Source organism: Helicoverpa zea, chromosome 11, assembly GCF_022581195.2.
Source record: "Helicoverpa zea isolate HzStark_Cry1AcR chromosome 11, ilHelZeax1.1, whole genome shotgun sequence".
NCBI classification, from domain to species: Eukaryota; Metazoa; Arthropoda; class Insecta; order Lepidoptera; family Noctuidae; genus Helicoverpa; species Helicoverpa zea.
The window spans coordinates 565,769-669,669 of NC_061462.1; the positions used below are offsets into that span (position 1 = coordinate 565,769).

Consider the following 103,901-nt stretch of genomic DNA (forward strand, 5'->3'; position numbering starts at 1 on the left):
CAATTTACAAATTTTTGTATCTAACAAATGAAAATCAAAATGCTACGTAAGTACCTAATTTAAAACAATGATAAAATTTTAATTGGTGCAAATAATAGTGAGTGTACCTAACAATAAGATCTAATAAAGTAACAGAGTTAAACTATGTGAAGGCTAACAACTACGGAAGAAATTAATGATATTGTTAAAGGAAAATTAACGCATAGATAATGCCTACAGACATGGCTATGGTCAATGAATACTGCATTCTTTGGATTGAAATTCCTTGACGAATTAATTAGTTATGAAGCGAGCTACCATGCACTAAAAGCACATCAACCAACCTGAATCTGGCTTTCTTCAATTCATTCATCCACCTTATCACAATATAGGTAAGTAGCAGATTAATTTTGTAACAATATAAATATTTGCTAACCGCAATAGCCAATGGGCAGGTAGGCTTGCAAACATTCGAACGAAGAAAATTACCGGAGGCTTTTTGATTAATAACCCGTGGCTTGACCATGTGCCTCTAGGTCACTATGGCTCTTTCTTCATACTATCTATAGATTTTTTATAATAATCTATCTGGCTTCCTAACACTTATCATTATAACGTTAGCAAATAAATTGGACGTCGCACAGTGGACGAGTTTAAGAAGGTGGCGGGCATTGGATGGATGTGAGATGACCAAGACCGGGATAGTTGGTGCTCGTTGGGCTACGATCAGCAACGGACGGCAATAGGCTGACATGCACCGAGACTACGCTTATACACCTCACCTTATGGCAAAAAATCTCATAAATCAGAGCAATACACTAACACGGAAACAATAGACTTAAAGACCATAAGCGGATACAAAAACCAATCACCAAATAATCCAAGGTTATGGTCAAGTCAGTCATGTTCCAAATAATCTGAACCATCAAGCGATATACCACCCTGTGGCCTTTATAATAGAGCTTGTAATCTATCACCATGGTGAAGACAATAGATTTTAATTCCGTTTGGTAAGAATCAGGTGTGAAGCAATTTCATTGAGGACAATGATCGGATGGGGGACCAACCACGCGGAACCAGAGCAAAAGGGTTTTTAGATTAAATAAAAGTATAACAACATAATTTCAACAATTTCACCAGCGCAAAGTTATTAGGGGGAAATTCTTGATAGGGAATGAAACATCCTATTCCCTAACCTAACCTTATATTCGCAGGACTAAAAAAATATTTCCTCTTAAACAGATCAACTTTTGATTACCTTGACAAGTAGCTAGCCAATCTGCCCGATAAACATTAGCATCATTATCTCTCGAGACATCATTTCCAAATCATCATCTACTTGCTCTTGATTCCACTACTTTAAATTCCACAAGTGTCAATACGTCGAACCATTAATTTGCAAGTTTCAACATTATCTAATAGCTAGTCTTGCATTTCATCGGCTTCCTCAAGAAAATGCTGATAAAATAAATTATCATACATTTGTCTATCTAGAAAATTATCCAAATCAACTTTCGTGAGAGGAAAACTGCCCTTTCTTCATCTATTTATCGAAAGTTGGGAACATAATGAAAAGGTTCGTCTTTTGTTTCTCATCATAACATAACATTTCATTATTGTCATCCAGACATTGCGGTTGTGCTAAACACTACTTTCTTTGTGCAAGATCGCTTATATATAGACCGTTTAGTAGATAAGATATAAAATAACATGCATAGATAAACGTCTACTTACGCCATCCGGAAAACATGACATGATCTAATGTTATGTGAGAAAAATCTGTAACACAATCACTTTATAAGAATGAAGTAGTTAAAAATCATCGCAATGATATGCGCATGAGTCGTTGATTGTGGTCATTCAGCATTCTGCGCCCGCGCTAGCCGCTCGCGTGCTAAACTACTCGATTTTACAACAATCGATCGTGATTAATATCGATAAGTTTGAAATGTGGAATAACTTATTATACTTAACTTTTAAGTGATTGTGGTTTGTGTTTCTAATTTAGGTAGCTTTATTGGAGATAATATGTTGCGATACTTGGTGAGATTTTTGAATATTTTATTGGGTTGAAGACACTTATTTTCTTTTATTTATGTAAAAGGTGAAAATGTTATGCTCTATCCTGATTTATCTCGAAAAAATCTTTTATTTTCCGTGCTTTAGTGCACACGTTAGGGGAGAGCCATGAGCAGCAGTGGACCAATATCATAGCCCGATGGTAATGATAAAATCTCACTCCGATTATATTATTATTCTAACATAAAAAGAAATCACGTAGGTACCTATCCAAAAATAAAATGGATTTTTAGAATGTTTTCATTCACTACAAACTCGTCGTAAGTATAAGGAAAACGCGAAATTTCGCTACCTATCCAATGTGTAACAAATATATACTTTGTACATACTAATTGGTAATCGAACCGAACTGCTGCGTGACCACTTACAAGTAAATGAACGAAATCTTGATTAGCTTATATAACTTAATTAGCTTAATAGCTTTCAAAATGCAAAAAAAAAATTATACTTAATTTCAAATACTGTACTCACCGGGACTTTTCAGGAATCTCCTGCAACAAAATAGCATCAAGTGATTGTGTTTTTTTTTGCTTTTACTTACATAGATTTAACGGGATAAGGATCTACAGAAATCCAAAATTTCGGTATCGAGGTAAACCAAAAAGAATATAATTGAATCGAAAACAATACTCTTCAATGGTATGATTGTGGTGGTAAGTAGGGCAATCACAAGACATCTTACACCTTGAGCCACATAGTTACCATTCGCGCTTGACCGCTATGGCTTCTATGTGGAGAAAACAACCGAAAGTTTAATGGATTTACCTGGATGATCATACTAAGGATCCAATAATAATAATAATAAGCCCCGCAGGGCATCTGAGGCGGATGACGGGGAGTAGCGACCCCGCGGGGCTATATATCCGAGTGCTCCAGGGAGAGTATACTGTCCCCCATCTCCGGCTTGCCGGAGTGAAGCATGACGGGGGATAGGTCTCCCGCCTCTTGGCTTGCCTTCACCGGCCGGTCAGAGTGGAGTCGCTAGAGCAGGGTTAACAGCCCACTCGGAGGGTAGGTGCCTCGTGGTAAGTGGCGAGTGGGCCGGTGATGCTGGACCCACAGGGAGCGCGTGATCTGCGTTTAAAGTCCGCCGAGGTATCCTCACCCTTCAGCCGCTCATGTACCTGTTGCCCTCTTGTTGCGATTTAGCGACTGATTCCCGGGGGCCCAGTAAGTGAGTTGGCGAGTCTCCACCTGCCATTTTTACATGTATTTAATACATTGTCATCGGCAGGTGCCATAGTTCCCATAGTTTCCCATTCCTAGTCCATTAGCATCCCATCACAATAGCCCAAGTAGTTTTCATCCATAGTTAGCAATAGTTTAGCACAGAACCGGGGATTGTCCTTGGGTACATTTCTATAGTGTATACGGGGATAATCGTCGGTTTTGTGTCGCCATTTCATTAAAGTTGTCTCAAAAGGGCTTCAGCGTGTTGGCTTTGGCCCCACGTTCGCCTCCCAAAAATCCGGGACTCTATAGTCCCGAGGTCTGGTAGAGACATACAAAATAATAATAATAACCCCGCAGGGCATCTGCTTCCCCGCAGGGCATCTGAGGCGGATGACGGGGAGTAGCGACCCCGCGGGGCTATATATCCGAGTGCTCCAGGGAGAGTATACTGTCCCCCACCTCCGGCTTGCCGGAGTGAAGCATGACGGGGGATAGGTCTCCCGCCTCTTGGCTTGCCTTCATCGGCCGGTCAGAGTGGAGTCGCTAGAGCAAGGTTAGTCCTGCTCGGAGGGTAGGTGCCTCGTGGTAAGTGGCGAGTGGGCCGGTGATGCTGGACCCACAGGGAGCGCGTGATCTGCGTTTAAAGTCCGCCGAGGTATCCTCACCCTTCTCAGCCGCTCATGTCCCTGTTGCCCTCTTGTTGCTTTTCAGTGACTGATTCCCGGGGGCCCAGTAAGTGAGTTGGCGAGTCTCCACCTGCCATTTTAACATGTATTTAATACATTGTCATCGGCAGGTGCCATAGTTCCCGTAGTTTCCCCATTCCTAGTCCATTAGCATCCCATCACAATAGCCTAAGTAGTTTTTATCCATAGTTAGCAATAGTTTAGCACAGAACCGGGGATTGTTCTTGGGTACATTTCTATAGTGTATACAGGGATAATCGTCGGTTTTGTGTTACCATTTCATTAAAGTTGTCTCAAAAGGGCTTCAGCGTGTTGGCTTCGGCCCCACGTTCGCCTTCCAAAAATCCGGGACTCTGTAGTCCCGTGGTCGGTTAGAGACATACAAAAATAATAATAATAATAATAAAGCCATTTATTCCATATCTTCACTTAAGTTTTTACATTACAGTGTGTGTTAGTAAGTTGTAGCTTATAATTAATGTTAGTAGAAGTATAATTTTTAAGAGATATGGACCCCTGTTTGGGTAAAGGCCTCCTCCATCCTCTTCCATGTGTCCCTGTCCTTGCCTAAATTTATCCAATCGTTCCCTGCAACGTTTGTTATATCATCAGCCCACCGTCTTAATTGTCGACCAACGTTCCTTTTCCCTTTTGGTCCTTTCCAACGTGTGGCTTCAATGGTCCATCGTCTGTCTGAGTATCGTGAGATGTGTCCGGCCCATCTCCATTTTGATAAGTGTGCGTGCCTTAGAGCATCAGTGAGTTTGGTTTTTTGGCGAATGTCCTTGTTCTTGATTTTATTTATCCTTCTTATTTTCAGCATACTCCTTTCCATTGCTGTCTGGCTGCATTTGATTTTCTGTTGTATTTTGTTTGTAAATACCCAAGTTTGGCAACCATACAACAAGCAGGGTAATAAGCACGTATCATATACTATCTTTTTCATGTGCAAGCTAAATTTCCCTTTAAAAATTTCTCTTAGTGACCAGAATTTTTTCCAAGTTGCATTAATACGTCTCGTTACTTCTTCTTCGTTATTTGATATTTTGAATGAAATTTGCTTACCCAAATAGATGTAGTCACTGACGTACTCTATTGTATTCTCTTTTATCATAATCGGGCGTTCGTAGTTGTTAGTTAATATCTTTGTTTTATTTACATTCATTTCTAGGCCAATTTTAGAACTTTCGTGGTCAAGTGATTTCATCATTTCCTCCAGGTCTTTGGCAGTTTCGGCTATTATAACAATGTCGTCAGCGAACCTCAAATGATTTAAATATTGTCCGTTTATATATACTCCCCTGTTTTTCCAGTTTAGTTTTTGGAAAATATTTTCAAGTACTGCTATAAACAGTTTTGGAGATAAAGGATCTCCCTGTCTGACTCCTCGTTCTATGTTTATTTCGTCCCCTCTCGTTTCCAATTTTACTCGGCTCGTACTTTTTGCATAGATGTATTTCAAAATATTGATGTACTTGTAGTTAATATTTGACTGTTGCAGTGCGTTCCAGATTGAACAGTGACTGATGGTGTCGAAAGCTTTACTGTAGTCGATGAAGGCCACATACAGAGGTCTGTTGTACTCTCTATATTTTTCTATGACTTGTTCTAATGTCTGTATGTGGTCCATTGTGCTAAAGCCTGACCTGAATCCCGCTTGTTCCTTTGGCTGCTGTTTATCAATATCATCAGATATTCTCTTTAGCATTATAGATGAGAATAGTTTGTATACGCTTGCTAATAAGCTAATGGGTCTATAATTCCCTATGTCCAAGGGGTTTCCTTTCTTGAACAGCAAAATTATGTCCGATGCACACCATTGTTTTGGGACTTCTTCTACGTCTAGTATCATATTAAACAATTGCGTAAAATGGTGTGTTAAGATGGGTGCTCCTATTTTAAGGGCTTCGTTGCATAATCCATCCGGTCCGGGACTCTTCTCAGTCTTCAGCTTTTTTATATGTTCATAAACTTCGAAGTCTTCGATTGGTCTGATGTGGTCAGTTGTATTTATGTGAGTTATTGGCACTTCGGTTCCAGTGTTGCTTTGTTTCTTGTACAAGTTTTTGTAAAAGTTGGTTGCTTGGTTTATTACATCTTTCCTTGATTTTGTTGCCTGTGAGTTTTGCTCAAGTTTTTGTATCCATGATTTATGTGTGGTTAATTCTTTATAGGCTCTTTTGGTACTCCTGAAGTTCTTGATATTTCTTGAAATAGTTTCGTATCTGTGTTTGTTGTAGTCCTTTCGAATTGATTGATTAACAGAGAGCTTAAAATGCAAAAAAAATTACACAAGTTCACCAACATAGTATATTCTCTAAAGACACACTCCAACTAATAGAAAGACGCACGGAACTACTACACACCAAAAAAAAAAAAATAAAACCAAAGAAATTAAAGAAGAACTAAGTAGAATATACAAAGAGACTAACAAAGGATCCAATAGTATAACCCTAATTATTTTTATTTAGACACAATAAATGACGAATGATACAAAGGTTTTCAATTATGAAATCCTTAATGTAAACTAATCAATCCAAAGCTTCTTTTTATACATAGGTGCCATGCATGAACTTTCTGGTTTACTACTTTTGGATCTATCCTAGGGCTCTACAAACGTATCTATTAAGATGATCATACACAACGGACTCACTAATTTTTTCAGCCATACCAGCCATCTCACACCTTGATCCACATCCACCGATTACATAACGAGCTGGTCGTCCCCCATATAGCAGTAAAAATACATAACCATTCAGTTTCAATACATTCCGCGATGTTCGCAAAGGTAAGCCGGTTGGCAAAAACAATTCGACCGGGAAATCATTACGATAAAGTTGTAATGTACTGACCTCCTGTTTACGTACTTATACCTCTACATATAAGGATTTCAAGTAAACATGAATGCGTATTTTTATACCTAAAAATCGTCAGTTCAAACTCAAAAGTTTTTATTTAGAAACTAGCTGTTGCCCGCAACTTCGTCTGCGTGGGCAATATAGAATCGTCAAAATACTACTTATCCCGTAGGTGCATTCTTTCACGTGACAGTATAATTAGGATTAGCCCTTATAGTTCGGCCATTCAGAGAATGCGTTCCTGACACGTCGCGATTGAACTGACGACGTAACTACATTCATTGATTATTGATATAATAATGTTGTTTTAATGCTCCTCAATTGTTAAAACGGTAAACAACCAGCAAAAATATTTTTATCGTAACTGCAACGCCATTGCAAAGTTACGTCGTCAGTTCAATCGCGACGTGTCAGGAACGCATTCTCTGAATGGCCGAACTATAGCAGTCGCATAGATTCATTGATCAAGGTTGTGTTGTGGATGTGACCATTTATCTAAACAAAAGAAGTAAAGCTTGTGTCGTTGTTCAGCCAATTTGGAAAATTATTACGTATGGTGCGTAAGTAATTTTCACAGGAAACAGCTATAATCTATGTCTACATGCTTTGAGTCTGACAAAGCTGTCATTTGTACATTTTCTGCAGCTGCTGCGACTAATCAGAAGCCAGAAAGTCTGTCAGTCTTACCATAATATGGATATCGTCTTGTGTAGTTGACTGGATTGTAGATAGGTAGTCGCTCCAAGCAAAATATTGGTACTCAAACAGATTCGGTGACTGGAAGCCAACACCAGCATAGTTGAGGAATAGCTGGATGGATGATAAAATGAGTCATCATCATCAGCAGGCGCATAGGGTAGGATAGTTTCACTTACTCATGGTAAGGCTGACCCCACATTAGGCGTGCGCGATCCTCGGGCGTGTGAGTAGCGCGGGCGTCGCGAGCGCGCTACGTGAACGTCGCGTTTTGCTGCCCTGCGGCATGTGTGAAGAGTGCAAGCGACGCGCTCGCGGCGAGCACGCGGCGCTCGAGTTGCGTTCTTACCCCTTCGCCTGCTATCCCCGCCGCCCGCTAAACGCCTTAGCAGTTAAACGTCAAGGAGAGCGGCGCGTGCGCGCCGCGAGCGCGCTGCAAATGCCGCAGGGCAGCAAAACGCGACGCTCACGCAACGCGCTCGCGACGCACGCGCGGCGCCCGCGCCACTCACACGCCCGAGGATCGCGCACGCCTAATGTGGGGGAGGCCTAAGCCGGGACTCCACCGAAAAGTTTGCATTAGTTCACGAATAGGCAAAATGTACGTATCTGTGAGAGTCCACTTCATGTGTTCGTACTTGAAACCTGTAGTGTTGCCAAGATTTTCAGAATGTACGCTCGCAATTTGTCATTTCTTGGTGGAGCCAGTAAATCAAAAGAAACATAAGTGTTGTATACTGTGCGTCACTACCGCACACCGGGAAAATTTCGCTCTTGCGGAGGACGTTTATATACCATATTTTGTGTCACACGTAGACAGGACGACAGTAAGTATCCACCGAAACACTTTCAAAGATCTGATGAACGTCAAATCAGACCTGACTTGGTCACCTGGGGCCAATCAGAGCTCTATGAAGCGATAATACGCTTTGGCTCCTACTGTTATTGTGGTTTCTGAAAATTTATTCACCTCATTCAACGATGAATGTAATTCTGATGGTACTATTAAGAACACTTGCTTAGCGCAGAAGCTGACGTTGGCAGGTCAACTCTTTTGACTTCTCGAATAGGATACCATTAGTTTTTGTGCAATGCACACCTGCAATGCATTCTGGATTAGGATAGGATATAGGTGGATAGGATTTGCAACAGAGAACAATTCTGTCTTTGTGATTAAATGACATCAAACGTAGTTTTATATAAAAGGTGTTTTTTAGGGTTTTTAGACTTGGCTCGGGTCTTACTGAGACTGTTCGTAATCGTGCATGCATCGTAAGCATGTCTTTGGTATGCGGCGCGTAATTTGTACGTTTTCAGACGCATAAAGCATTTTACGTGTGTATGGTATTAAATAGAGAGAGCTCCCATTTCTTATCTGCACTTTGTATCTGGGCTTGTTTTTAAAGCTACAGAATCCTACATTACCAACCTCACGCTTAGCAGCGCTTGCGAGAGATAGATCCTCATTTCTTCTAGGATTAAGTTTACATATTTTGCATCAGAAAAAATAATTAAGGTCTACTTAATACTACTCACTCAAAGTAATTTGTTTTAAGGCCACCAAATTAGTGGAAGATAAGCTAAACTATGTTTATGAAAAAATCCTGATATAAACTCCATCTGTAACTTTGAATGATAATTAATTGTTCCACTAAAGTCGTCATTTTTGACATAATGTTCAAAAAATAATTTAGATGGCACCGTTTTAAATTTGGCTGAGAACTATTAATTTTCTTTTCATCAAGGTAATAATTATAGTTGGATTTTGATGTGGCACGGCAAACTGACAAACACTATTGGAATGTCTATCGAAAAATTACACTACGTGTTAAAATATGGTGAATTACGGAAAATACACAACTCCATCTGTTGAAATAATAATCCTCTATAAAGAATGTATGGTAATATTGTCATTTACCACCTCGCTCCTTCCTTTGACAAATTTGATGTATTTTATTTACCACAGACAGATGGAGCTACTTTAACCTTGGCTAAACAAAATTTTCATATTTTTTTTTCTTCCGAAGTTACTTATAAAGGTGTGATTTTCTGTGTAAAGATTAATAATAGGCCGATCAACTAATATAAGTACAACATTCAAATGTACAGTTTTGACAAATAGATTGCGTGTCGTAATATTTTACATCTTGAATTCACAAAATTAATCATATCTTTTGATAGAGTGAATCGATTTCGATGAAACAAAAACTAAGTAATACCCCAAGTTACGTAGAATTTTTGTATATAAGCATTGTCTGCATTTAATTCGTAGATTTTACGTGAATCCCGAACAAACAAACAGATAAACAGACAAACAGACAAACAGACAAACAGACAAACAGACAAAAATGACAAAAATGATGGAAATGGGTTCTGTTGGTTATCCTTTAACATGCTGGCTATTTTTTTTGTCAATTTCTTCAATGTACAAAAATTACTTTTCTACAGATTTATTATATGTATAGAAGATCTATCACAGATTGATATGAAACTCCGAAAGCTTGTACGGTTCTAAAGATGACGAGGAGAACCGATAAGAACCTTCATAGGCAGAGCTCACATAAAGCTTTAGGAAACTAGTTTTACTTGTTTCTCCCTTCGTTATTTTATTTTTGCCTATAAGAACAGCGTAGTGCCTTATTTAGGCTATGCATGTTACTGCTCTGATTTCTGGACAGTTCAATCAGCCGTCAAAGTTATACTGTTTGTGTTTGTATGTATAATAAAGATAACTCCTGGAAAACTGAAACGTTCTGGAATTAACGAAAATGGTCGGATGCATTTAAACAAAATTACGCATAATATCCAAATATTGGGTCGAGGGTAGGATTTCAGCACGCACACTACACTGCTAATGATCTACAAGTAATTAAGGTTGCAAATAAACAGTAATTAACGCTAAACATAATAACCTGTTAGCTACCTAATCAATCAATCAATCCAAATCTATATTTACATAAAAACGTTTGTACTGTGGCTGAGGTGTAATTACTGAAATTAAATAATTAAATACGTAATAAATAATGTAGTTACGTACTCATATTTTCAATAAAAACTGGTCCTAAAATGCAATTTTTTAAAAAGGGCTAGGAAATATTCAGAAGATTTTATTGTTACTTTATTTGTTAGACTATACCAATTTCACACGTAAGTATATCCATTGTTCTAAATTATCGTTTAATTAACGTCAATCTAAACTAATACCCACGACCTTAATTCAATAATAACCGACCTCGTTGATTCTCATAATCACAATATAAATAGCCATATTGAATCTCACATACAGGATCAAAAAAGGCTGAGAACATGTGCAATTATTTGCAAAACACCTATATGAAAAATCTTACAATATCTTAACCAAATCAAGTTTAAACTGGTAGAGTACCTACCTGTCTAATATGCTAACTAGAAACTGATCATGTACGCGTCTAATACGACTAAGCCAAGTAGTTACCTATAATTAATTGGCCAGCTTGAGGATCTCTTTATTTTGCACCACAATTTGAATTTCATAATGAGAGATTTTTCCACGACCTCTCCCAAATCTTTTTATCTTCCCATACTCCAAACCTTGTCATAGAGAAACTGGAGTTTTATTTCCATTATGATATTTCACCGTAAGGAAAAAAACCTCCTTTTTTATGTCTGTCGTCCACATCCTCATTTGATGATTACCCCTGCTGTGGACTAGCAGCGTGAGGGAGTGTCAGACTCTTACTGACTAAACCCATCATGTCACGCACGCAACTCGCGCGCAACGGCTCGCGCGAATTCTATGCAACGAGACTACCTTGCTTACTATCACGTCAATCATTTACTGTTTAATTAGCAAGTTGGTTTTTGGCCTATCCTCCCCTTCCTACATCAGCACCACATCTCAAAAGCCTCTCCAGTTTGCTTATATCCTGCTTAGTTAGCATCCAAGTTTCACAACCGTACAACGCAATGCACCAGATGTATGTCCTTATTAAATTCTTGAGAATTAATTAATGAATGAGAAATAAAATATGATAACTCCTAAGGCAGGTATAATTATATACCTTAATAAATTTTCTATGACCTCTTGTCAAAAAAGGGCTGTCGAAACCATAGATCTATCAGACATCCTCTAGATAAGCCGACGATGACCGATGGCGCGCACGCAACTCGTGCGCAACGGCACGCGCGAATACTATGCAACAAGACTACCTGGCTTACTATCAAGTCAATCATTAGCTGTTTAATTAGCTTGTTATATAGTAATGTAATGAAGTAGGAGGAGGAAAATAGTAGTGCCCACCGATATGACAAAAAAAGCATATGGTGTTAAATCTGTTATTTACAAAATTTACTAAAATAATCAAAAATTATATTACGAGTTGCAAAAATTAAGATTAAAACGATTACTGTCTTGAATATTAACTACTATGTATAAAACTACAACGGTAAATTAAGTTTACTTCATTTATTTTAATAAATCAACTTTATGCAATGTTAATTTTGGACCACTTTCTTCAGAAAATGTTTACCATTATCTACTACAAGCGCGAATTTCAAACTCTCGACCTTGCTTACCTTTTGCGAACTAATTAAAAATTCCGCCCATTTCCCTTGTTACGGCTAAGTGCCTTCAATAAATCGTTTGTGGAGAAACCTCAGAAATTGCTGAACAATACGCCATTCAACTTCAAACAATGTATCGTTACTCGTTAATATTAGAGTTGGGAATGCTGCAATTGCTTTCAAACACCTTTATGGTTTAATAATTATGATGAGGATAAGATGTTACTTCATAGACTCAACAACGTGGAAAATAACCTAAACAACTTTGACATTTATATTCACTTCATCATACATTTTCCAATTTACTCATAAAATTTACTAGCTTTTATATGTACGAGACGATCTTTAAACCAGTGTCGACACTTTCTCTTATATTTTAACAAAATAAATAAATTAGTCACAAACAAAAGAAAAATAAATCTTGGAAGAAAAGAAGATTTAGGTACCTATAATTGTTAACATGTAGAAAAGGGAACATACTAAAGAATAAAACGAAAACATCGTTATAGTTGTTTACATTAGTGTGCACATTGAGCAATATTCATTATTGTGTTCATAACAACAAACAATGTATTGATTAAACTTTCATAAGTAGTATAACGATATTTATAAACTGCTATAAAGTACCTATACCTAGTACAAAGAAAAGTTTCGTTTTATTAGTAAAATTTTATTTTTAGAGCTTCAGGAAAACAAACACTCCTTTTTTTATTTAATTCTCTCTCTTCTACAGAATTATAATAATTGGAATTTCAGAGTTTTCTTCCATTTTAATTTCTGTTTCCCTTGCTTTTTACACACTGTCTACATCTCTTTTATTCTTTTTCCTTTCGCAGGTATGCTGGAAGAGATTTCTTTAGAAATAAGCATTACCTTTGTAAATTCTTTCTTTCCTGTCATCTTTCTTTATTATGTGTGTACAAAAATTTGTAAATAAAATAAAATAATAATAGATTTCGATGTTAAAGACTGTTGGAAAGTAGTTCAAAAGCATTACTCAAAAACAAGACCTAACTTCACAAAATAACTTTCTTCAAAGAAATGATAATTGACCTCACACTTGGTTAACGTTACCTAACCGCGACGCAATATTAACTGCTCCATATAGCAAAGAATAAAGATACCGGTTTCGAAAATAACAACACACTTGTTACGCGTTCTTTCGTCCAATAAGCGGAAACTGGTTAAAAGTCGGTCGATGTATGACTGTGTTAATTAAATCTTCAATCAATCAGAAATTATAATAAGCTAGCCATTTTCAGAAAATTTTGTAATTTCCTAACTACTTACTTGATGTACGGTACTGAAAGTCATTAGACCCTAGTCATATTTAGACCCTTTTCCATCTTTCAATGTGTTTCCACATCAGACTCAATCTAAGGTAGCTAAGCCATTTTACCATGAAATCGTCAAAATAAAACAAATAAACTCGTAAGATTGAATACAATTAATAAAAGAGTACATCTATGCTAATTTTAAGGGCATCTGCAAAAATAACAACCTTGACCAACAATGATGTGAAAAGTCAAGAAAAGTCAAGAAAAGTCGTGGTGGCCTAGTGGGTAAAGGACCAATCTCTCAAGTAAGAGGGCGCGGGTTCGATCCCAGGTCAGGCAAGTACCAATGCAACTTTTCTAAGTCTGTATGTACTTTCTAAGTATATCTTAGACACCATTGGCTGTGTTTCGGATGGCACGTTAAACTGTAGGTCCCGGCTGTCATTGAACATCCTTGGCAGTCGTTACGGGTAGTCAGAAGCCAGAAAGTCTGACACCAGTCTAACCAAGGGGTATCGGGTTGCCCGGGTAACTGGGTTGAGGAGGTCAGATAGGCAGTCGCTTCTTGTAAAAGCACTGGTACTCAGCTGAATCCGGTTAGACTGGAAGCCGACCCCAACATGATTGGGAAAAAGGTTCGGAGGATGATGACCAACAATGATGTGAATCCTATAACGATGTTACGAAAACAATATCATGTTGTGTGCGAAAATGTGCGTTAATTTTGCAAGATCTTAAAGATAAGAAGTGACAGACCTTGTAAGATTTAAAGCAAGGCACTGCAATTTTTATTTAGTCCATAAATTAAATTAACTCAATTTATTACCGGTGCAGCAAAAGATAAAATATATTTAAGTAAAATAAATAACCTATTTTTTCTTTCCACAGGTACCCCTCCTATTCATCTTGTCATCAGTAACATCCCGGAGAGAATGGATGTCACAATATCGACCAAAATACACAAAAGGGCAAATAGCATCTGAATCTCAATTGAAGTTCGCACTCGAGAATAAGTATGACGACACAGGACCGGGAGCCAAGCAGCCTGAATACGCTTACCATACATACAAAACCTTAGAAGACGCATTAATTGCATACTTAGATGACCCAGACACTAAGCTCCCAGAACATGAAAGAATGAAAGCTATAAATAAACTAACCAAAGCCCAGAACTACGCCACTCCAGCATCAGTAGGCAAGCTATTCCACAAGAACAGCCACTTCAATGACTTCACGAAACCACAGTTCCGACCTGTGAGTCATGAAACTGATCCATATAACTTACATGCGAACAAAATTTATTTTCCTGAAGAAAGTATACTTAATACGAAATTACCCAAAGGGGCAGCTGATGGCAATATTCTGAATTATCAAGCTGAGAAGGTGGAGCCGTTCGGGTTCCATAAGCTACACACGGTGAAAGGCAGTCCTTTGAGCTTGGCACATTACACCAGGGACAATAATAAACCTGAGAAGAAGCAAGAAATATTTGATGCTCATCCTAAGTACACATTTTCGTATGGAGTACATGTAAGTAAATTCTTGTAATTTAATCATTTGGATCTAGACGAAATTAAAGGTGCTTTTCTAGTCATTTTACTTCCTAAACATTATCATAATGACAGGAAAGGAAACTACCTCTATTTATTTTATCACCACAGCGAGAGAGCGATTTCGCTACTAAACGGAACGCTACTATAACGTTTATAAGTCGCAACTTGTTCTTGCAATCGCTAGCTTCTTGTCGAGCAAACTAAATCAATGACAAAAAGACTATTTCTTCAATGAATAAGTTTTGCTTGTTTGCGTAGAACTGGCATGTATCGGTAACGAGAGATTCTTAAGCTATGAGCATATGCATGATATAAGCTGCAGCATACTAACACTCAGTGACATTTACTCATTTATTTCTATTGTTTTTAAATTGCATAACACTTGTGAGTGTTTGCACAACAGTCGAGTAAATACGCATGCCGTAGTAATGAGTTGTAAAAGTTTTCTTTTTGTCATTAATTGTAGATAACGTGATTAGAATTTTTTGTAGAGTTACTGGAAAAAAATCCATAAATTTCTGTTCTGTCTCACTGCTGGACAAAGTCCTTTCTATTTCGTCCTACACCTGCCGTTCCTTCAAATGAAATACCAACCATGGTGACAACGGCGGATCCAGGGGGTAGGTCACAAGGTCATGACCCCCCCTGGGCCAGGTTCAGGACCTTTTTTTTTTTTTTTTTTATCGACGTAAAATCATCAAATGACCCCTCCCGCTGTGGGTTAGCAGCGGTGAGGGAGTGTCAGACTCTTACTGACTAAAATCGTCGTGTTCCGTCATAGGCCTTTTATGTACCAGGGCCGCGGTATCTCTTTCGAACAACCCGCAGCCCCGGCAGGCCTTGGCCCTGCTGGGCCCCGCTGGGGTTGCTGACGTCTCTTTGAGGAGCGCGTGGAACAACGCGCGCCGTCGACACGGGTCTGTCGTCTAGGAAGACAGAGGGACGATGAGCCACCCGAACTCACCGCCCACAGACCCACGCCTACGGTGGCCGGGAGTCATCTCGCGACACCCGGCGCCCATGGTGTCTACCTGGTCCAGCGCGGCGGCCGGGATGAGAGGTGCGAACTCTCTGGCGTTCCGCCTCCTCCTTCTCGAGCATGACCGCTTCGCAGAAGGAGGCGACGGCATCCCATTCCCTCTCGCCCCGGACCATGGCCTGAACCAGGGCCGGACGCGAGAGGTCGCCGCCGCCCAAAGCCTCGACGAGGACCCGGCGGTGCCCTTCCCATGCGGGGCACACCTGGACTGTGTGGTCCACCGTGTCCTCGGGGCTGTCCGCACAATGGTGACACCCGGGCGCCTCCTCACGACCGATGCGGTGCAGGTACCTCCCGAAACAACCGTGTCCGGTGAGGACCTGCGTCATGCGGTACGTGAGGGCGCCGTGACTCCTCCCGAGCCACTCCTCAAAGAGGGGACTTACCGCCACGATGGTGGCGTGCCCTAGGTTCAGGACCTAAGGGGACCAATAATTGAAATGGTTAAACACGATGTTTTCAGTTTTTGTTATAAGTATAAGATAATTTTTATTCCGAGTGAATAGGTAGATACCTACATAGTTACAGGTAGAGTAGTTTTGCTGAAGAATTCGTGCTCGCAACGCTCACTCTCTATTCTTTATTTACTCTTTATCCGTACCCAAAAGGAGGAAACGGGATCCTGTTACTAAGAATCCGCTGTCCGGGTTGCCTACATTACATGCTGTATCTCATGCAGGGCCGTCTTAACCTATGGTGCAGGGTGTGCGAATAACCCGGGCGCCTCGGTCTCAGGGGCGCCGCGGGACGCCCCACCACCAGGAAATTTCGAAGAAATTACACCCGTTCGATAAGGAAGTTCCACATTGTATCATGATACTGACAAAAAAGTCGCCTTCGCTTTGTTGGATCGATCATTTTGATTATTTTTAACTTTTAACATCCTCCAACTAAGTGAAAAAATTCTAGCTCGCTACGCTCGCGAGTAAATGACTATGTCTGTACTGTATTTCTGATTATTTATTATTTTTAATGACGCACCGAATCAACGAACACAAATGGCACTCTCTCTAATCACGGTTCCTTTTTATTTGTACGTAATTCCCAGTCTGATTTGTGAGTCTTCAAACAAATAATTCAAAAAAGTTCGCGCTCGCTGCGCTCGCGGCTACTTGTTGCTTTACAATGTATTTAATCAGGTGCTTTTGTGTCGTAGGTTCAAAAAATTTCGCGCTCGCTTCGCTCGCGCAATATCATATATACCTTGCTTTGATAACTTCATAAGTCAAATATAACAAAAAAAAAATATTAATGGAGTCCTCAAAAACAAAACAGTTTGCGCTTCCGACTGCTTGTTACTTTACAGCGCTTTTTAAAACTTATGAACTTTTTGTGTCCCAAAATTAAAAAAATTTGCGCGCTCGCTTCGCTCGCGCTCATCGTCGCGCCATAACGTAGTCCTGTCTCGACTTTCATAATTTAAATCTGGCCAACAGTTTGAGCCTACAATGATTCGGAAACATTTTTATAAGTCCTTTACCTACCAAAAAAGTGACTTTCGTTCGAACGTTCTTATTTATATTCCTTTTGATTTTGAGTAGTACATATTGTATGTACTACTCAAAATCTTTCAATAGATACATAAGTGGCGCTTGGGTGATGATTGCACCGAGGCGCTACATGAGCTAGAGACGGCCCTGATCTCATGAACCCTTACCATTACCCTTACTTAAGACAATTGAAGTTTTCACAGAAAATGTTTTACTGTTGCTGCAATAAAAAAAACGTACGCGCCCTTTTCTACGTACACAATACTTTTCAAACGTTTAGTCTTCAACCTGAAAAAATTCTCGCGTTTGCTATGATCGCACTTTCTTGTATTTGTGCTGTCTATTTGTTATACAGCAAGAAAGCGTTTTCATCTACTTTTAGTCCTCGAACTGAAAAAAAATTTTCGCGGTCGCTTCGCTCGCGCTTTTTCAATTTCACGTCTGTGATTCTGTCCAAGAAATCGCGTTCGCTCAGCTCGGACCATTTTCTACATAAAAACACTTTTTTAACCTTAGTCCTCGACCTGAACAAAAATTTTCGCGCTCGCTTCGCTCGCGCTTTTTTGTTTGGCACGTGTGTGTAGTATAAATACGAGAAATTGCGCTCACTCTGCTCGGGCCATTTTCTACATGAAAACACTTTTCTTCACATTCGTAAAAATTTCGAGCTCGCTACGATCGCGCTTATTGTATTTATACTACTACTTTTAATATTAACAGATCTATACGCTACAATATAATATTTTTTGTGACTTGACCACGACTTTGTGACCCCCCCCCCTGGTACCGAAGCTGGATCCGCCCTTGCATGGTGATAGGTGTTTAGACTGTCCCAACATTATATCTAAGGTGCTAATACACGCTCAATTCTCTACCAAACTACGTACTTAATGAAACTAGGTGTCAACCATTAACAGTAGGCTTCAATACAAGCTTGGGTTGCGTATGGTAATTTCTCAACGAATCCGTAAAACTGCAAGTCTTCATTGAGAATAAGAAAGTGGTTGTGACTGGTTGCCACGTGGGTTGCGACAGTGGCCTTATTTCTCAGTTCAATCTCACTTTGATCTTTGTACGCGAAAATATCTTGTTTGTTAGGCTTTTTTTGGGTCATAAGCGGACGTTGTGTAACCTGTAGTAGAACCGATGACTGTATTCCTTCTAGGTAATGCCACGATATGAGGTAGCTGTTTTTTTTATAAGAGACTTAGCTACTATTTTATAAGGTTATTTCATAATTTTGTATTTTTGATTTAGCATTACGATTAATTGAAAACAAAATCATAAAATGCCAAGTTGACTATGAGCGTTCACGCAAAAATGATGGACGCATATAAATCATAACTACTCCACTTTAACTCACACCTATAATTTGGCAATATAACCGGCATTTACGCAACGCCCAGTACTAAGGAATACTTGAAGTACATATTAACAATGCAAGCGGCACCGGGGCGTGACGATAGCTTTCCATTAACTGGTCAGTTCACAAAGTCAGGTGTTTCGAAATATTTCCTGGAAGTATGCTTCATTTGTTTATTTATAAGTTGCCAAATTGTCGAAAGGGCTAGAACAGTTGAACATCGATTGATAAGTCTGATTGGTGACTCTTTAAAATAATTGTGCAGATTTATGTAAGTGTTAATATGTGTCTATACTCTTTGTAATGAGATAAGCCAGCTACCCAGGACATATTATAGTGCACAAGCGTAGATACAGGTGCACTTTCTATTCACCTCACTCTCAGGTGCACTCTCTATTCCCTCACTCTCATAGTCCGATGGGACGGCAATCCGACTCGACCGGAGGTACTAGACATTAGGTAAACAAACCAGTGCCCATAAGACGAGTCATTATTTATAAAGTGATCGAAAATTCAGAATGAGAGAGATATGGAGCAATGTAGAATGCATAATGAATAAATAGCACCGTCTATGCAGAGCACTCCGAAATAATTGTATACTGCATAATGTCAAGTTCAAGTACTGAGCTGAATTAAAATAGACAACAAGCTTTATTATAATAATGACAGACATTTCAATCTCAATGCGTCTTGACAACTACCTCATGCCGTGGTCGTGAGAAGTTCAAGGCAATATGTTTTAGATCCGGTCCCTAAAACCATAATGTCAGTAAGTACCTAGAGACATTGCACTACATACAGGAATTTATAGATAGAGATCACGATAATGATACGTATTTGCTCTAGTTACAATACTTTGTTACTGTTATGTTACAACCTTTTTATCGTCCCACTGCTGGGCACAGGCCTCCTCTTACACGCAGAAGACAATACTTTGGGTAAAAATTTATTTTACATTTACCACAAAGAATGCAGGTTCCATATGACCATGTTTGTTCTATTTTAGAAAGCAAAGAGAATTATTTTATAAATCTTTTAGTTTTTGAACAAAACAAACCTATAATAAGCCCTAGAACTTTGGAGAAGTGTAAAAATACACCATGGTTCTCTAAGTCTACGCCCAACAGTGTACCATATTTGAATTTAATAGAGTTATCTCAGCCATGACTGTCAATAAGATAATTTCAAAGCAATAACAATAACTATGATCGACACGACAATTTGGCGTGCCATGAACAGGTCGGGGTCAGTCGTGCACAGATTTAGGCGGTGTGGCGACTGTCGTGATGGCCCAGAGGAAAATGTATCTCAATATCTTGTAAACAGCCCTGCCCTTATTAATTAGACGTTTTTCGTTTATATTAATGCTTAAACATATTCCCTTACTAGTTATATCCTCTTTTGCCCGATCCCTGAGGGTAAAGTCGAGGTTACTAAAAGCTTGCTACAATTCTGAAGATTTAAATAAACTCTTATAATCACTAGAAATCACTGTTAGAAAAAGGAGAAAAAATACATAGGGACTAGATTCATCACTGGCATTGAAACTTCACGTCCACAGTTCTCGGCCAACTTTTTATCGACATGGAACATTACGTCAATTGGTGTACAGTTTCCATTTCTAGGTATTATATGGGTACGAAGGTGCCAGGCATCATGTACAGGCCATATACGCGTACTTACGATCGAAATTTAATTCCGAACCGCCCTTGAAAACTGTACCTACCTAATCCTCACCAGCATAGTTATCTGACAATCATGCTCCAACCATAATAAATCATATCGAATCCGATATAATTTGAATACATTCTAATGATCACGAGATTGTTGGGTACACCATCATTATCTGACTAGCCTCAAGCCAAGAGGTTGTCCGTGATATGAATAGGCGTTTTGTTGAACAACTGACTTTAACCAATTGTCTAATATGATAATTTAGTGCAAATTGTTATGTACATACCTTGTAATTATGATATCTCTATCAAGGTTTTAGTATACATTAATCATTGTTAAGATTGTGATTAGGATAGCTTTTACAATCATTGTCAAGTCCGCATTGGTAGAGAACACCCAGTGCGCTATCGTAACAGGGTCAATATTTCCTACTTAAAATCAGCTTACTTACACGCATTAAGCATACAAAAACAGTTTCGTTATTTTAAGGATCCCCAGCTAAATCTAGTTTTATTTTTCCCATTCCACAGCTGTATTATTTCATCATCATGATCGTCCTGTGTTTATCCCAACGTTATTGAAGGTCCGCACTGCATGTTTTCTTCTTCCATACTCTTCTGTCGGCCATAATCTCATGAGTACATTCTATGTCGACTTTTACATAATCCATCCATCGTCTCTTTGGTCCCCTTCCACTTTATCCATCATTAGGTATCTTACTGTTTTAATAAGCTTCATATTTATAGATGAAAGTTACCTGAATCTCAATCACCACGAATAAATTAACAATCATTGAAGCCAATACGGAACTTGTCGCCTTGTACCTTTTTAACCGACTTCTTATATAAACTGACCGGTATTTCCATACAATTAGCTCATTGGTTGGACGTTCAACTTTTTTTCCGGAGTGTGACAGAATGAAACTAATTTGCTTGTAAGCGTATGCATCCGCGTACGACATTTTGTTACGCGGTACTTTTATTATTTCGTTTGGTGAATACCTATTTGTTTTTTGTTTAGGCGGCTAATACGGCTAATACTGAGAAAAGTGATAGTTATGCTTATGGTATTTAAAAAGCCTTAACAATTAAGTGGGTAGAAATCGAAGGCAGATACTAAAATTGGCACCTTTCTCACAGAAAGCAGTCAAAAATGACAGATTATCAGCTAATATTTATTAAGTGTTCCATTGATATTAGAACATAGGAATGACCCTTTTATAGAATTCAATATTAGTACATATTCCTAGATTTATCGAAAAGTTAAGTTAGTTAACTTCAAAACAAAAAGTGATGACACACTTACCTTGATTCTACAATGTTTTGCTACACGTATTTGTCACAAATAGTCTCATTTGGTTCTTTACATAAGAGCTAGTTTACCATACAATGGGTTTACCCAACTAGCGCAAAGTGTGACAGACAAATGACAATGTTATTGCACTTTCTAGCGACACGAACCGCATTCTAGATTATATACCTATACTTTCTCTGGTGGCCGCTGTGAATGCTATTAATAGATATTTTATTATCTCAATCTATGACCACAATAAAAAAACTATAATTTATTCGGACCGAAAATAAATACTGTTTGATTTTATATAAACTACTATTTTATTTTATGCTTTTTATAGGTAGGTACTTTAATTACAACATCCATGAAAGATGTCAATAACGTAATTATTGCAATTAGGTCATCAATTCTCTCAAATAATTCACACTTGGCCGTACATTTTGGCAATGAACCAGTTATTTGCAAAATCAATTAATTACCTACCTAATTTATTTGACACACGCACAAACAAATTAATATCAACGCAATGCGTATCTGCTTTCAATTTCTAGATACCGAATAATGACACTGCATATGCATGAGATTTATGTAAGAAAAAAACTAGGCCTAGAAAACAAGTAGGCTTCATTCATCACGAATCTAATTTACAAACACGTTAGCTAAAAATCTCACAGCATACATTGCTGTTTTAATACTGGTACCTAAACTCCTTCTCTATACATTAGCGTCAATGTATGTGGTACAATAAAAATGCTGTCGGCTTTCATTGCCGACTTTAGGAAGTAAGGTGTGGCGGTTACGCAATGGGTATACCCGACTGTCGTAAGGTTACGCGTGCAATGACTGACTGACTGATCAAGGAGATCATATGAAATGTCGTCAAGAAAATTATAATTAAACCGATACGTATTGCGGATATTATGGTAAATTATGTGTTGTGTGGAAATTTTATTTTTGGATGACCTGAATGAGAAAAAAATAAAAATAAATTGTATTTTTTTTAAATTATAATTCAGAAATCTTCTATTTATCTCTTATTAAATTTAAATAAGTAGTAGGTATAACAACGTTACACAATTAAATCCATTAACGGGATATTCCACGCTATTGCACATTGCATTACAACAATAATTTGAAAGGGTGATTACCAGTAAATACATAAACATAAAGTACTAAGAAGCAATTAAAATACCTCGAAAGAATGTAAGTAGATTGTTAAGGCTATAAAAACCAAAGTACCGGCAAATACCTTAAGAAAAAAATGCATAATAATTAATGCTGCTAATCTGATCAAGGATATAATAAAATATAATCGAAGTTTCGCAAAAAATAGAACATAAGGAACTCTGAACAATTACCTACACCCAAGTATTCTGTAGCAAACGCACTTGACCTTCGTCAGTCGGGTATACACACGTGATTGCGTATACGCATTCGAACTTACTTTTAACTTGAAGCCTTGTACTTGTCCGTCACACCCTGCCACTTTGCTACTCGAAAATAGACCCTTGTAGTATTAAAATAAAGTAAACTTTCAATTGCAATAATGTAGTGTTAGTGTTCCCTGCCACTCGATCTAAATTCAGACGTATTCTTATAAGCTTAAGGTTTAATTTGGTGTGCCCAAGATAGAGATTTGCAAAACCTTCAAAAAGGAAATTTAATTACAATTTTTAGAACCACACTATAATTAGAACAAATTGTAATGGTTTTTTAAACAATTATCATATCATAGCGTGCCATTGAGAGTCGAATTGTAATTATTTAAATGGCTGATCGCCGCGTTTTATTCAATTGTTTGTTTTACTTAATAAAGAAATGCAAAAAAAAACTTTAATTATATTCCGTAAGGCTGGTTACACCTGTCGCTTCACTAAGATGAGGAATGTGAGGAAAGTCTAAAAACTGTAAAAGGGATTTTTTTTCTTTGGCCGTCATCGAAATGTCAGTTTTAACCAAAATCCTCCTAGTTTTCGTTAATGCTCCCGTGTCACTCACTAACTTTATTGAGTTCCTAAAATTAAATAGTAAGGCAGCTGTGGTTGTCTGGCTTCTCTGAACTCATGTACATTTTAGGAATTCGGCAGAAACCGCGCGCGTTAAGTTTTTGCAAAGTAACCTATTAGATGTTTAAGACATCTTTCATGGGCGATCATAATATGTAGGTACTGTGAAAAAAAAAGCGCTAGGTTCCGTGACTGTAGATTTAGACTACCTATTTATTTAAAAGGTAACATCGTGGCATGAAAATAAAGAACGGATTATACAGGATAACCTTTTCAAGAGATTTAGTTAAGCCTGTTATATAGAGAAGGTAGGTAAGTACTCTTTAAGATACTACTTACGTAGTAACTATTATAGTAATCTGTGATACTACCTTGAATTTGCCACACCTTCATTTAGAAGATATTTGAGACATTAATTATATCTTTAATGCTTTTGTCTAAAACAAAGGAAGTGTAACTAATATATTAATGACTTGATCACGAGTGATTGACGGGTCTAGTTGATAATGTGTAATTGGAACTGTTATCTAGGAAATTAATTTACATATTCATTTTTACAAGGTTACGCGATTTTTTCGTTAAGCTAATCTAACACCCTATTATTACTGATTGAATGATACTGTTACTTGAATTAATGCTCCTATTTATCATTCCTTGTGTTCTCAAATAAGTACTTTATAGGATCACGAATCCGAACTTAATAATATCTTGCTGTAAACAAATTGATGTGTTAGAACAATAGGAAGGTTGTTCCGATGTAGGTAAATGTCAGTCGTAAAATAACGAAGTGGTATTTACAAGTAAGAGGTTTAACTGACGTGAAAATTGTGCTTTATGGCTTGAGAACCTTCAAGTAATAACTACTACTTTAGATTTGTGTTAAAGTCAAAACTGAAGACATAATCGGCGCTATTCCTTCTTAGCGTATCAACCAGTTGCACATGACATAATATTATAGTGCACAAGCATTTGTACAGACTCAGGTGCACTCACTATTTCTTTACTCTCATAGCCCGATTGCACAGCAATCCCACAAGATCAGAGAAAGATCATACATATTTCAAGATTAACATAAAGCTTAATAAAAAGATTAAACACCTTTTCTTTATCGGTTGTGTAAATGAATTGTGTAGAACAAAGAAATGTACATTGATGTCGATGTAACTAAAACAAAGGGCGCAGGAAACGCGTACGTCAATTGTCTCAACTTCAATCAACACACGTGGGTCCTTTATTGTTTATACCATAAGGTACTTACACATATTTTTATTATAAAATTAGTTTCCGCCAGCGGTTTCTTGGGAACTTCTTCGCGCATTAATATAGCCTTCCCACGTAAAGAAGTTACATATGTAACACAGAAATATTTAATTGGATCAATAATTTTTGAGATTGGTTCAAACAAAGCAACAATCCAATTCTTTAGCTATAAAAAGTACAGATAATGTATAAGACCGTTAATAAACAACCATGCTTTAAATTCCATTATGTACAAATTATGAAAACCTTTAGGTTTTACTATAACAGCCTAAATACAAAAACCATATCCGACCTTTTTGCCTCCCGTTCTTCTTCTTGTCGAGTGAGCTGCAGTTTTAATCACCTAGCAAGCCTCTAGTGACGGCCTTTGAGGTGGAATTGTAAAGACTGCTACTGAGTAGCATGCTGGCTTTCCGTGCCGTTCCAGGCACGGGGGTGTAATACCGCTACCTTCCAGAGCTCCGGGCTGCTTTGTGAAAGTTTCTAAAACCCACAAAGTGCTCAGCAGCGCTATCGACAAATAGACCAACGAGGCAAACACGCAAGAACTAACAAAACACCTTCTCAATTCCAGGACAAGACCACAGGCGACTCGAAGACTGTTCAGGAGAGCCGCGACGGTGGCTCCGTCCGAGGGTACTACAGCTTCCTAGACTCTGACGGCAAGACACGCTCCGTCTACTACACGGCTGATGATCGGCTAGGATTCCGCGCCAATGTGCAGAAGACCGATTAGAATAGTTTAATTAGCTAGCTTTAATTGTATGATGGTAAGAGAGGATTTGCAAGTCTAAAGCCTAAGGTCACTGGCAACATAAACGTCAGTGTCTTAAAACATCTGTTTACTGATACGAGATAATTTGTAATGGTTTTAGGAAAACTGCCGTTTATGGCATTGGTGAACTTGGGTTTTAGTGTTGTAGAAATTTCGGAGTAGTCATCGAAAGTAGTAGTAGACATAGAAAGGCTCCAAAATTGGCCTTAACCTCGAATAAATGGTAATCTTTTGTTTGCAGACAAAGTTGACAAGTTGACGCAACATTCTCGTTGCTCAACAACAATGTTGATCAACTGTTGCTATACACATGTTTACCATTAATACCTGGCGTATATTTATGTAGTCACCACATTTGTTCAGTTTTCTCTTGTATCCTGCTCCTTTGTTATGAAATATTAAAATTAGTGATACTGACGTTTTCCTCATAGTTACCACTGTTGATTTTAGTTTTTAGGATTTTATTTAGTGTCAGAGTCAAAAGATTTAAATTAAAATGTTTGCTGTACCCTATGTGCCTGAGGGTCATATTCAGTCTCACTTATGGACCCTTGTTAAGTGACCCAGGATTTACTCTAATTGAAAATAAGACATAGGTTAAAGCTTGCCAGTGAATATAAGTGCAGTTGAATGGGTAGTCAAAGCAATCTAATGCGTTTGTAGGAAGAAATATAAATGGGTTTGGTATTTACATCGATATATTTACATAATATTTACAAGATAAATTGAGACAATAAAAATATACATTTTCTTCCTACCAAAGAGAAAAAACCGACTGCCGACTGGTTTGACAAGTCTTCATTTTTACGAACGTAGCTGCCAAACCAGCCGGCCAGTACCAATAAGTGGCGAAAGAGGTAGGTCACCACATCACCCCCCCCCAGAGACCTTCAAGGGCGATAATAAGCTGGGAAGTGGACGCGACGTCCTGACCGCGTCGTTCTGATGACGCCATCGTCAGCCGAAGGTAAGCCTCGGTTATCCGCGTCAGGTGAGTAGCGATGAGTGTTATTGTCGAGTGGTGACTGTGGTGAGTTATGTGCGATAGTGTTGTGTGGTGAGTGTGCTGTGGTGTCAGGGTCACGCAGTATGAAGGCCGGCTTGATGCGGTCTATCGATACTGTGACCTGTTTACCGTTCACCAGTAGTTTGAACACCTTGTCACCTCGTTCGAGCACCTTGTGAGGTCCAGAGTATGCCGGTTTCAGACCACCACCAGCAGTGCAGTCCCTAAGGAACACGTGCGTGGCTGTAGCCAGCTCCTTGAAGACAAATGTCTTGAAGCGGCTGTTGTGTCTGACTGCTGGTGCTGGCTGCAAACTCCGGACAATACTCCGAAGCCTAGAAAGGTAATCGGTCATGTCGACCGTTTCCTCGACCCGCGGGTCGAAGAACTCGCCTGGAAGGCGCAGTGGCTGGCCGAACACTAACTCGGCAGCGGAAGCCTGTACGTCTTCCTTGAAGGCACTGCGCACTCCTAACAGCACAAGTGGAAGAGATTCCACCCAACTGCTGCCTGCGTGGCAGGTGATTGCAGCCTTCAGTTGACGGTGGAATCGCTCCACCAGTCCGTTGCAGGCTGGATGGTAGGCAGTGGTCCTACGATGCTGAAAGCCAGCAATGCCGGATAGGCACTTAAAGAGGGCCGATTCGAACTGCCTACCTCTATCGGTAACGATATCCGATGGGCAGCCGAATCGGGCAATCCATCCACCCAGTAAGGCCTTTGCCACGGTTTCTGCAGTGATGTCTGCCAGGGGTATTGCCTCAGGCCATCGCGTAAAGCGATCGACGGCGGTGAGACAATACCGGAAACCTTGACACAGCGGCAAAGGTCCTATGAGGTCAATGTGGATGAAGGCAAATCTCGCCTGGGGCAACTTAAAGGTCTGCAGTGGTGCAGAGACGTGCCGTGTGGTTTTAGAGCGCTGGCAAGCCAGACAACTCTGAGCCCAGTTACGACAGTCCTTCCTAACCCCAGGCCACACATAGCGGGCTGCAATCAGCCTGGCAGACGCCTTAGTACCAGGGTGACTCAAGGAGTGCAGGCTGAGAAAAATTGACCTGCGCAGCTCCTTGGGCACAAAAGGTCTAGGCGTGCCGCTGCTGAGGTCGCAGTACAGCTGCTGTTGTGAACCTGGGACGCTAACCAACTGCAGACGCAGTGAGTTGTCCCCGGCGAGCAGCTGCTGCAGCTCCTGGTCATCTTCTTGTGCTGCAGCGATCCTCTCGACGGGCACAGGTTGAGTAATCTCCTCAACCCGCGAAAGGGTATCCGCCACGACATTATCCTTCCCGGAGATGTGCCTGATGTCAGTAGTGAACTGAGCAATCAGGTCCAGGTGACGGAACTGTCGTGGGGAACAGTTTTCTTTACGAGAGGTGAAGGCGAATGTGAGAGGTTTGTGGTCCGTGTAGATCACGAAGTCACGAGCCTCCAGCATATGCCTGAAGTACTTCACGCTCTCGTAAATAGCGAGCAGTTCACGGTCGTAAGGAGAGTACTTAACCTGCGCGTCGCTCAGCTTCCTGGAAAAGAATGCCAGAGGCTCCCATGCTCCTCCGGTACGCTGCTGTAGAACTGCACCTATAGCCTTGTCAGACGCATCCGTGACCAGCGCCATCTTGGCGGTGCAGTCAGGATGCGCCAACAGTGCTGCTCGACACAGACTGTCCTTGCAGCCCTGGAACGCCTCACGTTGGTCCGCTGTGAAATTGACAGGGTGCGAACCCTTCACGGAGTCGGAGAGCAGGCTGTTGAGAGGTGCTTGACAGGCTGCGGCATTCGGGATGAACCTGCGGTAGAAATTTAGCATCCCGAGGAATCTGCGCAGCTCCCTGACCGTTTTTGGCTCAGGAAAATTCTGGACAGCCTCAACTTTGGCAGGCAACGGTCTCGTCCCTTTGGAAGAGATGTGATACCCTAAAAAATTAACCTCCGACGCACCAAAGACGCACTTAGCACTGTTGATGACCATACCATACTCTCGCAGTCTGGTGAACAGCTGACGCAGGTGCAGCTCGTGCGTCTTTTGGTCTTTCGAGAACACCAAAAAATCGTCAAGATATGCGTATGTAAAGTCCAAACCCCTGAGCATCTCATCCACGAAGCGCTGAAACGTCTGTGCGGCATTTCGAAGCCCGAACGTCATGAACGGAAATTCGAAAAGCCCGAACGGAGTCGTGATCGCAGTCTTCGGGATGTCATCCGGATGCACTGGAATCTGGTTATAAGCCTTAACTAGGTCAATCTGCGAGAAGATGGTACAGCCAGACAAGCTGTGCGCGAAGTCCTGGATGTGCCGGATAGGGTATTGATCCGGGACAGTGCGTGCGTTCAGCATCCTGTAGTCGCCACAAGGGCGCCATCTATTGCCCTTTTTAGGAACGAGGTGAAGAGGCGACGACCACGGTGACTCGGATAAACGGCAGATACCGGACCGCAACATGTCATCAAACTCAGCCTTCGCAATTTTTAATTTGTCCGGTGCTAATCTGCGTGGGGATGAAGATACTGGTGGAACACGCACGCCCACGCGGCATGCCTCCGCAGCGTCGATGCCGACTTTGCTAGTCTCAGCACCGTCAACGTCGGCTTTGCTGATCGACATTGTTGTCGTGCTCAGACGGGGTCACCAAATGTAGGAAGAAATATAAATGGGTTTGGTATTTACATCGATATATTTACATAATATTTACAAGATAAATTGAGACAATAAAAATATACATTTTCTTCCTACCAAAGAGAAAAAACCGACTGCCGACTGGTTTGACAAGTCTTCATTTTTACGAACGTAGCTGCCAAACCAGCCGGCCAGTACCAATAAGTGGCGAAAGAGGTAGGTCACCACACGTTTAAGATCCCATCGCTAATTTAGTACGAAGGATAGACTGTGGAGCTCAAGTAGACAAGACAATTTTTTTGCGTTTTTAGTGTTTACCTTTTGTAAATCAGTCAGTCTGACTGTCCGTTCTAACTACCACATACCTACCTAGGACTTGAAAACAATCCCTACTAATATAAAAAGCTAAAGAGTTTGTTTGTTTATTTGAACTCACTAAAATCAACAACTACGTGTCCGATTGAAATAATTCCCGCAGTAGTTGATAGATGCCCATGTATCTAGGAAGGCTAGTTTTTATCCTGGTGCGCGAAGTAGCGTGTCCTAGCATCTACACGACGTGGATAAAACAGCTGGCGGAAGCTGGTCATTAAATATTTTCTTAAGCACTGGACTGTTTTTATACCTTTTCCATTCATCTGTAGCGAGTTTCTTGAACATTTATAAATCAAATGCACTTGTAAATCAATTGTACTTTTCTTATATTATTTATCTTTATAACAAAAATTATGTTTTGCTATCATAATCTCAACGGTGTATCATTACTTGAAGAATTCGATGTCGATTGTATAAACTTCACGTATTTATAATGTTTTCATAATAATTGTAAACCGCGTCAGATTTCAATGTTTTTAGTTTTATTCAGGCGCTTAATGGACTAGTCAAAGCAAGATTCCGCCAACTGAACTAGACATAATCTATGGTACTACAATTACAATGAGTTTGTTTGTTTTTTATTCACTCACTTCAGGAACAGCTCGCCTTATCTGAAAAGGTCTCGCACTTAGATGTTACACGAGATGAGAATGTCCTTTTATCCAACAAACAAACTATTCAGCTTAATAATATTAGTAGGTTATTTTAATGTCGTTTTCTTACCTGGGTACTAAATGAATAAGGCAGTTTCTATTCGTTACGTATTGTTATGTTTCAATTTGTACAGAACCTTTCATAGACTGGTGGATTTTAACTTTTTTCCTAGAGTTTTCATTGTTTTTTAAAGCAGCCTATCCTTATGTTCCCATGTGTAAATACTTATTTTATTTTACTCTATTGTGTGTGTGTTTATACCTCATTTTTTACGGAAATCTTTTTTATTTAAAATAAATGTAAATTATGGTTTTATGGTAGTTTTATTTACTTTCAGGCAAAATCCTTTATGTATTTCTGTCTATTATACATTTAAGAAATTCTATACACAAAAAATTACAGTGTCCAACAATATCACGATTATCGTCGCTTAGTAAATAATGACAGTTTGTTGATTATGATGATGAACTGATGAATCATAATAGATATAAATATAGGATAGATATTTTGGATGCCTGTAGGAACATTACTTGCTAAAAGTAATACAAAGGTTGTTTTAACTAACTTCTAAAATGAAGCAATGAAAAGCAAAATCATAAAAGCTGTTGATATTTTCAAAAGAAAACAATCTGTGATAAAATAAACACACAAACAAACAAACAAAACAACAAATAAACACATATTTTAATAGATAATGTTTCACATTTTTAAAAAGACGTTTATTTCCAAAAAAATACATTGGTATTTAAGAGGAACTAAAAATATACGTAGGCAACATACTGCAAACGCCTAGTAAAAAACTACGTTCCTACACTTTGAACTTAGGTAGCGCCTTAAAAAAATATCTCTGCAACACTGCTCCGTTAAGGCTTGCTAGTCTTACTACCAGAGCAATGCAAATTAATCGTTTATGTAAGACTAAACTAAGTAGAATAAAGTTACGTTATCTATACTAATATTCTATGCAACTGTTTTCAGTCCTGAAGAGGACCCCTAAAAACATTTTCTTTAACTACACAAATCAGACAAGTTATTTGACCTTATTTTTCACCTTTTTTTTTTTTTTTTTTTTATCGACGTAAAATCATCAAATGACCCCTCCCGCTGTGGGTTAGCAGCGGTGAGGGAGTGTCAGACTTTTACTGACTAAAATCGTCGTGTTCCGTCATAGGCCTTTTATGTACCAGGGCCGCGGTATCTCTTTCGAACAACCCGCAGCCCCGGCAGGCCTTGGCCCTGCTGGGCCCCGCTGGGGTTGCTGACGTCTCTTTGAGGAGCGCGTGGAACAACGCGCGCCGTCGACACGGGTCTGTCGTCTAGGAAGACAGAGGGACGATGAGCCACCCGAACTCACCGCCCACAGACCCACGCCTACGGTGGCCGGGAGTCATCTCGCGACACCCGGCGCCCATGGTGTCTACCTGGTCCAGCGCGGCGGCCGGGATGAGAGGTGCGAACTCTCTGGCGTTCCGCCTCCTCCTTCTCGAGCATGACCGCTTCGCAGAAGGAGGCGACGGCATCCCATTCCCTCTCGCCCCGGACCATGGCCTGAACCAGGGCCGGACGCGAGAGGTCGCCGCCGCCCAAAGCCTCGACGAGGACCCGGCGGTGCCCCTCCCATGCGGGGCACACCTGGACTGTGTGGTCCACCGTGTCCTCGGGGCTGTCCGCACAATGGTGACACCCGGGCGCCTCCTCACGACCGATGCGGTGCAGGTACCTCCCGAAACAACCGTGTCCGGTGAGGACCTGCGTCATGCGGTACGTGAGGGCGCCGTGACTCCTCCCGAGCCACTCCTCAAAGAGGGGACTTACCGCCACGATGGTGGCGTGCCCTACCTTATTTTTCACCTATAAGTATATAATAAGGAACTACCATCTCTCAAAACAAAATAACATCAGAAATATTAAAAGCTACTCAATTTCAAGCCTCAAAAAAAAACTTACGAACCATTTAAACGCATTACAGCTACCGATTCAGAGATTAATCTATTGTACGGCTAATATTGTTAGCTTAAGCTCCAAGGATTATTTGCCATCGATACTCGTTTTGTGAGCCGTGGCGCGTCTGTCAAAGATACACATCTTTTGAAACGGGTCACACTTGACAACTTTGGTCAAATGGTTGTTTTTTGTTTTGTTTTTTTTTTTGTTTTTTTTTTGTGCATTTTTTATTGATTTTTGGATTGAGTGAATTTGTTGGTTGGAATTTTTATAAATTTTACGAAAATTCTCCTTTTTATTGATTAAACATTCTCATTCTCAATTTGCGATAAGAAGCTTACACACAATGACAACTGACGGAATTTCCATAAGATAGGTATTCGCCAAAATAAATACAGAAAAGGAAGATATCTATTATCATAATTCAAAGTGCAAATCCGGGCTGTATTAGTTTTAGAAACTTATGTCATGTTTAAAATAAGTAATCATAAGGTAGCGCGTGGCGCGCTAGGGACCGAGGATCTTCAGGATATTTGATAATTAAAACATTAAATAATAAATAAATAAATAAAGTGACGAACTCGAGTCTCTTACCTTGTCTGACATATGGGTGCCAAACGTGGAAGTTCTCTTCTAAGTCCACAAACAAAATCAGATCCTGCCAAAGGGGCATAGAGAGGAGCATGCTGAATATTAGGAAGATAGACAGGGTAAGACATACTAATATAAGAAAAACCACCAAAGCAATAGATGCTCAAACCTACGCACTTCAGCAGAAGTGGAGATGGGCTGGTCATGTCGCAAGATGTACAGACCAGAGATGGACTGCGAGAGTAACATCGTGGAGAGGCCCCATGGGTAAGAGAAGCCGAGGGAAACCACTAACAAGATGGGAAGATGACCTAAAACGGACTGCTGGCCCATCCTGGCAAGACGTAGCACGTGACAGAGAGACATGGGCATCTTTGGAGGAGGCCTATACCCAATCCGGGGTTCATGCTGAATAAACATAAAGTGTATAAAAAATGTAAATACTTAAACTATGCAGAAGCATGAAATAAATGGCTTATTTATTTATTTATTTATTTATTTAATGAATATAAACTTACGACGAAAGAGTATCTAACTACTCTACAGTACCTATATCAATTTACCGCAATTGTAAAAACTGGAAAATTCATTAAACCAATCCTTTATAGCATTTATCTTATAAAATAATTTCACAAAATCTTAAGGTACGCAGCTAAGTAGATAATTATCACACTCTATCGTACAACAAAGAAATCTCATTTCAGATAGGTTACCGATACTCTGAAATGATAGTATCTAAGTAAAATAATAATTAATCCGTTGGATAATAATAATGAAAACAAAGGCATCCTGTCTCCACACTGCAGTTAATACGTGCATGATAACAAATATTATTATAATTGATAAGAAACAAGCAATTACGTAGACGCCGGCGGTAAGATTGCCTTAGTCAAAAACATCAGTATCTATTGTTAAGATCTAATAAGAAATATCATCAATGCTACCACGATACGCAGTAATGATAGCGATTATTGACAATGGATGGGTTGCCAAATGGTTCAGTATATTTTCAGTAAATGTAGGAGTAGGTTAAGGGTTTGTAACAACACATCTTTGACTAGCATTCCACACTAACCAAGAGCTTTATTCCGGGGCTGCGATTTTTCGAAGAGAAGAAATTGGAGAGTTACTGCGGCTGTGGTACACGAAGGATTCCAAAAGACACATAGGTGAGTCAGTCAGTAAAAGTCTGACACACCTTTCCACTGGAAATTCTGATAGGCCTCCTTTATTCATTCCTAAAAGGATTGTTTGGAAGTGGCCTGCGTCCAGCGCCTGACCACCTCGTTGACCCATGACCTTTGTCAGATGACCATCTTGTTGGTGACTGTCGTATGCTAGATTTGCTTGGACTGGCTTCCACACGCGGTAAGGAATATCGGGTGCTCGTAAAGAGACTTTTGTGTTGTTGTTTTTTGCAAGATTTTCAAGGAATTCTAAAACAGTACAAAAGTAAAATTGATTAATTGCTAATACATTATGATAGTGTTGGCAGTTGGTATCGCTGATAAACGGCTTACATCGACACAGTTATACGTTGCGATAGCTGCAATGATTTCCGAATAAGCATGTCATGGTTACGCAAGAAATGGTCAGTTTACAAATAGGATCACTTTTGAAAATAATACTGTAAAAGATCAGTTTCATCATCTACTTACCCAAGTATCTTAGCTTCTAAAAGATAATGCTCACTTCAAACTTACTTGGAGCTACAAATACGGAAAGACACTAACCTTCTACTTTTGAACTTATTCAAAAAAACCTCACACAATCTCACCCTACATCAAAAAAATGTCTACAGCCTACAGCACAATCCTCAATTTTTAACATGGAAGAGGACTCTGCATTTCTGGCAGACGTTTTAATTTCCCATACACCCCATCGCAACACATAGAACACTATATTTACTGGCCTTGTTTTTAGTAGCCTTGCTTGCATCTCAAACAATCACAAATATTAGCAAAACAAAAGACAGTGCTAACAATATACGCGTGCCATCACCCCTTTAAATTCAAACAACATCTCCTTACATCTTAATTCCCTAAAGTGTGTTGTATTCTCCGAAGTCCTGGGTCCAGTACCCAGGGCTGGACGGACAAAGGTATCCTTTATATGTATAAATGTATAAAATAATACTGTTGTTAGTTTGTGGAGGCGTCCCAGCGAGCTGTCACAACAACACGGACTCGCGCCTCGGCGGATGTGTTGTGTTGCTCAAAGTTCTTGCAAAGGATATCAGGCAAGGCGTAATAATATAATAGAGAAGTTACAGTTCGTTCCATTTGTGACTGGTGTCCTTAACTATAGAAAAGACGCTCTTCTAAATCTAATTCTCACTAAGACGTAAGTACTACTCTGCTGTGTTGAATTTGCAACAAGACTGTCATTTTCGAAACAGAGAGTGTTTTTTTTTTGCCGAAATATGATCATCCTACAATACAATCCATACATTATGTTATTTTAAAATCAATATTACATAGTCTGAATTTCAACATTTGATTATTCTAAACCTCTAATGCTATAAAAACGTTTTTTGCAATTCCATTGACTTTTCTACTTAAACTTTGCGCACCAGTGTTCCTGCCGTCAATCGTTCAATGATTCGGAACGGCATCTCATTTTTTTCGGAGCCGGGTCGGTGTCACGCCACGGCAGGTAGACTCAGACTATATAGTATGAAATACATGATACAATATTGACATCAACCTGTAGGTTTCACTCGGTTTTGAAGGATATGATTACCTACGTGAAGGGAAGCTGTGACTCCTAAGAAGACCTGAAGTTAATTGTCATCTTTTATCACAAATCTCACACCATGAGGGTGCTATACCTATGACCTTACGCTAAAACCACAATCCATTCTAAAAAGTTTTCATGTGCCCTGAAACATTAGGATTTTTTGGTGACTTAGGTTTAAAAAGGATATTCAGGAAACATGTTACATATATTTGTCTCCCCTTTTTGCCCCAATTAAGAAGTAGAATCTTGAACAGAGCGCCACGTAGTTTTAGAACCAAATATTTTTGTACGAAATTTATTTAAGGCAGTCTTGAGCTAGTTTCTTTTTGAAACAAAAGCCCTCTACAGTTCAAATATAAACCAAGAAGGTCTAAAGCTCGAAAGAGTCTAGATAGCAAGGTGTTGTGATGCCCAGATAACGCGCTCTACCCGACGTGCAAGGAAATTGCAGTCAGCGGCACGCACACACGCTCACGCTTGCGTGCATACATGTGTGTGAGCGCCCTACATACGCAATTGTGTTTGTGGGACTGGGAAACTGGGGCATTGGTGTTGGAAAAAATGCTGGGCCTAACAAAAGTGGCCCAGCATTTTTTCTTTTGAAAGTGGTTGCTGTGTTTATAGTATTCTGTTGGAGTGTTGGTCTTCCCCGATAAAAGGGTAGCACTGTAACATTTTTTCACATCGGTTCAGCTCCTAAGATTGTGTGTTCAAGCCATGGTTCAAGCAAACAAACAAACGAAAGAACTCTTGAGAGTTATAATATAAGTAAGTATAGGCAGCTTAACCTGTAACAACTAGTCTCTGTCTGTAAACAATATTAAGCAATCTTAAAAGCAGATTTCAAACGTAACTCCGCAGTAAAAGCTAAAAATTATCTAAATCTGGAGTCCATGTAGGAAATGAACAGCAGTGGGTATTTCCAAAACTTAATGATTAGGTACACTATACCTACCAAATTCAACATTCGACCTCACGTACGCGATAATCTTTCTTTATCTTCGAAAATTATCAGAGACGATAACACCGTACTTAAAAACAATCAGAGAATGTTTGCGAAATGTTAATAGTTTTGCTTTTAGTAACACAAAACCCTTTACAGTTATTTTAACAAACATTTTAAAGGTTGTATGCCCACCTACTGAGACGCGCGTGTTCCGTACAAATCCCAGATATCCCACCAACATTTCCGTAACACTTGCTAAAATAAACATGCACTCTTATGACCTTGGTATTAAGTATCAAAATGCAACAGCTGTGAGTTTTGCAACAGCATTAATAAGGTGGTACCTCACCTGTCCATTTGTACAGGAGTTTGACTAATTCATAGAGGAATTTGCTTCTCCTATGGGAATAGAGTTATTCTTCCTATTCCGTGTGTTGGCTGAGCAAACCCCTGAGGAGTTACATGTGGCTCAGAGAAAATAGTAGGTTCTATAAAAGATATAATCATTCATGGGGTAAAAGAAGCAAAAAATAATAGGTGTGACAAAAAAACTGAACATCCAGGTGAATTTGATGAACCTTGAAATATAGATGAACAAAAAGTTTTGGACACGGACGCGTGTCGCGGTTCACCACATTACTTGTAAGTTGTAACACAAAAACTTGTTAACCACACGAGTATTGAGTTACCAGCAAATAGTCCCATATAAAAAGTGACGTTAAAAATATAGATTTTTATGAAAGGAAAGAGCCAATAGAAGTAAATCTGATGGTGAACAGGTAATTTTTCCTGTCAGTGTTCTAGTAAGTCATACTATAGAGAGGTATAGTTTTTGTTTCCTTAAAGGCCGATTTTCTGTCGATTTTGAAGGCATCAAGTGTAATTTATCGCATTTACATGAATCTGATAAAGCAAAAAAATCCAAAATAACGTCTCCAGTTTTTATAAAATGGTTTTCAGAAACAAAAAAAAATATGGTGAAAATGATTTCAGCAACGTTTGACTCGATTTTTTAATTATTTTTCCGATGAAGTTCCGTAGTTAGCTAAAATATCTATCTACAGCATTACTGTCGCACTGTTCTAATGCCTGATTCTAAGAGCCATTCCAAAATCTATCCACAACGTTTAATCTGCTTTATTAACTTACTTTAATTGTACAGAAACTCGCAATACGCTATTCCATAATAACACAACTGTCATCTTCGCAAACCTTAAAATGAACGAGAATATTCATAACAGTCTCAGCGATGGAATCGTTGACACTTTTCAAAGTAACGATAATCTGATGTACTGTCTTGTTCCTCCATTTTTTACCTCTGGACCGGAAAGTATCATCTTTTGTTTATCTCCGGGGCTTGTCGACAGCCCATCGCCACGTAATTAGAAAGACAAGGTAGCTTTTTTCATCATACATAATTGACAGGGAAGCTCAATTTGTGTACAGAAATTTCAACTCTGTTCTACAGTAGCAAGGTCTTTATTTGTATGTGCGATCTGATGGCCAGTGGTGGACAGTGTAGACTTTTTGTTGAAATATTGTTTTTCGTCACGTCGTCGACACTGCCATTTTTATTGAGTCTGCTTTGGTTATGTTTTATTTTTTTGTGTCCTTTACTTAAGAGGAGTTCTGTAGATTATACACTGGAGTTGCCTTCACTTGAATATTTTGGTTGATTGTTTTGAAGAGAGGTTTCAACCCTATGGTCTAGAGTAGACTCTCTAGACTAGACTTTTTACATCAAAAAGTAAACATAATAGCGTGTAAATGTAACCATGTTCCGATAAGTTTGTGGCATATCTGTTGTTATCTTGGACGTCATTTTACATCGCTTAAGCATTAGCTATCGTACGGCCGATAATTTTTAATCTTTCCGAAAACTTTGGATACCATTAATTTAAGATACTAAACTTATTGTTGATTTCCCAGTTTCTCACGTGAAAATTGCCTAATATTTTTTTCACGATCTGATAATAATTTACCAGGTGTGATATCACCAGTTTAATTTTGTAATAATTTGTGTGATTTCATGAAACTGGAATCTCAAACATGAGGTAAATCGCTGATTTATCATGCTTAATGTCATTACAACACAATTTTTTATATTTTGTCATGTAAATTTAAGCCGATGTTAAGTTATCAGGAGTCTAACAGATAACTGTCTATTTTTGCGGTATTTTGGGAACCAATGTACATAGTACTTTCCAAGTGTATCTGGGATACCAATGACTGATCAAAAGTGAATCATGACATCTCGAGAAAACCTGGACAATAAAGTCTGAAATTGCCAATACACCTTGTGCAGGCGTAGTTATTAACGCTCATTTCTTCTTCTCAGCATGAGAAAAGGTCTATATCCTGCAGTGGAACACTAAAAAAAGGGTGAAGACAAAAGAACAATCAACATAATCAAACTCAATCTCATAAGATACGATTTCAAAAACATCACTTATTTACAAATATTACAAAACAGAAGGCATATCGTTACCAAATCCGTCAGATATGTTATCTGTATCAACGGGTTGTCCGGTAGCTAATTCTCCTAATCCCATAAGCCCTGGACAGATAGATGGCTGTATATTGGTTTTCGCATGTGACGCCCAAGGATTAGTGTAGGTAGTCGTGTTCTATTTATGTTTGTTTATCGTGGACTGTAAAAGGATCATTTTTGTCTACTGTGACATAATTAATGTTTGAACAAAATGGTGTTTTTAACATTTTATTTTGCAAATGGTAGCGATTAAGTTGTAGTATTAAAACCTTGTAATTTCTTATTCTAAAATGTCCATGCTTCAATACCGTCGCATTAAATAGCTTTTTGCTATCTATAACAAATTCTCACGGTATCACATAGGTAGTTCACTAATTTCTCGGAGCTATTCCAGTGCTCGTTCAAATGCTTTAACTGCACTACTCCTAACATAAAGTTGCTTTGTTGACACCTCGCCCAAAATCCACGGACTCAACGAAATCTAAAATAATTGCCAGCTACCGAGTTTGTTCATAGATAAACATGATATATTATATGAACACAGCACCGTATCTGTACCACATTATCTTCGATCCCCAAAAACGATACCATCAGTCTTATGACGAGGGGTTAAAGTCGAATTTAGCGTGCGGGATAGCAAATGAATATTAGTAAAAGCGTATAAGTGATAGAAATGTGAACAGGGGACAGTAATTATTTCGACACGGTATTGTAATTGCAAGGCTTTGATACAGAACTGTCAATTATATTAGGTGCTGGAGATCATCAATTTGGGACCTGTTGAGATATTACTGATAGGCCAAGACAAGTACATTTAAATATTAAGAATTCAGGTGTTCTAGAAAGGTCAAGCTTAGACGTACAAAAGATAATCAATTTCAAATGAGAAAGGACATTATAAACAACTAGCTTTACCCCTCAGTTTTTCACACTTCCAGAGGGAAATACATATCATTCTCGGATAAAAACGAGCCCTTGTCCTTTCTCGGGCTTCAGACTATAATTGTAGGTAGCAAGCATTTCATGGATTAGCAGTAAAAGTACGAAATATAGGCAGAGTTACTTTCGCATTTATAGTGTTAGTAAGGATAGACAAAACTTCTTTTCTGGGATAGGTAATAATTAGTTTACTGGTGCAACTGAAAAACGATTTTCAATAGCAAAGTCGATAAAATCGTTTTGATTTAACGACGTCAAGATCAGAATCGATATATTTATCCTTATCACGAAATCATGTTTCTTTAAGTGTATCTGCACAATTTATCAAATTGCTCTTATTGCAACTAAGGAAGTTGCCACTCCAGAGTTTGAGATTCACCATATCTACCTATATTTTACTAGCCTAGTCGTTTTCTCAAAATATTGGAGGCCTTTTATCTGATAAAACTCTCCCTCAGAATACTGTCATCATCAGTACCATTACAACGTTAAATGATATAAAAAATACGAAAAAAAACTCTGTCGATCTATCAGACTTTCACGCTAAAACTACTGAACCGATTCCATTAAAGATATTTTGTACAGATGTAGTTTATAGCCGCAGAAAGGACATCGGCTGCTCTTTATTCTATTATAGGTTCTCCCGAGATGCGGAATGCAGCTATATGTTTCATGCATTTCATTTGCATTGGCGAAACTTCTACCATTCAAGAAACATTTCAGCTAGCTCAACAAAGAAATAAAATAAGTGAAAATATTTAAAAGCGACAATTTTAATATACTAAACGACACTGATGTGATAAGCTCTGTTTTTATACTGATAATATAAAACGTTCGATTTATGAAATTCCAAAATGTTATCATTTATCAGTGTATCGGCTAGTGACGTAAGCAATATTTATTTTTGTTATTAAATTGATATTTTTACTGTAAGCAGCACTTGACTTGTCGTCCTAATTTACAATGTTGATACTAAAGTTTTAGATAAAGCTAAATCTCGGCCGTGATTCTGAAATGATGTATCGTTATTTAAATGTTTTGTTGCCTATTCTAATCTAGTATCTATGACGACTGTAATATCATTTACATAGATTTTACTAAGGTAGGTGTTGTTACTTTTTGTATGTGTATTGTCGTCAAAATTATTATCGTCATCCTTTATAATCATTTCTCAAAATGCGTCATCAATAATGAATTTAAAGCTAAGAGTCGTCATGTCTGTCGTCTGTTACAGATTTTGTATGACAATAATAATAAATCTACATGCCCGCATATAGATTTACTCCAGATTCATCGAGAAGAAAAAAATAATGACCAATGTCAACAGAAAACTTTATGAAGTAGGTATATGAAAATTTTTACTGAAGTAGATATAGACCGTCTTACCACAAAAACTTTTAAACGTCAGTTTAAGACTTGTCTAAAAAAATGTCAGATTATGACGTTGACATATGGTTCATTTTGCAGCCACAATTTTTTTAGACTAGTGTAAAACTGATGTTTAAGTTTTTGTAGTAAGGCCAAGAATGTTTTTAGTAGGTACAGACGCAATCTAGCTAAACTGGATCTTGTTAAATTTTGACGAGACACAGGAAACCTCTTCAAAAAAATAATAATCTGGATCTAAATCACTTGAAAGATTACGATAAACTATCGAAGAAGCGTCGGGTAGGTAATAAAAATCAAAATAATTATCTCCAAGTAGGTAGGTGGCAGTTATCGAAGAAACTGATAGAGATAGTTCTAAAAATGGCGCCTAGCTTGAAGGACAGGAAAATTTAACTAAAAACAGTATTTTTAACATTAATTTTAATTATAGGAAAACCGATTGTAAAAGTATTATAGATATGTTTCTGGTTTTTGATAAAATTCGTCTAATTTAAGTCACGTGAGAAACAGATTGTTATCTTTACTTATATTAGGTAAAACTAATGTTATTCAACGGAATTCTAGGAGGTAAATTCAGAGATAATGTAAAGATTAAATTGCTATTTTTAATAAAACCTTTAAGTGTATTTTACATGGAACGACTGCTTAGTTACCTATATCAACAACTGCATAAGATTCGTCTTCAACCTGCGGAAGTACGATCATGTTTCTGAGTATAGGACGCAATTGAAATGGATGTCCATTCGTCAGAGAAGATCGATGCGTGCCTTGACGACCCTTTACTCTTTACTTAACTCTCCTACTCCCCCCTCGTATCTAATTCCTCATTTTCAATACCGTTGCTCCGGTCATTCCAAAAATCTTCGCTCTTCTCACAATCTTCTTCTTCACTGTCCTTCTCATACCTCTGACACTATCCACTCTTCTTTTCACATTCAAGCTATTCTTCTGTGGAATGCGCTGCCCTCAGAAACCAGGAAGTCACCCAGCAAACAATCTTTCAAGAGTGCTGTGCGGAAGTACTTGCTTAAGAAATCGTTGGCAGAATCATCATCATAATAATTTATTGGTATATTTTATGTATATATGTATGTATGTATTTATTGTTATTTGTATTAATATTGTTGTATTTAATTAGTATGTAAAGAAAAATATAATTTTCTTTATAAATTTAAATTGTCACAGACGCTTTATAATCTATGCCGCCGTTTTATAATCTATGGAAAGGATAACCTAAAAAACGTCCGATATTCCTCGTAATTAGTGAGTAATTTAGAAACACATTGATATACAAACATTAAATGTCGTTTCTTTGTTTACAGGTAGGTAAAATTAAATTTTAAGTACTTTTATTTCGTGTGTATCATAGTGTAATGTGAATTAAACAATAAAACTTTGTTTACAGAGAAACTCAGTTCTGTTTGATTGCCCGTGTCCAAATCACATTTGAAGTAATCTTATAAAACGACATTTATTGTCAGAAAATGGAAAAATTGAAATTTACGTTTCAAATAAAACCAGCAGTAGACGGAAAGTCAAACTATATCGCCATAACCTCAATTGCCACACAAGATGACAAAGTTTTTCTTATGCCTGAAGAGTATCAAACAGTATCACTTCACAAACATATCCAAACCTCGAAAACCTTCGTTACAGTGAAAAATACATTGAAAAAAAGATATCAAACTAGAAGTGTTTGGATTAAAACGACAGAGGACATATTACAAACATATGTGGATGAGGATGGCAATATGATTTTTCGGGACCAATTCCTAGAGGAAACTACCCAAGAACAATTGGCTTTTGCTAATAAAAAATGTTCAGAAGACTCTATAATGAAGGTTTTGGAAAAAATAATTGAAAGTCAACAAAACAAAGAAAACCAAAGTATAAAAAAGTTAGCAGAAAGGTTTGTAATTGAAAAATTTGATGGAAAAAATTCAAGTGCATATCAGTGGATGGAAGTATTTGAGAAAGAATGTGCAAGGTTCGATATTGTAAAAGAGGAACAGAAAATTGAAATATTTAGACTATTTCTAGAAAAGTCATGCACTGATTGGTATTCTTCCATGATGATGAAGCTTACTTTACATTCCGAGTGGTCAGAATGGAAATCAGATTTCTTGCAAACATATGCCAATAAAGGTTGGGCTACTAGCAAGTATGCTTTATCTTTCAAGTATCAAGCAGGATCTTTATTAGAATATGCAGTCAAAAAAGAAAGACTTTTACTGGAAGTGAGAAAAACAATGGATGAAGGTACCCTAATTGATATAATTGCTGCCGGCTTACCAGATTTTATAACAGACAGAATTAACAAGGAAGAAATTGTACACACCAAAAATTTATTTAATGAACTCGGCAGACTAGAACATTTGGTTGCAAAGAAAAAATTTATAAAAAAAAAGAGGACACTAAAATGACTAGAGAAAAATGTAGTATCTGTGAAAAACTAAAGAAAGGTGTACGCTATCATTCAGAAGATTCCTGTTGGTTTAAAGAGAAAATAAATACTGAAAAGGACAAAAAGCAAATAAAGCTCATCAACAATTCTGAATTGGAATGTGAATTGCAGTGTGAAGACCAAAAAAACTAATAGTGCCGCCATTGATCAAAGTAAAATTGGTACTTAATAAAAATGTTGAAGTTTTTGGGATATATGACTCAGGGTCTAATGTCTCATTGATAAATTCAAGATTGTTAAAGATAAATAACAAGGAAACCAGTCATTTCAACAATACTAATTTAAAAACGATTAATGGCGTTAAAAAGGCAATTGGCATAATTACACTTGATGTATCCATTTTTAATGTGAAAAAAAAAATTAATGTCTTTGTAATAGACAAAGAAAATTTCGATTACGATTTTTTAGTGGGACTAGATTGTATAAAAGAGTTTTACCTAGTTCAAAACGAAAACTTGGAAATTAGTCAGAAAATACCTATTCATAGAAGTGAAATAGTTTCTAAGGAAACAAATAAAACGGATGTGGATTCTAAGGAAATACACTCTAATAATCTAGTAAACTTCAATGAAGACTTCAGCGAAGAAAACTTTCAAATTTCTATAAATCATCTAGACTGTCAAAAACAGGCAGTGATTGATGAATTAATATCGAATAATAAATCTGTGTTTGCAAAGGACAAATACGACATAGGACAGGTAACAGGTTATGAAGCACACATTGATCTACTAGTAGAAAAATATTGCAGTAAAAGGCCATATCGTTGCACAATGGAAGACAAGAAGGAGATTGAAAACCAGATAGCAAAATTATTGGAAAAAAATATAATAGAAGAATCATATAGCCCATTTGCAGCACCAGTCACATTAGCTTATAAAAGAGATGAAAATAAAAGGTCAAGATTGTGTATCGATTTTCGAGACTTAAATAAAATTGTTGTACCTCAATCACAGCCATTCCCTCTTATTGAGGACCTAATAGTAAAAACAAGAGATTGCAAGTTTTTCTCAACATTGGACCTAAACTCAGCATTTTGGTCAATACCTTTACGTGTCACAGACAGACACAAAACTGCATTTGTGACACAAGAGGGTCACTACCAATGGACATGTTTGCCGTTTGGCTTGAAAACCTCCCCAGCTATATTCCAGAGAATAATGTGTAACATAATAAGGAAGCACAGGCTTGGAGAGTTCGCAGTATGTTTCATTGATGACATTTTGTTATTCTCAAAATCATTCTCTGATCATATCGGACATCTGAAACAACTATTTCAAGCAATTAAAAGCGAAGGTCTAAAACTAAAATTCTCTAAATGCACATTGGCAGCAGACACAGTTAAATACTTGAGTCATGTAATACAGAATAATTCAGTGAGGCCGCTGAAAGACAATTTAATATCGATAAAAAATTTCCCGACTCCAAAAACACAAAAAAATGTGAGACAATTCCTGGGAAAAATAAACTTTTATCATAAGTATGTGCCAAATATAGCAATAAAACTGGAACCATTGCATAATCTATTGAGAAAAGGACAAAACTTTAACTGGACTAAAGCATGCCAAGAGTCATTTGATTTAATGAAACAAATATTATGTTCTCAACCAATATTAACAATTTTTGACCCAAACCTACCCATACACATATACACGGATGCTAGTATATTAGGAGTAGGAGCAGTCCTAAAACAGCCACAAGAAAACAATGAAGAAAAACCGGTAGCATATTTTTCGAAGAAATTGAATGAAGTAGAAAAAAGGAAGAAAGCCATATATCTGGAATGCCTGGCAATAAAAGAATGTGTAAAGTATTGGCAGCATCTGTTAATTGGTAGGAAATTTACTGTTTTTTCAGATCACAAGCCATTGGAGAATATGAACATAAAGTCCAGAACAGATGAAGAATTAGGCGATCTAACATACTATTTGTCACAATATGATTTCCAAATTAAATATTCTCCTGGAAGATACAATGTTGAAGCTGATTGCCTGAGCAGGAACCCAGTCCTTGAACCAAATGAAAACCTAGAGGAACAGTTAAAAGTAGTCAACACAATAACACTAGAAGATATCATGAAAGATCAGCTGAAAAATGAATATATACAGTGCAGAAAAGACAAGTTAATAACAAAAAACAATGTTTACTATAAGAAAGTACAGAAAAAGGAAAAAATTGTTATATCAGAGGAATTCAGCATAGAATTTATGAAGAATGTACATACAAATCTAGGTCACATAGGAATTAAACAGATGCAAAGAATGATTAGCTCAGTGTATACAGCAGAAAACATGACAAAAAACATTAGAATAATCTGTGAGAGTTGTATAATATGTTTAAAGAATAAATCAAGGGGACAAAACAAATATGGATTGATGTCCCACTTGGGCCCCGCCACAAGACCCTTTCAGATATGCTCTATTGATACCATTGGAGGTTTCGGAGGTTCCAGATCAACAAAGAGATATTTACATCTGCTAACAGATCATTTCACTAGGTATGCATTTATTTTGACATCAAGTACACAAAATGCAAATGATTTCATTAAACTGATAAGAAACTGTGCAGAAACTGAAGACATTGAATTGATGCTCTCAGACCAATACCCAGGTATCAATTCTAAGGAATTCAAGAGATATTTGGATGATAAGAATATTCCAATAATTTTTACGGCGGTAAACTCTCCTTTCTCAAATGGTTTAAACGAGAGACTAAACCAAACATTGGTCAATAAAATCAGATGCCAGGTAAACGAACACGAGACAAAAACAGCATGGACAACTATAGCACACAACTGTGTAAAAAAATACAATGAAACGGAGCACACTGTTACTGGATATGCTCCAAAGTACCTACTTTACGGCACAGATGTTACGATTTTGCCAAATGAGCTGAAATTGAAGAAGACCGAGTATGATTTAATCCAGGCCAGGAAAACTGCTTTGGAAAATACAATCAGATCACATAATTACAACAAGACAATTTACGATAAAAACCGAAGACATATAGAATTCAAAGTTGGTGATACTGTTTTTGTAGAAAATGGAAACAAATTGAATAGGAAGAAGCTCGATGAATTGCGACTCGGACCCTACAAAATCATAGAAAAAATATCAAACTCAATTTACAAGATAAACACTGGCCATAAGAAATCAGAGTCAAACTTTTTCCATATCTCGAAGCTAACACCAGCCCCTGTCTGCATTGGATGATTATTGTTTCATCTTCTCTAGGAGGGGAGATGTAAAGAAAAATATAATTTTCTTTATAAATTTAAATTGTCACAGACGCTTTATAATCTATGCCGCCGTTTTATAATCTATGGAAAGGATAACCTAAAAAACGTCCGATATTCCTCGTAATTAGTGAGTAACTTAGAAACACATTGATATACAAACATTAAATGTCGTTTCTTTGTTTACAGGTAGATAAAATTAAATTTTAAGTACTTTTATTTCGTGTGTATCATAGTGTAATGTGAATTAAACAATAAAACTTTGTTTACAGAGAAACTCAGTTCTGTTTGATTGCCCGTGTCCAAATCACATTTGAAGTAATCTTATAAGTATTTAGTGTTTTATTCATCATTAAGTTTTCGTTTTATTTTCTAATGCACCTACCATGTTTTTCTCTGCATCACCCTAAGGTTGACTGGAAAGAATGCCTATGGCATTAAGTCCGCCTATGTAATATTTTTGTTGCATAAAGTTTAAATAAATAAATAAATAAATGAGTAGGTAGTTTGGGAAAAGGCTCTTTATGAGGCAAAGACTTACGTTTCGAACGACACACAAAGGTGCGTTTATTTGGAAGTGTGTTTCTTTTCATGTGGGTTGCAAATTGCAGGTTCTGCAAAAATTCATAAGAAGACACATAGGTAGTTAGCTAAACCTAGAAGCAAAATATCACCATGATCTTAAGTCGTCGAACCCATCTAGTTAAAACAAGTTAGAATAGCCGCGTTATCAGCAACTAGCTCGCTATCGGGTGACGTACTTCCGTTTGTCTGTTTGCACCACAAGTATACATAAATATAGTAAACTGCTTTACACGTGGAGATGCCACTTGAGTAGATGGATCGTCTTCGTCAGATGCTAACAAAGATACCTCAGGATGTAAATATTCGGAGTCTGCTGTAACAGTTGATTTTGCTCTGCGTCATAATTTTGCTGAAGGTCGTGAAGTTGGTCGTGTTTTTGTAATTAGTAAAATATCTTAGGGGTAAAGATGAACAGACTCGTCATAGGAAAGATCAAACGGACGATTTTAAATAAATGAACGGGATTCAAAGCTGTTAACATAACTAAATCCATCTAAACTATTTGGAAACAAATTACGTCAAATGGACGGTGTGATAAATATGACTATCCGTAGAGATTAAACTAGGTTTATGCTTCTGTTTACTATCGCTACGAAAGCCGACGGAAACTTGCGCAAAACTTTATTTTGCATTCTTCCTACTTTCAATTCCACCTTAAAATTGCATTGTTGTTATTTATAGCACAGTTATCATTAATATTTTACCTTCAGAAGGGAAGAATTCCTAGCAATAAAATTCAAGACAGTTACCTAATGAGAGCAGCTAACATTAAAAAATGTATCAGTCCCAGATTATAAATACACAACAATGTTAATAACCACACACAGACACACCGTCGCAGATTCCTTGGTCTAAAAATGTGAGGTAAGTTCCGTGACTATCCCCCGGGACTTCGCCCCAGCGGGACCATCCGTCTTGCTCTCAGTCAGGGCTGCGGACCCAGTCGAACACAGGGGTACGGGTGTTGTTTCACACGGAACTTGTGAAGGCTTCAGAGGAAAACTTGGGGTTAAGTAATTGGTAGGAACGGTTAGTTTTCTGCAGCTTTAGTAGAAGAATAAAAGTATTACTTAATTGGTGGTGGGATCTTCACATCGTTGAAGACACCTAAATGTTGTTGAAGTCTTTAAAAAAATCTTGACTTCAAAGAATTAATTTATTTCCGCACTCAGAGAAAAATTAGCCTGTCTCTGTCTCCACCTTTAAGCAAAATTTCATCTCAATCGGTTCAGCTGCATAGAAGAAACATTTTTGATTTATAATCAAAATTCGTCACAAAACACTATTCCTGATTTATGACACACCACGACTCCTTAATCTCACCGCTAATACAAAGGGTGATTGTTTCACAGCGATCGATAAACAAATATTGTCCTACGCCTTCCCTTATCTGATATCGTGGCGGTACCTTATAATTAAAACTTAATGACACCATAAAATTCACTCATGACCGTGGGAAGGTGAGCTATTGAGTATGTTATTGAGCCCATATTAGGCGACATTGAATTTTCAGTCATGAAATAGAAAATTGATGATATAAAACAGAACTTTTGGCGACTGTGACTCACAAACAGATTTTAAAGTCGATGTTAACGACAGTCAGGTCATTAATCACCATCGATCTATCTAAATATTGAGATGATACGAGTAACACAGTTGACACATTCTTGTCAATTCCTGCCACGAGACGGGTTACCATTAGGATGCCGAAGAATCTGTAGCTTTAATAGAAGTTGAACAGTATTTACGAAAGCATCCAAAGCGGATCTAGATCCCAACAAGGAAGTAAAACAAATTCCATTGCCACCAACTCCACCCTTGAACCACAACTACGCTTCAAGATGTCAAAGTGACAGCTGTCAAAACGCGAGCTGTCACAGTGACGGGCGCTGTCAGCGCGGCGTGACGGAGCCCGCGTGATTAATTAGCGGCTAATTGATTTGACAGCGGTTTAGCATTAGGCTGGTTGCACGAGACCAGTAATTGACACTTTATGAGATGTTGTCGATATGCCTGATGTCGGTTGTCGTGACGGGAGTGTGGTTGCCTTGTATTTGTTTAGATTTTAATGTAACCGCAAAATTAGCTTTATTTGTGGTTTGATTTGAATATTGAGAGATGTATTTTTTTATTCATTACGTCATAGGTTAATGCTAGTTGATGTATTATGACTTCTGGCTTCAATGAATATGTGTGTATTAATATGGCTTAGGTATTTGAAATACTGAAATATTTAGATAAAATTTTTCGGCTGAAGTATATTACACCAAAACTAAATTATTTAAACAGTCTCGGATTAACAAAACGTGGGCCCGAAGCAAATTAAGTGCAAGGAGAAAAATAGAAGTATATAATAACTATTTAGTTGACGCAAAATGACGAAAGAGAGGGTGCCTAAAGGACCTAGGAGAGTTTGGTAATTACTACTATTACTACATTGTAAATTCGGTACTGCTACTGAATATTGGTCACTATTTAAAAGCTAATATAGCAGCAGCCTAACGAAGCTTTCATGTATTGCAAATAATTAGCAGGCAACAAAAGTCTCCCAGATATTCGCCATAGTAGTCCGACGGTGAGTCACCAACCTAACGGATAATTAATTGCTTGCAGCCAATTAATCAACGATTACATGATATTAGTTAACACGGTACTGTTACGTAAGCTGTTGTCAATCAAATGACATAATATAAAAATACATAATATAACTACCTATCTAAAAATGTCAACATATTGAAGGTAAAATGTCTCAGGCAGCTCCTACCTCATTAAATAGACACCAATTAAAGGGATCACTAAATCATAATTAGGAATTACCTAACCTCAGTTTCAAGTTCACCATCAGAACATAATGGTGTCAAAAGTTCGAAGAGACATCGATATAACAGGATTGGCGCATTATAAAGCCTGCAAATTGGTCTGAAAGAGCTTCTAGGTTTCTGTAAGGCTACCTTGATAATTATTATTTTTCCAAAAGAAAAGAGTCAAAAAGATGTAGCAACTAACTACAAAACAGATTTGAAGTAAAAAATCCCGCAACTTGTCGAGAGATAACTACACGACGCCACTGCCTGACGGCAGGGCAAAATATAGGGCCTACCAAATTTAAAGTAGGTACGACTCGGCAAGAAGAATTATTTGTGAAGTGTAAAATTAAAATTAGAAGATACCTACCAAAAAGTGTTCGCAGTCGGTAGGATTCGAACCTACGCTCCCAGAGGGAATCTGATTTCTAGTCAGACGCCTTAACCGCTCGGCCACGACTGCTGCGTGAAAGTTGCGAATAATTTCCAATTGGTTTGCAAATTAGTTATTTAAAAGTATTCATAGACACAAATACACTAGGACTAGAAATAGGATAAGCTATTTCCATCATCTTTAATACAGAAAGATACAGATATTAGGTATTACGTAGAATGTTTAAAAAATTGAGTTAAAATGACTCGAATTTGACAAATATGTAACATGTGTATCGAGATATCGACTTCAAAATAAGTGTTCAGTAGAATAAAAATTGTGGTTTCGAGTTTTCAGCCAGAATATAGGTTCTCAAAAGTTATGACTACTAGGGAAGGTGCAGCAGCCATTAGAGAGAAGAATATATCGATAGAGAGCAACATTAGATGTACCTAATTGCTATTTTCTAGTTTTGGAAAGTTCATTTTAAATAAACAAGATGTTATAAATTAAGAGAGAGTATGAAATACAGTAGGTACACCTGTAGGTACCATAGGCAGTATGTAAATTTTTAATCAAAGAATTTAGGCCACTTAGTACCCGACACAGGCTGATAAATTCATACTTTCCACCTCTTAATGTCAAGCTTTATCGTACAAAAACTCGACGAGAGCACATTAAAGCTAATCTTTATCTTTCGGACAATGAGGCTCGGCTGACACTCGATGTCTTCATATTACTACACAAAAACAATGCCCTATCGCTTGACATGCTATTTAAATTCACCATTTTTCATTAATACGACATTCAACTTTCAAGTTATAGTTATAGAGTCGATTTTCCTTTATGCTGTCACCACCACTTCAGTAGTAAACTGTCGTAAAGCACCTGTAAATTTTCAAAGGATTTTAGACTTTATGTGAAGGAGTTTAAAGTGTATTTTTGTGAAGCAGTGTATTGAAAAGAAAGGGTTATAATTGAATAACGATATCATAGTGTTTTGACGTGTCGTTTGATTAATAATGGAGCTGAGTTGTCCAGTGCGGTCAGATTTTTTATAATATTATTATAATAATGTTGATGCAGGGAGCATGTCGTGCTTTTAACGTAAGCTTATAAACTTCTCGTTTTATACACACGAATCATTTCGTGTTTATCATAACTTTTAGATGGTTTAAGTGGTGCACTAAAAGAGTAACTTTATTTTTGAGCATTGATATTTTAAATGATACACAAATCAATTTAGAAGATGATTTTACATCGGCTTACCCAAAAATATTAGAAGAAGAAAAGCAGCGCAAAAAGAACTTCAGCAATAGCAGCATAGCAGGAACGACTACGATGCAGCAAAGTTAGACAAACTAAGTATTTTTTTTTAAAAATCGCTATTTTCTATCTGTTCATAACTTTGCTGTAAAAGTAAGTTAAGACATGAGCTAGGTAGATACATTAACTGTCCAAAAGCCAATCGGATACAGGCACGTTAAAATATTCGAATATGAAGTGGGTACAAAGACAACGGATAAGTAGGTGCCTATGCCTACATAATTCACAAACAACACAAAGACAAATCCGACATTTTCTTAAACAATCTGAATAACAAGTTAATCTCTCTTTATCCTTCACTAATGGCCAGCGACCACATTATACCATATCACCACAATGGCCGCGAGGCTACCCCAGCGCCATTAATCATCAAATCAACTCCATTGCTTCCGTTCAATTGGGCGAACGAGACAGAAATATATAAGCTACCTAAGATAGAGAAGGAAGGAACACTCGATAACTTAATTGAAAATAAGTGCGGAATAGGGTTGGGTTAGACTCGATATTTTTATAGATTTGACTGTTTGACGCAAATTCTTTTTATTGATTTGGTTGTTTATGTGTTTTTTGGAGCTTAATTGAGATTTGGTTGAGATTTTTCTGAGTAAGATATCGATTTTTGGAAGCCATTATTTTTATCATCTCACAGAGCCAGGAATTGAGACAATCACTTTATTGAATTTAACTTTTATCTGGCCGTTCTTAAATACTCCATCTTCATTAATATTATATTTATCTTATTTTTTCTAGAATCGCTTGAGTTATAATCAGAAAAGTACGATTGTTATTATTATTTAACGATAAATAAAAATATAACGAACTTTCCCCACTCATTTTTTATACCCCGTTACACCCATAATGCGTTATCTGTCTCGTCTTGTGCATTAACACGTCCAACCTCATTATAATATTCACAATTTTATCCGTCTATATCTCAAGGAAATACCTACCTTATAGCCTTGTAAATAAAGTTGGAAAAGACCGCAAATATGGTTGTGGTAAATGCACCTTCACTGAACAACTGTCGCCGCAATGTTGTATTTTTAAAATATTGAATGTAATGCCTTTTGCTGCGGAATTGAAATAATTTTAATATATTTTTTTCAGAACTACGGGCGAAATATAAAGGTTAGGTACTTTTATAGTTTTGTAGATTTTTTTGAAAGTTAAGTTAAGAAAGGACAAGTGGGCCAATATAACCACAAAGTGGATCCCGGAGGATGGTAGGCGACCGAGAGGGAGACCAAGGAAACGCTGGAGGGAAGACTTGGACAGCTTCCTCTCGGACTGGCCTCAAGCAGCGTGGGATAGAGAAAAGTGGAAGGCTTTGGGGGAGGTCTTTGCCCAGCAGTGGGACAGCATAGGCTAATTAAAAAAAAAAAAAAAAAAAAAAAAAAGTTCTTTATCATACACAAAAGCATTATAAGAGATAATCAATTGTGTAGCGGAATATCGAAGTAAGTTAATCTAGACACAAAACTCAGTAAGTAAGTACGTAGGTACCTACGTATAGACTTGCCATTAAAATAATTAGTTTTCCATTCTACATTTTCTCCGATGAAGAATAAATACCGCTTTACAGCTTAAGTATGCGATCAAGAACCCAGTGAAGTATTTTCTGTTTCTAAACAAAATACAGCAATAATGCATACTTACCTACATAACATTAATATTTCAGTACCTGTGCAAGTTTTCTACCCTACATACCTATCTATTAATGCATAAGATTAAGAGCAGAATCAAGAATAATGTTGAAGAACAAAGTGTAGGCGCCTTGTCAGCCGTCAACCATTTCTCGTGTTCATAATCATGCTATGTTTAGATTGTTTAGACAGTAATGTATGTTAGCATACTACCTGAAGCAGGTGCAGGTTTTAGCATTAAGTCTTGTCTGTTTTGAAAGTCAAGAAACGTATTACAACTACTATACTTACTTATCTATTTTTTATTCTACCTCTCCCATAACGGGTCTGGAAGGGATTTCAGATGAAATAAGCTATGCCTTTGTAGGTACTATCTGTTTGTTAGGTATATTTTTCTTCTTGTCTGTGTTCTGAGTGTAACTGTGTACATAAACTATAAAAAATAAATATACAAGTATTTTCTTACTGAAAATAAAAGGGAAGCTAAACGATAATTAGTTTAGTGGTGTTAAGTAGTAAGTACTTAGCTCTTATGATTTTCCGACGGAGATGTACCTAGGTCCATAGCAGTAATGGCAATTTCAATAAGTACCTACCTATAGAAAAGCATATTTTTTCATCTTTTCATTTCATCGGTAGGTAAGTATAGGATATACCCACTTGGTGGTTGAGGCATCGTTCTTTATCATTCCTCTCCACCAGGCTCTATCCGTGACATCTCTTTTAGATAGATAGGTACCTACTTACTTAACTTACATTTCTTTAAATGTAGAGCTTATTTTTACTTTGAGCAATTTTTGTTAGGTTTCGATAGGGAAATGCAGAATCGTCGACACAAGGAAGTGGCATTTAATAACTGTCGAGCTTTTTGCAAAGGCAGAGCGAGACGATGTCAGTCACAGGTATAACTCTGATGAAACACATTCCTACTTAGATGAAGCCGTCGCATACATGGATTCTCTGAGGAAAACAGTATTAAGTACCTAATAGATTTATCATTATAAAAACCTTATTGCCATCAACTCCAAATACTTAGCTAGGTCCATACCTACTCATCGTCATCCTCCTACTCATATCACAATTTTCCACTCTTCTATCTGCTGTAATTTCATAATGTAAAATTCTATCAAGTCATATCGACTACTTATCACGCAACTATTTAGTTACAATTAGGTATAAGTAGCTTGACATCTAATACAGGTAAGCACCTAACATTATTTAGGGAAAATAGTAGGTAAGTAGGTACACCCTTACCTACACTGAAACCAGCGCGAACAATAATTTTGACATCTTACATAGTCAATCTACTAATTCTATTTTTTGAATGGAAAACGAAAGGTAAGTTTCATAGGGTTGAATAATTCAGACATAAGTTTAAGTATTGCAGATTCTGTCAAGTGTTCTCATGTTTAAGAGTAAGTAATCGATTACCCATTGACAGCCGTCGACTGAGGGGTGATATGTATGTTCACGAAATTGCAGAATTGGACGCAAGTCCCGATGTTGTTATTCTGACACGAGATCTAAGGCAAGGAATTAAACGAACATACCGACTACGCTTTCATAATGTTACTAATTATAACAATAACACCGATTTCTGAAACGGCAAATGTTAGCGAGAGCTAACAGAAAGAATCAACCAAAAAATAGTTTCAACGACTCTGGATTTCAAAATACGAATACAAGTCTAGAAACACACATCTTCCAAAGAATGTAAAAAAGTACATATTTAAAATAATATTCAAGTACAAAACCAGTAGGCGATACATAAGGACAGCTGCCAGAGAACATAGCGACAGAAAAAACGAACAATACGTAACATTTCCCACCTTGAAATCGATTTACGTCACCAGGATAAATTAAAGCATTCCAAGTATAAACGTCGAGGACCATTCACAACGACACAAAGTAAATAAAAAACTCCACAGCTCGCATCCAGCCTCCCAGATTCACACTATTATCTCTACACAACCAATCCAAAATGGAGAGCAGAATCCAACGCTCCCATTGGCCCCTCGCTGTACCAAGCTCCACCCTCCACAGAGACTCCTCCCATCGACAAAAAGTTTCCAGAATCAGCTCTACCTGCCCACGTCGCGCTCAGTTCATAACTGACGTCGAACGCATTCATTAACGAAATCATCTACTGTGACTACCAATTCTTTACATTAAATCAAAATCCTTACTCTTATCAAGTAGTGATAATATCGTAACTATCCAAGATAACTCCATCTTTATCGGGCGACGAAATTTTAAACTCGGTAGAAAGGGACGGTGAATCAAAGTTTTAGGTGTGGTTAAGAAAAATTATGCCGTCGTGCGTGCCGCGATCAGTGTTCGTCGGCTCACCTGACGTGCGGGCGTGCGATCGATAGCGCACGGTGCGGCACTAGCCCGTTTAAAATTCGAACGGACCGAATTCCGGGAGGCCAATAGCCGTCGCGCGAACTCTTTGATCGCAGCGCTATAGTGATGTGTGTGATGTAAGATATTGTTGTCGATAGACACAGACACGGTGATCGTGACAAACATGATGACTATGGACGTCGGGATGTACAACAACCAGCAGAACGGGTACGGGGGCGCCGAGTACTACCAGCAGGGGGCAGCATACCAGCCACCTTACGAGGGCTATCATGAGGGCTATTACGAAACTCCCGGACACTATTATGAACCTTTACTTCATGGACAGACGCATGAGCATCCACCTACACCTGTTATAAGTACGGACACTGGTTTATGTTATACCAATCTAGACTATGGCGAGCTTCAGCCAAACTACCCTATACATACGTTACCAACTCATCCAGAGCCGTTCAAACACAGAGAAGATGTGCCTCGGCACGACGAGATGGTAATGCATGAACACAAACTGGACAATCACTACCTGGAGACAAAGTATAACATGCACTTTGTGGATGAGACAACGATGCAGTACAACCACGCAGGGTCACCGCTCCCGTGTCCTGAGTTTGAACATTACCAACCGAAGGATGAGTTCGGAGGGCTGAGGGACGGGTTCCCGAGAGAGGAGTGCATGACCTCCCACAGTCACCTGCAGGGTCATCAGCCGCACGCGTCCCATGCTACTGTACCTACCTACAAATGGATGCAGGTCAAGAGGAATGTACCTAAACCTACTGGTAAGTTCCACTCATTGCAATCATAAACATACAATACTCCATTAGAAAATAAACCGAAACCATTATCATACTAGAATCTACGGCACTTAAAATTGATCACTAATTTCAGCTGTTTTAATTATAACTACAAAAATAATTAACTGGAAGGGAATATATTAATAGTCCTCAGTATCTACTTAGTAAGTAACAATTCATAAAATTGTTGGTACCTTTAGCTCTCGCACAGCTGACGAATCATTTATGTTACCTCTTGAACGTATGTCGATGACGTTATTGTTGTTGTAGTTTCAACGGCAATAATTTGAGTTCATCTCGGCCGGTGAATCTAATTATGTGATTAATTAGTTACTATGATTCAACTAAATAACTGTAGGCAGTATCAATGTCAATCACCAGATTGTAAACAGTCTCAAAGCTGTCAAATGTTTTGATTATACTTAATACTGATTCCTTTGGTCACATAAGAGAATATTTATCAAAGATTCAAATCGGAAATTGAAATCCCGTATTTAATTTGGCCATTTACTTTTAGCAACCTATTTAAACAAATGTAACATGGTAAAAACTTTTAGCGCAGATAAAAAATATCAAGAAATAAGTAATTTAAAAGCGGAAGAAATGTTAACTAAAATTGGAGAAGTAGTAGAAAGACCAACCGAAACAAGTGACAAATCCAAAACAAAAGAGAACTCAAGAAACACAAACAACAATATTAAATTAACAACTAGACAGCTATAATAAGTGGCTCCACCTGCCATGTAAGTAAGAACTGCCGTCACAACGGGTACATTAAGCGCCAATCATTTATCACAATAATTGACAAGCGACGCATCTCCTCCCTCTCATGTAGCTGAGATATAACCCGAGATACGCGAACCGTTAAACTTTATAACTTTAATCGTTGAAACTACATTTTCTTTATTATTTATTTTGATGATGACATTAGTGTTAAAATCGCCATCATTCCGTAATTGGGATGTTATCATTGTATTGGAATCATTTAACATCAGGACTCCTTTGTCTAATATGGCAATTTTTCTTATGTTCTTGTGGGTTTTAAGTCTATTTTGGGTTTTCATCGAAGCCTCATATTTTTAAATAGTTAGGCTTAGGTATATCTTGAGAAGGCCCATATTTAGCAAGGCGTCTTATGATAAGTAAGAGCCTAATTTATTATCTTTGGCTAGACACCAATTCAATATTGTCACCCTTTTTTTTGTTATATTTGCCATTCAACATTTGCTTTATTTCTACATCTAAAATATTATGAATCATTACCAGCTCCAACAGTTTCCATATCAAAAATAAAACCAAATATTTTTTTGCTTGATCTCAAACACTTGAAGTATTCAAATGGTCTTCACACAAACGCTTCTAACTTACGGTAACTTAACGTCAGTATTGTGACGTTAGCTGTCAGTCTAACAGCCTCAGTTCAAGGGTTGTGACTCGACCTACGTCTGACGTTACTGACGCGCAGAGCAAATACTTTGACGTTCATCGCTTGTCAGTTGTCACGGTACAACACTATGATGGCCAAGATGGACTAAACGTAAAAAATCGACACGGATTGCCATATACAAAAATAGAATAGAATAGAATAGTAAAAAAATATTCTAATGGTCAGTGTAACCTTCTTGTACAGGTGATATAAAAAATCTTGATTTTGGTATTTTGCCTCAGATACTATGTCTTTTTTCCTATATTTTTTTAGTTAATTTTTATTTCTTTGAACTTAGCTCTTCATCCGTATGGAAAATGGTTTGTAAGTTCCAAGAGTTACACGCCACAAGAGAAATTGCAAACATTATATGTAGAATTAAACTTTATTATTATGAAAATACACCAGTCAATTACTTAATTATAACAGATACAGCCAGTACTTTCTCTGCCGTCATAGTAAACTCACAGACAGGCTTCAGATGGTGCGTACCGATAGTGCGTTGCCGCTTTGCGCCGGCGCAGCGCCTATTTCTATAATGACACTTGAATTAATACTGGAAAGTTATTTAATTGAGAAAATATAAAACAGGTAAAATAAGAACGAAAGTATATTAAAAAAATAATAATAATAATTAGACTAACAGACTTAATGAAAGGAATGCCGTATGTGAAAAAGATAACTCACATCCTAGCAAAATCAGTTAAGTGCTATGATGAATTTGTTGTAAAAATACCGAGTATGGAAGATAAAACAATAATTACATAGTTAACAATGGAAATTGAAAAAGCTATGGTTGCTGCAAACATTGCCAAAGATTGCACCATAACTGTAAGTGAATTGTAAAATAAGATAGTTTACATTGATATTTAAGTAACGTATACTGTGAATACGCGCACTGTTATCGAGAACTTTTTGTGGTAATTAAAAGCTAGTCACGAGAATCAGAGCAGGTTCCTTCAGTTTCGTTGATTATAATTACGCTTTCTTACGCCTGAAGCTTTGAGTCATGAAATTTTGATCTAATATCGGATAAGTAGCACTTGTCTTCCGAGATTTAATCATATTTATGTTAGAAACTTCATCTAAGAACATTTCTGCCTGCCAAAAAAAAATTGTTCACTTCAAGTACTTACTTATCTTGACTCTTTTTCTCTCATTTGTGATGCTGACTCAATTGCTCGTTCCTGGTTTTTATGTTTCTGCTTATGATCTTTTTATCGAGTGCTTCATGAGAATAATAATTGCGTCCACGGCCGATTTCGGCCCAATACGCCGTCGTCTTTCCTAGAGCTTAATTCTTCAGTCATGTCACGTCTGGGCATGCTTATCAAATTCTAAGTGACGCCATTCTTCGAGACAACCTTCATGACCTGCCTCCTTTCATCACCCACCATTGTTCAGATCTATCCAGTGTTCCGTAACAAAAACACAATATTCCATGTTCAAATCTCACGCAACAATTGCGCTCCACAAGAGCGTACAAGCCGCGTACAGAACACGCTGGCTATATGTTCTGCACGCGACGCGGTTTACATTTCGCCTAATCCTCGTGTTGGCTATCTGTGTTTGTTTGGGTGGCCACGCAACACGCACGGGACGGGGGTTCAGGGATATTGTCCCGTTAAAGTTGAGGAGGATATTTTAACTGGATAGTTGATTGCTAATACTAAATTATGTGTCTGTCATTAGGAATCTTTTTCGCATTTATCTACGACCTTTTATCATCAATACTTATTCTTTCGATATTTATGACTCCACAAACATTTCTCGCGTTCCCTTTCTCTAAATCGTTCGTTATGCCATCTAAATATTTTCTTCACTCCTTTATATGTGTATCGAAGATAGCAATAACACCTACATGTATTGTAGCATCATTAATTCAGCAGCCAGGCTATAGAACTAAATTGCTCGCATCACTTGCTCTTGTATTGGCATTTGCAAATATAGCACAGTGTCAATATTTGTTCGTTTCAAAAAATACAACGGTGATTTGTTTCGTTGCGATCAATTTGTTCTTCAAATAGCTTCTAAGATTTTAGAATGTGTACTTTGACCGTTACTTTGAAGTAAGATGTGGGAACGTATGGAATAAGTAACCTTAGAAAATATTGGCTTTTCAGAAACCGACTAATCATACTTTACTCTTACTATACTTATTTACATTTACCTATTTCGGTATGAAAATAAACAAATAGGTACCAATATAAAATTGAAACACAGATCGTACAAATTATCTCAAAATGAGACAACTGTGAAATCTGATAAAATTCTATCTTGAGTGTTTCTGATATCGAATTGCTAGACGATGTGCTGGAAAAGATTTACATAATAATACCTATATATGAATCTCAAAGTATATAAATGTGCCTGAATGAAATTATCACTTGGTTTTGCGTCATTTTTATTACCTACTGCTGTATCAACGTCTGTATCCGAAACAAGACCTTCAAAAGATTTAAACCCTTCTATTTTTACTTCCTTATCAGAAACGTAATCCTCAAATAGAAATGATCTTATGAATTAAATCCAACGCAAAAGGGTTATTCTTAAACTAACGAGTATAAAGTGAACAGTCTATCAAGTAAACAAGAAACATTAAAAATCAATTTGCCCGCGTCCCCTAACTGACCCTCGTGGACGGGCTAATTAGATTCTATATTCCTTATCAACCAACAAACAAATAAGTTCACAAAAAGGCTCTACTTTGCAACATTGAATATCTGCGGATACTACTAAAGATACTGCCACACAATCTGGTTTTAAAAGCCCTTAGTCATTTTTCTCACAATATTGCAGACAATATTAAAGAAAATATCTTGAGAAATACTATATATGTATCCTAGATTATACAACAGATACCTATGCAGCCTAACAAGAAGAAAACTCTAGAAGACCAGACAATGATCTATACATACAGAAAAACAGCAATAAAGTTCACGAGAACAAATCTTTCGTCTCTCAAATGAAAGCCAAAATAAACTCTGGTCACGATGAGTAGACAACGTTGCGCGGTGCCCAATAAAGTAGAATTTACATTGTCGCGGCGTCACAAACACGCTGATGTATTACAGCTGGTATTAAATTGTATTGTGGTAATTTTATTAGCTGCTGCAGTGGCTAACGTGACTGGCTCTTTTGTGATATTTTGTTCTTCTTCTTTTTCTTGACACATAAGCGTGTTGGCGAAAACTGTTCTGTCTTTTTATTTCTAACTTTTTTTCTTTGATCAAAATCTCTAGTTAAAATAACCTGCAAAGCCCATAAAGTAGTTAAGTGGCTTAAAAACCTTATCGCAGCTTAATTAATTAAAAGTAAAACAATCCTCATTACTTCAACCTTTTCACTAAATCGTGAACAACGTAAAACACGTAACAAACAAAAATAAAAAGAAACAAACAATTACAAAAACACGCTAAAATTAGACCACACGTGAAGTCTGTCAAAGGCCGGAGTTAGATCTTATCTATTCCTCGGCACAATGCGAGCCCTGTGCCCAGATATCAAACCTCGCGGGATTACTCCACACAACTTTACCTTACCGACCCCTAACTAAAGCCACGCAAATATAAACTCTAAATCAAGGAGATATGGATCCCATTCCAACAGCTTCTTCAGTGCCACTGCAAATTTTAAAATTGCCAAGGAAAGGATAGGTATCTTACATTGTCATTTTCCCCTTGCAAGTCGACTGTCACATGACGTTTGGGTCTTTGGAAATATAATTCATTGACAGCCAATTTTTAACTTTATTGATACACCGCATAGGTTGATTTTATCTGTATGTTTAGGTTAAGGTTTTTATTTGCATTTTTGAGGAATGCGTAAAGTAACTTTGTTGTGATTGGCAAAATCATTGATGTTTGTTCAAATCGGTTTGGGACGATGACGTAACAGAATCGGTCCCAAGACTTGCAGTGTTTGTGATTATATCTGGGTGTCGGGTAAGCATTCCAACATTTGCATTTATAGATACTTACATACTATACAGATAGGTAATGCAGAATTGTTTAAAGGGTAACAGGGCACCAGTAACGCTCTTTAGGCTGAACTGTTTAGGTGTCTTAAAAGGGTCATTACTCCTAATAACATTTAAATCCATCTAGTGAATAACATGGAACACTAATGGAAAACTAACATAAAAGAAAATCAAAAATCTACCATTAAAATCAACGTCAGGCCAGTGAATTTGAGTAAGTTAGCCGTAATACCACTAGTCCATGGCTTTCAAGTGGATGTCTGAACCATCAGATTGTTGGAGGAACGCCTCTGAAGAGGTTATTAGGAGCGGACTGGACTGAAAGTGGCTCGAAGTGGCATATTAAACGCGCCTTGCAAGTCACCTGCATTAGGCGAGACTAACCAAGCCCAATTTGGGAGCGACCAGCGATTATAACAATTGAGATTGAATTTCGACATTGACTCCATATAAATGATGTCCAATCTCTAATCGCAAACCAATGGATAGATACATTATGGAAATCCACAATTAAAATCAAGGATTTTGATTGATTGGTTATTTTTGTCATGCCATTGAAACACGGGAAGTAATTACCGGTCTATCTAAGGATTTAGATAAGATTCAATGTGAAATTGATAGCATAGGTAAAGAGTTTTGCCAGTGCCGTAATGTCGCCGTGGAATAGGCTATAAACAAATAGCATTCAATTCATAAAAGGTGATTTTTGAGCCAGCTCTATCAATATGTGTGGATATTTTTACAACTGTTACCTTGGCCCATCCAAAGTGTTCATTATTATTTCAAGATTAATATTATCATTCCTTTTGTTGAGGCAAGGTTCCTTTACCTATAGTCATTGCAATTTACAACCATGAAAAAATCATTTTCGCGATTTTCGCTACCTCTCCCATCTAGAACCAAGCTACAAAGTCGCTAAGCCCAGTAAACCGATTAGACCGGCGTCCACCGCGGGGAGACTATCGCACAATCTCACACGCGACAACCCCCCCCCCCTCCCTGACCCCACTGTCTCACCCCCCCTGTACCCCTTCACCCCGTCACGTGACGCACTTTCCAATACCTTTGTCCTGGTAATGACCCCTTGACTTTAATATCAATAAAAATATTTATGTAAGCTATGCCGAGATTGTCGTTAGATAGCTTGTCTTTTTGATGTAATTTTCCATTATTTGAATTTGTGTGAAGTGTTAAGTATGATACTGTTGATGGGTACAATTTAATTGGTTCGAGGCTTCTATCGGCGATTGCTGTTTTCTAAGATCACTATGTCAACATGTAAATGATATACATGGATACAATTCTAAGAGATAGTCTTACATCTCTACACTATCCTTTTACAACCTTTTTCTTTTTTTGCAATGGATTCTATCAGATTTTTGTGAGCCATTTTAGGGCTCCTACAGACATCTAAACGTGTACTTGTTTCGGAATCATGTGGGAGGAATCAGATAACTTAAAAACCACCCCAATCTATAAACTCAACAATAAGCTAACGGTATCACAAAATCCTACTTTCTAAATATTAATGAATGCCCGAAACATTTTAACCCACGTTTAACGAATAGATGGGAGATATGGGTGCATTCCACAAGATACCAGCCCATTGTCTTTTACCCAGTTTCTGATACACCGAATGGACGGCCCGATAGATTAGCGCGCGTGGGACGAACGAAGCTATATTCATAATTTTATTTTTCTGAATAAATTATTATCGATGATAGTTTTGGGGTTCCTTAAAACAATTAACGACGAAGACTTAAAATGTACCTATTTAATATAATAAAGAGGGAATCTTTTTCATTTGTTTGTCTTGAAACTACTGAACGAACGATATTTTTCTTCCCTATTGGAAACCTACGCTTTTTCCGAGGAGCATGGGCTATGCTTTATACCGGTATGGGCAGTAGTTCCCATGTGACGCAAGTGAAACAGCGGGAAACGTCTAATAATGAAATATGAAAACATTGGTACTCATCTGCATCCGATGAGTTGTATAAAAACCCAAAAGTAATAACATTATGACATCTGTAAGTAAAAAGATATGCTCAGATATGTTTGACAACTAGCCGAGCGGTTAATCAAACAATTTTAGTAATATCTTTGGGAATTCTACAATATGAGTAATACATGGTAATACTTACGCGGTCTATGATTCATCAGAACGTTATAGTTTTGCCGTCGGAAATAAACTGAAGTACCTAGGGGAAATAAATGATTACGATTGTGAAATAAAGTCTTTTAATATTCATTTGTTTTACGATACTATATTTTTTATTTAAATGTGTCACCATATTTTATGTCTAGCTACGTTATGTTTTTTTTTATTGATTTTAGCGAAAGTACGCTAACAAACGTATCATTGATGTTGATGACTTTCGTTATAAATAGAATTAATCATATAGGTGCTGTACAAAAGTTCTTATAATATTAGCCCAGGGACGTCTAAATGGAATATTATTCATACGGAACCCAAAATAATAAATCTCCCGGTAAAGGTTGTAGGCGACCGTTGTTTCAATTTAGTTCCTACTTATCGGATCACTTTATATTAGAAGGATTATTATTTAATAATAATGTCCGCTAATAGGTATTAGTCTTGTGAGCTTTTTGACCTCACGTTATTAAAGTGATGATTTTTATAAGTGTAACGTAAGTCAGTAGCCTCCTTCACGAAGCACTTAGTTTTTTTATCATTTGAATTATGATATCACTAGATATTAACGCCTACCCACGAGCAGAAGGATCTGCTTCCCGCACCCGGATAAAATAAGCCTACGTCCTCAGGCCCTTAAATATCTTTGGCGTGAACTCTACACAGACGGATAAGTTGTACTGTTTACTGTTGACTGAAGTGTTATTGAGCAGCAAAAAGAAACAATACCGTACGCCAGGTTCTGCCTAACAAGATCACTATCACCAAAAACATGGTGTGACAAAAGCAAACTATTTTCGTCATATCTTTAAAAAATTAAAAATCAATTTAATCTTTTACAATTTGCGTCACAAGGATTAAGTTCTGGTATCGGTATCGGTATCAGAGATGCACCGATACCGTGACTACAGCCGTGCGCGACTGTCTCCGATTGCTTGGTCACTTCAGCCTGTAATGATATCTTATCGGAGCTTTACAAGAACTACTTACTTAGTAGATTAATTTTCTTTAAAAATAGTGATATTATTATTTGCAATATCTGTTGGAACTCCCTCTAGGTATACTTACTTGTATAAGGTCTTCACACAGAGTGGCCCAAGTCATAACTAAACTTAATGTGAAAAGTAAAAAGTTGATGTAACCGCATTACCATACATTATCTTACTGATACAAACTTGAAACTGAAAACTTGTTGGTGTCCTATAGAAGTTGTTTTGCATGCGTTGCGGTGATATTGAATCTTTTAATTAAACAAAATAATACTGTAAGATATATTTACTGACTGAGTCACTATCGAGTAATATTGTTGTTTGACTCTTATATTTATGATTTGCGGTCATGACATATGCATTTTCAAAACCATCGAAATAATCAGTGAATGTGGCGTACAAAACTCTGAAACAACATAGGTTATTACAAACATTTCTCAGTTAAAGCGTTCTCTCTGTAACCACTTCTTTAATAACATTGTGCAATAAATTGAATTGATTCAATACCAAACTATTATGTAATCAGTGGAAACTTGTCATTGGCCTTATTTCTACTAATATCTATATTTAAAATTTGTACTAGCTATAAGTTTTCCTAATAAATAAAAATAAAATAAATTAAACATTTTGTAGGTACCTAGTTTATTTTAGTAAGTCCTAAAGTAATTTCAATTAACAATTGGGATTCTGATCATCATGTACTAGGTATATGAATCACGCCGAAAAACCCCGAATAGACATAGAAAAATTCAAATAGCAACAACAATTCATCACAATAAAATAGCCTTTCTTTATCTAATAGGTGACAACCACTTCAATATTTACTTTCAAAGATTATCAGCTCAGATTCCTGACGTCACGGCGAGCTGTCATCACACCTCGCCAATTTTGACACGTTGACTCAGATGAACGAGTGTGGTGACGAAATCATTGTTATTTAAAAAAGACAAAAGTTAAATGTATTCTACTTATCGATTGATAGTATCTGTCGGATGATTCTGTTGTCAGTTACAGCTATTTTTGTCCGTTGTCAATCAAATGTCTATCTATTTATTTATTGTACTTTAAATAATAAGGTTGCAATTTTGCATTTCAGCTAACGCATTCTTAATGATTGATTTACACTAAGAATTATATTTCATCTCAGAAGCTAAATCTATCGATTAAGATAGAGATAGTGATAGCGAAGATTAAATTTTGAATCTTTGCCATCACTATCTCGTATTAGGTTTATGCATGGATTATGTAATGCAAAATTGAGTCATAGATTTTGTTAAGGGTGACTAAATGCAGAATTCAGAACCATAAGATGGATTATTTCATGAACGCCATAAAAAAGTTTCCATTAAAAGATGTCCTCAAACAGTCTTACTTCCAGCTTCTATTTTACATTCATAATACAAAAGCTACCTAAACAAATCCAAAACAAACATTAGATAAAACCAAACAAAATAACGGCACATTTCCCTAACAATACTAACAATGAAGTCATCACGACGCCATCTTGTATGCACCAGAGTCGATCGATTAAGGCGGACCTCAATCGATCAAGGGCAGCACTATCAAGTGTTGCCTCAGTAATTTATTACATTTGGCTTAAGGCTTCCGGAGTGAGACGTTTTACACTGTCAACACTATAAATCAATTATAGTTTACATCTTATTTGTGTACCGGTGTTTGTGTCTGTCCGTCTGTGTCAACATGATACTGTTTAGGATGGGCCATGATTGTCGATGGTTTGCTGTCGTATTTTTAGGGATGTAAAGCTGCAAATACTTTTGTGTTCCAACAACGCGAAAATGTAAAGTGGTTCTTAAAGAGTATTTAGGTGTGCGTAAGGACGGTATAATTAAAAAAACACACAAAACAATAAGAAAAGTGTGTTACTTTGCTCCACATAATAGTTTGAAAAGTGTTCTAAAATGTTCGCATATGGCAACTCATACTTTTCTCGCACTGTGGCTGGTATACGACCCTTCAAAAAATATTATATCGTAGCTCATTGTCTACTCGATGCAATACTTAGTAGGCAGAGCAAATACACAACATTCTGGACGCAATTCTGAGGGGATCTCTAATAGGGGAGATATACGAGGGCGTCCATTTATAAGTTCATGCCATTCAATGATATGGAAATATTACGAGAATGTATTAAAAGTAATTTATTAACTTATTTACTTATGTATAGCAGTGTATCATAGATACATTTTTACCGGTGAATCTTGGGGTAGGCATATTATTTTTATTGCGATCAAAATCAAGGGAATGTTGATTAATGAAGAGAGTCGTCAACAAACTCTTGAAAAATAAGCTGATTAAATAACAATATTTGGAGTTGAAAATATAGGGCTAGATAACTACTTTAACATAATTTCGTTCCCCGCTGGGACCAAAATAACTAGGCTCTATGTAAACAAAACACATCAAGGCACGATAACAACTTAGCCAGACATTTCTGTAATTATATTTTGTACACGTAACACAAAAATATCCTAAGAAGTTAACCACTATACCATTGATAATTTTACAGTTTATATCTAAAAAGGTTTCAATAGCCAGCGAACCGGAGGTTCACGAACTCTCAGGTAATCTAATCAGGATCAACAAATTCGAGGGTTCGATCGCTTATCTGTCAAGATTTGCAATGCTAACAACTGTACAGATTTGTTCACAAAATATACAACATTTGGAATATATCGCAAAAATACATTTACTTGTGCAAGCTGAGATTTCAGTTTTATAGGATTCCCATAATATTTTTGCATTACTTATCTATCGAATTGTGCAAATAATTTTAGTGTCTAACTGCCACACTCAGAGTCGTTTAATAATTACTTAAGTCACTCCTTAGTGACGGAATGTCATACAAATCCTTCACTAAGGAATGGCTTAAGTAACCATTAAATGACTCTGAGTGGGGAGGTTTGTACAACAAACCTAACTTACTTTATGTGGCATAACTTGTGAAGACTAACCTTAAAATCAGTATGATATATTTAGGAGCTAACATGTACTTTTGAACCAAAACCCCTTGTTTTAAAGGACCAACATTTTAAGTAAAGTTACGACAATGATACAAAATGGTGTAACATTGTTATTGGTGTTTATTATGTTTACATTCTATAGAAGATGTTTTATCTTAGAAGATTAGTTTTCCACAAGCACTATTTACACATCAATATCAGAAGGGCATCATTTAAAACCTACGGAACCCTCAGTGTAACAATAGGCCTAAAAAAATCAAGCAAGGAAAACCCCAAAAAGTTCTTAGTCATGATTACTCAGGATTAAAAAGCATCTCTACAATAGTATGAAATTCATATTATTGGTAGATGATAGAGGTGAGACTGTGAAGATTTGATAAGAAAGAAAACATACTGAGTTCACTACATATGTAGGTTTAGAAAATAAACACTTATGTACAGTAGTGGTTTTGAAAGCAAACTCCTCGCTAAAAAAATATACTTAAAAGCGAATATCTATGGCCCAAGCTCAAAATATTAATATAATAATAATATATAATAATTATCAAGAGAAACATTTCCGAGTTACATAAAGACATCAAAAATTACTTCGAACCTTTGTGGACCTAAAATGGCTGGGATCACAAAACTCGCAAAACCAAATTCAATCCTATGCCACCGACTTTCACACTTATTGGGCCAATTATTGGACATGGAGGCTGTTTTCATATTAGGAGATCAGCGCTCACTACTCCTTCACTCTCATAGCGCGACGGGAGAGCAATTGACTCGGGAATCGGACCCGAAATCTCATGCACAGCAGCCGCGCTATGAGATAGACCAATGAGGCAGGCGATGCCAAAGGACGAACCTAGCTATATTTACACCTGCCATTTAACAAACAAACGACGTTTAGTACTAAGAACACAGATGCACAGATAACAGCGATATTTTCTGTAACCACGTGTGTGTTATGTAATTGTGACGTCACTCTATATGATAAACAATGGAAACAACATCAGCTTTGATTGCTTACTTACCTGACTTTGCTTGGATATTTTAAGGATTATTGGAAATATTTACGCAAACGCTATGGGCTTTAGCATGCGCCAAGATATTTTTTCAATGAATATTCCACGTTGTTTGTTTTATTACACGCTGAAATATTAAGCGAAAAAATCCAATTCATCATTAGAGTGAAAAAGTCTTCTGCATGTGTAATTTGATATAATTGTATCAGGTATCGTATCTCAAAAATAAACAAAATATCTTTATAAGAGCACTTTATATCGGTACGGTCGTATGATGGTATATAATTACAAAATCACCTACTGGTTGGTTAATTACAGTTTGAGATAACAAAGATTTAGATATTTTCCAATAAAGAAATCTTTCAATATCTCCACTAAAAAACCACTTCAACAGAACTCCATTCAACAAAAAAACTAAATCAATGAATTTAAGGCAACAACAATAAAATCAACACAATATCTAGTATTATATCAGCAAAAACAGATGATCTTAGATAACTATACGAAGGCTAGATAATAATCTACTAACAAAATATGTTTTAAACGGATTTACCGAAACTAGAAATCAAATCTTTATCGATATCGATAAGACTGTATGGCCATGCCTATAGATAATGTTTCGTTCAACAACGATATTTATTGCGTATATCAAAAGTAAGGTTTGTTGATGGCGCTTAGGTACTATTATATCAATTCTTTCTAATTAGGTATTTCATGAATTTATTCTATAACATATTTTTACATTTCCAAATATTATATACAAAAAAATATAATCAATAATGCTTGCTAATATTATTATTGCGAAAAGAACTGTCTGTCGCGCTATCACGTCAAAACTATTAGACGGATTTAAATGAGTAAGTATAGAGCCTAAGAGACAAAGGCTTGTCTTTTAGGGTGCGTCCACATCTGGCGAATGCGCCGCGAATGCGCAGCACGCGAGCCGATCGCGAGCTGTCCGCGAGCTGCGCGCGTGCAGTCACTGAAATAGTTCGGTGCGCCTCTTTAGCGCAACTCACGCAAGGCTCGTATAGAGCGCGCGAGCGGCGCGCGATCTGCGCGCAATCAGTTCTCGCCCTTACAGTTCCGTATATTGGCTCAGTACTATCGAAGATGGCAGACGTCGCGCGCCGCCTGCGCGCCGCTCGCGTGCGGCGCTTAGGTCGCGCGCGAGCTGCGCGCGGGCGGCGCAGAAGCGGCGCACGAACAAAAATGCACGCGCGCAGCTCGCGGACAGCTCGCGATCGGCTCGCGTGCTGCGCATTCGCGGCGCATTCGCCAGATGTGGACGCACCCTTACGGCCAGTAGTTTCCTCCTGATATGGTTGGAACGTGGGGAATAGCTATTCCTGTATATCTTTATTCACAGTTAATTATGATCTTAAAATTTTTCTAGAAACTTATTAAATCACAGAGTCTCGAAGGTGAAAAATGTAACGGATTCGGCAAAACATACATTTAATAAAGATATATTTCTAACATATGCAAAATTTAATATCTTTCCGTTATTTATGTACCAAAATAATATAGCAAAATTTTGTGGGTGCATGTGTGTAATTTTTCATTTAAAAATTCACGACATCCAAAACCAATTTGCTCGTTTACAACAGAATGTTTATCATTGTCAATGCTAAGCAAGGCTGGGATCACTTCTAATGCGGTTTATCTCACGACAGCTCAGATTTGTAAGATAACCTAAATCTGCGATGGACGATGTACATAATATTTAGTTCGTAATGTAAAGATGTGTCCGAGATCTTATCACTGCACAATTGTGAAAATAAATCCTTTCAGATAATAGGATTTGGTTTTAGAGTGCAGTTTTTCCTGCTCAGGATTTGTTATTTGTTACCTTTGTTTTATTACGGCCTAGGGTTACTTCTCATGGTCTTCTTCTCTTTATCGAGTGTGCTGTAAGTTTTAATCACATAACTAAGAACTAGCGCTTGTGTCAGAGTTTTCTCAAATCTACCAAACGGCTTTAGACGTGGATTTGTAAAAACTACTGTTATTCGGGGACGTCGACACTACGTGCCCTCAAAGACTCTACTTTTTGTAAAAAATCTTGCCGTTTCACGAAAACCCACATAGTGGTTTCGGTTTACGACAGTAAGTAATTACTATTTCTTCTTATTACAAAACAAACAAACACTAGATATCTCTCAACAAACAAAAACTAGACAACATATTCTCAGCACCTACAAACGTACGTAGTAGTTGGTTATTTATTTGCTAAATAACTAAATAAATACTACTTATAGTAGGCGAGCCCTCCCCGGGAGGAGTCGTGTCACTCCGGACGATTGATCGTCCCCCTCGGGACTTGTAGCCATGTACCCTCACAACGGATCTTTTTTTTCTATTTTTTCTCTCTTTTTTTCCTCGAAAGGACATCCGGAAGTTCGTTATGTTATGAGTTTTTTTTTTTTTTGTGGGAGACTAGCCACGCTTGTTTTGTTGAGTTTTCTAGGGAATTATAAAGTAATATTGTGAATTAAGTTCAGTTAAGTAGTTCCTTGAAACAGTCGCTTCTGAAAGTTTTCCGTCGTGAAATATATTCCAGCTTTTTAAGAGGAAAATGTGGTTCATGAATTTAGTTAATTTTCAGAGTAATGATTTAGATTTATTATATAATGAATACTAAAGTAATTTATTTCGCTGTAAATAAATGGCATGCTTTGTAATTCTGTTCATGATTCACAGCCATTGTTAAAAAATGCACTTATTGTCATTTCATTATTTTAGGGATTTTTGAAAACTTTACCACTAGAGCTTTTAAGTTGATTAAATCTGTAGCTCACATTACACACATTCACATCACATAAGCCAATAAGGCTTATTTTTGTTTAAGTACTTTATGTAGCTTTAAAACACGATTAAAACTTTAATCTTTATTCTAAAATATTTTGACGTATTTTCTGCGTCTCTCCAATTAATTCAACCACTCATTTTTATATCACACAAAAAACTAATATAAAATAATAAACATAAACCCCTAATTCATTAAAAAACGACAGTATATCAGCTGTCTCGTCCCTAAAAAATTAAGGTACATTTGCGGAGCGCGTTGATGTCTAAAATTGCGGCGGTCTTAAGCAAATTTACCGAACAAATATTATTAGCGATTTTATACGGAACCCTCCGGATTAGGGACTGACGCCCCTGGATTTATCGGCAATGCATTTCACTAGATGTGTTGAAAAGGTGAATTACGTAATCATTGAGTGATCAGAGAGTTATGTGGGCATAAGACTTAGCGAAAGTTTTCTGTAAACTATTTTGAATAGACGCAGAAAAATCGGAAGTAAGACATCGTTTATATAGTAGGTATATTTCTTTATATTATACCTATATCTTTCTTAAAATATCTTTATTTATAGCCAGTAAGACAACGATTACATGGGTTAGTATGTCCTAGGTAGCATTTATTTTTAACAACGTAATTACTTAGGTTCAAAACATGTCTAAAGTTCATCAATCATAGTGTTATCAATAAAAGTATAATTTCTACCTTTTATTAAGCTTTATCGACATATCCTCGAGTGCATGTGCAACACAAAATTAATCAATAACAAATGTCAATACAGAAAACAAACATTGTAAGCATATGTTTTCATTAGAAATCATTTCTCCCTCTATCTATACTACTAATATTATAAAACTGAAGAATTTGTTTGTTTAAACGCGCTTATTCAGGAACTACTGAACATATTTGAAAATATATTCGGGTATCAGATAGCTTTTTCATTTAGGAAGACTTTAGGCTACTATGGCTTTTTATCCGGGGGCGCGAAGTTGTTCCCATGAGACGCGGATAAAACCCATTTTGAGAGAACGCTAGATTTTTTTATTTCAAATCGTTACAGTGTCTAAAACCAGCGAGTGCAATCAAACAAACGCTTTATATTATCAGTGAAGACAGAAAAAAGCTTATTTTAATTAAACCTCGTATAAATTAGCACACATTATCTACAGCAAAAATACACACACACACACACACATTTCACCAAAAACATCTCAGTAGCTAAGCCAAACAATTATTCGTTTCCCAGCCCTTGGAGCACGTTAATAATTCGGTACTAGTGGGTCGCATTATGTGCCTCGACAGGGTATGACTGATCACCCACAGCCCTGGCTCAGAAACCGACGGAAAAAATTGCCCCGAAATAACACGGGAATTTGCCGAAATTCGGAGCCACGCTTTTAGGAGTAATTCGGTGGAGGTGCAGAGAAATATGTTGCCGAATAAGGTTAATAATACCTACATATTTTAATTACTTTTAATTTTTTTAATTACTTTTAATTAAATTACATATATATTAATTAAATTACATATTATAATACGTTGCTCCGGTCATTCCAAAAATCTCCGCTCTTCTCACAATCTTTTTCTTCACTGTCCTTCTCATACCTCTGACACTATCCACTCTTCTTTTCACATTCAAGCTATTCTTCTGTGGAATGCGCTGCCCTCAGAAACCAGGAAGTCACCCAGCAAACAATCTTTCAAGAGTGCTGTGCGGAAGTACTTGCTTAAGAAATCGTTGGCAGAATCATCATCATAATAATTTATTAGTATATTTTATGTATATATGTATGTATGTATGTATTTATTGTTATTTGTATTAATATTGATGTATTTAATTAGTATTTAGTGTTTTATTCATTATTAAGTTTTCGTTTTATTGGCTAATGCACCTACCATGTTTTTCTCTGCATCACCCTAAGGTTGACTGGAAAGAATGCCTATGGCATTAAGTCCGCCTATGTGATATTTTTTGTTGCATAAAGTTTAAATAAATAAATAAATATTTAGTTAAGTTTCATAGAAAACTTTGACATTAATAAATACTGGTTATTTTAACCACTACCGTTAATGTAAGTGCGGCCGTAAATGCAGTAGTGGGTAGTCATTTCAACTTAGAGAAAGAAATAATGATCAACATTTTTTTTTTTCATTATATACCCTCCTATTGAGTTTAGCGTCCAGCCGGGACGCGTCGATGATGATTGCTAGAAACAGGCCATGAGATAAAATGAATAACTGGTAGGTACTGCACTGGATGCCGGGAACCAGGGAATCACTACACAATATCACTAATAAACGTATTTCACTGTTTTATTTATGTTTTACACCGCGCACGCAGTTATTAAAGGCGGTCGGCCATTGTTTTTTTTTCGAACTGATGTTGTTGCTTGAGGTCGACAGGTGGCCCTAGAGATGAGCAGTTTTGGTGCCGTTCGTGAGTTTTTTTTGTGATGACGTGTAAAAGGAAGGAGAAGTTTGGGAAGAAGGAAAATATCCCAAAGCCTGTCTGCTACTAAAACTATCTGCTGGTTCTTCAATCTTCATTCTGACAGTAGTTGAGTGAAGACTCTGCTGGTTTCTTTGTTTGCTCAGGAACTACTGGGTCTAATTGAAAAATTCTATGAGTCTTGGATATGCAATGTCGACTGCAAGCAAGCAATACCTCCTATCTGACATTTTTGTTTCAAAAAACCAAAAAACTTGTATCTACCATAAACTACCTTTAGATTCAAAATAAAAACAAAAAACTTTATTAATCAATACTATGCTTAGAAAAAGAAAACTTGGATTTTCAGTATCTCATTATACCTTCCTCGGAATAAGGATTTTATTAAGTTTTATTGTTCCCCTTTAAAATCCACCCGGAGTCAGATAGGAGGTATTGCTTGCTTGCAGTCGATGTATCATCGACGGCTGAAAGCTGTAGGTTTTTTTTATCCGGGTGCGCGAACTAGTACCTGTGGGACACATCAAAGACATCTAATTTGTTAGGTACACCCGTGCAGTTTTGTATTAGAAACTTTTCACACATTCAACACAAAAAAAGCGATTCTCCACAGAATTTCATTAAACAGCCAATTACAAAAACATTCGATCATCGCAACGACAGCTGATTGCCAAAAGTCGTGTGCCATAAGCCCCACAGCAAAGCGAACGATTATATTTTTAATAAAACCATAACTACAACAAGATAAGCAGTCCCCACTGAACAACAGAACAAACATACACGTCGATACACTTGATCCTGTAATCCTTTGCTTCTGTAATTCGTGTTATCTGTAACTATGGTATTTGGTGACGAGTTTTTTTTTAATTAAATAGAGTATGTACTGGTAAGGGAGTTATAGTGTTCGTGGTTAGAACTTTGAAGTTTTGTGCTGGTTTTTGGCCATCTTGGTTAATAGGAGTAAGTTCAATTTAACAATAAATAACGCAAGTTAATATAGTAGTTCAGTTCAATAAAAAAAAAGCGAGCATATTTGGAAATAATTTGAACTTATATAAAAGCCAGATATTATTGCATGTAAGGACACGTTCGTTTAGTTATATCTTATGTTAAGGGCTTATGCTAGGGCATTATAAAATTGTTCAGAACATGAAGTACAAGTAATCGATCGGTGATGTTAACGGTAGCATTATACACGAGCCACTTGTCCTGACTCAAACACATAAGAAACGAATTCATCACCTCACGCCCACTTCATTAGTCCACCTGACATGAAACTTATCAAACTCAGCCACAACCTAACCGCTGAAACGGAAATGCAATGCATCAAACCGACCAACAGACGTATCACGTCGTGTCATCATAATAATTCCAACGAATCCTTCGCAACAGCCTTATTTATATTCCCTCACCTACTTTAATATGTATGATTTAATTAACCACTCGCATCTCCTGTCAACTCTGCAACGAATTGAAACGTCAGCTGCGTATTTTTTTCCCTATAATACACACCCATTTTTCGGTAAAGAATTTAAGCAAACATGGCTGTGTAAAAGTTGAAAAAAAAAGTTTATTCGTGAACGCATCTGCCGTATTGTCCAATTTTCGACCAATCCCGTCGTCTCCCGCTCCCCTAGCTGTCAGTTGACTGTCAATTGTTTGAAATTCGAATGTTATTTTTTTCTGTTGGTAGGGCGTTGACGCGGCGGTACACAGCCAGTCGTGTAGTACAATTGAATTGATTGAATTACGGTTAATTTGGACCGCGGCGTGTTGTAATGGATTGCCACCCGCATTGTGTCCGGTAAATAAAGGGTACTCTTACATACATGCGTTACATTGCTTACAATTGCTACTGCCATCGATAGGTTAAAAAATATTTTTCTATCTATCTATCTATTAGGTATAATGTATATGCAGAAAAGAAAGACGGTTTTCTACTTTGTAAGAAAACCGCTTGTAATGGTTTCTTAGTGGATGAACTGAATCTATGAAAACTTTTTTAAGCTTTTTCTTTGTTTCCGGTGTTAAGCTTTCAATCATCTGAAAATACAAAGTCATATGTTTGTTTCATGTTCGATGTCCTCTTCCCAGCTAAAACACATAGGAAGTGGTGAAGGCTACTTTGAAATTGACCTTCAAAAATTGCTGATTTTCTGCCTATTTTGAAAAAATATATAATCTTTTTATCTTAATCTATAGTATAGGTACATGTAAAGGCCTAAATATCCTTCGTCATGCCGTCGGGTACCATTGTAAATCTTTTATTTATATCAGCACTTTTTGAATAAATAAGATAACTGAATTCAGTTGTTTCTCAAAAATATCCTATCAGAATGTCTCAAGGCCTAATTGCACAATGTTGTGTAATGTCAAAAAAACAAGAAGCAAAAGTAAAGTCATAGAAATAAAAAAATAATGGTTAAGTTAGTTTAGGTAGATATAGGTAGTGGTTTTTTTTTGTTTGTTTGTTTTATTAGGATAGTTTTTATATGTATTGTAAATATGTTAATATCTATGTAAATGAAACGTCTATCATCGTAATAAAATTAATTATATTTGGATTCCGAAAGGTTCCGCACGCTATGGACAACAAGGCTTCCCGTAAACTGTTTTGTCTATTTCACCCGTAAAAAGGAAGATGTAGGACTATTTATTAACATTAGTTTTACTGCCTTACTCCAGGGCATAGACCTATTCTCATACGGAGAAGGAATAAACGTTATCTAATCACTACGCTTGCCCAAGGAGTAAAAATTGTTGACTTTAAGCCTCAGGTTTCCTCAAGATGTTTTCCTTTTCCTATAAGTGTTATGGAAATCCTCTTTTGCAAGCTTTCTTTCTGTATCGTGTAGTCTTGAAGTCGTGTGGTCGTGGTTATACCTTAAACCTGTAGTTCTATATTTACAGGCATGGTATCACTTGGCAGTTTTTCATTACATATTTATTTTGTTAGCGTTTATAGAAATCAATTCTATGCATAATTATAATCAGCAATTCATTATACATCACAGCCGAAGAACATACTCAATATTCAATTTTTAAAAGCATATGGAATGTTATAACAGGTGGCACATTTTGATTGGTGACAATATCGACCTTATAGGGCACAGCTTAAAGAAATAGAGAATAACCTACAGGACAATACGTTTCTGTAGCACTTGAAAACCAAAAATTATCTATACATATAATAAATCTGTAAAAAAACTGTGTCTGTACATTGAATATCTATATACATATAATAAATCTGTAAAAAAACTGTGTCTGTACATTGAATATAATAAAAAAAATAATAATTGAGTGGGGTTCAGAAACAGTAATAGAGCACAAATCCAAAAAAAAAATTCTGTCTGTTTGTCTGTATGTCTGTTTGTTTGTACACGCTAATCTTCGGAACTACTGGACGGATTTCAATGATTTTTTCTTTGTTGTATTGGTATAAAGTTTGGGCAACATATAGGCTATAATGTATCTTCGAAACTTGAAGACCTGATGTAGAACTGCAACAGACCAACAAAACTATAAGAGATACAAAAATGGTGCCATGGCAAAAATTGTTCCACGTGATGAGCATTTTCGGCTGAGAGAATAAATTTGAAGATCTGGAACACCTGATGTGGAACCCCAAGAGCCCAGCTACTCTGTAGCATATACGGGTATGACGTTTTAGCAAAAGTTGTTCAATCTGATAAGCACTTTCTGTTAACTTATAAAAATTGAAGATCTAAAACACCTGATGTGGAACTCCAGAAGCCCAGCTAGACTATAGCATATAATGGTATGGCGTTTTAGCAAAAGTTGTTCAATCTGATAAGCACTTTCTGTTAACTTATAAAAATTGAAGATCTAAAACACCTGATGTGGAACCACAGAAGCCCAGCTAGACTATAGCATATAATGGTATGGCGTTTTAGCAAAAGTTGTTCAATCTAATAAGCACTCTTTATTGACTTATAAAAATCAAAGATCTGGAACACCTGATGTGGAACTTCAAGAGCTCAGCTACACGATAGCATACATAGGAATACCGTTTTAGCAATAGTTGTTCAATCTGATGAGCACTCTCTGTTGACTTATAAAAATCGAAGATCTAAAACACCTGATGTGGAACTCCAAGTGCCCTACTACACTTGAAATGTGTAGTAATGACGTTTTAGCAAAAGTTGTTCGATCTGATGGACATTTTCTGTTGATTTATGAGAATCGAAGATCAGAAACAACTGATGTGGAAATGAAAGCTATCTCTAATTTCACTGTATAGTCATATAATAAGCTGGAAGTACCTCCAAGCGGTGAAGGCGGTAATAGTTTAGGACAGACTTTCAATGACGATGGTATATTATCGTCAATTTTACTCTATTGACCCAAAACTTTATAGAATTTGAGTGTGAAAGTGACCCAAAATTTGAGTGTTGTATTATTTTCCATTTATCTTTGTGACACGGTAGCCTACTCAGTAACGTGGGGGCGAGGGGGCAGTCAGCTAGATTTTAATTGATCAGGTATCTTCTTCACAATAAAACTATTACCATGGCTAGAAAGAGGTCGAATCTTTTCCAATGTTCCTAGGGAGAGAATCATAAGATCCCAAAGATATACCGAAGAGCGTTTGGAAGGACTTGATGCTGTTCGAGAACATCAGTCTGCAACTTGCTCCGAGGAAATCTCATTGGATCGCGAAGCGCGCTTCCGTCATTGGCATATTTACGCATCTACATCCATATCTCTAGAGAACTTCTCAAGTAAAGAATATGCTACTCATTGTCTCGCGAGTCGGAGACGTTCACTGATACAAAATAAGCATGGTGAATCAAAGAAAGTACCTAATAGTCCGTCTTTTAGATAACCCTAAAATAATGGACGAATATTTTTTCTTTTCTTTCACAAACAAAGAACAACGGAGATACAACACGCTTGAATTTTGTGTTAAGTCACTTCTTAGTACAAATTTTACATAGACGTGACGTCACGAGCCCCCACTCTCCAACTTTGTTGCGTTAAATCTCATTGTTATTATTGTTATTACCTCAAGAGCCTTTTGCCCAACTATGTTAAGGTCGGCTTCGATGCAACTGAGTTCCAGTGTTTTACAAGAAGCGACTGCCTATCTGACCTCCACAACCCGGTTACCCGCTCAACCCAATACCTCTTGGTAAAACTGGTCACACTTACTGGCTTCTGACTACCCATAACGACTGCCAAGGATGTTCATTGACAGCTGGGACACACTGGGAATGACAGCTCCTCCAAAAACCGGTGTCATTGGTGTCCAAAATATACTTAGGAAGTACATACGAACTATGAAAAGTTGCATTGGCAGGTACTTGCCAGACCTGGAATCGAAGTCACACACTCATACTTGAGAGATTGGTTCTCTAAACACTAGGTCACCACTACTTTGTTATTTAAGGGTCCGTTCAGAAAAACCACTTAAATGCGGACTAATCAGAATCACTACTTTTATCCCTATGGTCACGCCTATTGCGCTTTAGTTCTTAGCGTTTTATTTAGTCTGCTGTGCTTTTGCCGTTGATGTACAAAAGTTAAATAAAAGTTATATAAAATTCAACATCAAACAATTCAGATCTTTGATTTTGCTGACCCCGTAGTCGCTGGCATAAGGGACAGGACCCGCGTACGAAGTCGCGGGCAGAAGCTAGTAATTAAATAAATTAAAATCTAAACACTACCCGTCACCCGTTGCGCTAACCCGATTCTCATTGGAGAAAAAAACGCAAACAATGTTCGTACGCAAGCTCGGCCGAGCAAACATTTGCCAGCGATCGAGTAATGGATTAGCGTTGTCGCGGGCATCCAGCCCGGTGTAGTGTTACCGGTGGACAAACAACCACTGGCGGTGCCTTTGTGCCTCTAGCGGGGACGAGGCTTTCTGTGACAAGTTTTGCTTTAAAATGGGAAGATTTTTATGGTCTTAGAAGCTAGGAAGCTTGTACGCATCGTAGAGGTCGTTAGATGTGTCTTTGGTGGCTAAAATGGTTTAACTTTAAATTTAGGTGTGAATATTTTAAAGTTAGGTGCAGTAACAGCTTACCTATGTAACTGTGCTTTTGTTAAATAGTAACATTACCTTATTGTGATTGAAGTACCTTAATGTGTCTGTGACCAACGAGTTACCTCTACATTTAAAAAGTCACACGCAATTGTCATGCATCAAATCCGAAATTCTAAAATCTATAAATGACAGACTTCTAGGCTTCATATATGGAACAACTGTTTTAACCTGGTGCTATCGGACGAATCAAACAATATACCTTCTTCATCTAGGTCCTAAACAATGCGGAAGTTTGGTCCATTGTCAATATTATCTGTCGCTGCGTGCTCGCATTTCGTCACGTCTGTTTGTGAAACAACACTGTGAAACGATCCCTGTAGGTAATATTTTGGCTTTTTATATTCTACGATGCTTCTCGAATTTGCTATTTTGCGACTAGATATTTTATTTATATCATAACTAGAAGGTAGCGTCTCAATTGACTTTGAATAGTAGGTACCTATGGAAAAAGATGCAATCCCTACTCCGTCGGTAATGTTTCACCAACAATGCCTATTTTTTCAAATTCAACTAAACCATTAGTAGCACCATCGAGTATGTAACAGCCTTTTGAGAAACATCAGCTATATCTAAACTTAGGTTGAGTGTGATCGAAATGAACTTAAAAAGTTGTTCCACCAATGAAACGTTGCATACAAATATTTAGAATCCCAACTTCACCATCAATGACAAACTTGATTTGGAAGTTACCACAGGCCTCCCGCATAGAGTTCCAACGCAAACTGTAGTTAATGACGAGTGCAGGAAACGGCCGCATCTGGCCAGTTCGCTAGCTTAGCGTTGCGCAAACATACGGACAGACAAACACCCGGCGTTGTTTGATCTGCCATCGGGTTGCTGAGTGGGACCGCTACTACGGCAGGTGTAGGTATGTTTAGTGATCTGTATCTTTGAATCGGTGGTTCAATCTCACTAGTGGGCTTGGTAGTATACAAATATAAATACAATTTTTTAAGCTTTCACGATTTGTACACATATTAAGACACTAACAAGACTTAATCAGTATTACTATAAAGGACACACACTAACAAAATTAATCAATACTACTGTAAAGGTACGTACAATACCTTTGTTTTGCATTGCATCGACCGTGGTTACCTATATTCAAAAGCTATCTACAATTTTCATTATTGCAACTATTCTCCTAACACTTGTTTCACTGTTAATATTCAAGTATTTCCCGTAATACCAACTTTAGACGTATCATCGTCAGCAAATATATTAATTTCTCCCCTTCGGACGTTGTTAATAAAGTAACGAGTGTCGAAAGGATTATCTGGACAAATGGATAGGACGGACGGACGGACCGTTTGAATTGTACCTATTAGTAGATTTCGTGTCATTAGTCGTACGCCGACTGTTCTTGAAGCTTTTATTTGTTATCTTCTAACTTATATTGTTGTCCATTTCATTTTATTCTTTATGAATACTGATACTTCTTCCTGTTTGACGTTTATATTTAAAGCAGTCCCATCACTTGGATTTGACAAAGCATTCAGGTCATGGTCAACTTTGTAAAGAAATTACCAAATCGACTTAAGTAGACCAGTAAACAATCTCCAGATTTAATTGATCTGCTTAAACTTTGCCCATCAATGTTTAATTAGACCACAAACATTTCTTAATTAATTAGTTTCAAGGAAGTCAATAAGCACAAGGTCGTTCTACGAAATCAGAACTTTACAAATACACCAAACAAATAGCGGAATATTTGTTTAATTTCAAACAATTTCGTACGTGATTTCGATAACTGTGTAAGACATAGAATCCAGTCCTTCAGAAAACAAACGTGAATACTGCACTACAAACAATGGTATTATAAGTATAATAACCGTACTGAATCTGTTTACTCAAGAACAATGTACGTCAAATCCAAAGTTTACCGTGAAACGAGTATGGGCCACTCTTGCGCAGCGGGGCGTCGTCTTTAGGCTAATATTGAAATATCTTTTATCTCACTTCTTTTTTCTTCGGATGAATTAGAAAAAAGTGACACCTGTCATAAATGGACCCGAGAGGCTCCCACGAGCTTTCTTTAGTGCGTTTTAAAAGATTATCCTCACCAATGAGACGTTTGGGTAAACAAACCTGTGACCGCAAACAACAAAAACTTTATGAATTTGAATGGAGCGGAAAAGGAAGAATGACAATGTTTACTCAAAATACTTGTTTCATTATGTTGCAAATTATTGCACCTTATAAATTGACTTGAAAAAATGCATTTACGGTGTTATTGTATTTTGCTCTCCCACAAAAAGACGAAGATTTCAGTGTTCTTTGTGATATTAGTAGTAATAAATAATTTTGACGTGTAGACTGGTGACATAACTAAACACCTGCTGCCCATGCTGTAACCCCCATCTTCCTATGAGTGACAAAATTGTTAATCAAATATAATTAACAATCCACTTTCCTTTGTTCCAGCTCCGAAACTAATGATACCTCCGACCGAGTTCGTCAGCCAGGGTGGTATCGGCAGCCCGCAGGAGGGCCTGCGCACCCCCACCAGCGGCCAAATGCTCGCCAACCCTCTCCTCAACCTGAACAACACCGGCCGCACTAACTTCACCAACAAACAGCTCACAGAACTCGAGAAGGAGTTCCACTTCAACAAGTATCTGACGCGAGCAAGGAGAATAGAAATAGCCTCAGCACTACAGCTCAACGAAACACAAGTCAAGATTTGGTTCCAGAATAGGCGGATGAAGCAAAAAAAAAGGATCAAAGAAGGCCTCATTGTCGCCCCTGAAGTGACCCCGACATCAACCTCCCAGGCCAGCGTTGTCGGCTCCAGTGAGAACAGCCGCGAGTCCAGTTAAATTTTCTCGATGGTTTTCAAAGACGATTATAGAGTGAACTGTCGTTTTATCGATTCCATGATCAAGTGGTCCTATAGTTTTGTTTATTACAAAATACCTACTGACAGTCAGTTCGGAATAGTGTTTACTGTTTTGTGTGGTTTTATCCTTATTTTTATTGTGTTCATTGTATTTGTGAATTGATAGTTTCTTTGTAGTATTGTCCGTCGGACAAATCAATTTTATTATTTCGTAATACCGGTAGGATATTTGGTGTTTCCTGCCGTTGGACTAAAGAAAAATATGCTTCTGTAGAACACTCTCTGGAAGCTTTCATAAAAGAAATGGGTGCTGAAGATGAATGGAGAAAAGTTGAAGATGATAAAGCAGTAGGGCATTGTACATTTAAAGTTCGAATGAGAGTGTAAAAATATATATTGATGATTAATATTCTGCTTGTCCTGAATCGGGATAAGACCAGATTATACAATCTAATAAATAAGAATAAAAACTATTATAACCAGTGAAAAAAACATTGAATGAAAAGTAGATAGCGCGTAGATTGTTTTAATTGCAACATTGATTTTGAAAATGAAACTTATATCAAAAGAGATTATTGTAATAATATAAAAGTTATAAAGGCTCAATTAACCTGATTAGTATAAACCAACGGATGTGTCAACATAATGAATTTTCTTAGATGTATATGTAAATTTCAAATCGCAAGCTAGATGTTACTTTTAAGATCAAGTGCTGTTTATCTAGATCGCTTTTAGAATCGTCCGTTAGGAGGTACATAAGAACAATATCATTAGTATATTTGTATTTTTTTATTTATTTTTTAAAGATCCTTGATCCTTATTATTTTTAGACCAAAGCTTGTTTTTTCTTTAATTTATTCTGTAGAGTCAGTGACATTATTGAATGAATGTTGTTGCTTCTGTTTGTTCTTCTACGTTGATTGTCTTTTAATTTCCATTTTGGGTTCTGACCGCTTTCTCCTTTTCTTTTCTTGCCTTGAAATATATTTTCAGTACTATTGAAGACATTCATTGGTAATGTAATTGACTGTGATTTTCAGATGTAAACCTGCTTAAACTTAATGACATTTTGCGGAAAAGTTATTTTTTATGTTAATAAATTATTCCAATTCTACATAGTTGAAAATAAATAGATAGTAATTTTAGCTGCAGAACTGTTTTAAGAGAAGCAGAAAAATCATTAACTTTAAATAAATAAAATAGTATGCAATTGGATATTTTCTACATTTGTAACTAATAACATTCTGTCTATCTGTCTGTACATCTTGAATAAGTTTTCCATTAGTACGTTGACGATACTAGTCTTAATTTTGTAATTATATTGTGTACAAATCGTATAATGTATATAATAGTCGTGTGTTAGGTCCGTCTGAGTGTAAATTATGTATTAAGATAGCGACTACTACTTTATCATTAAATTAATTGTACCTATTTTCATTTATTGAAGTTTTATTACCCTTACTTTTAAGAATAGAATGGATCATACATCTAAACAGGTATCTATCCATGATCGGTAGTAAATAAACAGCAACGAAATCAGAATTCTATGGTACCTATGATCTTGGGTCTACTAGTTCTGACTTCATTCTGAGATTACCTTTCTTCACCAATTCCTACGAAGTTCTACCACAGGTTCTACCATGGAAGCGAGACTAGGTATAAGTACCTGTAGAAAAATTCTTGAGATCCATGAATATGATGATTTCTTCTCTAGGACTAATAATTTACGATTGTAGATTTTTTTTAATATCCATTTCCAACTTGCAACATTTGCGAAATATCTTTACGTGCACTTCATTCTAGAAGCTGGAAGACTGACCGTATTCCGATCAAGTGTAGTGAAAAACCTGAGTAGACAATCGGAGTCTGAGTACCTAGAGCCACTAAGTAACCAAGAAACTTCTGTTCCTATACTTCTTCAATACTTCTCCGACGGGAAATATTTGCAGCCAAGGCACTGTCAGCTTGGTACAGGTACCTTCTATAGGTGCACATCTATACTATATCTTGCGATCCTTGGCGACGCGAAACAGTTAGACCATTTTCGAGATTCCTGTAATATTTTAAACGGGAAGGGATATAAATAAATACTTCGTGTGTATTTTATTTAATATGTAAATGCAAAAACCTAGAATGAGGGTCGATGATCCTGCAAAAAAAATGTATGTACCGCCATCTACCGGCACACACAAGTACTAAAATTTGTCAAATCAACCAGTTCAGGGCCACTTCGCAATAGTGGGTAGGCACTACGCACTCCATACTCCATCTTATGAAAAACCAGTATAATTAGGAGTTGGAAATATGATCGAAAAAAAACTACAAATATGCAATAAACACTATTTTATCTTAAAGGTCTTTCTAAATCATTCTCTTAAATAAGTACATTTATTTTACTTACAAGAAAATCATACTAATAAAATATACCAGATCTGGGGCCCGATTCTCCTAATTTTACTTAAGCGACATACGATTCACGTTCGACTCGATTCGACTTATATCCGATCCCGACTCGATTACGATTGAAGCGTATGTGGCATTCCGCTATTTTTTCTTTGAAATAAACGTTTTTATCCTTTTCTGTCATTCAATAATTAATCATTTTATCTGCAAATGATTTACGATTGCAAAATGATTGTACAGCAAACTACCGTATAGACCAAAATTACCAAAATAGCAGACCAATCGCACACCAATCAAATGTCAATCGAATACGATTGGTTCTATATTAGTAGCAGAATGCCCGATATGGTTAAAACTGCTATTTCGATCATATTGTGATTCGATTTCTATTCGATTTTGACATTATTAACTTAGGAGAATCGGGCCTCTGTAGTCTAATATCACAAAAGATATAAAAATAATGACTTACAAGATGAAGTTGCCAGCGACATCTATTGTCGATCGTTCAAACTTAACAGAATAGCACGTAGGTGTTAGTTCGCAGTTATATTGTAGATGGCGGTAGTGACTAACGAAAGTATGGGGAAAAATGTAAAATCCTGAGGGTACAAAAATCTAAAAACAATTCGTTGAATAAAAGATTACTTATGACTTTAAAGAATCACGATAGTTAACAATTTGAATTTACTTTTAATGCTTGCGAGTTTCTGAAAGCAAATTAAATGTTTATCATATCCAAGGAAGGTACTAAGATCAATACGCCTTGATTTCTTCCACCACAAGGCGCAGGAACCGAATTTAACCATAATTAAAAATTATACATTTTGGTTTCGAAATCTGGACCTATCGTAAGTTGAATAAAACTAAGTAGACATCTAATTACACTTACCTACTATAAAATAAACTAAATTAAGAGCTAACAATTTCGTATTTCAGCTGGGTTTCGTTCAGTCTCGTTACTAGATTGGTATTGTTGAACGCTGAACCCGGTGTCATAACTCCTCCACTGTGGAACAATTTTTTTTTTATGTCATTTCTTTTAGAGATTATTATCAAGTAACAGATGACCTTCAACTATTCGTTATTTACAAAAATGCTAGTAAATCTTGAGTTTCTTGAAATCTCTTAAAACAACTATTTCATCTCCTCGTCCCCAAGGATCTTCTCACTAAATATTCAGAAAATACTCACATTTCTGGCATGTTGTGTCTCTCTTTGAGGATTGTGACTGCGGACATGAGGAGTGCCGCTACTGCAGAACCGTAAGCAGGGTTCGTACCAGTTACCTGTCAAATATATCTTAAATTACTTCTATAGCTTTACCATATTAGCTATTTGGATAGGAAAGAACAACATTGTAAATTACTACCAAATTGGTATAATAAAAATTCGTTTTAGAGGACCACAGTCCACAAGGTCATATTCTTGGGTCAACTGAATCATTTGGGAGATGTGTCTTACTGTGGATGTCTCAATGAATGTTGAATGTTGTGTGTTTTGACGTCTCAGTTATGACCGTCTAACCCAAAAGATACCAGGATGAGAAGGAATAGATACGGAAGGGTAGGAAGACCAGGATATAACGTTTATCTTTGTAGGAGTAAAACAATACGTCTGTCTTATAGTTTTTGGTCTTACCTTAGCCACAACAGTTTTTGTAGGCGGCATTGTGTCCACATTAGCGCCTTCCGCCCAACCCTTACCAACCAGCTCAAAAGTGAAGTGCGTATTATTCATGACATTCTCTGTCGGGCCTTGCTTCGTCACGTACCCTGAAGACCAGTACTTCGGATGGTTCAACAAGTACTTTCGCGTCCATTCTGCTTTTGCCATCATAAATATGACCACGCCACTACAGATAGTGAGGAGGGACCGTCCAAGACTTCCGCCCTTGAAGTATGCTTGGAACTGAACGGGGCGCTCCTGTTTGTTCTGGTAGAGGAACCGCTGTGTCCTGTACACCACGGACTCGTCTGCTCCTGGGAATGGGAGGTACCAACTGCCGTCCTTTTTTTGAAGATTCCTGGAAGTTAAAAAAATATTTGGAGATATCAGTAGGTTAAAGCTGATTCTTAAGTGTATGTATCGGAGGAAGGAAATTAGCTTACTTGAGTTTCACCTCAGGTTTCATCTGTGGCAAAGGTTCCGGGAACAAAGCTTTCTTCAGCTGCGCTAGTTGGCTGTGATCTGCCATTCTGAAACCATGTAAGTAAATGCTTTTATAACACAAGTCCTCACTTGCTCTGTCACAAGAAGGTGTAAACTGAGCATTACTCATTCTTCCTACTTGCTTCCTGAGGTTTGTTACAGGCTTTTTATCGTCCCACTGCTGGGCACCTGAGATTAGCCGATTCAAATAAGCAAACTCATTATAAATAGTATTGGTAAGTTACCCATAAATGATAGACTCCCATGTCCCAAAGCCAATGACGCCTCGCTCCTTCGACTCCTCCGCGATGTCGGGCGGTAGGTACCCGCTCAGGTACGACTCCACTGAGTTTAATGTGCCTGCAAATAGATAATACACATGTTAAGCAAATTCGGGGATCGGTGAACGCTTTCTTTATGCTTAGACTCGTATCCTACTTGCCTACTCCTTTTTATATACTTATAGAAACATTAAGAAGATTACCTATATTTGTACTATACTTAAATTCTAGGCTTTTGTGCCTCGTAGAAGACGTAAAGCTGTCAGTTGAGCTTTTGGGATAAATGGCCGGAAAGTGGTGGATATTACGTTGATGTGGCGTATAAACATAGTTACATATTAAACGCCATCTAGCCTATATTACTGCATAGAACAAATCAAACCTTTAAAGTTCTGTTTAAGAAAGATGACGCCCATGTCAGCCGGGACGCTGTCCCATCCACACGCGCTGATCACGAACACGCCAGCCTCCCGCGCGCGTTCGTCGTAGCGAATCTGCATCAGCTCCATAAACTGGAAATACCGGAGACTATGATAACCCGAGCTTCTGCCACCAGTTCTAGTACCCGTTTCACTCGCTTCGTTAGGAAACTACTTCGTGCAGTCGAATAAAAAGGAGCCTACATGTTACGGCCAAAGCCCGAATTGCAGCTACAAGTAGGTTTAGCCGGCTACAGCAAAGTGTAACCAGACATTTGCGGTTAAACTTTGTTGTATCCTCTTCTCTTAAGGTTAGATATAAGTAGATGTAGCCTTCAGTACAGCAGCTGCACTTAGGTGCAGCCGCAAAGCCGTGGTTAAAGTTAGCAAGCTATTGCTCATCGGTTAGAATTAAGGTTACGATTTAGTTAAGCATTTTGGCTTTGTATTGAGATTCTTAACATGTCTTTTCTGACTGATTCTCTCTGATCCAATATTTAAAAAAATTCAAACAGAGTATATAAGATCTATACATATAATAAATCTGTAGAAAGTGATTGTTTGTTCGGGATTCACGTAAAATCTACGAATTTAATGCAGACAATGCTTATATACAAAAGTTCTACGTAACTTGGGGTATTACTTAGGCTTTGTTTCATCGAAATCGGTTCACTCTATCAAAAGATATGATTAATTTAGTGAATTCAAGATGTAAAATATTACGACACGCAATCTGTTTGACAAAACAGTACAGGTTAAAGTAGCTCCATCTGTGGTAAATAAAATACATCAAGAAGCGAGGTGGTAAATAACAATGAATTACCATTTACATTCTTTATATACTATTATTTCAATAGATGGAGTTGTGTATTTTCCGTAATTCACCATATTTTAACACGTAGTGTAATTTTTCGATAGACATTTCAATAGTGTTTGTCAGTTTGCCGTGCCACATCAAAATCCAACTATAATTATTACCTTGATGAAAGGAAAATTAATAGATCTCAGCCAAATTTAAAACGGTGCCATCTAAATTATTTTTTGAACATTATGTCAAAAATGATGACTTTAGTGGAACAATTAATTATAATTTAAAGTTACAGATGGAGTTCATATCAGGATTTTTTCATAAACATAGTTTAGCTTATCTTCCACTAATGTGGTGGCCTTAAACAAATTACTTTGAGTGAGTAGTATTATTTTTTCTGATGCAAAATATGAAAACTTAATCCTAGAAGAAATCAGGATCTATCTCTCGCAAGCGCTGCTAAGCGTGAGATAATGTAGGCTTCTGTAGCTTTAAAAACCAGCCCAGATACAAAGTGCAGATAAGAAATGGGAGCTGCCTTATCGCGTCTGTAAACGTACAAAATACGCGTCGCATACCAGAGACATGCTTACTTTCAACTTCCGATCGCAATTAATACACTGTTCACGATTACGAACAGTCTCAGTTAGACCCGAGCCAAGTCTAAAAAAAACCTTTTATATAAAACTACGTTTGATATCATTCAATTACAAAGACAGAATTATTCTCTGTTGCAAATCCTATCCACCTATATCCTATCCTAATCCAGAATGCATTGCAGGTGTGCATTGCACAAAAACCAATGGTATCCTATTCGAGAAGTCAAAAGAGTTGACCTGCCAACGTCAGCTTCTGCGCTAAGCAAGTGTTCTTAATAGTACCATCAGAATTACATTCATCGTTGAATGAGGTGAATAAATTTTCAGAAACCACAATAACAGTAGGAGCCAAAGCGTATTATCGCTTCATAGAGCTCTGATTGGCCCCAGGTGACCAAGTCAGGTCTGATTTGTTCGTTCATCAGATCTTTGAAAGTGTTTCGGTGGATACTTACGTCCTGTTTACGTGTGACACAAAATATGGTATATAAACGTCCTCCGCAAGAGCGAAATTTTCCCAGTGTGCGATAGTGACGCACAGTATACAACACTTATGTTTCTTTTGATTTGCTGGCTCCACCAAGAAATGACAAATTGCGAGCGTACATTTTGAAAATCTTGGCAAAACTGCAGGTTTCAAGTACGAACACATGAAGTGGACTCTCTCAGATACGTACATTTTGCCTATTCGTGAACTAATGCAAACATTTCGGTGGAGTCCCAGCTTAGGCCACCACATTAGGCGTGCGCGATCCTCGGGCGTGTGAGTAGCGCGGGCGCCGCGCGTGCGTCGCGAGCGCGCCGCGTGAGCGTCGCGTTTTGCTGCCCTGCGGCACTTGCAGCGCGCTCGCGGCGCGCACGCGCCGCTCTCCTTGACGTTTAACTGCTTAGGGGTTTGCGGGCGGCGGGGATAGCGGGCGAAGGGGTAAGAACGCAACTCGAGCGCCGCGTGCTCGCCTCGAGCGCGTCGCTTGCACTCTTCACACATGCCGCAGGGCAGCAAAACGCGATGTTCACGCAGCGCGCTCGCGACGCCCGCGCTACTCACACGCCCGAGGATCGCGCACGCCTAATGTGGGGTCAGCCTTACCATAGTGAGTAAGTGAAACTATCCTACCCTATGCGCCTGCTGATGATGATGACTCATTTCATCATCCATCCAGCCATGTTGGTGTTGGCTTCCAGTCGCCGAATCTGTTCGAGTACCAATATTTTGCTTGGAGCGACTACCTATCTGATCTCTTCAATCCAGTCACATTACAAGACATTATCCATGGTAAGACTGACAGACTTTCTGGCTTCTGATTAGTCACAGCAGCTGCAGAAAATGTACAAATGACAGCTTTGTCAGACTCAAAGCATATAGACATAGATTATAGCTGTTTCCTGTGAAAATTACTTACGCACCATACGTAATAATTTTCCAAATTGGCTGACTAGATCCAGAGATATTCACAACGTCACAAACTTTACTTCTTTTGTTTAGATAAATGGTCACATCCACAACACAACCTTGATCATTGAATCTATGCGACTGCTAAGTGCTAATCCTAATTATACTGTCACGTGAAAGAATGCACCTACGGGATAAGTAGTATTTTGACGATTCTATATTGCCCACGCAGACGAAGTTGCGGGCAACAGCTAGTAGTACATAAAGGAGTACATAAGGAAGTACATATTGGTAGTTCATACTGGAGTACATAAAGTACCTACCTGGAGTCTGAAGAGGACTGTCAATTAGGATAAAAATGTTTTGGCAATAGAACTACTAATTACCTGTGGTTCTCCACTAACATCGATGTAGTGACACTTGCTCTCCACAGCGGCCTTGACGACCGGCTCTCCATACATGCGGTAAGGCCCACAGCAGTTGACAACCAGCCTCGTCTGAGCACACATCGCGTGGAGAGACGCCACATCTCCTATGTCTGCTACTATTACTTTCACGTGGGATAGATCCTCTCCTAGAATGGAAATTAAAGTCTGAATAGGATGAGCCTTTGGAGGTTTGGTAATTAATATCAATCCATCTATCCAAGTCCACAGACCTTTTCTACTTAGCCCTCTACGTCCAGCTGATCTGAAAGATCTTCCTAAGTCCTAGTTTTAGGTCAATCAATCTTGATGGGGGTGTCTCGGGATACACTAGTCGGTAAACATTTTCTTCAATTCAAATAATTTTATCTTTCTATCAGCTTTGTAGATACAAGCTTTTCTGTCTTACAAAATTTCCATGGAGGACTATTTCTCGTCCATGAAACGACACATAGATTTCCATTGTTTGCATGAACCGTGTTGTAACGGCGATCGATAGAGTCCTTCAACGGTGGTGCTATAAATGTACAGGGTCGTCAAAGGTCAAAGTCTCGAGATTGTTATCATTATGACGAACTTTTTCAACGAATTTTAACTCGGTAACCAACCATGGAAAGCATTGGTAGGTATACTAAAAGTCCTGAAACTATTGAACCGATTTGAGAAAATATTTGACTGTTGAGAAGCCATCATAAGTAAGTACGGAAAGTAGTTAGAAAATAGAGGGGACATTACAGACACCATAATTTACCAAGAAAATAATTATAACACAATAACGTTTTATATACATATGTTTTTCATTACATTGTGATAGACATTAATCACCCGGCTTAAGATAACTTCGATACAAAAACAAACCAGAAACACTTAAAACAAGTTTGCCTCACGTGTGGGCTAAAACCGATAAAACGTGAGCTTGGGTCCAATATTATAATATGAACACAGGTAAAGATCTAAAAAAAACAGCCTAGTTAAGAACCGCCTACTTTTTCGGAACACCGTTGAAAACAGCATTACACATTATTAGAGTTTGATTTCTTTAAACTTCTTACAATTTACGTAAGTTGCTAATACTTTCGTACCTTACGTACCTACGTAGGTATGTATTTTATGGAAGCAACTTACAAGTGTAATGTCGCGGTAATATTAGTAAGTAATTATAACAGGTTCACGTGTAACCTTGCCCTTTGCACATTGTATATCTTAAATAATAACACGATGACTAAAGTAACAATGATTCAATAATTACGTTATTATCATTCAGCTTCCGTTTATCATTACAAGATCGCAGTTCATACTACCAACATAGTTAATGATTAAGGTATAATTACCGGCATTTGTTGTGATAAAAAAATAGATACTACGGTATCAGAGATTTAAAATGTGTCCAGTAATGATGATAGACTTGTTTTAAATGATAGATATCTACCTATGGACGATATGTAATCTCTAGCGGGTGCCTACTTGGCTTGGATACAGTCCCACAGGAAAATCGGTACAAAGGTTGCTTACTTGCGAAGATATTCCACTTAATCATTTGTCTGCCATAATTTTGTATGAAAGCAAGTTTCTCTTCTTTACCAAAACTCAGTTTTATATAAAAGGGCTTCAGCGTGTTGGCTTCGGCCCCACGTTCGCCTCCCAAAAATCCGGGACTCTATAGTCCCGAGGTCTGGTAGAGACATACAAGGTAATAATAATAAGCCCCGCAGGGCATCTGAGGCGGATGACGGGGAGTAGCGACCCCGCGGGGCTATATATCCGAGTGCTCCAGGGAGAGTATACTGTCCCCCATCTCCGGCTTGCTGGAGTGAAGCATGACGGGGGATAGGTCTCCCGCCTCTTGGCTTGCCATCATCGGCCGGTCAGAGTGGAGTCGCTAGAGTAGGGTTAGCAGCCCGCTCGGAGGGTAGGTGCCTCGTGGTAAGTGGCGAGTGGGCCGGTGATGCTGGACCCACAGGGAGCGCGTGATCTGCGTTTAAAGTCCGCCGAGGTATCTTCACCCTTCAGCCGCTCATGTCCCTGTTGCCCTCTTCTTGCTATTGAGTGACTGATTCCCGGGGGCCCAGTAAGTGAGTTGGCGAGTCTCCACCTGCCATTTTTACGTGTATTTATTACATTGTTATCGGCAGGTGCCATAGTTCCCGTAGTTTCCCCATTCCTAATCCACTAGCATCCCATTACAATAGCCCAAGTAGTTTTCATCCATAGTTAGCAATAGTTTAGCACAGAACCGGGGATTGTACTTGGGTACATTTCTATAGTGTATACAGGGATAATCGTCGGTTTTGTGTCACCATTTCATTAAAGTTGTCTCAAAAGGGCTTCAGCCTGTTGGCTTCGGCCCCACGTTCGCCTCCCAAAAATCCGGGACTCTATAGTTCCGAGGTCTGGTAGAGACATACAAAAATAATAATAAATTTTATTTATTCAGATAACTGAGATCCATACAGTAGTTAGGTACACAAACAATATAATTATAATTAATAAACAATAGTAAGCAGGGATTTAGTCCTCTGCACTAATTTCCACATAAGCGGGCAGTCGTGTCTTCTGGCTATAGCACTCAAGATGCTGTGGCGACTTCCACGCAACCGACTGATGAATGATGCGGTCTTCTTACGCCATATAGCTGCAAAGCCATCTGTGTGCGCAACAGTAAACATTGCTGATGCGCTACAGAAACGTGGAAGCCGCAACAGCGCCCTGAACGCGTTATTAAATTGCACCCGCAGAGCATTGTATGTTCTCTGAGTATAGTTAGCCCACAGAGCTCCCGTGTAGAGTGATGTACAATACGCTTTAAATAATGTAATTTTAACTGCGTCTGTACAACGGGAGAATCTGCGGGCCAACATATTCGCCCGAACTGACAATGATCTGCGTTCTCGCTCCATATCAACATCATCTTTTAAATCATCGGTGACCCAATGTCCAAGGTATTTAAATTGGTACACTCTAGATAACGCTTCACCGTTCAGGTGAAGGGGTTGTACTGGTGGACTTTTGGGACCCGATTTAAAAACCATGTATACACTCTTTTTCACGTTATATATAAGCCCGTGTGAAGCCACAAAAGACTCACAAACTGCGAGCAACTTCCGGAGAGCTCCGATTGAGGGGGCCAGCAGCACCATGTCGTCCGCATAGCTGAAGTTGTTACAACAAACACCATCAACATAGCAGCCGACATGCATGCCGCTGAGCTCCTCAACCAGGGCGTTTACGTACAGGTTGAAGAGTAAGGGTGAGCTCAAACCCCCCTGCCGCACCCCACACTCCAACCTACTCGCATCCGAAAGTTCACCCGCCCACTTCACACGGTTCTCTTGGTTGAGATACCAGTACCTCAGGATTGATGCCAACTCCCGCGCACTCCAATATCTGCTAACTTCTGCCACAGAACATCGTATGAGACTAAATCAAATGCCTTGCTCAGGTCCAGGAAACAGGCATAGACGGGAGTTCGTCTATCCGTGTAATACTTGACAGTGTGTTTCAAACTAAATATTGCTGTATCTGTGGACAACCCAGCTCGAAACCCGAACTGAGCGTCATGCAATTGTATGTTCTTGGAAAAATAAGAGTTGAGCACACTGTCAAGTACCTTGGCTACGATAGTCGCTAAAGAAATTGGCCTGTAATTGGTCTTATCTGCCATGTCTCCTGTCCTGTTCTTAGCTATTGGTACCACCAGCGTCTGCATCAATCCGGGAGGAAGGTATCCGTGGCTTATGCACATGTTAGACAACATGGCAAGAACTCGGGGTAGATGGTCGCCAGCGTGTCTCAAGTGTTCGACACTGAGTTCGTCATGACCGGGGGATTTACCTCCTGTCATCTTCTTTATAGCAATTTTGACATCTTTTGAAAACATGCTTGTTGTAATATCAGTATGACAGGCGACACCATCCCGCTATGGCGGACCCAGCGGAGACTTAATGGAATAATAGTCTTTAAATAAATTGGCTATTTCTTTGGGACTAGAGACGCCATCGATACTTACTGTGTTAAAGTGGCTTTAAACTTTTAACTGATCGAGGAGTGAACAAAACCTAGATAAAAATATGCGACTCTAAAGTCAGCATAGGTAAGTAGGTACCTATAAAAATATTGACTTGAATTTTTACCTAATAGAATTGAATATCTAAACGTTGATGACGTGATCAGATGAACCGAAGATCTGATAATTAATTTATCATCTATTTTATCACGACAAAAATAACACAGTTCTTAGATTACTTAGGTTAAAGTTCACCAACAATATAAACGTCCGTTTTTCTCAAAACAACTGTTAACTTTGAAACCTGTCCAAAATTCATAGTACCTACCGTACTTAAACAGTTTTTTTACGAAAAGTTACGTTTACGTTGTAGATAAACTTGGCCTTACTCAATAAATAAAAATATTGTTTCATTCATGGATGATGCAGCAAATTTTGAGTATTTCCTGCAAAGAATTATGATCTCGTAATGAAAAAAGCTGTGTCATGCAAATGACAAACCACCTATACTGCCTTATTCGGCTGTGGATGATGCAAGAATATAAATCGATACTATATTATGTTATGTTAATACTAATATTTATAAAGCTGAATGGTTTCTTTATTTGGCTAAACGTGTTAATCTCAAAAATTACCATAAACTATTTTCGGAAGACGCAGTTGAAACCGTAATCCAAATACTAAATTATGTCTAGACTTTAAAATACTTACACTTTGACCTTTGAGTTTGCTTCGGTGCTTTTTTTGAAGGTATTCTATAATGAATGTTAAGATATTTTTGTCCTAGTAGTTTGATTTATGATTTTTACTAACCAGTTCTTTTGGCGACCTCGGCTTTCAAGTTTTCGAGCTTGTCTCGAGAACGGCCGGCAACTCCCCAGGATCCGATGTCATACTTCTTGGCGAGCTTCGCCATTTGGATGACAGCGTGCTTGCCTGTGAGGCCAGTCGCCCCGAAGATCACCAGGTCTATCCGTGGCACCTGGACAGTAGAATACATTAAAGTTCCGTATTTTTTACACATTTTATCGATAATGGTACTGGTACGGAACCCTTGCCGGGTAACTGGGTTGAGGAGGTCAGATTGAGCAATCGCTCCTTATAAAACACTGGTAGGTACTCATTTCCGGTTAGACTGGAAGCCGACCCCAAAATAGTTGGGAAAAAAGCTCGGAAGATGAAGATGATGGTACGGAACCCTTTATGCGCGAGTCCGGCTCGGACTTGCCCGATTTTTTTTTATTAATAAGGAGGAACCTTATATTTAAATAATTTTTAAGAAGATTGAGGGACAGTTAAAAGTCTGATGATTATGAGGTTTATTATGATCACTCCTTGACTTTTTATCTTCATTGCGTGATAGTTTGACCAATAATTTATAGGGGTACTTCCTACTATCCCTACCTGTCACCCCGCATCATTTATACTAAAAGGGTATAATTTCTAATCCACTTACTTCCATTCTAATCAGCTTTCAGCAATCGATTAACTTATTTGTAAAATTGAATTTTTAAACTTGAAACTTCGTAAAATATTAATGTATACTGAAACACTGACACCAATTTTATCATAACCCAAAACTAAGTTTCAACGAATTTGTGAAAAAAAATAACGATAAATTCCACCGCGTAGCACGTCATCGACGGTTGAAATACAAAGTGGACTAATGTTAGTGGGAAGCTACGGACTATATTTATGTAGATGTGAATTATTCGAAACAAGTTTGACAAATTAAAACTTTAGTTCGGATGACTTGTTGTTTTTTATACAAATACGTATCCTATCAGTCTTTCTGCAAATGTTTTCGTTGTTTCATCAGCGTCTAGTTGAGTACCTATGGCATAGTTTTCTGATTTGGACGATACACAAATGGTAGAACAGTCAATCACTCCAGCTATGTAGGTGCTTAAGGGTCCTATCCCTAGACGAGTAGTAGACGTCACTTTTGAACCATCCTGTATATATATTTATATCCCATACATAAGCTACCTCTATATATTCCCTTATATAGGTACCACCCCTATGTCCTACAATAAGTAAAAGTAATACTCCTTAAGTACAAGTACCCCAATGTACTTCCTTATGTTTTCCTTTAAATACTCCCGTATGTTAAAAATGCACGTATGCACGTTAAACTGTAGGTTCCGGCTGTCATTGAACATCCTTGGCAGTCGTTACGGGTAGTCAGAAGCCAGTAAGTCTGACACCAGTCTAACCAAGGGGTATCGGGTTGCCCGGGTAACTGGGTTGAGGAGGTCAGATAGGCAGTCGCTTCTTGTAAAGCACTGGTACTCAGCTGAATCCGGTTAGACTGGAAGCCGACCCCAACATGATTGGGAAAAGGCTCGGAGGATGAGATGAGATGAGACTCCCGTATGTATTCCGTTATGTACTCCCTTTATAAACTGCCTTATGTTATCATTAGATACCTACTCTCTCTATGTACACTCACTTATGTACCAGGTACTAGCCATGGAAATCAAAATGACAAGCGGAGATGTCCAAACGCAAAATTTCCTCAGAAGCGCTATAACTTGCGGGTGCTCGGGGGACAAGGAACATTAGGTAGTAGCTCCGCCTGCACCCGCAGATTATTTTCAAAATAATATCAACAATCAATCATTATGAATCTTTAACAAATTGGTTTTGATTTGACAAGGATCCTGAAAGCCTTGTTAGTTATCACGCCTACCGTACGTAACCTGACTTACAAGAAGGCGCCTGACCTACCTATAGCATCTCCGCGACAGATTACTAGCTAATCTCTGCTCATCTTTCCTTCCTCCGCGATACACCCTTATATACCTACTCCTTTATACGTGCTACTCATATGTAGGTCTACCTACTTATGAATTTAAAGAAATTGTATGAGATCTCTTTGGGACAAAATATTTGTGTAGTCTGAGAGAAAAATTGAAATGTTAATATGATTCGTTATTAATGCAAATAATATTTTGTAATAATTTATTTGGAAAATACGCGTGCAACGAATCGGCATTATGGTGACGTTTGGCAGCGGTTGTCAAGTTGACAATGATGACACTTACTTGACACTATTTCGCCGAAAGTTGGTCCGTGGCTGCATAACCTCACCATAAAATCTAAATTAAATAAACAAAATGGAATTAAACGAAAGAATTCTTCACTACTTAGAGAAGACTGATAAAGTAGATACTTTAAAGTTAGCTAGTGAATTCAATGAAGACCATCAAAAAGTTGTGGGTGCTGTAAAGAGTTTGGAAGCTCTTGAAATGGTGGTGTCTGAAACTACGAAGAGTACGCGGTGGGAGTTAACTGGGGAAGGCGAACTGGTGGCTGATAAAGGCAGTCATGAAGCTGTGTTGTACAATAGCATCCCGGAAAATGGTATACCTCAGGCTGAAGTTATGAAGGTAGATACACTTACATACCTACTAACTTTTCAAGTGAATGATGAAACACTTGAGATAATTATTGTAAAGCAAGACGACCCACTGACCACAGTTTGTGTTATACCTGAAAATTTTACAGATTCCAGTACCTTTTTTTTTTTTTTTTTAGCGACGTAAAATCATCAAATGACCCCTCCCGCTGTGGGTTAGCAGCGGTGAGTGTCAGACTCTTACTGACTAAAATCGTCGTGTTCCGTCATAGGCCTTTTATGTACCAGGGCCGCGGTATCTCTTTCGAACAACCCGCAGCCCCGGCAGGCCTTGGCCCTGTTGGGCCCCGCTGGGAGATTCCAGTACCTTCAGTGCACTTTAGATGATCCTTTAACCAAAAAGCCAGAAACTCTTTTTTCTTATACATGTTGTATATTTCGAAAGTATAGCAAACTGTACTTAATTTCCAATTAGAATGTTACGACTAACATATTGTAATTCAAATTCACCTGTATTTACAGACTGTACCAAACGCTAAAGTTGGCTTCAGCAAAGCTATGTCCTCTGGCTGGATACTTATAGACAAATCTGGGGGAGCACCACTTGTCAAGCGTAAAGTACAAAGCATCACCGACACTGTGCAGGAACACTTGATCGAAATCAAAAAAGGCATAGACAATATTCCTGATAATGTCAGAAATGATTACAAGAAACGCAAGCTGCTGCAAGAAGTTACTATCAAGAGTTTCCTGTTATCAAAAGGACCGCAGTTTGCAACAACTATTAAAAAATTGGAGACAGATTTGACAAGTGAAATGCTGTTGACTGGTGCTTGGAAAACTTTGCAGTTCAAGCCATACAACTTTGATGCTTTGGGTAAGAATGTAATTTTACTGTCCCATATATATACAGCAATAGATTATTTTGGTAAGGAGAATGAACACTATATGTCTATAATTTTTGTTCTCATTAAGTAAACAAAAGTATGTTACTGTGCAATTCCTCATTTAATCATGTTTTCTGGCTTTACACTTACCCATATAAGCTATGTTAACAAAAATTGACAATCTATTTTACACACCAATATTTTATGACACAGATTTTGTTTTTAATTTACATTTCTGTGTTCACGCTTACCAATACTACCAATTCTCGCTACAGGCCAGCCCCCAGAATGTGGCCACCTTCACCCTCTACTGAAGGTCCGTTCTGAATTCCGAGAGATCTTCTTAGAAATGGGTTTCAATGAAATGCCAACAAACCAATACATTGAAAGCTCCTTCTGGAACTTTGATGCACTCTTCCAACCACAGCAGCATCCGGCAAGAGACGCTCATGATACATTCTTCATGTCCTCACCGACAAGCACTACAGAATTCCCAATGGAATATTTGGAAAGGGTCAAGAAAGTTCATAGTGAGGGTGGTTATGGATCCCAGGTGAGTTTGTTTGAAATTATTTTGTCATAATGATGCATTATTTGAATAAAAACTATAATTCGTGAAGTTAATTGTGTGACTCCTTGTTGCATCAGCTAACTGCCAGTGAAAGTCGCCTACAAATCAGTCCAGCCATCTCAATACCCAATACTTTTATTGCACTTTTATGTCAGAGGCTAAACAGAATAAATAGACTGACCTGAGTGACAAATAACTGCCCTAACTTTTATAACACTTGTCTTGTTCTTTACCAGGGCTACAGATACGACTGGAAGATCGAGGAAGCACAAAAGAACTTGCTTCGTACCCACACCACCGCCGTCAGTGCGCGCATGCTCTACAAGTTGGCGCAGCAGAAAGAATTCACTCCTCAGAAGTACTTCAGCATTGATAAGGTACGTATAGAGCACGGCAGAATGACGTAGAACCTCTTTGAAGAACGTAGTCTTACGTCTTACGGTGTCATGTGGACTTTTAGAGTGAAGACAGCATTTCAGTAGACTTAGTATAGTTCGGCCTACTTTACAGGAGACCAATGATTTGAAGACGATAGTAGAGGGTAGTAGAAGGATGTGATAATCTTTTATTTGTTTATTTATTCATTACATTATGGGTATTAAATTATCACAACATAATCTATCCACAATAACAGTATTTGACTCATTCCCAATACGATTTTTCGTCAATAATCTTCCCTTACCATGGCATCATAATTGTTATTACCCCACAGGTGTTCCGCAACGAGACCCTAGATGCCACACATCTAGCTGAGTTCCACCAGGTGGAAGGAGTGATTGCGGACCGAGGCCTCGGCTTAGCAGACCTCATCAGTGTCCTGGATGCCTTCTTCAAACGACTGGGCTTCGATAGGCTGCAGTTCAAGCCAGCATACAACCCTTATACCGAACCCAGTATGGAGATATTCGCTTATCATACTGGTGAGTTTTAACATTCGTTGGTTCACAAAGAAAAACTATACGCGTCGTTTGAAAAAGCACTTAACTGAAGTCAGAAAATCCTCTCAGAGAAGAGGATATTCATTGAAAAGTCGATTGTAGTTTCTCACTATAATAGTAAAAAATATACAAATATCTTGTGTATGTAGTAAGGAATAAATAACTTCATGTAGATAACACATCAAGTTAGAATAGAATACATTCTATTAATAAAGTCAACCACCATTTAACATCCTATTGATCGATTAGCATATTTGCCAATGACTTATTATCATCTACAATTTAATAACATTGTTGTGTATATTTCAGGCCTTGGAAAATGGATCGAAATCGGCAACTCCGGCGTGTTCCGACCAGAAATGTTATTACCTATGGGTCTTCCCGAGGACGTTAATGTTATCGCCTGGGGTCTCTCGTTAGAACGACCGACTATGATCAAATATGGTCTAAACAACATTAGGGATCTAGTGGGCCCTAAAGTAGACCTACAAATGGTACAGAACAACCCTATATGTAGGCTTGATAAATAAATATTTATTTGCATTTAATAAAATTATTACCAAAATGTTATGTTTTATTTATTAAGGGAACAAGAGGGACATTTGAAAAGAAATACTTATTTGTTACCGGCATATTGAAACATAACATGGCGGCTCCACATTAGTGCCGTGAAGCCCCGTTTACAAGCGTTAACGTGAGTGTGGATTTTCGCGGGGCTCACGCCAGTTGGCCGACCAGTGTCGGTATTTTGTCCGGTGACAAATGGGGTCCGCGCCATTTTCATGCATTTACGGCGAGAATTCGTACGTGAATTCACGGCACTAATGTGGTGACGACAAAAAGTTAGGCAAGAACCACGAGAACTATACCTCTGTACCTAGGTAATAGAGATGTACCTAACGAATGTAAATTTTTTGCACAACACGAATGCGAATGTCTGCTCTCGAAATTCGTGAATACGCACGTTTTATGTGAATACGGGTGAACTTAACGTTACCACACCGACAAGAAACGTCCAATTTAATAGAACCCTTATTAAAGTCCTAAATTCGAAATAAGCACGCTAAACAAGGGCATTACCAGAGGGAGCGCAATTACTAATTTTTTGTTAAAATGATTAATAAAATATAAAACAGAAAATAAGTCACAGTTACAAAAGCCCCTGTGGAGCTAGATTATGAGCATTTGGCCCTGATCTGCACCGCCCGAGGGCCTGTGCCTACTGCCTGGGCACTGTCGCCGTGTCGGCACATTCCTAGTTTCGGCCTTGTACCTCGAAAGTGTGAAGCTTCATCGCCCATTTTCAATTGTTTATCACAAATTCGCTAGAAATGCGAATGCGAATGTTCGTACATCACTAGTTTCTACCATAATAGCTATAATATATAGATATACCTATTGAATTAGTATTGACCACTAGCACAGCACAACCTTTTTCGAACGGCAGCCAAATTTTAAAATTAAAACATAAAACAAAATAAAGAAACAAAACATGAGCATGTTTGTCATTATTGTGTTCGTTTGTATCGCGCATTAGTGCATATTTTTACTATATAATTTTTGTTTGTTAAATATTATACATACAATCGAAAATGATACCTTTAGTAAAAAACTTCTTAAAATTATCTAAAAAACGTCTAAGGAACCATCTAGTTCCGTTACGAATTCCAGTAAGAAATTATGAAATTCCGAAGCACTTACAAGATGTTGCTTGCGAACCCAACCCAAGTTTCTTCAGAATGGTTGAGTATTTCTACCACAATGCCGTGAAAGTCTGCGAACCGTCTCTGGTCGATTATTTGAGCAAGCACACGCACATGTCGGAGAAGAAGAGGAAGCAGAGGGTAGCTGGCATTTTGAAGGTAGGTAACAAAATTGGCTTAATCTCCTAAGAGAAACATTCGTAAAAAATGGTCAAACGCAACTCTTGAAGTTT

At 37.8% G+C, this 103,901-nt stretch overlaps 4 protein-coding genes and 1 non-coding gene across 6 annotated transcripts; 3 read left to right on the forward strand and 2 right to left on the reverse strand.

The window, feature by feature from the left end:
* Positions 1-1,853: 1,853 nt before the first annotated feature.
* Positions 1,854-30,708, forward strand: LOC124634419. Its single transcript, XM_047169993.1, has 4 exons — positions 1,854-2,022; positions 14,179-14,820; positions 25,543-26,397; positions 29,596-30,708. Exons 1-3 carry the CDS (start codon positions 2,008-2,010, stop codon positions 25,702-25,704), a joined length of 819 nt encoding a protein of 272 aa, XP_047025949.1. The 5' UTR covers positions 1,854-2,007; the 3' UTR covers positions 25,705-26,397; positions 29,596-30,708.
* Positions 30,709-50,900: 20,192 nt separating this feature from the next.
* Positions 50,901-50,982, reverse strand: Trnas-aga. Its single transcript has one exon. It is a non-coding gene; the product is annotated as a tRNA-Ser (tRNA).
* Positions 50,983-54,326: 3,344 nt separating this feature from the next.
* On the forward strand, positions 54,327-85,166 carry LOC124634292 (homeotic protein labial-like). Its single transcript, XM_047169795.1, has 2 exons — positions 54,327-57,004; positions 83,315-85,166. The coding sequence occupies exons 1-2, from the start codon at positions 56,392-56,394 to the stop codon at positions 83,707-83,709; spliced, it is 1,008 nt and encodes a 335-aa protein (XP_047025751.1). The 5' UTR covers positions 54,327-56,391; the 3' UTR covers positions 83,710-85,166.
* Positions 85,167-86,514: 1,348 nt separating this feature from the next.
* On the reverse strand, positions 86,515-97,879 carry LOC124634575 (saccharopine dehydrogenase-like oxidoreductase). 2 transcript variants are annotated; one of them, XM_047170195.1, is made up of 9 exons: positions 97,665-97,879; positions 97,022-97,190; positions 92,167-92,354; positions 88,944-89,073; positions 88,526-88,640; positions 88,241-88,327; positions 87,771-88,155; positions 87,324-87,418; positions 86,515-87,138 (listed from the first exon to the last, which is right to left on the reverse strand). In XM_047170195.1, exons 1-9 carry the CDS (start codon positions 97,668-97,670, stop codon positions 87,042-87,044), a joined length of 1,272 nt encoding a protein of 423 aa, XP_047026151.1. In that variant the 5' UTR covers positions 97,671-97,879; the 3' UTR covers positions 86,515-87,041. The 2 variants fall into 2 exon arrangements, with proteins under 2 accessions (XP_047026151.1, XP_047026152.1); XM_047170196.1 differs by lacking the exons at positions 97,022-97,190; positions 97,665-97,879 and adding an exon at positions 92,439-93,799.
* A 1,363-nt stretch (positions 97,880-99,242) lies between these two features.
* On the forward strand, positions 99,243-102,530 carry LOC124634561 (phenylalanine--tRNA ligase alpha subunit). The gene is made up of 6 exons (XM_047170179.1): positions 99,243-99,600; positions 100,092-100,446; positions 100,732-101,009; positions 101,264-101,404; positions 101,740-101,947; positions 102,275-102,530. Exons 1-6 carry the CDS (start codon positions 99,328-99,330, stop codon positions 102,493-102,495), a joined length of 1,476 nt encoding a protein of 491 aa, XP_047026135.1. The 5' UTR covers positions 99,243-99,327; the 3' UTR covers positions 102,496-102,530.
* Positions 102,531-103,901: the final 1,371 nt, after the last annotated feature.

Coding starts and splice junctions, on each gene's coding strand:
- LOC124634419 (XM_047169993.1), top strand. Junction 14,821..25,542: donor CATTTTCGTATGGAGTACAT/GTAAGTAAATTC, acceptor TCTCAATTCCAG/GACAAGACCACAGGCGACTC.
- LOC124634292 (XM_047169795.1), top strand. CDS start 56,392: ATGATGACTATGGACGTCGGGATGTACAACAACCAGCAGAACGGGTAC. Junction 57,005..83,314: donor GAATGTACCTAAACCTACTG/GTAAGTTCCACT, acceptor CCTTTGTTCCAG/CTCCGAAACTAATGATACCT.
- LOC124634575 (XM_047170195.1), bottom strand. Junction 89,074..92,166: donor ATGTTAGTGGAGAACCACAG/GTAATTAGTAGT, acceptor CGGTATTTCCAG/TTTATGGAGCTGATGCAGAT. Junction 87,419..87,770: donor CAAAAACTGTTGTGGCTAAG/GTAAGACCAAAA, acceptor TATATTTGACAG/GTAACTGGTACGAACCCTGC.
- LOC124634561 (XM_047170179.1), top strand. CDS start 99,328: ATGGAATTAAACGAAAGAATTCTTCACTACTTAGAGAAGACTGATAAA. Junction 100,447..100,731: donor ATACAACTTTGATGCTTTGG/GTAAGAATGTAA, acceptor TTCTCGCTACAG/GCCAGCCCCCAGAATGTGGC. Junction 101,010..101,263: donor AGGGTGGTTATGGATCCCAG/GTGAGTTTGTTT, acceptor GTTCTTTACCAG/GGCTACAGATACGACTGGAA.